The 141,059-nt window shown below is 48.9% G+C and overlaps 9 protein-coding genes, 1 long non-coding RNA gene and 1 pseudogene across 12 annotated transcripts; 5 read left to right on the plus strand and 6 right to left on the minus strand.

The window, feature by feature from the left end:
• The first annotated feature begins 2,446 nt into the window (after positions 1-2,446).
• LOC120661069 (transcription factor bHLH130-like) lies at positions 2,447-5,301 on the plus strand. Its single transcript, XM_039939757.1, has 5 exons — positions 2,447-3,450; positions 3,600-4,108; positions 4,219-4,284; positions 4,470-4,538; positions 4,850-5,301. Exons 1-5 carry the CDS (start codon positions 2,949-2,951, stop codon positions 4,919-4,921), a joined length of 1,218 nt encoding a protein of 405 aa, XP_039795691.1. The 5' UTR covers positions 2,447-2,948; the 3' UTR covers positions 4,922-5,301.
• Positions 5,302-22,709: 17,408 nt separating this feature from the next.
• LOC120658900 lies at positions 22,710-23,131 on the plus strand. The gene is made up of 2 exons (XR_005668877.1): positions 22,710-22,793; positions 22,878-23,131. It is a non-coding gene; the product is annotated as an uncharacterized LOC120658900 (long non-coding RNA).
• A 13,090-nt stretch (positions 23,132-36,221) lies between these two features.
• LOC120661070 lies at positions 36,222-40,770 on the plus strand (annotated as a pseudogene).
• Positions 40,771-41,128: 358 nt separating this feature from the next.
• LOC120661071 (glucosamine 6-phosphate N-acetyltransferase 1-like) lies at positions 41,129-44,888 on the minus strand. 2 transcript variants are annotated; one of them, XM_039939760.1, is made up of 2 exons: positions 44,313-44,888; positions 41,129-41,780 (listed from the first exon to the last, which is right to left on the minus strand). In XM_039939760.1, the coding sequence occupies exon 1, from the start codon at positions 44,807-44,809 to the stop codon at positions 44,318-44,320; it is 492 nt and encodes a 163-aa protein (XP_039795694.1). In that variant the 5' UTR covers positions 44,810-44,888; the 3' UTR covers positions 41,129-41,780; positions 44,313-44,317. The 2 variants fall into 2 exon arrangements, with proteins under 2 accessions (XP_039795694.1, XP_039795693.1); XM_039939759.1 differs by having other exon boundaries at positions 41,129-41,785; positions 44,313-44,886.
• Positions 44,889-45,074: 186 nt separating this feature from the next.
• Positions 45,075-47,913, plus strand: LOC120661072. 2 transcript variants are annotated; one of them, XM_039939761.1, is made up of 7 exons: positions 45,125-45,487; positions 45,580-45,789; positions 45,869-46,021; positions 46,212-46,331; positions 46,418-46,504; positions 46,577-47,038; positions 47,599-47,913. In XM_039939761.1, the coding sequence occupies exons 1-6, from the start codon at positions 45,125-45,127 to the stop codon at positions 46,982-46,984; spliced, it is 1,341 nt and encodes a 446-aa protein (XP_039795695.1). In that variant the 3' UTR covers positions 46,985-47,038; positions 47,599-47,913. The 2 variants fall into 2 exon arrangements, with proteins under 2 accessions (XP_039795696.1, XP_039795695.1); XM_039939762.1 differs by lacking the exon at positions 46,418-46,504 and having other exon boundaries at positions 45,075-45,487.
• Positions 47,914-50,954: 3,041 nt separating this feature from the next.
• On the plus strand, positions 50,955-55,805 carry LOC120661074. Its single transcript, XM_039939764.1, has 4 exons — positions 50,955-51,680; positions 54,314-54,597; positions 54,783-55,010; positions 55,111-55,805. The coding sequence occupies exons 1-4, from the start codon at positions 51,239-51,241 to the stop codon at positions 55,564-55,566; spliced, it is 1,410 nt and encodes a 469-aa protein (XP_039795698.1). The 5' UTR covers positions 50,955-51,238; the 3' UTR covers positions 55,567-55,805.
• A 63-nt stretch (positions 55,806-55,868) lies between these two features.
• On the minus strand, positions 55,869-58,375 carry LOC120661073 (IRK-interacting protein-like). Its single transcript, XM_039939763.1, has 2 exons — positions 57,606-58,375; positions 55,869-57,486 (listed from the first exon to the last, which is right to left on the minus strand). The coding sequence occupies exons 1-2, from the start codon at positions 57,876-57,878 to the stop codon at positions 56,002-56,004; spliced, it is 1,758 nt and encodes a 585-aa protein (XP_039795697.1). The 5' UTR covers positions 57,879-58,375; the 3' UTR covers positions 55,869-56,001.
• Positions 58,376-61,879: 3,504 nt separating this feature from the next.
• LOC120661075 (lysine-specific demethylase JMJ30-like) lies at positions 61,880-65,921 on the minus strand. The gene is made up of 6 exons (XM_039939765.1): positions 65,349-65,921; positions 64,620-64,829; positions 63,616-63,747; positions 63,394-63,537; positions 62,794-62,886; positions 61,880-62,342 (listed from the first exon to the last, which is right to left on the minus strand). Exons 1-6 carry the CDS (start codon positions 65,802-65,804, stop codon positions 62,151-62,153), a joined length of 1,227 nt encoding a protein of 408 aa, XP_039795699.1. The 5' UTR covers positions 65,805-65,921; the 3' UTR covers positions 61,880-62,150.
• Positions 65,922-75,283: 9,362 nt separating this feature from the next.
• Positions 75,284-83,450, minus strand: LOC120661077 (transcription factor TGA2.1-like). Its single transcript, XM_039939766.1, has 11 exons — positions 82,981-83,450; positions 81,559-81,674; positions 79,938-79,990; positions 79,570-79,788; positions 79,384-79,428; positions 79,174-79,233; positions 78,951-79,028; positions 78,731-78,821; positions 78,349-78,620; positions 76,856-77,095; positions 75,284-76,014 (listed from the first exon to the last, which is right to left on the minus strand). The coding sequence occupies exons 1-11, from the start codon at positions 83,136-83,138 to the stop codon at positions 75,838-75,840; spliced, it is 1,509 nt and encodes a 502-aa protein (XP_039795700.1). The 5' UTR covers positions 83,139-83,450; the 3' UTR covers positions 75,284-75,837.
• Positions 83,451-98,090: 14,640 nt separating this feature from the next.
• On the minus strand, positions 98,091-101,157 carry LOC120661078 (ETHYLENE INSENSITIVE 3-like 3 protein). The gene is made up of 3 exons (XM_039939767.1): positions 100,852-101,157; positions 98,558-100,518; positions 98,091-98,478 (listed from the first exon to the last, which is right to left on the minus strand). Exon 2 carries the CDS (start codon positions 100,394-100,396, stop codon positions 98,564-98,566), a length of 1,833 nt encoding a protein of 610 aa, XP_039795701.1. The 5' UTR covers positions 100,397-100,518; positions 100,852-101,157; the 3' UTR covers positions 98,091-98,478; positions 98,558-98,563.
• An 8,821-nt stretch (positions 101,158-109,978) lies between these two features.
• On the minus strand, positions 109,979-120,231 carry LOC120662731 (beta-glucosidase 30-like). Its single transcript, XM_039941817.1, has 10 exons — positions 120,068-120,231; positions 119,776-119,842; positions 119,576-119,634; positions 119,377-119,452; positions 119,167-119,244; positions 117,296-117,362; positions 114,024-114,044; positions 113,227-113,975; positions 112,642-113,101; positions 109,979-110,111 (listed from the first exon to the last, which is right to left on the minus strand). Exons 1-9 carry the CDS (start codon positions 120,191-120,193, stop codon positions 112,809-112,811), a joined length of 1,536 nt encoding a protein of 511 aa, XP_039797751.1. The 5' UTR covers positions 120,194-120,231; the 3' UTR covers positions 109,979-110,111; positions 112,642-112,808.
• Between the last annotated feature and the right edge of the window lie 20,828 nt (positions 120,232-141,059).

Below are 141,059 nucleotides of genomic sequence, written 5' to 3' on the forward strand. Positions count from 1 at the left end.
TAACTTATGTAAGACAATAATGTACTGGTCTAATTGCACAATAACGTACCATTCTAATTGCGCTAGAAGAAAACAATATCCATGGCTTCCCGAATCGATGTCATTTTTGTGGTTGTCTAGAATAAGCTCCCATAGGTGGTTTGATGCACTCCTGTTTGTCAGCGGAGAGGAGATGCTCCCATCTGGTTTTTTTCTTATATAGTTCAATTGAGGATGGTGTTACCAGATTACACTAAATTGGATGTTTCAAGGAGGCTATGTTCAACCAGCAAGGCAAATGTGGATGCTCCACCATGTGTTTAGCTAACATTTCATAAGGTGATCCGTTTCAAAAAAACATTTCGTATGGTGTTCCAGGGTGTTTGATCTTATAAGATATCCAAAATTTAGGATTGTTCAATGATTCTTGTATGGGAATTGTTGTGCAGTAGTGGTTTTTACCTGAGGCAATCCAAAGGGCAGTAGAGTCCACGAAAGATGAGAACAAAATGAGAATGTAACTTTTTAATTCTTTTTAGGCTGATTCATGTCATGTAAGATGTGCTACAATTCATTTTTATAATATAACCCCCTTCCCTTTGAGGACTAGTAACACCGTAAATCACAGGCTTCAAGAATGAGAGAAAAAAATGATATAGCCACAGGCCAACGGTCAACCTGTTGATGGTACCAACTGCCGCCGCTGTACCAGCCAACCGGTATCGAGCCCAACCGTATCACCTCCTATTCCCACACTTTATCTCGGACTTTATGCCCCAACTCCAAAGATTTGCATGCCCTTGTTCTATTGTCTCTTGTTGGATCAGAACGTAAAGCTACACAGCACCAACTTTTTTTTCTTCATCTTTCTTGCTCGCCTTTTGGTGGCTCACTGCTGCCATGGATGAAGGATCGGTGGTGGAACAGTGAGGCACAAGCTTAGCATCGATCAGGCTTGGGAGGGAGGAGGATCCGGCGCGGCCGTGGATGTGGAGCCATCGGGTTCACAGGAGCACATGTGCCCCGCGAAAACGAAGGGGTTTCATTTGATTCCTTCCTTCTGATGGAATCAAACTGCAAAAGGCTTGATCTGTGTTATGGCATCGAGGAAGATGATGACAATAGGGATGGCAGACGGTTCTGGTCCTCTGGCAGAAGAATACTTAATTCTGACTATTATGGTAAACTAGTTTAGCATGGTCCAACCAGAACCAGCACTCCTTTGGATTACAAAAATAATAGTTGACGTGTTGTTCAATGATGCATCTCTAGGTCTGGTTTTGATCTATATTTTGTATTTAATCTATACTATAAAATCCAATAAATTTGTGTACCAAAAGTAAAGTGCTTTCCAAAGCGAACATATAGTTATGATTTTTTGTTTGTTTACCCAATAACTATATATTTAACTCTTTGACAGCTCAACATTGATCATACTAGTATATATTATGGTTTTTACTGAATTATGGAAATTAAATTTAAACACTCGATGGAGATGATACCACTCACTCAAAAGCGCGCAGCAGGGTTCAAAAGTTCTGCAATTTTTTTTCAGATTCCGGATTCTCTTGGTTCCGAACTAAAGAAATTTTTATGCAAAATATAAATACTCATCTGAGTCCGCAGTTAACAACTCTAGATGGGCAGGTGGTGGCCTCCCCTCCCTCTCCCTGCAACACTGCACAGCCTTCAGTTGCCCTATCTTTCAGCCGCTACCTGGTCGCATTTGTCAAGTTTGTCTCCTCAAAGCCTCAAACTTACAGCAACTCTGATCGGACATTGGCAACCCAACTTAAATCAAATTAAACCCTGGATGGATGGACAGCTTACCACTGCGCCACCAATGGCTTCACTATAGTTTAATGCTACTTATTACGTGTCGTCAAGAACTTTTCAGCAGCAGCATTATCTTTTTATTTTTTCAGGTGTCAGTCAGCAGAGGAAGCTGATAGGCTACGCCCGGATGGCGGATGCTCCACGAGGGCAGATCGCGTGGCACATGTGCACGCCCTCGTGAACGGAGATTTTTTGTTTCTCAATTTCTTTTCCTACAGACTGGTCTTGGGGGGTTTTTTTTTTGTGGGGGGTACAGACTGGTCTTGTGGAAGCGGTGGGTACACGTTGGTCGTGTGGAACTGGATGGGCCTCAGGATATCTGCTTGGGCCTTGGGCTCCTTTGTCAGGCTGCAGAACAGTTTTTTGTCAATCAAAATAAAACGATACATTTTTTTAATTAAAACTACTTACGAAATTATTACCATCGCTACGTTTGGATGAAATCTACGTAGTCAGTTCGGTGCCCACAGGGAGAAAAATAAAAGTGCACCGAAGAAAAGTTCCCTTATTGCCACGTACGACTGCTTATTCGTGGATGATTTTTTTTTAGTAATGGAGATGCAGGTGTTTTTTTTATAATCGAGATGAAGGTTTAGACAACCAGATCCGCAGTAAGCACAGGCATTAATGAGCCATCTCGCAGCTGAGGGAAGGAGCATCGAAAGAGAAATTAATAAAGAGCACTGCGCTGCGGTGGCCATGGCAGCGTTGCGCGCCAAGCTTCCCCCTCCCCGCATGGGCACGCACGGCCGCGTCGACGACGAGTGCCCCGGCCGCGAGGGCGCTGCGCATTCTTCCGGTAACTTCCGCCGTTATAAATTGCGCCGGGCGCTCACTCCCACATGTTAAACTGCCACACCCGCACGCCTCCCCAGTCAAACACAGCTCAGCTCTGCTAGCGAACTCCTCTTATCTACACAGCCCCCCAACGCACGCCCTGATCCCTGCTTCTCCTTGGCTGCTTCCCTTCTCCCTCCCTCCTCCCGCTCGATCGGTTTCACCGTTCACTGTCCGCGCTCTCCAGTCTCCACCCGCCGCGGTCAGCCCGGCAGCGTCGTGCTCCTCCGACCAGTGACTAGTGTCGGGAGGTGAGAGAGGTGGGGTTGATTGCAAGTGGGGAGGTGGGGTGGGTGATGTACGGCTCGCCGGTGCCCAAGGACCTCAACCTGCCAGCAGCCCAGCCGCAGCCGACCAGGACGCCGCCGCAGATGAGCTCACCGGGCCTGCTGCGGTACAGGTCGGCGCCGAGCACGCTGCTCGGCGAGGTGATGTGCGGGGATCACGACTTCCACGAGGCGGCGGCGGCAGGGCACGGCCCGGCGCACGCCGCCGCGGACAACGTCCTGGCCCGGTTTCTCGCCGGGCACCACGCGGACATCCCGGACTGCAAGCCTCCCCGCCCCGCCGCGGCCGCCGCCCACTTCATGGAGGACGCCGCGTCCATGGCCACCCCACAGCAGCAGCAGCAGCTCATGTACCAGTCGCAGCAGCAGATGGCCGCTATGGAGGGGCTCTACCGCAACGTCAGCTCCGGCGGCACGGAGCAGGCTGTCGCCGCCGGCGCCAGCGGCGGCGCCGTGCTCCGTCAGAGCAGCTCCCCCGCTGGTTTCCTGAACCATCTGAACATGGACAACGGTAATTGGCCCCTCTGCCCCCTGCTTCGCCCCGTGCCTTTGTGTTGTTGGTCTCTCCAGAAGTAGTAGCATTCCAATCAAGAGCTAGGCGCCTAGCTTTCCGTTTCTGGAACTGACCGTGAGCAATCAATGCGCCGCCGCGGCGCGCAGGGTACGGGAGCATGCTCCGGGCGGGCATGGCCGGCGGGTTCAGGAACGGCGTCGTCAGCGACGCGCGGCTCAAGGGGCAGCTGAGCTTCTCGTCCCGCCAGGGGTCGGTGATGTCGCAGATCTCCGAGGTGGGCAGCGAGGAGCTTGACGGCGGCGGCAGCCCCGAGGCGGCCGGCAGCAACGGCGCGGCGCGCGGGTACAGCGGCATCCCGGGGTACCCGATGGGCGGCGCGTCCGGCGCCTGGACGGACGAGCAGTCGCCGACGTCGTCCGGCGCGAAGCGCCCCCGCGACTCCGGCCCGCCGCCGCAGAACGGGCAGCAGCAGCCGCCGCCGCCTCTGGCGCCGCAGCTCAGCCTGCCCGGCGGCACCGGCAGGAACGGCGTCGGGAAGCAGTCCTCGGCGGAGACGGCGGCGATCGAGAAGTTCCTGCAGTTCCAGGACGCCGTCCCCTGCAAGATCCGCGCCAAGCGCGGGTGCGCCACCCACCCCCGCAGCATCGCCGAGCGGGTGCGTGTGCCCTGACCCCGCAGCATTCCTGGCCGCAACTCTCCGAGTTCTCGCTTGTTTTTTCGAAAAAGGAAAGCTTGGAAACAGATTCATGTCGCCGTCGTTGTCAGGTGAGGAGGACGAAGATCAGCGAGCGGATACGGAAGCTGCAGGAGCTCGTGCCCAACATGGAAAAGGTAACCAAACCGAACCCAAAGTTCCCCAAACCCCAAGAAAGATCGTTAGAACAGTGAAATGACACTTTTCAACCAAAAAAAAAACTGTGAAATGCAAGCCTTTTCTTTCCTGCCCTGGTTGATACAATACAACAGTGCAACATTTCAAGACGAAATGTTTGTTTTTTTTTTGTTCATGACTGCAGCAAACCAACACTGCCGACATGTTGGATCTGGCCGTGGACTACATCAAGGATCTTCAGAAGCAGGTCAAGGTACATGCCCACATCCGAAAAAAACCGTTCTTTTCAAGACACGATTGTTGACAGTAACTTGAATGCACGCCGCACGATTGGGGCACTGGGTCGCGCCCTGAGCTATCAGGATGCTTCAGTCGAGCAGATTTGCCCTCTGGTTGACGGCAGGGGTAACTTTGATGAGGCTTATCCAACTGCACCCCCCGAAACAAAGTCAATTCAGGCCGTGTTCCTGTTGCCTGTTGGCATCAGCATTCTTAATTGGTTTATTAAGAGGCACTGTAGCTCAGAATTTCGTTTTGCTCATGGTGGCCTCTCGTTCGTCCCAGGTGCTGAACGACGGCCGCGCCAGCTGCACCTGCTCCGCCGGCAAGCTGCTGCAGAACCAGTTCGCCAGCTGAAACAGCCGCCACCTCTCACGGCTCGATGCGGCGCGGCACGGCCGCAAGGCCTGGCCGGAGGAGAGGCCTCTGCGCCGGCGCCGGCAGCTCGTTCCTCCTCCTTTGGTCCTAGTCCTACCGGTGTACTACTTGTCAGCGTATATGTGAGGAGGTGAAACCGTACAAAAAAAAGAGAAAAAGATACGGAAATGAGATTAGTCTGGAGTACATGCATGGCCATTAGCAGGCAGGGCCCCACAAGGACCGCCGGCCCCACGTGTTAGTGATAGCTGCGGGCTCGGTTACTTGGTTGATTCTTCTTGCTGTGAAGGGTGGTGAAATCACCCATCAGAAATGGACAGGCCTCGTCTCGTCTTTATTTGACTGTTCGTCTCCGTTCACGTACATGCATGTGCTGATGTGCATGCACCCAACATGAACAAGGTGTCAAGACAAGAGCCATCCTGCCACCTCAGTAGATGCAATGACCTATTTCAAAAAAGAAAGAAAGATGCAATGCGAGCGTGCGTTGCAGGCGGTGTCGTCCAGTCCAATGCATCAATGCGTTTCCCGTTACGGTAAACCTGCAGGTATTTAACAGCAACCCACTAGCACTACGTACTCGTGCTCACCAATCGTCCTCTGCGCTGCGGCCGGCCTCTCAGCCAAAAAATGAATTTCTCCTGGACCAGAAACATCGCCTCCTGTTCCTTTCTTTACGGCCAAGTTGTTCGCTATTTTTTTTTCTTTTTTAGAAATTTTGGGGTGACAAGCAGGAAAATAAAGCTATTTCGAGTTTTATACTGAGTTGAGTCGAATGGACCAGAAAGACAGGTTCAGTGAACAGTGTAATTGCAGCGGACCCGTCCGTCCCGCCGCCTCTGCCGTCAGTTGTCGCCATCGGCGTCTCCTGCTGCGCGAGCGCAAACTGCATGGCCGCCGCCGCCGTGGAAAAACCGCGGGCGCTTGCGTGGCGGCGCTAGCCCCTTCCCACGTCAATCCGCGGCCGCCGCCACGTGGCCTCGACGGGAGGAGTCATGGAACGAGTCGAGACGGCGGCGGCCAATCGGCCATGGCCCCGCGAGAGCTCTCTCGTCGCTTCCGTCCGCCGTCGCTGCCGTGCCGTGGCCCCCCATCGTCGTCGATCGCACGATCTGAAAGGCCATGCCGTAACGGTTTTCTTCTCGCTGATCGGAGCCGAGGCTCGCCACATCTCTTTTTCTTTTTTTTATAGTCTTGTTTAGATCATTTTGCATTTTTAGAAGGGAATTTTCAATATTTGAAGTATTAAATGTAGACTAATCACAAAATGAGCCTAAGTAATTTATCATTAGAGCATGTTACTGTAGCAATTTATTATCTAATCACGTCCTAATTAGGCTTATTAGATTCGTCTCGCTATTTACATTCCATTTGTGTAATGCGATTTATTTTTCGATTACATTTAGTACACCATGCAAGCGATTTACAAAAATTTTATATTTTGCGTTTTGGGATCTAAACATGATCTTAGTTTTGTTCTTTTATGCCTTGTCCCTTTCGATGTTGGATTCTGGATGCGCGCCTTCTTCGATTACGTACTTTCATTGCTAATCATCACCGTGCAAAGGCAAAGCAAAGCGAAGTACTTCCTCTGTCCCAAACCAAATGCAATTATAAGACTAGACACACAAACTAATGCATGATGTGAAATTACAAACATACTTTTTGTCTTTTATGAGAAGGATCTAGATAATGTCTTGTCTCTTTTAAGAAGTCTCTAGAAACTCTTATTTTTTATAGTAGTTGGGTCAAAGTAGCACTTTTTTGTGGGTCAAATTTCAAACTCTAAATGTGCAATTATTTTGGGACGAAGAGAGTATGACATTAGATATGGAATTGCTCGCCTTTTTTTCTAATTCGATTTTGTATGGGTTCTTTTGGATGGTATTACTCGTACTATTACATTTTATACTTTGAATTTTTACAAATCAAAATTATCTAACTTTAATCGTACATATTTGCATTTGATATATCAAATAAACACACTAGCATAAGCAAATGGTGAATTTAATGAAATTAAAATTATAGATTTTTTCTCTGTAAACCAGATATATTTGTAGAAATTAGACTTCGACATAGCTAAAATGAATGGGGAGTAATAGTTTAGGCCAGGTTTGGTTTTTTCAGTTTCAGTCATAAGTCTCATCACATCGCTTGTTTAAACATCAATTAGGAGTATTAAATATATATTCATATTAATTACCAAACTAATTTCATAAGTCGTGACTTAATCATGAGACGAATCCATTAAACCTAATTAGTCTATAATTTAACCAATAATTACTACAGTAACAATCTGCTAATCATACATTAATTATATTTAATATTGTCTGAAGTCCTAATTACAATTTATGCAATTAGTTTTATATTAAATAATATTCGAATTGGTATCCGAACATTCGAAAGAGACCTTAGAATAGAAGCATATCACATAGCCTTATCAATTGCTTCAATCCATCAGGATGAGATACACATGGATGGTCGAAGCCAGCGGCCACAATGAATTGATGCCACTGTAACTTGCGATCCGTATGCGGCGAGTGCCACTCTGGAATCTGGACTGATTGGTGTAGCAGCTTAGCACACGTAGGCCTTGTTTAGTTCCCACCCTGTAAACGCTAAAAAGCCGTAAACGCAAAAAAGTGCAAAGGAATCTTATTAATTTGAAGTACTAAATGAAGTTTATTTACAAAACTTTTTGCATGGTTGGGCTGTAAATCGCGAGACGAATCTAATGAGCCTACTTAATTCATGATTTGCAATAGTGATGCTACAGTAACCAGTAACCATCCGCTAATTACAGTAACCAGTAACCAGTAACCAGTAACCAGTCCCGCCAAGAGTATGAATTTATGCAGCAAGCTGGGCCACGATATGATAGGGGTGGCGGATCGGGATGTAGCAGTCGTCCTGATCGAGGGAGTGGTGGTGTAGGAGGCAGTGGTGGTGTTGGAGGCAGTGGTGGACCGCTGCCTTCGATGTTCAGAAGGAGCCAGTCACAAGTCCCCGAGAGGGTTAGGGACTACCATCTAGGGTTGAGCAGTGGTCCACGGCAGCAAAGGATTGATACCGGCCCATGGATTGTCAAGGGGAGGACATCAAAAGAGCTTCTAGGGAGGGCATGGGCGAAGGCGTGCCATGCTGTCGGTATTTCCGGCCGGAAAGTCGATGACCCATACTTTAAGGCTGCGATCATAGAGACTGCAGGTGTTGGAATCAAAATACCATCAGGGAGGGAGATAGATGGAAAATATTTGGATGAGAACGTGAAGGAGATAGAGAAAGAGATAGAGAAGTGGAAGAACGAGTGGGATGAATGTGGAGTCACGATCATGTGTGATTCGTGAACGGGGCCTATGCGTAACTCGGTCATTAATTTCTTGGTGTATAGCGGTGGCACCATGTATTTCTTGAAGTCCATCAATGCATCCGACAAAATACAGGACCATCAATACTTGTTGAAGGTAAGTCCATGTATCGATGCATTGTTCTCACCTTGGCATAAAATATAGGACCATACGCATATCACATTGGCAATGTTGTGCAGGAGATACGAGCAGTGGTCATGAAAGTGGAGCCTCACAATGTGGTTCAGCTTGTCACGGATAATGGTTCGAACTACAAAAAAGCTTGCAAAATTCTGTCACGAGTTCCCTACCATTGCATGGCAGCCTTGCCTTGCCCATACCATCAACCTTATGCTGAAGGACATAGGGAAGTGGCCGGAGCATGATGCTTGTATTCGAAGCGCGCAACGAATTTGCAGCTGGCTCTACAACTCCAACAGTTTACACAGCATGATGAGGGAAGCCATCGGTGGAGAGTTGGTCAAGTGGAATGTAACATGTGACATCCCGAAAACTCACCAAAATAAATCATGCGCTAAATTTGTTTTTGTTGTTGAGCTCGACTCAAACCCTAACCCTAACTTCCCGGAAACCCTCCTGCTCCGATCTCCCGATCCCTGGAGATCTGACCCGACACCCGAATTCAATCCACGTCTCATCTCTTTCCCATCCAACGCGACGCGTCGTGACCAGCCGCCGCGAATCCCGCCCCCTCCTTTTTTTTCCTCTCTCCCCTCCGTCCGCGTGCCCCACCTCCCGCGGCCGCACGCCCCGCGTGGCCGACCGCGGCCGCAGTCGCCGCTGGCGCGCACCGCCCCCCTCCTTCCTTTATCCTTTCCCTCTCTCTCCCATTTTCTTTTTCTCTATTTCTTTTTCCTTTTTCCCATTTCTTTTTCCCCTTTTCTCTTTTTCCTTTTCTCTCCCTCCCTCCTTCCTTTCTCCCTCCTCTGCCTCGCTCCTCCGCTCGCCTCGAGCCCCGCCAGGCCGGCCCCCTCCCCCGCGCTCGGCCGCGCTGCCTGCCTCCCAGCTCCGGCCGCCTCCTGCTCCGCTCGGCCACGTTCCCCACCCGTGCACGCAGCACCCCGCTCCCGGCCTGCGGCTCACGCTCTCCCGCGCGTCGCCCCGGGCTTGCCCGTGCGCCCGTGCACGCGCACGCGGCGCTCGGCGTGCCGAGCCGCGACGGCCGCGCCGCACCAAGCCGCTTGCCCGCGCCCGGCCGACCCCACGAGCCTGCGGCCCACGTGCTCGCCTCGCGTGCTCGCTGTGCCCCGCCATCACCGCCGCGCCGCCCGACGCTCCGCGTGCTGAGCCACGCCGCGATGCTCGCCGGCCGCGCACGCGCCGTGACGCGCCCCGCTCGGCTGCCCTCCGTTCACGCGCACGCCCGTACCACGCGTGCTCCACGCGGCCGGGCCAGCCGCCGCGCCGCTCGCCGCTTGCGCCACCGCCAGGCCACCGCCTCGCCGCTCACGCCGCTTGGCGACGCGCACAGGTGCCCAGCCCACCCCACGTGCCACAGTGGCCGACGCGCCTCCCGCCGCTGCCGAGCGGTCTTGTCGCCACTGTGCGCCGCGAATCAAGCCGCCAACCGCCATTAATGGAGTCCGCGGAGCTCGCCGGGTGACCACGCCGCGGCCACTGACCACGCCCCCCCAACCGACCTACATCGGCTATAAAAGGGCCCCGGGCTCCGCAGCCAACCCCACCGCCGCTCCCAGCTCCTTCCCCGGTCCCGCAGCGCCGCCGCCACACTCCATCAACGCCGCCGCCGCCGGCTCGCGTCGCCCTGCTCCCTCGCCGCACCCTAGGCCGAGGTGAGCCGGGGAATCGAACCCCACATGCCCCTAGCCCCTTTTCCCCTCACTCCCGGCCGCCGCCCTGGCCCTGGACGGCCGGATTGGCCGCCGCCGGCGACCCCAGGCGCCTCCCCTGTTTCCCAGCGTGGGAGGGAGGAAGGGGATGGCGATTTTGCCAAAACCCCCTCCCCCTTTCCTTTATTTCTTAAAGAAACCTTCCATCATTTTTGCCTTTTTGCAGAAATACCCCCACCTTTAGTATATTTGCAAATAAACCCTATTCCAATATAAACCTAATCTCAAATATACCCCTGACCTCTCCAGAATAACCCAAAAGCTTTCAAAAATTACAAACAGACCCCTGCCTACTCAAGATTTTTTTTTACAACCAGGCCCCTGGCCCTTAACTAACCCACGAATCTTTATAAAACCTATCATTTCATGTACCAGACGACCCCGGATTAAACCAAAACTTTACCCTACCTAACTTAACTCAGCCTTGATCATGTCACTCAGAAACCACTCAAAATTATTGCTTCTACCTCTATATTTTATGCGTTTCCATTCCGAGCTCAACGATAAAACTTTTATTCCTGTGTCTTGATTGTGTGTGTGTTTGTTTGCGTCGTAGACCACGGAGTGAACGAAGGAGAGCCTGTCAACGAGCAGTACTGTGAGCAGGAGAACGAGGATCAGTTCCGCGACCCCGAGCCCGAAGGACAGGACTTCCCCGAAGGCTTTGAAGACGGCAAGTTCAATCCCATCCTTTGATGCATGTTTCTGTCCTAGTTTTTATCAACACAACCCAATGGCATGCTTTATAAAATTGCATATGTGTTGCTTGCATGAAAACACGGTTGGATAGCCACCCCTTGATTTGTGATGACCTTTCCTTGACCACCTAGGTTAATGTCTGATTTTGCTTGGACGTTAATCGATATTAGAACGCTTAGGACTTTACTCATAATACTATTTATTTTATAAAGAAAATGTGTGCGTGTGGGATGGGATAAATGTGGTGTTTTTGTAAAGAAAGTGTAGACGGGATGGATGGCATTTCTACGGATTTGCCATTTGGTGTGCTTGTGCCAATGTGGCAAGGCAAAAGAAGGGAGATATCCATCTTGTCGTGTTTAAGGACCGAGTTGGTGTGTCATCTCACCTAACTCCACTATCGTGCAGACCACTCGACCGTTGAATGGGCAACGGCGTAGCATAAATCCCACTAGTTGGTGTGATAGCCATCAGGAGAGCTGAGAGCAACGGGTGACTAAGGAAAAGGGATAAGCCCCGAGTGACTTATGCCCGGTTATACCTAAGTGAACGGTCGATGACCCCTTGGTGCATCCCGTGATGGCTAGTCAGGCTTAGCTATGGTGGGTAATGGCTATGTTGGGATCTACACCGACACGACGGTGTTCGAGTTGTGGTATCCTACTTGTGGGTAAAGTTGCACATCTCTGCAGAGTTAAGAATCTATTCGAATAGCCGTGCCCACGGTATTGGGCGAGTTACGGTGTGGTCACATAACTAGTGTTTCTTGGGATGGGCTGGTGTGAGTTGTTTTGGAATTGTGTCCGGCAGTTGTGCCGTGTGCTACGACGGACGGGGAGTCCGGTAGCAGTTTTAAGACGTGAACTCTGTGTTGCTACAAAAACTGATTTCTAAAAGGGACTTTCTTTAAAATCAACCCCTGCTTAAAATATTGTTTTTCTGCAAATTAAACCGTAACCTCATCCTTGATTTACCTATGCATATTATTCTGATTTAACCCCTCCGTGGGTGTGGTTGGACTTGCTGAGTACGTTCGTACTCACCCCATTCTCACTTTTTACAGAAGAAGACCCGGACTTCGTTCCAGACGACGCCGAGTAGGGTTATCGTTCTACACCCAACCTTGCCTGTGGAACCGGCCCCGTTGAGATGCCTCCGCTGTCGCAGTACTCTGAGCCCGTAGTAGACCCTATGTGGTTTGAGGTCTGGTGTTATGTTGTAGCTTGGTTAATAATTATCATCATCTGTATCGAGTGTCCTCCAAGGTTTGTACGGTTTTGAACCATCTGATGTAATAAATGTGGCATCAGCTTCCTGGGACTGGTGCTTTGTATCACATTTAAGTCTTCTCTTATGAGGGGACGCTTCAGGTGGTATCAGAGCCGTAGGTTGGCCGTAGGACGTGACCCTAGGAGCGATACCCGTTTTTAGACCCTTTACCTTAGGACTTTTCCATCCTTAATCCTTTCCTCACACAAACACTTACCTTTGGTTCTTGCCCTGTTCCAGATGGCTGACAATGGATGGATTGGCGGAATCTGTTTCGCAGAGCCCGGCCTTCCCAAGTTGTTGATACTCAGCCTGGAACGCATCGGAGTTGTGGATCCACCAGAGTTTCTCTATCGGGAGTACGACTCCAAGGGTACTCTTCGGTGTGACCTGATGATCTTCATAGCAAGAAGCACCCGCTATCCTGATGTGGACCCTTGGTTCATCTCCACCACTGGATTCCGTTTTCCGGATACCTATCGGAAAGCCGCCCGTAAAGCCCTGCGACGGCTCCGAGTGATCTACAAGCATCACCTTCGGCGGACTCCTATGGGGTTCTTCCCGCTAACTGAAGGAAGAGGACGCACCTGGATCGCCCGAATGAGAGGACTTGGGAGGGAAGAAGAAGATCTGGAAGACACTGTATCCCACCTGTCCATCTACCTCACCGGCCTGGATGAGCTCTACCGTGAGCAAGCAGCACAACTAAAGCAACAAGTTCACAGAGCAGAAAAGGCAACCCAGGAGCTGGATGAACAGCGGACAAGGACCGCACACGCCGAGTATTCCCTGGCTGCTCTCCAAGTCCAAATGGATGAAAAAGAGGCAGAATTGGAAGAGCAGCGGACAAGGGCCGCACGTGCCGAGAACTCGCTAGCCGCTCTCCAAGCTCAGATGCGGAGGTACGAGGCTCGCTGGGGAATAGGTGGATGGATAGAGGAAGACGAAGAAGAGGAAGAACCCATGGAAACCCATTGGGACGTTGGCACTCAGACTGAAGAAGAAGAACCCGAAGAAACTCACTGGGATAAAGGAACTCAAACCGAGGATGATGTGATGGATCAGTACCTTCCAATGAAGAAGCGCTCCTTTAGAATTGAGGAAGAATCCCCATGATAGGAGTAGTCTCTAAGCTAGAACCTTTGCTCTAATAATCATGTACCCATGAAGTTGTACCCCATCATGATGCCATAAATAAAAACCATCTACCCCTTTGTGTACCGCAAATATTCGTGCAAGATCTTCACTCTATCTTTGTTTTCAGATGGCTGAGGAAGGATGGACCCAGGGCGACTGCCAAGCTGCACCTGGCTTCCCCAGCCTATTGATCAACGCCCTGGAAAGCCTTGGCGTTACGGAACGCCCAAGGTACTACAGCAGAGAGTACGAGCATCATGGCACTCTCCGCTGCAGGGTGATCATAGTCATCGCCAGAAGTGAGCGCCACCCCAACATCCAGTCATGGCGAGTGACCGCTACGGGATTCAGGCACCAAGACACCTATCCCTTGGCTGTCAGAAAGGCACTTCGGTACCTATGCCGGATTTTCGAAGAACACCTAGCACCCACGCCAATGAGGTTCTTTCCGCCGGCCATCAGAACCCCTGTTTGGGAAGCCCGCATGAGAAGCCTGGAACGGCGCCGCCATGAAGTAGACCCTTTGTACCAAGTGGCTAACTATCTGGCCGCTTTGGACCAACTCTTCGATGAGCAGACCCACCTGCTGAGGGAGCAGACCAATCGTGCCGAGCAAGCTGAACTCGCGGTGAGGCTCCAACAGGTCCGAGCAGCCCAAGCCGAGGCAAGAGCCGCAGCCGCGATCAGCAGTGAAGCAGTGGCACAGGAGAGCCTCAGACAGGCCCGAGACCGGCGCATGCAAGAATGGACCAGGAGTGGGACCCCAGTTCCGGCCATCGGAGAAGACCATGTTCTACTTGGGACACCCGTCATAGGATGGGGAACGCTCTTTGGAAGCCCTCGAGCTCCACCCGAGAACCCCGAAGGGTCTACTGCTGTCAGAGAAAGAGAAGTTGCTGCTCAGCCCCAAGAGAACGGGAACCCAGAGGACGACGAGCCGTTTGTTTCCCCGGAAGCACGTACCACCCCAGAAGAAGACTCGCCCCGCGAGTAGAGTGTCCAACCCTACCCTGTTGTTGTACCCTTCTAGTCCTTCCAGTTTAAGTTGTATTCCTAGTTTGAACCTGTACCCGGACGTGTAGTACGCGTTCTAGTCTTGTTCCTGTGTTGTACCCTACCTCGCTTTAGTAAAAATTGCTTGTTTGCCTTGTTGTGTGCTTGTTGTGTGTGTGCCTTTCGGCAGAAGGTTAATTCTGTTTTTTTTTTCAAAAATACGAATTAAATAACTTAAACAGCACCTAATCCCAATCTCACAAAAACCCTACCAAATCTGCAGATGGTTTCCCGAAGCATCACGAGGGCCTCCCGTGTCAGGGACCCTGCAGCCGCTGATGCAGGAGTGCGCCTTAACGGGCAAAACCATCCTCAGGAAGAACAAGAAGTGAGTCAGGGCAGAGGAGAAAATCAGGATGCACAGCTACCACCACCACCACCCTTCGTGGACCTGGCACAAGTGATCCATAACCAGACTCTCATACTGGAGACACTGGCCAATGCTCTAATGAACAGGCAGCCACGAGAGCAGACCTTCAACGACAAGTTAACAGCCTTTCTGAGGGCCAAGCCACCCACTTTTGCCGGATCCAACAACCCCTTGGACGCAGATGACTGGCTCCGCGTGATCCAGAGGAAGCTCGAGCCGTTTGGGTGCCAAGATCGGGATAAAGTCCTCCTGGCAGCACATCAACTCACCGGGACCGCCTTAGCCTGGTGGGAAAATTACTGCGCTGCTGCCAGAGATGCCTCCACCATCACCTGGAATGAATTCGTGAGAGAGTTCCGCCGCTATCACATCCCCTCAGCTACCATGAAGCGCAAGGCAGATGAATTCCGCGCACTTCAGCAGGGGAATATGACGGTAGAGGAGTATACACACCAGTTTATGGAATTGGCTCGCTATGCACCAGAAGAGGTGAACGACGACGAGAAGAAGCAGGATATGTTCAAGAAAGGACTAAATCCAGAACTCAGGACCCTGCTCACCCCTCAGATCTATCCTGACTTCAACACCTTGATGAACAAGGCAATCCTCACTGAGAAGGCCAGGAGTGATGAAAGAAAGGATAACAAGCGCAAGTTCCTGGAGAGTAAGGCCCGCCAGCAGGATCGTTCCCAGAAGGCCAGAAGTTTCAGCTACAATGCACCAAGGACCCAAGCCCCAATGCAGTACAGAACCCAGTCCCAAGCTACAGGACCACGGGCCCCTAACACACAGCTCAGAAGCCAGAACACCATGAGGGCCCCACAGAGTAATGCGAGCCAAGTCACCAACAACATCAGCAATGTGAGGGCCTGTTTCAACTGCCGTGAGACGGGTCACTTCATTGCCGACTGCCCCTATGCGAAGAACAAGCCGGCTACTTCAGCCTTCTCCAATACAGTGAACGGACCCAAACCAGTTCTGACCGGTGCCAACCGAGTGCCCCTCTGCGGCAACAGCAGCAACAACAACAACAACCAGCAGAGGCAACCCCAGCAGTCTTTTGGACGAGCCCGCGTCAACCACATCGACGCACAGGAAGCTCAAGGAGCCCAGGGCGTTGTACTCGGTGAGTACCTTGTCAGCTCAACTCTTGCAACAGTACTGTTTGACTCTGGAGCATCACACTCATTTATATCCTCGAGTTTTGTGGAGAAACATAAAATACCTACAGTACTACTAAAAACACCCCTATTAACCCGGACGCCCGGAGGAGACATCAGGTGTCAACTGGGTTGTCTACGGGTAAGGATCAATTTAAGTGGGGTAGAGTTTTTAGCAGATCTAGTAGTACTTAAGTCAGAAGGGATAGATGTGATCCTTGGAATGGATTGGCTGAGCAAACACAATGGCCTCATAGGTTGTACGGATAAGGTAGTACATCTAACAAACCTAGAGGGAGTCCGAGTGACCTGTCATACCCGGGAAAGTGGAGCAAACCCGATGGTGTTTAGCATGGAAGCCAAGTACTTGGAAGAAGTCCCAGTAGTGAATGAGTACCCCGATGTCTTTCCCGAAGAACTTCCCGGTATGCCACCAGATAGGGACATAGAATTTGTCATTGATCTTGTTCCTGGAACCGCCCCCATAGCCAAAAGACCCTATAGGATGGCAGCCTCTGAGTTGGCAGAGTTAAAGAAACAACTAGAGGAGTTGCAACGGATTGGCTTCATCAGGCCAAGTTCGTCGCCTTGGGGAGCCCCGGTTCTATTCGTCAAGAAAAAGGACGGAAGTATGAGGTTATGTGTAGACTACCGGGCACTAAACGAGGTCACTATCAAGAATAAGTACCCTCTCCCCAGGATTGATGATCTTTTTGACCAGTTAAAAGGAGCCAGGTATTTTTCCAAGATTGACCTGAGGTCCGGTTATTTCCAGCTCAAGATCAGGGAAAGCGACATCCCGAAAACAGCTTTTGTCACCCGGTATGGGCAGTTTGAGTTTACGGTGATGTCTTTTGGACTGACAAATGCACCTGCCTATTTCATGAACCTCATGAACAAAGTGTTTGTGGACGAGCTAGATAAGTTTGTCGTAGTCTTCATTGACGACATACTTATTTACTCAAAGAGTATTCAGGAGCACGAGCAACACCTGAGGGTAGTTCTAGAGAAGCTAAGAATGCATAGGCTATACGCCAAGTTCAGCAAGTGTGAGTTCTGGCTGGAGAAAGTAGCTTTCCTTGGTCATATTCTGACCGCAGAAGGAGTAGCAGTGGATCCCGAGAAGGTCGAAGCAGTCTCCAATTGGCAGCAACCAACTAATGTTAGTGAGATCAGAAGTTTCCTCGGATTAGCGGGGTATTATCGAAGATTCATTGAGGGATTTTCTAAGATAGCCCGGCCCATGACAGAGCTGCTCAAGAAAGAGAAGAAGTTCACTTGGACGGAGTCGTGTGAAAGAAGCTTCCAGGAGTTGAAGCGAAGGTTGACGACGGCCCCAGTGCTAACCCTGCCGGATATTCATCGGGATTTTGTCATCTATTGTGATGCGTCCCGACAAGGATTGGGTTGTGTACTAATGCAAGATGGGAAAGTTGTTGCATATGCTTCCCGCCAGCTCAGGACTCATGAGCAAAACTACCCGACCCATGATTTGGAACTTGCAGCCGTAGTGCACGCACTTAAGATTTGGAGGCATTATTTGATTGGAAATAAGTGCGAAATCTTTACCGACCATAAAAGTCTGAAGTATATTTTCACCCAACCGGACTTAAACCTGAGGCAGAGAAGATGGCTAGAATTAGTCAAGGATTATAATTTGGAAATTCATTACCACCCGGGAAAGGCAAATGTAGTAGCTGATGCCTTGAGTCGGAAATCCTATGGGCCCAAGAATGACCATTTACAAGAGGAAATGGCGCGATTAAACGTGCACATTGTCCCTCGAGGCTCCAGCCAAGTGCTAAACGTTCAATCCACTCTAGAAGAACGAATCAGGAAAGCCCAGAGAGCGGACAAGGGACTGATGGAAATCCGGAGGCAGACCGGAGAAAATAAGGCACCAGACTTTAGAGTGGATAATAAGGGAACGTTATGGTATAAAGAAAGGATTTGTGTGCCCCAGAAGGGAGACTTCAGACATATAATCATGGACGAAGCTCATAACTCGGCCTACTCCATCCACCCAGGATCCACCAAAATGTATATGGACCTAAGACAGAAATATTGGTGGAATGAGATGAAGGCAGATATTGCACGATTTGTCGCCCATTGCGATACTTGCCAGAGAATTAAAGCTGAACACCAGAAGCCGGCAGGATTATTGCAACCCCTACCCATTCCAGTTTGGAAATGGGATGAAATAGGAATGGATTTTGTGGTAGGGCTGCCCAGAACCCAGAAAGGACATGATTCCATATGGGTAATAGTGGACCGACTCACTAAAGCGGCTCACTTCATACCCGTACGGACCAACTACAGCAGAGAGAAGCTAGCCAAGCTCTATGTGGAAAATATAGTAAAGTTGCATGGTGTGCCCAGTCGAATTGTCTCAGATAGAGGGACCCAGTTCACCTCTAGATTTTGGAAAAGCTTGCATAAAGCTATGGGCACCAAGCTAGACTTTAGTTCCGCTTATCACCCGCAGACAGATGGTCAGACAGAAAGGGTGAATCAGATTATGGAAGATATGTTGAGAGCATGTGTTCTCACCTACGGCAAAGATTGGGAACAGAGTTTACCCTATGCCGAGTTCTCATACAACAACGGGTATCAAGCAAGCTTGGGCATGTCGCCGTTCGAGGCTCTCTACGGAAGGAAATGCAGAACCCCTCTGATGTGGTCAGAAGTTGGAGAACGTGCTTTAGTCGGGCCCGCCCTCATAAAGGAAGCAGAAGAAAGGGTGGCCGAGACTAGAGAAAAGCTGAAAGCAGCCCAGTCCCGACAGAAGAGTTACGCTGACAAGAAAAGGCGGGAAATAAGTTTCAGTCCAGGGGATTTTGTGTATCTCAAGGTATCACCCATTCGAGGAACCCGAAGATTTCAGGTACAAGGAAAATTAGCCCCTCGGTACATTGGACCATACCGAGTTCTGAAGAAAGTTGGAGCAGTAGCATACCGTTTGGAACTGCCAGAAGAAATGTCAGATATACATCCAGTGTTCCACGTCTCACAGCTAAGAAGATGTTTGAGAGTACCCGAGGCAGAGCACGTGCCAGTAGAAACAATAGATCTGCAGCCAGACCTACGATATCAAGAAGTACCGGTCAAGATTCTCGACACGGTCACCAGAAGGACCAGAAACTCTGAAGTACGGATATGCAGAGTCCAGTGGAGCAGACACGGAGTAGAAGAAGCGACGTGGGAACGAGAAGACGCTCTGAAGAAGGAGTTTCCCCACCTGTTTAGGAACCAGCCGAATCTCGAGGACGAGATTCATTTTAAGTGGGGTAGGTTTGTGACATCCCGAAAACTCACCAAAATAAATCATGCGCTAAATTTGTTTTTGTTGTTGAGCTCGACTCAAACCCTAACCCTAACTTCCCGGAAACCCTCCTGCTCCGATCTCCCGATCCCTGGAGATCTGACCCGACACCCGAATTCAATCCACGTCTCATCTCTTTCCCATCCAACGCGACGCGTCGTGACCAGCCGCCGCGAATCCCGCCCCCTCCTTTTTTTTCCTCTCTCCCCTCCGTCCGCGTGCCCCACCTCCCGCGGCCGCACGCCCCGCGTGGCCGACCGCGGCCGCAGTCGCCGCTGGCGCGCACCGCCCCCCTCCTTCCTTTATCCTTTCCCTCTCTCTCCCATTTTCTTTTTCTCTATTTCTTTTTCCTTTTTCCCATTTCTTTTTCCCCTTTTCTCTTTTTCCTTTTCTCTCCCTCCCTCCTTCCTTTCTCCCTCCTCTGCCTCGCTCCTCCGCTCGCCCCGAGCCCCGCCAGGCCGGCCCCCTCCCCCGCGCTCGGCCGCGCTGCCTGCCTCCCAGCTCCGGCCGCCTCCTGCTCCGCTCGGCCACGTTCCCCACCCGTGCACGCAGCACCCCGCTCCCGGCCTGCGGCTCACGCTCTCCCGCGCGTCACCCCGGGCTTGCCCGTGCGCCCGTGCACGCGCACGCGGCGCTCGGCGTGCCGAGCCGCGACGGCCGCACCGCACCAAGCCGCTTGCCCGCGCCCGGCCGACCCCACGAGCCTGCGGCCCACGTGCTCGCCCCGCGTGCTCGCTGTGCCCCGCCATCACCGCCGCGCCGCCCGACGCTCCGTGTGCTGAGCCACGCCGCGACGCTCGCCGGCCGCGCACGCGCCGTGACGCGCCCCGCTCGGCTGCCCTCCGTTCACGCGCACGCCCGTACCACGCGTGCTCCACGCGGCCGGGCCAGCCGCCGCGCCGCTCGCCGCTTGCGCCACCGCCAGGCCGCCGCCTCGCCGCTCACGCCGCTTGGCGACGCGCACAGGTGCCCAGCCCACCCCACGTGCCTCAGTGGCCGACGCGCCTCCCGCCGCTGCCGAGCGGTCTTGTCGCCACTGTGCGCCGCGAATCAAGCCGCCAACCGCCATTAATGGAGTCCGCGGAGCTCGCCGGGTGACCACGCCGCGGCCACCGACCACGCCCCCCCCAACCGACCTACATCGGCTATAAAAGGGCCCCGGGCTCCGCAGCCAACCCCACCGCCGCTCCCAGCTCCTTCCCCGGTCCCGCAGCACCGCCGCCACACTCCATCAACGCCGCCGCCGCCGGCTCGCATCGCCCTGCTCCCTCGCCGCACCCTAGGCCGAGGTGAGACGGGGAATCGAACCCCACATGCCCCTAGCCCCTTTTCCCCTCACTCCCGGCCGCCGCCCTGGCCCTGGACGGCCGGATTGGCCGCCGCCGGCGACCCCAGGCGCCTCCCCTGTTTCCCAGCGTGGGAGGGAGGAAGGGGATGGCGATTTTGCCAAAAACCCCTCCCCCTTTCCTTTATTTCTTAAAGAAACCTTCCATCATTTTTGCCTTTTTGCAGAAATACCCCCACCTTTAGTATATTTGCAAATAAACCCTATTCCAATATAAACCTAATCTCAAATATACCCCTGACCTCTCCAGAATAACCCAAAAGCTTTCAAAAATTACAAACAGACCCCTGCCTACTCAAGATTTTTTTTTACAACCAGACCCCTGGCCCTTAACTAACCCACGAATCTTTATAAAACCTATCATTTCATGTACCAGACGACCCCGGATTAAACCAAAACTTTACCCTACCTAACTTAACTCAGCCTTGACCATGTCACTCAGAAACCACTCAAAATTATTGCTTCTACCTCTATATTTTATGTGTTTCCATTCCGAGCTCAACGATAAAACTTTTATTCCTGCGTCTTGATTGTGTGCGTGTTTGTTTGCGTCGTAGACCACGGAGTGAACGAAGGAGAGCCCGTCAACGAGCAGTACTGTGAGCAGGAGAACGAGGATCAGTTCCGCGACCCCGAGCCCGAAGGACAGGACTTCCCCGAAGGCTTTGAAGACGGCAAGTTCAATCCCATCCTTTGATGCATGTTTCTGTCCTAGTTTTTATCAACACAACCCAATGGCCTGCTTTATAAAATTGCATATGTGTTGCTTGCATGAAAACACGGTTGGATAGCCACCCCTTGATTTGTGATGACCTTTCCTTGACCACCTAGGTTAATGTCTGATTTTGCTTGGACGTTAATCGATATTAGAACGCTTAGGACTTTACTCATAATACTATTTATTTTATAAAGAAAATGTGTGCGTGTGGGATGGGATAAATGTGGTGTTTTTGTAAAGAAAGTGTAGACGGGATGGATGGCATTTCTACGGATTTGCCATTTGGTGTGCTTGTGCCAATGTGGCAAGGCAAAAGAAGGGAGATATCCATCTTGTCGTGTTTAAGGACCGAGTTGGTGTGTCATCTCACCTAACTCCACTATCGTGCAGACCACTCGACCGTTGAATGGGCAACGGCGTAGTATAAATCCCACTAGTTGGTGTGATAGCCATCAGGAGAGCTGAGAGCAACGGGTGACTAAGGAAAAGGGATAAGCCCCGAGTGACTTATGCCCGGTTATACCTAAGTGAACGGTCGATGACCCCTTGGTGCATCCCGTGATGGCTAGTCAGGCTTAGCTATGGTGGGTAATGGCTATGTTGGGATCTACACCGACACGACGGTGTTCGAGTTGTGGTATCCTACTTGTGGGTAAAGTTGCACACCTCTGCAGAGTTAAGAATCTATTCGAATAGCCGTGCCCACGGTATTGGGTGAGTTACGGTGTGGTCACATAACTAGTGTTTCTTGGGATGGGCTGGTGTGAGTTGTTTTGGAATTGTGCCCGGCAGTTGTGCCGTGTGCTACGACGGACGGGGAGTCCGGTAGCAGTTTTAAGACGTGAACTCCGTGTTGCTACAAAAACTGATTTCTAAAAGGGACTTTCTTTAAAATCAACCCCTGCTTAAAATATTGTTTTTCTGCAAATTAAACCGTAACCTCATCCTTGATTTACCTATGCATATTATTCTGATTTAACCCCTCCGTGGGTGTGGTTGGACTTGCTGAGTACGTTCGTACTCACCCCATTCTCACTTTTTACAGAAGAAGACCCGGACTTCGTTCCAGACAATGCCGAGTAGGGTTATCGTTCTACACCCAACCTTGCCTGTGGAACCGGCCCCGTTAAGATGCCTCCGCTGTCGCAGTACTCTGAGCCCGTAGTAGACCCTATGTGGTTTGCGGTCTGGTGTTATGTTGTAGCTTGGTTAATAATTATCATCATATGTATCGAGTGTCCTCCAAGGTTTGTACGGTTTTGAACCATCTGATGTAATAAATGTGGCATCAGCTTCCTGGGACTGGTGCTTTGTATCACATTTAAGTCTTCTCTTATGAGGGAACGCTTCATAACAAGATTTGGGACCAACTACATGTTCCTTGAAAGCATGTATAAGAAGAAGGACCAGTTCATGACATGGTTATTTGGATTATCACGGCTACCTACCATATGAAGCTACACAGTTGCAATATCACCACCTACGTACGTGTATTTGCCACCAACAGACGAGCCGTATGAGGGACCACCGGGAGAGAGATTTGAGGACTGAAGAATGCAGGTACTTATCCTATCAACAGAACTTATCTATATGTTTTGCTTCCTCTACTTATTCAATTTATTTCACATAAATATTTAAATGCAGAGAATATGCTACATGGATTATTCTGGACTATACCTTTGCCTCTGTTGTATCTTTGGATTGTAATAATTCTAATGGACTTTGGATGTATTGCGTTCTATGTGTGGACTTTGGACATGACTTATGTGCAATAATTCTAATGGACTTTGGATGTATTACGTTGTATGTGTGGACTGTGGACATGAGTTATGTGTTAAATGGTGTATTTGTCATTGTTTTGTGGAGTTATATATATGTTATGCATTATAAACTGTCAATATACTCATAATCAGGGGAAATTTTGTCAAAATTTTCAATTTTTTCCATATATACACATCATTTTCTGTTAATTTGCATCATTTTACGGTGACAAAACCGAAATTTCGGTCAACAAAACCGAAATTTCGGTCGGAATTCAACGGAATTTCGTTTTTCGAATTCAAAATCGCTTTTCGGTCGAAATTACCGAAATTTAGCGAAATTTCGCCCGAAATTCTGTTTCCGCCGGATGGCGGGATTCGGTGAAAAAACGAAAAGGAGAACCCTGTTCCGCACCGCTTGGCTAGCAATAGTCTCTAGAGAATTGGTTCGGCCGAGGGGGTCTACTAGAGATGTACCAGGAGAAGGATTGAAAGAGGAGATGGATAGCAGAATCGGTCGGGCAGGCGAGACAGACAGAGGTCGGCTTCAGAACGACCATGGAGCCTCCAACGGCTTGCCAGGCCGATTCGTGTGGACATAGCACTGCAAGATTCTACTCTCGCTGCTGTTTTCTCGTGTAGTACGAGCACCAGTACAATAATCTCACCTTGCCCCTACTCGTTGGCTACGCTTGATCTGGGGCAGACAAATAGTGCTAGCTCCAGCTGATTCCAAACGCGCAGCGTGGCAACCTGTCACAAGCGTGCTACGAGTGGGCAGAGCTGACCGAGAAACCCACTGCTACGGCGGGCGCGCTGCAGCAGCAGCAGTGGAGTCCAGGTAGAAAGGCTCGTGTCCGCCGCATCTCGGCAGCAAAGTTGCCACGGCCACCGCCGCCAGCAAGCGACAGTGTCCCGCGACAGTTGTGTGATAGCTTAAACAGCAGCAGCACAAGCGCCGCCGGATCCACCGAGATGCCTTGGCTTGCTGGGCCTGATCGGGGAAGAAAGCAGGGACCGCCACAGCGGCACGGGATGAAACCGTTCACCCACCCGACGGAGCACCACCGAACGCAGTGTGGATCACGCATGGCGACTCGACCGGACGAGAGCGATGCAGTGCCTTCAAAATCGCCAATCATTGCCTCCACTCTCCAGCCATCCACCATGCGGATTCTGCATGTGGAAAAGATCGAGATTCCAGGCCGTTAGGTAAATGAAATCTTGAAAAAAAAAACGGATCTACTCTGAACTTTGGTCTGCCTGCGCACCTGCACCTGTGCCGTGCAAGAGCCAGATTGCCAGAGAGTCCACCTTTGCAAGTAAGACATGAGAGAGAGACTACACGTCACCACGTTAACAAGGGGTTACATACAAGCAGAGGAAGCTGAGCTCTCTGTAACCTGAACTTCCAACGGTATGGTTCTTCTTCTTCCTACCCATTGGCCTCTCAGCTCTCTGAAGTTTCACAAATCATAAATAGCATTTTCAGAAAGAAGGCTATATCAGCAGCCGGCCCGGGGGTACCGTGAGTTCGTGAGGAGTGAAATAGAACCCGATCAGCCGAATTTGGGAACCTAGCAGAGGACTAGGTAAAGTGGCAACAATAGAGGGAGGATATGCAGTCCAGGACAAGCTGATTCAGGGATCCACCACCAACCACCCAAATATTCCTGGTGGGTTGTATACTTGTGTGACCTTCAGTCACTATTCAGACGACATCATTTCACCTTGCCCTTCTGTAGGAGTAGGGCAAACTCTCAACTTGTTCTTCCCACTACTCGCTGGTCGATTCGGTGCGAGTCAGTCGCGGAATATTCATCCATCACGTGGAGTTCCTAAAACCCGCCAGCTCGGCAGCTGATTCAGAAAAGAAATGGCCATTTTCATTCCTGATCGGATATTCTCTAGCTACCTGGCTTAGAATGGCTACAGATCAATACTGCAGTCCGGAGTTGTTGGTCCTCAACCACGGCGTCGTGCGCCGGTGGCGAGGGCTTGAGTTCTCTGAACTCACACAACGCAAACTCACGCGAGAACACTTGGAACGCACAAGCTTTGGCGCTGCGAACAACTGAGCAGCTTTTCTGGTTTTCTTCTTCTTCTTTTATTGAACGGTTTACAGGGAACGCGCAGCAGCCAGCCGCGCATCGCGCTACGAGCATGTCCACCCCCATGCCCACGATGCCGCCGAAACGCCGGACGGACCAGGGTCGTGGGAGCTATTCTCGCCACGCCTTCCTACGCGCACGGCTGCCCACAGTCCGGAGCTCGTGCGCATGCTTAACTGAAAGTAAAGATGCATGCTAACTAACTATGTACAAGCAGACCAAGGACAAGACTTACTAACAGGAGTCACGATCCACATGAATCATATTTGTAGACCAACCGCGAGAGATGAAGGCTCCATCTCTGCGATTCATACGAAACTAGTCTTTGAAACTTCCGATACTATTGAGTGATACTGCTGAGTTGCATGCACCAACCAATTTAACCTAAAAACTTAAACCGATGAAAATATGAATAATTCACTTATACTTCAACACATACAAGTGTCCATTAAAGTTAAAGAGATTTGCGATGCTCTTATGAGTAACCCGTATGCCTTTTTTTTTGTGAGTGTGGATGAACATGAACTTCTGTGCAGTACCGAGTGCTGGTCTTTCCAAATTTAGACCATTCTCAAGATCTGTAGTCAACAACTTCATAGCAAACGGTACATAAAAGACAGGTAGCTGTCAAAACTGGCCTAGCGATGAGATGTATTCATCTGCAACAGGGCAGAAATTCCCTTTTTCCTTTTTATATGTGGCTTGCTATCTTTGGGCGCTTAGGGTTTCAAAAAAAAATCTTTGGGCTCTGCTTAGACCTAAGCATTGGAGGAGCAAGATTGCTTAGCGTATTCCCCCAAACAGACATATATAGCTAGGACGAATCATCTATTCTATAACGCCTCCACTCCAGTCCTCCACTATGGGCATTCTGCCTGAATGTGAAAAATATGGAGGTTCCAGGCCGTTGGGGATATGAAATCTGAAGAAAAGAAGTCAGCTTTGATGCCAACGACACACCACACGTGCAACTGCATCGTGATAGAGGCGAGGTCATCTTTCAGAATGGCACGATAACAGGAAAAATCGGCATTTGTAACTTGTAAGACATGAAAGAGTGAGTAGCCGAGTACAATAGTCAACTGTAACAGGGACAAGCAGCAGAAACCAAAGCTGAAATGGAAGATATTGAACGCCTGGACTTTGGACGGTATTGTTCTTCCCTTCCACTGAGCTCTCTCCCAAGTCCAAGTTTCATAAGGCAGAAGATGCAGAATCCAGCACAAGCCAATTCAGGGATCCACTATCATCCACCATTTGCGTACAAGCAGGGCAAAACTTGTTCTTCTTCCCACTACTCGATGGTAAAAGAGATTGACGATCCACCCACCAGGAATTTCCAAAAAGGGTTAAATTGCCTGCTGACAATGAGAAAAATGATCGTTTTTGCCCCTCATCTGACGATACATGCGACCTGACTTGAAGTCAAAATGTCTTGGGCTTTACTCGGTCTGGGCTGGCCCAAGCAGGTTGCTTCTCACGTTTGTTTTCTTCTCAATAAATAGTTTTTACTTGGAACAACAGACCTAAGAGTATCTCCAACAACTTCTCCAAATTACACTAGTCAAATTCTATTTAGCTAGCCATTTAGCTAGTTAAAGGGTGGTAAATCCAACAGTTTCTCTGTACATCCCCTCCTCCACCCCATCCCTTCTACCGCTCACAAGTGGACCCCACATCCATCCCTTTCTTCTTCGCGAGCTGCATCCACCCGCCGCCGCCGGCCCAGCCAAGCTCGCCACTGGCCGCATCCTCCCCCGTGCCGCCGCCGTTCACGTCTTCCCCTGCGCGGCGGCGCAAGCGGCGTCGTGGAGGAGATGCGAAGTGGCACGGTGAGGACGGATGCGCGCGGGAGTCGTTGTAGGCAACGGAGATGTCGGCACCCGGCGGGAAGGTGACCTTTGCGTCCTGTGCCGGTGGCGGCGGACCTGCGCACCTACGCCGGCAACGGGAGGGGGCAATGCAGAGGGAGAACGAGGTGGAAGAGGAGAGGGATGGTGAGTGGTGTCCGCGAGGCGAAAGTGCCGAGCGAGGCAAGAGTGCCGAGCGAAGGGCACGTTGTCGCGAGCGGGATGGCGAGGGACGCTGCATAGCGAGTCTGTTGGATGTTGTTTTTAGGAGGTTTTTTATTCTTTTACCTAACCAAGCTCATTTGGCTAACCTGTTGGAGATGCTGTAAGGTGTAAAGAGCCTCTAAATTTATCAATTAACCAAGCAACAGTGTTTTTCTCTCACATCAAATCAGCACAAGCTATCAGTCACAAGTACTTTTTTCTCACAACAAATTAGCATCAGCTACCAACCACAACCAACCGAACAGAGCAATTTTTGACCTAAAATAATTAAAAATTGATTAGATTGTGAAAGAGGCATTAGAACCATATTCCATTACCAGTTTACCACCTAACGCAGCTTGTAAACGTGACAACAAAAATCCCAGAAGAAGTTCGGATAAGAAAACCCAAAATCTCAATAATTTTTTTCAGGGAATCTCAATAGTTTACCATGTCGGTCAGAAAACATGTATTTAGCCCATCCAATTATCGGGTTCCTCCACCGATACAGGCTCCCCTGGCCTGGCCCGAATAGTATGCCCTCACCTATAGGTGGCCAAATGGGCTATGTCGAATGGGCTGCACTAGGCACGACAAAAAAAAACTCTACCCTAACCTAACCCAGCCCATGACTAATAGGGTCAGTGCCAACCTGACCCGATGCATGGGGTCGTGCCTGGACCTGGACTCCGACCCATAGTGCCGACTCTGACCCGACACGACTAATGGGCCTGACCCTACGTGACACGACTATTTTGGGCCAGGCCACTAGCTGTTGGATGCTCTAGGGCCCCGTTAACAGCCCGAGGTCCATGTAAGAGCCCGCGCCACCCTATCCCTATTCCTCTCCCCCCGCCATCCCCTCTCTCGTTATCTCCCTGCCGCCCCCTTCCTTTCCCTTGCCGATGGAGGAGAAGCGGCAAATGCTGGGAGCCGGCGAGCGGCAGGGGACGGTCGCCGACAAGCAAGCAGGGGATGGCCGAGGCGTGCACGCGACAGGGATAGCCGGCACGCGAGCAGTGGCAGAGGGTCGGGGCGTGTGGCAGAGGACGGCGGGCGGCGTGCTCGCAGGGATGGTCGTCGCGCTCATGGCGGAGGATGGCCGGCACGCGAGCGGCTGAGGTCGGCGACCGACGGACGAGCACTACGTGCGGTGAAAACCAGGGGCCGCAGCGCAAGCAGTAGGGATGATGGCATGCGCGCTGCGGTGGAGGCCGACGGCCGGTATGGGCGCGGCAGAGAACGGCGGCCGACGCGAGAGCCGACCAGGAGGGTCGGCGTGGGTGCGGCGGAGGCAGGTGACGGCCAGCAATCGGCGCGGCAGTCCACACGGAAGCCGTGCTCGATGGGCCGTCGAGCTGGCCGTGCTGATCGGCTAGTTGGGCCGGCCCGACACGATTGAATCGCTATAGTGTCCTGTCTTGGCCGCCGCCTCAGCCCACGGACCAGCACGACACGACAAGATAAGTTTGATAGGCCTTGTCGGGTCGTGCCTAATTGGGCCGAGTCTAAATTGGGTTCGTGCTGTGTCAGGCCCTGCCAGCACATTTTGCCATCTATACCCTCACCGCCTCTTCGTCCTCGATGATCCCTAAAAGGCGGCACCCAAACTCGAACCTATAGTTGGCCAAATGGGCCGCCCGGCACGACCCGGCCCTAGCCCGACTCGGCCTAGGCACGTTTAGGCCCGACCCTATCTGGCCCGATCAATTGGTCGGGCCGTGCCGGGCCGCCCGGCGTGCTGACTCAGCGGCCCAGGCACAGCCCTAAGACCTCATAAAAGGGCCGCTTGGCACGCTGGGCCCTTCGTGCCCCGGCCTGCCCAGGCACTATGACTCAAGTTGCCACTCATTCAACTCATAATAATGACCTTAAAATTCAAAATATGAATCACATTTACACAGTTTCACATATCAAACAATCTTAAAACTCAGAAAAAATATGAATCGTTGATGGGGTGCCCTTCATCGTCGGCTGTCGGCGCTGCTCTGGTCTGCAGAAGAGAACCCAAACATAAGAACAAAAAAAAAACAGAAGAGCCAGAACAAGAACCAAGAACACAGGAACAAGAACACAAGAGTAAGACCGAGGAACGAACCGGAGCACTAGATCAGTTGGCGAGATGAACGAACCTCGGAACCTCTTGTTCCTCACTGTCACAGATTCACAGATCAGATCACCGGAGCACCATGGCGGCCACCGAATCGACCAGAGGATGAGAGAGAGCTCCAGATCTAGAACACCAGCGAGCTCGAGATCCAGTGGCAAGAGCGGAGCGGAGAGAGAGAGAGGTGAGAGGTGGCCGCGGCCAGCCGCCGGGGAACTGGAGAAGAGAGATGCTAGGCTAGGGTTTCGGTTTGGGAGCGGGCGGAGAGAGAAAGGCTAGAGGGCGCGGCGTCGGGGAGACCGACTGGCAGCGGCTGCAGGCGAGAGTGGGAGGGGGGCGGAGGGCTAGGGTTGGGGCGTCGGCGAGCGGGGTAAATATACCCCCCCCCCCCAGCGGCTACTGGGCTGGGCCGCCAATGGCTCCCTGCTAACGGGCCGCTGTCGGGCTAGTCCCTTAGTCGGGCTGGGCTCGGGTTGGCACTACGAGCCAGTCCCTTAGTCGGGCTGGGCCGGTGGGAAGGCCCATGCACGTCCTGGTATATCGGGCCAGGCCGGCCCAAGCACTATTCCTATCGTGCCGGGCTGTGCTCGGGTTAGGTTTTTCTGGTCAGGCCCGTTTAGCCCGACCCATATGCCCATCTATACTCAAAACCCAACCCACGCGATGCTACCTCGCCATCTACGGTTTCTTCTCGTCTCGTCCTCAACCCACGCGAGTACGCGACGTCGCCGCCGCCGCCGCACCCAAACTCCAGGTGAGCAGTCGCCCTCCTCGTCCAATCCCTCCTAGAATCCTCGTCTGGAATCGTTCCCGTCTAGATCGGTGGTTCCTGGCGCCTTGCGTCCAGCGAGCCGTTCCCGTTCCCGCATCTCGGTTTCTTTCGACAGGGGCGAGCAATTCGTTCAATGCCGCGCCATGTGGTTGTATATGCCCCTTTTTATCTGTGTGAATTTTTCTGGTAGATTCTTAGGTTATAATTAGATCTCCCAAGTCCCAAGTCCCGGAATCATGTGACGTGTTAAGAGTCCTGAGGCGAATTGATTCGTGTTGGTTCTAGCCCGATGTCAGAGTGGGAACTCGGTGTTAACTTGTGCTGAAAATTTGGTTTCGGGCTACGAATCTGTCGTTCCATTTAACTCGGTGTATCACGCTGTGCTGCTACGCTCAGAGCATGTTTTTATTGCTTGTTTCGAGATCAGCTAGCGGCCTAGCGCAAACTGCTGCATTCTTGGCAGATCGATGTGTTTTTTTGGTTGGGCAAGCTGCCGTTAATTGTCAATTGTCGAGGTTATCTTCTGTTTCATAGTTATTGTTGCATCTGTAATTTTTTGAAGGATTCCTTATGAGATCTGCCGTTAATTGACTAATGTCTATTGCCGAGGATATCTTCTGTTTCGTAGTAATTGTTTCTTCTGTAATTTTTTTGAAAGATTCATTATGAGATTTTATTTCAAGTTTGGACTCAAGAATTGTTTTGCTTTCCTTCACCTCAGAGTTCAAATGCATTTTTCATTCTTTTTTTTCCATAATTCATCATCCTTGTACACTTGCAGAGCTTGAGCCAAGTCCAAGCAAAAGCAGCAGCCGCGCCCGCAACCATGCATACGGGACTGTTTGGTAGAGCTCCGGCTGCTCCAGCGGCTCCAGCTGGAACCCTACTAAACACTCTAAAAGTGTAGCGGCTCCATACTATAGCATGTGAGAAGATGGAGCAACAGCTTTGACTACGAGAAGGTGGAGCCGGTGGAGCCACAAAAACCAGCTCCACCAGCTCCAGCTCCGGCTCCACCCTTTTTGCAAGGAGCCGGAGCCTTTCCAAACAGACCCTACATACAGTTTCTGGGAACAAGTACTTGCTTTCTCTATTGCAATGACCCCAGCATGGCGGCATTCGCGCTATGTCCATGCTACAGTAATTACTACTACTTAGTGCCATCGATGTTGTTGGTTGCAATACTTAGTGCTTGGTTCTTTGCAACTTCAGTGGGGCAGTGAATCCGAGGAGGAGGATGAAGAAGACGATAGTGATGAGTCTGATTCAGGCCACCGCGTGATTCGTTCTTTGAAGGACCGGCACAATGAGGCTTTGTTTAGATCACTTTGCAGTTTGCATTTTTAGATTTTTGGAAGAAAATATTCAACATTTGAAGTATTAAATATAGACTAATCACAAAACTAATTACAGATTTCGTCTGTAAACTACGAGACGAATCTAATGAGCCTAATTAATCCATTATTAGAGCATATTTACTGTAGTATTATTTAACAATTTAGTGTCTAATCACGTCCTAATTAGACTCATTAGATTCGTCTCGTGATTTACAGTCCATTTGTGTAATGCGATTTATTTTTTAACTATATTTAGTACACCATGCAAGCGATTTACAAAAATTTTGCATTTTGACTTTATGGATTTAAACAGGGCCTGAGGAGATGAGATCTATTGTTGATCAGATGCGTAATGCTATGAAGATCAATGACTGGGTTAGCCTGCAGGAGAGCTTTGAGAAGCTCAACAAACATCGTGAGAAGGTTGTACGTGTCAATGAATCAACTGAGATTCCAAAGATGTATATCAAGGCACTTGTATTACGGGAAGACTTTCTTGCTGAAGCCCCAACAAACAAAGAGGCTAAGGCTTTGTTTAGATCCCAAAACGTAAAATGCAAATTTTTTGTAAATCGCTTGCATGGTGTACTAAATATAGTCAAAAAATAAATTACATTACATAAATGGACTGTAAATCGCGAGACGAATCTAATGAACCTAATTATGACGTGATTAGACACTAAATTGCTACAGTAAACATGCTCTAATGATATATTGATTAGGCTCATTAGATTCGCCTCGTAGTTTACAGACGAGATCTGTAATTAGTCTACATTTAATACTTCAAATGTTGAAGATTCTCTTCCAAAAACGCAAAAATACAAAATGATCTAAACACAGGATGAGCACCAGCAATTTTAAAGCATTCAATGCGATGAGACAAAATCTTAAGAAGAACGACAAGAAGTACGAAGAGCAGATTCAGAAGTGCAGGGAGCATCCAGAGAGCTATGAAGATGAAGCTGCGGGATGACAAGGATGAAGACGAGGATGATGAGGATAGTGTCGCAGAGATTGAAGATCCTGAGAAAATAGTTACATCGGAATCAGAAGTGGATGCAGAAGATGAAGATGATAACGATTTGGAATATTCTATATAGAAACTCAATCATGGTCTAGCGAATTGAAAAAATATGCACGGTTTAGATGGAAAGACAACAAATAGTGCATGCACTTTTTATGCCATGTATATGAAAGACAATCACAGTCCATCAATTTGGTCTAAGTTCAATATAGTAAGTAATAAGTGGGTATAAGAATGGGTAGACAAAAATATTCGGTGAAAAAAGGTGTAACTTTTCGGTGGAAATATTTTTCTTCTACCAAAAAATAGGACTCCACACCCTTTCATCAAATCTTCCGGGTTGACGAGTAGGACATCTGTAAAAGTATGGTGGGCCTAATATTGGTGAGAAAGAATTTTAAAAGTTTCAACTTTTATAGTATATAATAGTTTTTATTTTTACTTGGAACAAGAGATCTATGAGCATAACGCTTGTCCAAATTACACTAATTAAATTCTGTTTAGCTAGCCATTTAGCTAGTTAAATCCATCCCCTCCACTCCATCCCTTCTACCGTTGGTTGACAAGTGGGCCCCTCATCCATCCCCTTCTTCGCGAGCTGCATCCGCCCACTGCCTGGGAGCCGAGCCTGCCGCCGGCCGCGTCCTTCCCCGTGCCACCACCGTCCACGTCCTCCCCTGTGCGGTGGCGCAAGCGGCGTCGTGGAGGAGACGTGGAGGGGCACGGTGAGGACGAAGGCGCACGGGGGTTCGTCGCAAGCGACGGAGACGTCGGCGCCCGGTGGGAAGGTGACCTTCGCGTCCTGCGCCGGCGACGACGGACCTTCGCACTTGCGCCGGCAACTGGAGGGGGCGACGCAGAGGGAGAAGGAGGTGGAAGAGGAGGCGCCATGGAGGAGAGAGGCTAGAGGAGGGGGGTGACGTGGAAATAGGAGAGGGATGGCGAGCGGCGTCCGCGAGACGAATGTGCCGAGCAAGGGGCACGTTATCGCATGCAGGATGGCGATGGACGCTGCATAGCTAGTTTGTTGGATGACGTTTTTAGGATTTCTTTTATTTTTTTACCGAACCAAGCTCATTTAGCTAATCTGTTTGAGATGTTCTATGGTGGTAAAGGGCCTCTAAATTTGTCAGTCAATCAAGCTACAATGTTTTTTTTCACACTAAATCAACACCAGCTATCACCCATCAGTACTTTTCTCTCACAACAAATCAAAACCATCTACCCGCCACAACTAGTCGTCGAACAGAGCGATTTTTGACCTGAAAATGATTAAAATTGAGACCTGAAAATAATTAAAAAATTGATTAGATTGTGAAAGAGATATTAGAACCATATTGCATTACCAGTTTACCACCTAACGCAACTTGTAAACGTGACAAGAAAAATCCCAGAAGAAGCTCGGATCTAGGAAAATCCAAAATCTCAATATTTTTTTGAGGGGATCTTAATAGTTTACAATGTAGGTAAAAAACGGAAAAGTCCTATTTACCTTACCTCCCTGAACTATAGATCGAGTTTACGTTTCCACCTTAAACTCAAAAACCGAGTATTTTGCCTCCTCAAACTCGCGAAACCGGACATATGACCACCTTGGGTGTTTTTTCTTAGTGGTTTTACATTTTTCTTTTATGTTTATTCTGGATAAATATTTGAAAAATTATAGTAAATCCCACAAAAATCATAAATTGAAAATTTAAATTTTGTTGAACTCCACGTGAGTAGATCTATGCAGTAAATATATGATATGACATAATTTAGTAAAAATTTTATTTTTAATTTTACATATATATTTTTCTATAATTAATTCATATCTACATTTTACGTGGTCCAATTATAGTAAAATTTTTATGGTGGTCTAATAATTAAATGATCAAGTTGTAGTAAAAATTTTATGCTTATTGGATCATATATGCGTGAGTTATAGATTCGGACGTTTAATTCCAAGCTATATCACACTCTTCAGTTTGTCAAGAATAAATGATCCAATGACCCTGAAATTTTTAATTCATCTTAAGAATATAATTATTTGCTCACTATAAAAATTCACTATAATTGGACCAAGGAAGATGTAGATATGAATTAATTATAGAAAATTATATATTTTAACTAAAATATAATTTTTACTAAATTATATCATATAATATATTCAATGCATAGATCTACTCTTAAGGAGTCCATCAAATTTAATTTTCCATTTTATGATTTTTTTTGTGATTTATTATAATTTTTTTAAAAGATTCATTCATAATAAATATAAAAGAAAAAAAACTACTAATAAAAACCATTCAGAGATCATATATCCGGTTTTGCGAGTTCGAGGAGACAAAATACTCGTTTTCGAGTTTAGGGTGGAAGGTCCATAATTTAGAGAGGTAAATAGAATTTTTTTTTCCGTCGAAAAACATGTATTTGGCCCACCCAATTATCGGGCTCCTCCACCCATACAGGCTCCCCTGGCTCTGGCCCAAATAGCCTGCCCTCACCGCCTCTTTGGTCCTCGATCCCTAAGGGTGCGTTTGGTTGGAGAGTGAGGTAGGATGGAGCGGTTCTATCCCAGATTACACTGTTAGGATGGTTCCATGATTGTATTTGGTTGAAGGGATGGAGTGGCTCTATTTCATGTTTGGTTGGAGGAACAAGAATGAAAAACGTTACTGCTCCGTTAACCACCGTCACATGGGGCCCGCATGTCGGTCACCCAATCTCTCCTCCCTCTCTCTTCGACCGCAGGAGCCCGAGCTCCTCCCACGCCGCCCTGCCTCCCCGCGGCCGTCGGCCTTGTGCCTCGCCCCGAGCTTGGCCGACGCCGGAGCTCCGCCTCCACGCCGAGCGCCGCCCTTATCCCGAGCTCGGCCGCCGCCGGAGTGCCGAGCCCCACCCACTCCAGCTTCGCGAGCGGCGGCCGGGCGAGGGGCAGCCCGTGCAGCGGGAGAGGGGCCGCCGCCGGAGTGCCGCCTGCCCGCCTCCGTGTCGAGCTCCGCCCGCTCGGGCTTCGCGAGCGGCGGCCGGGCAAGGGGCGGCCCGTGCAGCGGGGGAGGGGCGCCGCGGCCCTGCGAGCTGTGGCCGGGTGAGGGGGGCGGCGCGGCCCAGCGAGCAGGGGCCGGGTGAGGGGCGGCGCGGCCGGGAGAGCGGCGGCGCGGCTCGGTGAGGGCGACGAGAGCTTCCAACGCCGGCCACGCTTCCAACGCCACCCGCACCGCCTGAGCTTCCAACGCCGGCCACGCTTCCCAGCCTTCCCCGAGCTCCACGCGCGCCGGCCGAGGTCCACCCCGCGCCGCTCGAAGCTCCGCCCCGCAGGAGCTCTGCCCGCGCCGCCGGAGCTCCAGCCCGTTGTGCCTCTCCGAGCTCAGCCCGAGCACCGCCTGTCTTGATGCCCCGCTCCGCCAAGATCCAATCCGTCCGCGTCCAACGAGCTTCAACGGTGGACGGGCAGGCGACGGGTAGTGGCTCCAGCGAGGGGCGGCCGGCAGCCACGACGCGGCGTCTGATGGACTCCTTGCGCTGGTCAAGCCGGACCGCGCCGCGCCTCTGCCCGCCGCCAGCGAGGGCTTCGTGCGCTCACTGCCCTTTGCCGGCGCGGCCTCGCACTGGCCACTCCGCGCCGCTGGCCGCCGCCGGCGAGGCCTCTGTGCTTCGGGCAGGCTGTCAACACGGGGAGCAGATTTACCGGACGGAGCACGAGATGGAAGAGACGGCGTGGAATTGGAGCGAGCTCGTCCGGTCATTTTGGCGGAGCGAGCTCATCCCGAATATAGAGCCGAATATAGAGCGAATATTCGCTCGGGAGAATCGCTCCGCTCCCACGCTCCTGAAGCAAACGCGGGACCGAACGGCTCCGTCCCGTGGCGCTCCTGAACCAAACACCACCTAAAAGGCGGCACCCAAACTCGAACCCAACCCACGCGACGCGACCTCGCCATCTAGCGTTTCTTCCCTCCCCTCTCGTCTCGTCCTCAACCCACGCGACGTCGTCGCCGCCGCCGCCGCACCCAAACTCCAGGTGAGCATTCGCCCTCCTTCTCGTCCAACCCCTCCTTCCAGAACCCATCGCCCTCGTCTGGAATCGTTCCCGTCGGATCGGTGGTTCCTGGCGCCTTGCGTCCAGCGAGCCGTTCACGTTCCCGCATCTCGGTTTCTTTCGACAGGGGCGAGCAATTCGTTCAATGCCGCGCCATGTGGTTGTATATGCCCCTTTTTATCTTTGTGAATTTTTCCGGTAGATTCTTAGGTTATACTTAGATCTCCCAAGTCCCGGAATCATGCGACGTGTTAGAGTCCAGAGGTGAATTGATTCGTGTTGGTTCTAGCCCGATGTCAGAGTGGGAGCTCGGTGTTAACTCGTGCTGAAAATTTGATTTTGGTCTACGAATCTCGGAATCTGTCGTTCAATTTAACTCGGTGTATCACGCTGTGCTGCTACGCTGAGAGCATGTTATTATTGCTTGTATGGAGATCAGCTAGCGTAAACTGCTGCATTCTTGGCAGATCGATGTGTTTTTTCTGGTTGGGCAAGCTGCCGTTAATTGTCAATTGTCTATTGCCGAGGTTATCTTCTGTTTCGTAGTTATTGTTGCTTCTGTAATTTTTTGAAGGATTCCTTATGAGATCTGCTGTTAATTGACAAATGTCTATTGCCGAGGTTATCTTCTGTTTCGTAGTTATAGTTTCTTCTGTAATTTTTTAAAAGATTCCTTATGAGATTTTATTTCAAGTTTGGACTCAAGAATTGTTTTGCTTTCCTTCACCTAGAGTTCAAATGCATTTTTCATTCTTTTTTTTTCATGATTCATCATCCTTGTACACTTTGCAGAGTTTGAGCCAAGTCGAAGCAAAAGCAGCAGCAGCAACCATGCAGACATCCCGTTTCTGGGGACAGGTACTTGCTTTCTCTATTGCAATGACCCCAGCATGGTGGCATTCGCGTTGTGTCCATATTGCAGTAATTGGTACTTAGTGTCATCATTGTTATTGGTTGCAATACTTAGTGCTTGGTTCTTCACAACTTCAGGGGGACAGTGAATCCGAGGAGGAGGAGGAGGAAGTCGAATCAGAACAGGGCAGTGATAGTGAAGATGATGTAGATCACGGTACTGGGGGGCGTGGAATCAAAAACCCCTATTTGAAGACCCAAGAAGACGATAGTGATGAGTCTGATTCTGGCCACCGCGTGATTCGCTCTTCGAAGGACAAGCACAATGAGGAGATGAGATCTATTGTTGATCAGATGCGTAATGCTATGAAGATCAATGACTGGGTTAGCCTGCAGGAGAGCTTTGAGAATCTCAACAAAAATCTTGAGAAGGTTGTACGTGTCAATGAATCAACTGAGATTCCAAAGATGTATATCAAGGCACTTGTATTACTGGAAGACTTCCTTGCTGAAGCCCCAACAAACAAAGAGAGGCTAAGAGGAGGATGAGCACCAGCAATTTTAAAGCATTCAATGCGATGAGACAAAATCTTAAGAAGAACAACAAGCAGTACGAAGAGCAGATTCAGAAGTGCAGGGAGCATCCAGAGAGCTTTGAAGATGAAGCTGCGGATGACAAGGATGAGGATGATGACAGTGACGCAGTTATTGAAGATCCTGAGAAGATAGTTACATCAGAATCAGAAGTGGATGCAGAAGATGAAAATGACAAAGATGGTTGGATAAAGAAGCTGAACAAGAAAGATAAGATGATGGACAAGCAGTTCTTGAAAGATCCAAGTGAAATCACGTGGGATATTGTTGACAAGAAACTCAAGGAGATTGTTGCATCAAGGGGAAAGAAAGGTACTGGAAGGATCGAGCGTGTTGAACAGCTAACCTTTTTGACCCGTGTGGCCAAAACACCCGCTCAGAAGCTTGAAATCCTTTTCCATGTGATATCTGCACAGTTTGATGTGAACCCTAGCTTACTTGGGCATATGCCGGTCAATGTGTGGAAGACATGCTTTTTGTGCTTGATATACTCCAGCAGTATCCTAATATTGTAGTAGACACTTCACTGGAGCCTGATGAGAAAGAAACTCAGAAGGGTGCAGACTTCAATGGAACAATATATGTTACCGGTGACCTGGTTGCATTCCTGGAGAGACTGGACACTGAATTTTTCAAGACCTTACAGTGCTCTGATCCATACACAAAAGATTATGTTCAGAGGCTTAGAGAGGAACCTCTATTCTTGGTTGTTGCACAGAATGTCCAAGATTACTTGGAAAGGGTTGGGAACCTCAAAGCTGCTGCTAAGGTTGCACTGCGTCGTGTTGAGCTAGTGTACTACAAACCCCAAGAAGTATATGATTCAATGAGGAAATTGGCAGAGCAGCCTGAGGACAGTGTGGAGGAGGGTGATGCAGAGACTGGTGATGAGCATCAAGCAATGGATGCCAATAGGGGACCACCGCCATTTGTTGTGATTCCGGAGGTCGTGCCCAGGAAGCCTACCTTTCCAGAGAGTGGCAGAGCTTTGATGGATGGATTGATGTCTTTAATTTACAAGTATGGAGATGAAAGGACCAAAGCCCGTGCAATGCTTTGTGATATATATCACCATGCAATCTCTGATGAGTTTTCAGTGGCTCGTGTCTTACTTTTAATGAGTCATTTGCAAGAGGGTGTTCAGCTTATGGACATATCATCCCAAATTTTGTTCAATAGAGTCATGGCACAGCTAGGGTTGTGTGCTTTCAGGGCTGGTTTGATAAATGAAGCTCATGGCTGCTTGACTGAGCTCTACTCAACTGGAAGAGTTAAAGAGCTGCTTGCACAAGGTGTGCAACAAAGCCGATACCATGAAAAAACTCCCGAACAGGTAAATCTGAATCTCTCATGCTACTCACTCTGCTTGTCATGTAAATGCTGAGCACATGGGTCCAAATAACAATTCACACACACAGAATACTGATAGCTGGAAAAATGTCAAACTAGTTCAATACCTTGCCTGCTAATTATTTTTTCCGTTGCTCTCTAATATGTTAATATGATGCTTGATCCTATTTTACACAGCAACTCTTATGTTGATTCCAAACTTTGGCACTTTTTCTCCATATTGGCTGTGTTTATATTTTGATAACATGGATGTAGTTGCTTTACGGTATTTGCAGTGAGAAGGCTTTACTAATATTTAGAGTAAACTCCACTTGAGCCTATTTTTTATTCATTTAATTATAGACTTCAACTGGGATATTTATACAAGGATAATACATGAGCTTTTGATTATCAGTGCTAATGATTTAGCCACTCTTAACTCCTGCAGGAAAGACTTGAGAGGAGAAGGCAGATGCCTTACCATATGCATATAAATCTGGAGCTTTTGGAAGCCACACACTTGATCTGTGCGATGCTAATTGAAGTCCCCAATATGGCTGCCAGTACTTATGACAAGCGGAGGCCTATGAGCAGAACTTTCCGCAGGCTTCTTGAAGTGAGTGAAAGGCAGACTTTTGTTGGGCCTCCAGAAAATGTGAGGGATCATGTAATGGCTGCCACAAGAGCCCTCAACAAGGGTGACCACCAAAAGGCTTTCAGTGTCATAAGTTCTCTGGAGATCTGGAAGCTTTTGAGGAACAGGGAGCATGCTCTTGAGATGCTGAAGCTTAAGATCAAGGAGGAAACCCTCAGAACCTATCTTTTCTCGTACTCTTCTTGCTACAAGTCCTTGAGCCTGAACCAGCTCACCACCATGTTTGATCTCAGTGAGCAGCATGCTCACAGCATCGTTAGCAAGATGATGGTGCATGAAGAGCTTCATGCTAGCTGGGACCAACCAACAAAGTGTATTGTTTTCAACAGTGTGGATCAAACTAGGCTTCAGGGGCTACTCTTCCAGATGGCAGATAAGATCTCAGTCCTGGTGGAGAGCAATGAGAGGGCATATGAGGCAAGAACTGGTGGTACTCTTGAGGGGGTACCGCCCAGGCGCAGGGGTGACGGTCAGGACTCATCGAATCTGGGGAAGTGGCAGGACAACTTTGTGTCATCACAAGGGAGGCAGGGAGGTGGCAACCGGTCTGGATATGCTGGCAGAGGTGGAGGTGGCCAGGGTGGTGGATACCAGAGGGACAGGGGCAACCAGGGTTCCCGTGGGGGCTATAGCGGCGGCTCACGGTTTCAGGACGGAAGGGGTTGCAACCAGTCTGGTTCCTCAGCGAGAGGTGGTGCACGGATGGTGAGCCTTAACAGGGCTGTTAGAGTATAGGAGTGATAAATTTCAGCCTGAAGGTCTTCCATCAAGGTCGCCAGTTTTGAAGCGCTATATTTTGCTGTAGCCTTTTGATTTAAGTTCTGTCAGAATCTGAGACTTGGTACTCTGGGTTGTGTCATGAGAGTGAGGACTATGTATTCGCTCCTATATCTGATATCTACTTGCGACTGTTTATACTTATTCTGTTTTGATGTTTTTAACCATTGTGTCTGTGTGCATGGGCGGCGGCGTATAGTTGCATATGTTTATCTCATTATCGCGTGGAGACTGAAGATGGCTTATGTCACATCTTTGAGCCTCAGTACTGAAGGCACGGATGTTAGTTTTTTTTTTTTGGTGTGTGTGAATATTGATTGATATCGCACACTTTTGCAAACTAAAAATGTTTGCTCCAGCAAGAACGGTTAGTGGTTTTTTTTTGTATTGTGCGCCCAAGAAACAATTATACCTGCACGTTGTAGCTAAATAGTCAAAAAGGTGCGACGATTACATCTCAACACACACTGGGAAGCTCCAAATGAACTGAGGAATCATTTCGTGAACGTCCATCTCAAGCTCGTACCGTTAGAAACTTAAAAGAATTATGAAAAGATGGCTGCACAAGTCCACCTCTCGAGATCCAACTTTGTGGCAAATGTACAATAGTGAATGTTAAAGGGAACATATCTAGTGAAAACCGTAACCTTCATTAAAGCCTGTGCAAACCACCAAAAAAATCATACATGTAGATGATATGATGATATACAATCTTGTAAAATATTTTGTTCAAACTCGACTTTGTTTGTGAGATATAAAAATAACAAATTTCTAACAAATCATATGGACAACTTTCTGGTTTGAAATTTGTTATTTTAATATCTCACAAATTAAGTCGAGTTTGGACAAGATATTTTACAAGGTTGTGTATCATTATATCAACTATATGTGTGATTTTTTGGTGAATTTAGACGACTTCTTTTGTCATGGTTTGTATGGGTTTTCACGAAATTGTGGTTTACACCCGATATGTTCTTAAAAAAAAAGAACGACAAAAAGAAAAAACCACTCCTCTGAAGTCCCGCTCCTACCATCTGTCCTCCCCGGAAGCGTCTGAGCATCTACACCAACTTGGAAGCGTCACACGCATGCCCTGCTACTACTCGTCGCGTCTTCTGCTCCGGAGTACCCAAGCATCACGTAGGTGAAGGTAGCTGAGCTGCGAGCAGAGGATGATCCATTACTGAAAGGCGAGCATGGGGTTGCACGGCAGCGGTTAAGTGCTTGCGGCACTCTTCTGCCGTCAACTAGCACTAGGTAGACGTAGATCGACCCTTTGTGAGCAAAACAAGAAGACAGAGTACTAGAATCCACTGTAACTGGGACACCATGCATACGAAGCTGTCCATAGACGATTCCGAAAACCTGAACTTAAAAGAGCAGACTTCTTTCTGAACTATTATAAGTTGCATAAAGCATAATAGCTTATTCAGAAACAAGACTATAGCAGCTGATAGTTTTGTGACAAAATAGTGAAAAAGAATCTGATCAACCGAATTTTGGAAGCCTGGCAGAGAACTAAGCAAGGCTGCAAGAGTAAGATTAGGGAAATATGCACTAACCGGAAAATAGATGGCTACCTTATTTAGAATGACAATCCACATAGGTGCACACAAAATCCAAGAGTTTACTAGATATCCACACTGCAGTTTCGAGTCATGCCACATGAACCACGTTCACCAACCAAAAGCGGCAAAAAAGAGATATCAAAGTGCGCCTCAATCAAACATAAAGTAAAAACAAGTTATGAAAGAAGTCCTAAAACCTTCTGATACTAGCATCTATAAAGGTTGCAGAGCTTTGAGAAGCTCTGATGATTAAACAAGTTATGAAAGAAGTCCTAAAACCTTCTGATACTAGTATCTATAAAGGTTGCAGAGCTTTGAGAAGCTCTGATGATTAATCCATGAATTGTTCTTTTCTGAGTGTGTTTGACTACCCTGCAGCCCTGATCGCTGAGTGATGATGTTACATACGAGACAGCTAGTCAAACTGGCAGTTCAATGAGATATTGAGATGTGTTCATTTGCAATGGGGCAGAAAAATAGTGGTTGTTGTTTTCCCTTTATATGTGGTTTGCAGCTTGTTATCTTTTGGGCTCTGCTTAGACCTATGCATTGGAGGAGTAAGCTCTCCAACTTCATGATGGGATTTGCCGGGAAATCACCCAAGCCTATGTTAATGTTGCTTGGCGTTGGAGAACTCGAGACATGATCTGTTACTGGACCTTCGTTTCTGTGTGTGGGTCGATGAAATGTTTCATGGGTAGTGAAATGCCAACAAGATGATGAGATGAGATGAACTAGAGGATTCTCTACGAGGTATAGTTTGTTTTCAATGATTAAATAGCTTCCTTTTTCACAAGGCGTGAGAGCAATGATCCAAAACATGCACAATATTCAAATCCATGTTCAGTTGCTCACAGACAAAAAAAAAGGACATCATTACAGTAAAGATTGCTATTCATTTTTGAAATATCCTATGTGCTTGAAGATTGAACCTTGCTTCAAATTTTTCGAAGGTAGAAAGGTACAGTCATCTCGAACATGTCAGATATTTTGCGTCAATAAACAATTGGAACAGAAATACTATCCATGAAAAACACAGTAAGCCATGATAATATATCTGTAAGAGAATAAGGAGCGCTCATTTCACTGCAGCTGGATTCTGGAACAACCACCCTAACCCTGATCTATATATATAGTTCAAATAATAAAACTAATCTGAACATATGCTTATTGCAGAAAAGGTTGGAGTATTGGATAAGTACAGTTTTCATAAACAATTACTGAAATGTAAAAAGCAATCCAAAAAGGAACATTAGCTGGTTAATGTGCACTATTTGATTTTAGCAATTGAAGAACATTAGCTGGTTAGGTCTGCTTAACATAGCTTCAGCAGTAGTAAATGCACAAATATTTTTCTTTTCTACCTCATCTTGAATAATAATTTAGATATCATTTTGACAGTCTTGCGAAAATGTAAATACCTTGAATGTCTTTTTCTAAGTACATACAAATCAATGTGTGACAGTAAAAGATAATTAGTCTCACTATTTATGTGAAACTTTGATGCTCACACCGAACTCCATCGCATATTACATTTAGAAAGCTTCTAGGGAATAGACTCTAGGACCCTGAACTTTGCATTAAGATGAATTATGTTCACCGCATAATGCGCATAATAGATGCACCCTCTAAAATCTATGAGTGCTCAACTACCGACACCGATCTTATCAAATAAAACACTGCTTGCGTTCTATGAAAGTTTCATCATGCTCAAGTCTCAAACCTTGCATAAGCTCCTAGGTAAAAGGACCAAACTCAGGGGGGAAAACTGTCATCTTTCTTGTTCGGGTTTTCATTCTACTAAATGAAATTGAAATGTCATTCAGTATTACTTTTACTCAACGAGATCATTTGGAACTGTAAGGAGTCTACAAGTAACTTCTGATAACAATCCATTACAATTGAACCGAATAAACGTGTCCCACATCACACAAATACACAATTATGCTGAGGTAATGCATTACAAGCAGCACTGATCACAAGCTCACACAGGCAACTACAAACAGTTATTCGAAGAAACAGGCGAACCTGCAGATCGTCCCCCATCGCACATCATAAATCCACGAATCAATCGAAGAAGACAACATAAACAGGGTGTGTGATCGGATAAAGTGGAACCTGGATCAGAAGTAGAGCCCCATCTGGACATTCCTCTCCTCGAAGCCGCACTTGGCGTAGAACCCCTTCAGCTCCGCCGTGCAGTTCAATATGACCTTGTAGCACCCCCTCCCTCTCGCGTGCTCCACGAGGCGGCGCACGAGGCGCTCCCCGAGACCCCGCCCCCTCGCGGCAGCGTCCACCACCACGTCCTCCAGGTGGCCCACGAGGCCGCAGCGCCGAATGAACTTGCGCTCCACCAGAATCGCCCCCGCTGCGGCGAGGCGGCCCGTCGCGGCTTCCTCCGCGACGAGGACCAGGTGGTCGGCGCCCAGCGCCGCGAGTTCGGCGAAGCGCGCGCGGAAGGCTTCCTCTGAGAGCGGCGGAGAAGGGGAGACCTGTGCGAGAAGCTCGCAGAAGCCCTTGGAGAGGTCCGAGAGCTCGAGCGGCCGGATGGTGTAAGCGTCGCCGGCGCCGGCGCCGGCCTCCGCCGCGACTGGAGCATGCGGCGGTTCCATGAATGTGTTCGTGGAATCGTGGACGCGTCGTACAACAAGCAGAAGGGGCGGGTGGGCCTGACGGATCGGACACCGGACGATCCAATGGGCCAGGAGATCGCCGGTTTACCAATGGGCCGAGACAGGCGCGGATGAGATCCAAAACCAACCGTTAAAAATAGAACAATTTTAATTGTTTGAACGGTTTCTCAAAAAAAAAATGTTTGAGCAACCGAAGAAAAAAAAAGAAATTGAGAACCCCGCCCAAACGCACAAAAAATCCCCAATTCAAAATTCCAATCCCCAAACGGCCAAACCCTCCGCGGTCTCGTCGCCATGGTCGCCGCCGCCACCTCCGTCGGCGAGGCGACCCCGCCGCCAGACCTCCCACCCTCCCGCGTGTCCGTCTCGTCGCCCTCGCCTTATTCCCGCCGCCGCTGCGCCCTCACGAGCCGCTTCCGGGAGCCGGCGGCCCCGCGGCGGCACGCGTGGATCTCCCTCCAGGGCCGCCTCGTGGGGGCGGAGGAGGCGTCGACTGCTGCTACGGCGGCGCCAGGCCTCCCGCCTGATGAGGCAGTGGCGTGGGAACTCTTCAGCCCGCTCCATCGCGTGCTACTCGTCGCCACCGTCGCCGCCGCATCCTCCCGCACCCATGCCGCCCGCCGGATCGAGCAGCTACAACGATCCATTAATCTTAGGGTTTGCCTCTACTGATCTCCTCGATCGTGTCTATGTATGGATTGAATGTTTTTTACCACTCCCGATGAATAATTTTTTTTTTTGGTATGCAGGATGAGGTGCTGGAAGGCATGCAGCAAAAGCTGGATGATCTGCTCGTCGAGATGAACTCCTTGCAACAACAGTACGTTAAGTGCGATACTTACATTTCCACTGAAAGGGAAAAGGATGAGGTTATGGGCAACAAGCACATAGAAGATGAAGATGGATCTAGATGTGTGTGTGCAAGGCCAGATGCTCCTCCCACTCCTCAGAAGGCAAAGGTACAAAATATTTGCTTATTGCTTTTTTTTAAAAAAAAGAGAGAATATGTTCACTGAAGAGTATGCACCAACTGTGCAGGATCTCTGTGGGATGGATGATGCTAGGAGTGATGTGGTTGATAGATCTAGTCTATCTTTTGTGGATCATGAAGAGCGCCGTATGTCAGACCTCTCAGACTTCTGCTGGAGTGTTGTATCATCAGTTGATAACCAGATAAATGGGGATAATCAGGTAGACAGGCCTGTGCTTTTCTGTGGTTAAAGCATTAGTCCACTTACCTGATTGTATCCATGTATAATTCTTGACAATGCATTCCATTTGTCTTTTTAAGTTACTAGGAAATCTTTGATCAAAGTTCAGAAACTCCTTCTCTAACCTTCAGTTGTGTTGTGTGGTGACACACTGCTAAATTGTTATCCAGCTAAGTTTCCTAGCAGCAGATCAACAATTGTACAATCTTCAGAAGGAATGTGACGAGAAGGATGCAACTATCAAGGAACTAGCTGAAGCTGCACATGCATCTAGTACTGCTGATGCCAAGGTAAATAGAATCTTGTTGCTTGCCAACATTTCAGGTAATATACTATTAGAGTATTAGTAAATTCTTTGTTCCTTGTTTGCATATAGAGAATTACAGAGTTGCAAGATGTTCTTAAAAGGAAAAACATGGTGATCTCTAAATTGAAAAAAGACATGGCTGCTCTGAAGCAGATGGTAAAGAGTTCTTCCGAGTCCTTACTGACTGTTTGTTGTCAGGCAAAGTGCTAATTTATATTCTTTCGGTAGGTTATTGAACTATCAAGGGCTAAGAGAGCATCTTCTGCCATAAGTCCAATCTGCACTGATCTGCCAGTGATGTCAAACAATGTTCTGTATGATATGAGCAGTTCTAGCCCATCATCATCAGATTCTGAATCTCCTGTTGCGCCAAGGGAATACCTTGATGATTGTCTTGTTGATAGCTATTCAGGAGGCAGCGATTCCAAGGGAAGCTGTGAAGTTTCTGTTACAGAAATGCCACTTCCATCGAAAGTGCCATCATCTCATAAGCTGCGCTCCACTAGTCCTTTAAAGGAGATCAGGATTAATCCGAAAGTAGAAACAATTGCATTTGGCAGACAGAAGCAACCTACATCCTCTAATGGAGATTTTAAAAGGACTAGGAAGACAAAGTCAGCAAGGTTCGAGGAATAAAGCTACAAGAAGATGGATGTAGTGTTTAGTCATCAAGAAGACATTACCTGATAGGTACAGTTATTCACTTATTGCATCGTTAAATTGGCCTGCTGTTCTTGTGCTAACAAAGCAATCAGACATGTTTGCTTCCGTTAGTATCTGTGGAATTACTCTACTTATTTATTAGTTTTTCCTTCATCATTGGCACTGCTGCTTCTGTTCATCAATTGTGTAATCAACATAAAAGTTCTTTCAAAAGAAAAGGGAACATGGTAAATAGAAACTAATGCACGGAGCTCTACGAATCTTAAATAAGGGTGAACTACCCCCCCCCCCCCAAAAAAAAAGAACAAAAGAAAAAAAATCCATTAGATGTTTCCCAAAGACTTTTAAGCTATAGATTACAAATGCAACCTTTTTGCTTGCTAGTTTTTAGGGATCAATCATATCCCAGTTAGTGATATTTGCTGCTTGATGCTGGTACACTTGCAAAGTGTTTCTCTTAAAAGTATTATGTTGAGTTGAGACAATCAGAAGCTTCATTCCCCCCTTGCTGCAACAACATATGTGCTTTCTTTCAGTTTTAAAAAGTGGCTCGCAATAATGACCAAACTATTCTCTTGCCATTTCAGAGTTGGAAGAGATGAAGCTGATTGGTGTTGTCGATCTTGATCGATGAACTATCTGAGTGATGCTTCCTGGCTTCTGGCTCTTTCTGGTAAAAACAGTATTAGCTGCAAGTTGTTTCATTAGTCTTCTAAGTTATGGCTGTCATGAGATGGACCATGTCGTGGTACCTAGCTTCAACGTTGGTATCCTCCCCGATGTATAGTATGTCATTTGGATCTCAACAGTCAGCGTCTCCTCTCTCTTGAATCCATCGATTGATTATATTTAATCAGCGGACTAATTTATCCGGTGAAATCTTGGAGAGCCTACTTCTGAAATAGTTTAGCATACTTTTCTTTTGTTTTATTACTGGTCCCGCCTGCTTCCGTTCCCGCGGGAAATTTGCCATGGCGGAATCATTTGCTACCAGCTGTCCACAGCCACCTCTGAACTGCCGCCCTGCAGGGCTTATGCTTCTGTCCAGGAGATCACCAACTTACAGACATTTACCAGTTGGGCACAGTGGAGATCAAAGCATCTAATTTGTCTCTCGATGCATCTCGAAGGGTTAAGCTGTTCTGATGGTTACTGAAAAACTCTCGGTGCTCCTCGGATCCAAGGTGCAGTTCATCCAGGTGACGTCCAGGCCGTCCTACTGGCGGCAGCACTTGCCGGATGTGCCATTTGTTCTGGTCGTCCAGAACTGTTGGCTGAAGTTGTGACCAATCCCTCTCAACGCTGAATAGTTTTTCGTCGACGTGGAGGATTGGCCTGAGGGTAGGGGGTTGGCTGGCCGGCTGGGCTTCGATAGAAACTTCAAGCTTCAAGAGTCGATGGTGACCTGTTTGCGGGCTGTACGGATCGTTGCCGAATGCCGGCGTTGGAAACTAGAGATGGGAATAGGGTGGGGCGATCCACCCGTACGGATCCGGACAATCAGTGCAAAATTGAAACAGAACTCTTTGCTGGACCAACGCTCTGCTGCCCAAAGCTATTTCCAAAATTCTCAAGATGAAAAATCCAAACGGTATGCTGTGTCCGCGGCAAGTACAAAGCGACCTTCATTTCAAGATCAGTGCGCTCTGTGTATTTGCTGTAATGTTTCAGGTGGTTTTCTCGTGATTCACTCTGCAGAAATTCATAAGAACTAATTTTGCTCTCCTTGCAAAAAAAAAAGAAAAGAAAAACTTACTTAGCTTTCAGGCCTTTGCACGAGCTCGAGTTCGCCACCGCCCTGAAAAGGATCCGCCGATCGCGATGAACGTCGTGAGATTTTTTGGTATTTTTGACCTTTTTTTTAAACTATTTACAATAGTAAACCGTTCAAAAAATTATTTCCAAATCTGATCCACCAAAGACACGCCAATTAAGTTGGCGTGGAATGTTACTTCAACCACGCCAAGATAACTGGCGTGGTAGTCCCGTCGTTGAACGTCGAGCTGGCATGTTGACCAGCACCAGATCTGATGTGGCTCTAATTCCGCGCCAATTGTTTTGGTGCGGAACAGCTCACCCGTAACAGATCTATTTCCTGTTTGGTTGTGGGCCCACAGTCCATAATGACCGCACCGGGTTCGTTGGCGCGGACCTCGCGAACCCCTAACTCCCGAATTCTTTGTTGTGGGGTCCCGCCGTCTCCATTTCCCCCAACCCATCGCTCTTGTGCTCGTGCCCCGGAGAGGCGGCGGCGGCTACCCAAGCGGATCCAAGCGGCGGAGTGCACTGGTGCGGCTCAGGCCCGAGCTGGAGGTCGGCCGCCTGCCCGCCGCGCAGGTCACGCGGCCGGCCGCTGGCGACGGTGGCGTGGCGGTCGGGGCGTTCGTCCACCACGCCGTGGCTGACGGCAATTCGGTGTGGCAGTCCATCGTGCGAGCCAAGGCCCTGGATCTGGACCACGGCGGCGACGACGACACCTGCTACTTCCTGGTGCCGGTCGACTGCCGGACGACGGCGAGGGCTACTTCGGGAACTGCTCTCCCTGTCCTATCGTACGCCAAGGCCACCGCGCGCGACCTAGCGGAACCCGACGACGGGGTCGCGCACGCGGCCGCGGCCATCCGCGGCGCCGCCCGCGAGACGCTGGCAAACCCGCTGCTAGGCGCCGAGCGCTGGGCCGAGGCCTACGCGGGATGCCCCGCGAGAGGTTCACGCCGACGGGGTCTTCCAACAGTTCGCGGCGTACGAGACGGACATGGGTTGGGGCGCCCCGAGCCTGGTTGAGCTGGTGTCGCCGCCCGGCAGGGACATGGTGCTGCTTCTGTGGGTGCGCCGAACGGCCGCGTGCAGGTGCCCATGCAGGATTCAGACAGGAGTGTTGTTCTTTGTTTTTTTTTTACGTTATGCTATCGTTCTTTTTATCACTCTCTTGGTTCAATAATGTCGAACCCGGGCAGATGATCCGAGTCGCAACTCAAACCCAAATGTAAGTGCTAGTTCATGGCACGCATATTACTAGAACGACGAACAAATAAGCTCCAGAGATAGTCGCGCTCCGATATAGTGGCAAGGTGAGAAACATGCAACTTTTTGTCAATTAACTTTTTGTTCATTCGTCGCGGTCGAACTTTTTCGAGCCTATGGAGGTACCCACTGGTGCTAAAGTTGTCCCACGCCAAATCCTTTGTCATGGGATATCTTTTACGTCGCGCCAAAGTTTTTGGCGCGGACTAGAGTGCACAGAATGCTTCTGCTGGAGTCTTGTCCGCGCCAAACTAATTGGCGTGGATCTTCGGTTTGTACACGCCATTGCATTTTGGTTCGCTGGATCTTGGTTCGCTGCGCGGCTCAGGAGTAAAGATCACGAGTCTAAGATGACTTGGATAATGGGGAAAGGAGGACCCACGCCAAACACAACAGGCTTAGGGTTTCACACGTCCGCGCCAATGACCCTGGCGCGGTCATTCTGGATCAGGGGCCCACCATAAATGGAAAAACAACCCGTTACGGGGGGCGGCCTCCGCGCCAATGCATTTGGCGCAGTTACCCGTCCACGTCAAATTTTGACCGGGTCAACATGCCAGGTAGATATTCAACGATGGGACTATAACGCCAACGATCTTGGCGTATTTAAAGTTATGCTCCACGCCAACTCAATTGGCGTGTGATGGGTGGGTCAGATTTGGAAATAATTTTTCGGGCGGTCTATTTTTGAAAATAGTTTTCAAAAAGGTTAAAATAACAAAAAAAAACACGAACGTCGCAGTCCATCAATACCGCGGGCCCCGCATGGCAGCCGGATGACGCGCGCGCGGCTGGTAGCCGCGCGCCACTGAACGCGACGCGATTGGCCGGCTTCGTCCACCTCGACGGCGACCTGCCCGCCGCCCCCGTGCCCCGTCCCCATTCCTCCTTTAAACCTCCCGCTCCGTACAGCGAGGAAGCGAGGCTGGCCTCTCCAGCCATTCGCCAGCGCCGTGGACCCGAGCGAATCTGGGGCTCGAAGCCGAACCCGCCGCGCCGTTTTGTATTGCCCCGCGGCGGCGCGTCCGAGATCCCCGTCACGAGGGGAGAACCCAAACCCTGCCGCGGATCCCCGGGCGTTGCCTCACGGTGCCACGGGCGGCACGTGGGGGCGCGTCCCCCGCCCGCCGCCCGCCCCGCGCGATAAAGCAGTCCGCGAGAGGTGATCCTGTGCGGGGAACGGAGGGGAGCCGCTGGTGGGGTATGGCGGAGCAGGAGGACGGGAGCAGGCGGCGGCGGGAGGCGGAGGCGCCGGTCGTGGCGCTGGAGTGCGTGGCGGGGAGCTCCAAGGCGGAGGAGTGGGGCGGCGGCGGGGGCGTCGTGCAGGAGGGGGACGTGGTGGAGGCCGTCCGCGTGGGGCGCGGCCCCGGTGGCGGGGGCGCCGCGGCCGCGCTGGAGCTGGAGGCGCCGTTCAAGGGCGGCCGCGCCGGGCTGCACAAGGCGCTGCACGCGGCGTTCAAGCGCGGGGACACCTCCGTGGAGGTGCGCGTGCGGGGCGGCCGGGAGCTGCAGGCCTGCATCGTGCCGCACCATGGCAGCCCCGGCGGCGGCGGCAGGAAGCAGTACGTGCTGCGGTCGCTGCACGACCCCAACTACGTGCTCGGATTCGTCGACCGCCTCGAGAGCGAGTGCCTCGTCTGGCAAGGTAACCAACCAAGCACGGCCTGCTCTTTCGACGACCACTCTGAACAATTGCTTCTTCATCGTTGCTCTGCATCCGCATGGAAGGGAGGAGCGCCCCGGCCATGTCCATTTTCTCTCACCTTCTCGTCTAAATCGAGTGCTCTGACCTGTGGCTGCGGTCCGAGACCGAGCATCGCGGGTGCTGAAAACCGGGGCTTTTACATTTTTACCATTATAACGAATTGCACTCATCAAATTATCACTATTACGATGCCACCTACATCTATATCATAAGAGAAAAGTTTGACTTACAAATTTACCACATTTGAGAATGTGGCAGCCACGAGACCGGTCCACGCTGGCGCTGAGTCAGCAGGCACCGACGCCGTTCGGCCCCGTTACTGCACGCTGGGCCCGGTTGTATTCATGCTTGCACACTGACAAGTTAGCAAGAGAAGAAACACGCAAGACAGAGACCCATTCTATTAGTGCGGAAGGGAAGTCCAGCAAGCCTTCACTGAACATTCATCAAAACTCAAGTGGCAAACAGGGACTAGCTTAATTCATTCTCATGGTACAATCAAAGCAAGGCAGCTTCCGACTCAGTACACTACTGCAGCGATGACACAATTGAGATCAGAATTTGTTCATCCGCATTTCGAAGATTCATCGTATACCAAATCACAAAACCAACTCGCCCGATACATCTCAGATTTCTCCCCCGAAATGCCAGAAACCCAATTCGTCAGACAGTACAGCCAACGAAATTGGAAGCAGTAGCAGAGAACATCTCAATTCTCAAGTGTACAACGCATCCAGCTCGGCCCGGCCGGAGACCCTGGCGGCGATCTTGTTGGTGTCGACGCCGAGCTCCGCCGCCACGCGCCGCATGACCGCGAACTCCGCGGGCCTCGCGCCCGCCGGCCACGTCACCACCATGCTGGCCGCCTTGCCCCGGATCTCGCACTCCGCGAGCACCGCCGCGCCGAGCCCGTCCACCACGCTCCCCAGCGGGGCCAGCGCCGCCACGCCCCTGGCCGCGCCCACCCCTCCTCGCGCGCGCCACGCGGGTCTCCAGCTTCCCCTCCACGGGCTCGTCGGCGGCGAGCCGGCCCCTGTACGACGCGCTCCGGACCGCGTCCAGGACCAGCACCTCCGCCGGCTGGAGCTTGGAGACGAGGGCCTTGGCGGCGGCGCGCGCGCGGTGGGCGGGGACGGCGCCGTGCGCGGCGGCGAGGAGCGCGCCGGAGGGGTGGAGGTAGACGCGGATCGGCGCGTGGGGCTGCATGGGCAGGTCGGGGAGGAGGGACGCGTGGAGCGGGGGCGGGGAGGCGAGGAGCGAAGAAGGAGCAGCGCGGCAAGAGGAGGAAGAAGAAGAATGCGGCGGAAGGAAGTGGGAGGAGAGGGGGGATCGATTCGGCCGGATAGGGTTAGCGGCGGCGTCAACCGGGCCCAGCGCGCAGTAACGGGGCCGAACGGCGTCGGTGCCTGCTGACTCAGCGCCAGCGTGGACCGGTCTCGTGGCTGCCACATCCTCAAATGTGGTAAATTTGTAAGTCAAACTTCTCTCTTATGGTATAGATGTGGGTGGCATCGTAATAGTGATAATCTGATGAGTGCAATTCGTTATAATAGTAAAAATGTAAAAGACCCTGAAAACTCAAGGTCTGCGGTGAGGTCGAGTGTGTGGAGAGGGAGAGGCCGCAGAGAGGCGACAAGGACTCAGGCCGTGGCCGCGTGGCCATGCTATGCTGACTGTATAAAAGAGGTACACTTATACACGTTTCGCGCTACATGTGAAAGGGAAAGTTTCCTATCAAATCTGAGGTTCAAACTAGACCGAGAATATTCTGATAACCTGATGTCTCAATGCATGATTGCAGGCCGTCATTCCTAGTTAATTTCTGCACATTTACATATATGCTGTCCTACTTCTTTTGCCTCTGCTCTGAGAAAACTAAGGAGCTTATGGTTATCAGTTATCAGAGTGACAGCAACATAACGAAAATTAAAGGTAGAGAAGGAATGGAAACAGTTATCATAAACTAGGGAGAATGGAGAGACATCTCTGTAACAATGCCAAGTGCATTGCTGTCGTGGAAACCGGTAGTTTGTCTACGGGTCAATTCTTCATTTCTTCCTTACACATAGTGATGTTCACTCGTTTTCTTGTCTTTACTGGGGAATATGGTATTGTTTAGTTTGCTGGACTATTGACATCACCCAAAGGACGCTAGAAACAGTCATCATGTGTTGGTTCCAATTTTGTTTGAACTTTTCTTCTACAATCCCAAAACAACTTCTCTTCTGATATGGGAAAAAAAATGTGTGAAAAACTGACATCTCGATTGAAGCCATGAATGGCTTATCTCAAACAATTCAACTCATGAATTTCAGACTTCGCACCAAAGATCTGTCTTTCTTGTCTAACTGTTAATCTTATCCTTTAAAAAACGTTGTCTTACAATGGAAGCTTTTCTGATTTCTTGATGGGTCTATTGACCATTCTTCTGATCACTAATGATGATGCTTTTATTTCTGAATGTTTTTTGCACATACAGTTCAGTAGAACTAAATTACGAGCATGTCAGGTTTTTTCTTGTCAACTCTAAACTTTCTACATAATCACAATCTGGCATCTGTATCTGTCTTTAGGCACGAGAAGCACAAGAGTTGCATCAGCATTGAGCAAGGCGCAACTCCAGGATGGCTACGTGGCATATCCATGGGAGAAGAAGATGCGCGACACTCTACTCTTGCCCAACTCTAACTGCTACCTCTCGATGCTCGTCCTTCCCAAGGCTCTGGATTCCAACGCTTGTCGCTATGAGTCCTTTGACGACACACTGGCGCGTGCCAGTGCATGGCTCTACTCAGCGCAGGCATCGGGCATCCCCGTTGATCTCATGAATGTGCAGAGTGAAGGTCTTCTCACCAAGGTGCAGATACAAGCTCTCTATTCCAAACATGTCAGGTTACCAATTACTAGAATGAACCTTCAGCTAGTTTGACTTTACTACCTAGAAACCTAAACCTAGAAAATGGACACTCCGTTTGTTGTACTTCATTCTGAAAGATCCTACTCAAAGTTTCCCTCCACACTGTCACATTCTGAAATATGCAGGTATCCGGAGAGACAGCGTCTGCAACTGTCAATTCAGGTTCATTATCTGATCTGTCAAATGTCGCTGATGCGACCCTCTACGGTTTTGAGGATTACCATGGGGTGGACATTGGTGTGATAAAGGCAGCACGGCTTTGGTACAGTTGCATAGGAGGAGAATTGCTGCTGGAGATCCCGCTTGAAGAAGGTGACACGAGGCTTGGCTTTGCCATCAGCCGAACTGAAGAGGTCCCTTCTCACTATCAATTCTGCACAATGCTGGCCATTATGTTCCACTTCAGCCATTAGAACTATCATTCGAGCCTTCTGATATATTTCTTTCTGTCAGGGTTTTATCTACATATCCTCTGTGGTTGACGACGACAAAGAATGCAAGGCACCGTCATCGCGATCCGGGCTACATGATCTGTTCTACCGGGCCAAAGAGGCGTCCAAGCTGCTGGTCATCTCAAGGGTGTCCAACGAGAAAGTCCTTCCCTGGATGATCTCCAGTTCAGGGGCAGTCCGTTGCTTTGACACCATCTCCATCAGCCAGAAGCTCTCCTTGCACCGCCTCGCGGTTCGCCCTATCCAGCTGCATTTTCTTGCATGGGAGAAGCCTGCTGGTCCGGTGGAGAGGATCATTCGTCCACCGAAGCTACCCCTGCCTTCAACGCTGCTCCCTCAGTCACACCTAAATCTCATTGTGGAGAGCGTCGAGCCTAGACTAGATGCTGAACAGGATTATGTGGGGGATCTGTCATTTCGGCTCGATGATTTCTCATTTGAGAGCAGCTGGGTGTGACTACAGATCTCAGTTTTGTCATACAGGCATCTGATGTGCATATGTATGTTTTGATCTTCCCTAGTTCTCTAGGGCGGTATGCTCAGTTTTGTGCTGCAGGAATGCAGACGCCTCCGTGGAAATGTTCAGAACCTTTCTGGGTTCCTGGCCAAATCAGGGATGAGGCTTTCATAACATCTGAAAATTATGTTGTGATGGAACACTTGTTGATTATAACAGTAATCAATCACTTCCACTTTTCTCTGGGGAGTCTCACAATTTGACTTTGTTAGTTGCTTACTGCAAATCCGGCAAACAAATGGTTCAGCACATCTGAAATTACTGTGCTTTGGTTCATTTGGCTCAAGACAAAAAAGAAAAAAAGAGAGAAAAAGTTACACTTGGAAGTTGACACCACACAAGCTGTTGGTCAAATAAAGCTGAGATATGAGACATTTATGAAGCTGATCTGGTGATGAGGACCCTGCACTTAAGCACCCTATCTTGGACATAAAACCCTGGCATCACCATGACCTTCACCTGACAAGGTCTCTGCACCAGTTGCCTGCCTTGCAGGATGTCCTCCATGTACATCTGATCAAATGCGCGGCCGTCTTGGACGCGCAGGATCGTCAGCGGCGGGGCGAAGGAGAAGGCCAGCAGGTGGAGCAGCCAGACGCACTTGGCGGCGACGAAGAAGCACTGCAGCAGCTGCTCCGGCCACGGCCGGGACCAGCCCAGCGTCGCCACGACGCCGCTCATCTTCCGGTCGCAGAACCGGCTGAAGTCCTCGCTGTAGTACTTGGTTCCCTTCCTCAGCACCTCGTTCCAGCTCAGGTTGCGCAGCGCCACGAAGGCGGCGAAGCTCTGCCGCCGGTCCTCCGCGGGGTCGAGGCACCTCGGCGCGCCGTTCCGCTGGAACGCGGGGTTCTCGAAGTCCTGGTACATGGCCTGGTTCATGATCGCCTCGAGGTGGTACAGCACGGCCTTGGAGCATTGCTTGCCGGCGCCGCCGGCGAGCGCGAGCTGGTACGGCCGCAGGAGCTGGTCCAGCCTGTCGGAGAGGCCGTCGCCGGTTTCATCGCTCACCTGATGGATCAGCGCCTTGCAGAGCTGCTTCACCGAGAGCCGGGCCTCCGACGCGATCTGCAGGAAGCCTTCCACCATCACGTCGTGGCTCACCGGCATCGGGAGCTCCCGGCTTGCCTCGACCGATCTCGTCGATCTCCGGGAGACGGACGGCGAGTTGGTGGCCTGCCGCAGCGCCTTCTTGAGCTCCGTGCAGTACGCTTCCACGCTGACCAGCTTGGTGGCCAGCTCCCCCAGCGACGACCTCACCTCCGCGGCTTCTCGGAGCGCGGCGTCACGGTGCGCGTGGGCCTCCGCGAGCTCCTTCTTGAGGGACTCGAGGGACAGCGCCCCCCACTCCGTCAGAAGCTGCGACATGTTGCCGCGCTCGATGGCGGCCGGCGACGCCATCTCCGGCGGCTTCGCTTTCTTCCTCGACTTGGGGAAGAGCCACGAGAGGATCTGCGGCGCTCTGTTCTTCGTCCGGGACGGGGGCGGCACCCTGCTGCTGCTGCTGATCGTCGCAGGCCGGATCGCATTGTTGCACGTCGCCGGCGGCAGCTTGAGCTCCGACGTATGGGTATGGCCCGCCCGGCCGGTGGACAGGAGGAAGCGGTCGGCCGAGTGCATGAAGGCCGGGTGGATCTTGTACGCCGCGCCTCTGTTCCGTAGGCAGGGGTCGTTGGAGGAAGGGAAGAGCACCTCGCTGTTGGAGGACGAGAAGGCGTTGAGGCCGTCGTAGTCAGACAGGGCCGCGTCGTCGCAGCCGCCGTGGTCCAGGGCGACGCCGGCCCAGTTCTCCGACCGGCTCCGGTTGTCCTGGCAAATATGGTTCAGTGCTGCCGCGGCCACGCACTCGTCGTCGTCGTAGGCCTGGACGAGCACGGTAGCCAAGCAAAACATAGGAGACGCCATTGTCAGTGACGGTGAGCTTGAGGCATTAAGGCCGCACAGGCATTGTGACCAACACTTGTTTAAGGAAGCTAGCTCACCGGAGTAAACACGGGGTACTCCTCGTCCGCCGTCCTGGAGCGCGCGGGGGACGCGACCGGCGGGAGGCGGATGACGGCCGGCCTGCGGCTGGCGGCGGCCCCGGCGCGGGCATTGGGCGCGCCGCGCTGGAGGAGGGCGGCGTGGAGCTGGCGCAGCTCGACGGCCTTGGCGATGGCTGCCTGGACGTCCTGGCGCGAGGCCGGGGCACGGGACGGGGACGGGGACGGCGCCGTGGGGTCGAAGCCCTCGGCGCCCGCGGCGGCCACGGCCATGGCGGCGGTGGCGGGTCAAAGGCTGCCCCTTTGGCTCCAAGGCTGCCGCTGCTGCTGGAGGCCGGAGGGGAGGGAGCCCTTGGGATTCTGGTCTTCTGGAGACGTAGTGGAGGCACGCAGCAGGCTCGGCACGGGTAATGGGCGAATAACAGAACAGTAGCAGAGAATTCTTGAGAGAGGAGAGAGGTGGGTGAAGTGGTGGAGGGAACAGCACATTTGAAGAGATTGACAGTGCCTACAGCGGCTTCTGGGCACTTCTTTAAATCTTTGCTACAATATAGTAAACTTGACAGTCACTTTTGATTTGTGGCATTGCAGTAAGCCTTGTTTAAAAGACCGAAACAGAAAGCTGCTACCTGAATCTGTGGAAATCTAACTTACTTTTTTACGAAATTTCGTCATTACAAACTACTAGCAGCCATATAGATAGCCATGTAGGGTTAGTGTTTCCATAACTTTAGGAGTAGTTGGCAGCTGGGGGTGGGCCAAACAATGGTCGTGCTCTCTCTTCCCTACTGGTTATGAAACGAGCTGAGTTTAATGAACCTGCTGTGCTGTGGTGATGGTGATGCCCTGCAGGCTTTCCTGCGTTGCTGCCTGGCTGCATGGCCTGTTTTTGCTGATGCAGGTTGTTGGCCAATTACGGTTGCTGAAGCCCCAGAAATATTTTTTTTTTTGAAAGGAGAAGCCCCAGAATTCACAAGCTCTGGGCATGACGGCATCTGCTTCAATTTGGCACCTGGACAAGCTCACCGCCCATGGCGCGCTCGCTAATTGACAGGCCCATGCAAACTGCAAGAGAAATTCCCCCGCTGCTGACACCGCAACAATACTCTTTTTTTGTTTTTGAAAAAAGGTCCATGGCACAAAAACATTCTTATTGTTCCTCATCAGTTTAAAAGAGCTCCAAAGTTCACTTTTTCTTGGTTGTCTAATGCTGGGGAGGATCTCTAGGAGCCTGTTCTTCCTGACACTGTCTTGAGCCTAGCGATTAGTCAAAAAGGTTACCGCAGAAAGCTAACGCGATCCCAAGCCTGTAAGTTAAATACTTAAATTAGAACCTTGGAACAAGGTTAGTTCGTAGCAGATGCAAAGGTCAAGGTCGTAGCTGTATCATATCATGTGGCCAATAATGCAAAAGAAGTTTCACGGATCACAAGTCAGGATAAGTTAAATGGGTAGGTTAATCATTCTTAGCTTTGGTCTCTTACCAGACAATGGAAAACTCTGAGCAGCTCTAGGCGACATTATCAGAGATCGGTGATTTGGAAAAGGCTCGGTTAGAGACGGCACAACCAACAAAAAGGTGTTCTATCCTTTCGCTTTCTCTTTGCAACTTTGAGAGCTTTTCCAATGGCGCCTAGCTAAATGGATCCTACTAGCGTGCATGAGGAGAACGGGATGGGACGTCTCTGGCACTGGTAAAGCCTAGATACGGTCCTTAACCAAACCAAAACCTTTCAATTGTTTGAGCATTTGTTGCAAACTCATTTCCAACCTGTTTGATATGAAGATTTATTAAAAAAAAGTTATACACCATCCTAAAATTTTGCTCCTCCAAAAGATTATGTGGAATATGTCTATATATATGTAAAAGATAAGCCTTAGCCTTAGGGGTCTAAACCAAAGACATTTGAGCATATCTTCCCCCTTTAAACTTTGGTATGCCCCTTTTTCTTTGTCTTTATGTCCCTTTTCTATCCCCCATTTTGCTCTTTTTTTAAAGGTATGTGCAGAGAGGCCAGTGAGCAAGAAAACGAAACCAGGTAGGAACCCCACCCCGGGATGCCTTTGTCTCGGCACAAAGCAAGGAACAAAATAACAGCTCGGAGAGCAGGCAGAGCCATGCAGAATGTTCAGAGCCTTCATATACCTGCAACTGGAAGGATGTCTGTCTGTCTGTTATAGCCCTCCTGGACGATGCATGGTGTTTAATATACTAATCCCATTGGCCTCCTGTGCTCTACCAGCCGCTAACCCATCCACTACACTTGTTCTGCATGCAGCTACTGATCTTTTTTACAAATCACAACAAGAACATGTAGGCCTAGAATACTAATTTCTGTATGGGCCGCTGCTCAGGATCACAAGGTGACAAGGCGGTAGTAGAACTGTAGAAGGCTGGTTAATGGTTATTAGCTCTTAAACTAGTTGAGCATGTCAACAGATGCATGTGTGCGCACAGTCCTTTCTGTCTACCGCAGGTCGGATTATGTTACGTTAACCTGCTCCTTCAACCATCATTCATCAGTGTTGTTTTTTTTTCCTTTGAAAGAATTCATCATTTTTTCTGGCGAAAGAACTCATCAGTGTTGCTGCAATGTGCTGCCGGAACTACACCTGCTAAGTAAGAACTAAAAAAAAAAGCGGCCGCAACGTTGCGTGAGTCGCGCGAAACAAGGTAGAAAGTAGAAACCAAACCAAGTGCGGGCCGGGCGGCCTGCCGTAGCAGGAACCTGTACCACTGCAAAGCTTGGACCAGATGGAACAGAGGCTACGCTAGCGTGCTGCAAGAGACGGTCCTAGCAACACGAGTCCAAAGAAAGAGGCAAAGATGGATAGCAAAGAGCGTGCTCGGAACGTGTGGGTTTTGCAGGACTGAGTACAGGAGCTGCCACAGGAGCCCTACGAACAAGAGCAGCGTGACCTGATGACCACCCACTGCAGACCCTGCTTCGCGCGCAGCGCCTTGTTCGGCTGGCGGATTCAGCCGGATTCAGCCAACCACAACAGTATTTTTCTCTCACGCAAAATCAGCCCAGCCACCAGCCAACCAGCTAGCCAACAGTATTTTCCTCTCACGCGAAATCAGCCAGCCAGCCGAACAAGGGTGCAGCCATCCAGCCAGCTGTCGCGCGTGCAGTCGAAGAAGCGGTAGCGCGTGCGAGGAGCCAAGCGGGGTGCCGCAGCCCGCGGGTGACAAGCGCAACGGCGCCGTAGGCACACGGGCACAGGCATCGGCTGATCGGCGTCGCCGCACCGGATGGATCACAGCACCAGATCGACGGATCCGCCCGGACGGTGGTGGTGCCGCGCCGTGCGGTACCGTGCCATGGTGGGCACGCAGCGGCAGGGCATCGCCACGCCAAGGCAGCGGAGGCGGCCGGGCTCGGGCAGCTTCTTTTCCGTGGCGCCATTCGCGGGTAGCTGGCTGGTGGTCCAGCGGATGCAGCAGCAGCAGAAGCAGCGACGCAGGCAGGGCACGGTCGCGGGAAGTTGCTGGGAGATTGACGCCAAAAGAATTTGACGTTGATGCCTGTCTTTTTGCAGTCACATAAGCCTAGGCTGCTGCTATCGTGCGGTGCTCAAAGTACTAGGCTTTTGCTGTGTGGTATGGGCCTCTCGCTTTTGCTTCGATTCCCTGTGTATGTGCGCACGGTCCACACAGCGTCTCCTCCCTTGTCCTCTTTCCTTTCTCTTACAGTGGTTGTGTGTCTCAAGGACATGCGAAGGTTCAGTGCTTTATCGGAACCGGTGAGAGGGGGTTCCTGGGAGGTAACGCCGGAATGTCTCGCCGTTGACTGTGCGGCTTCGCAGTTTTTGAGGTCACCAACAGAGATTTACCCCTGCCCTGCCAGATGAAAACTGGCATTATCTAGCAACGAATTTGGACACGTCTCATGTCACAGAATTTTCTTAGGCTCTTAACCATCACTTCAATTGAGAGTTAGTACATACCTGACGGCAGCGTCTAAACCAACGATCACATCTGAACTTCTGTATGCGGCCATAATGTATTCGCTTGTCCAAGCACGTACCCCATGCGACCCATGCCACGAAATATCCACAGGCAGCCTTCAGGGCACACACCGAGCACAAACTGCACAAGCAGTGCCTGTGATTACAGGCAACTAACATGCAAATGTACTCTGCGTACACAAACGGGATATGTGGTTGGTATCGGTAACGAGAAAGGTGGCACCATTCTTTTCAAAAGAAAAAAAGAAAAAAAAGGAGAACGGTGACACCAACAGTAAGGCAGCCTAATTTGAAGAAAATGACACTGGGGAGTGGGGACTACTGCACCCCTTGAACCTCAACTCTCATGAATCAGATGGTAGCGCGATGATCGATCGTCGTTGCATTGTTACAAGAAGCATATGAGCAGTTTCAGTATCTGAATCACAGGTAAAACTAACACCGCCACATATGTGACGTGTGCCTACATCCATTAAAAGAGGATGTCACCTAAAACGAAGGGTCATGTCGGGTTTCTTTAGTCTTCTGCAATCTGATTCCGGCGAGAGGAGGGGGGGGGGGGGGGGGGTGATGCTATGAACCGCCTGAAGGTTGAACTGTTGTACGCCACCAAAAGCTAACGGAGAAACTTGTGGAGAGAGATCTGACGTAATGCCACCATTTTGGTGGGATGTAAAGCAGCTCACCGTCCTCCAGTATGCAATCCATGAATTCCAGGTTTTCGGCCCTAGGGAACTCCTTCAAATTGATGTTGTCAAGATCTACCTGCATAGAAAATTATTAGCATGACAGCAGCGCATTAACTACAGCGAGCAGAGTCCAACAAGATCTGCAAACGAGAATTTATGTAGATAATTTGGACAGAGGAATAAGAATGAGCAGTCCCGACAAGTAATCACTGATTGCCTGCCAGAATGTACCGAAATGGAAAACAAACTTATCAAAAATGCTAATAAGCGTGAAGGAAAACAAATGACATATAGAATGGAAAGTGGAAACCTTTTGTATGCAAAGCCATCAAAATGCACTAGCAAGATGGCCCAGTTTGCAATACCATTGTTTAGAGTGGTGAAGAGAGTATTAACAATACAAATCCAGAAATTCAGTATTTCAAACTTTTAGCTGCCAGAACTATATGTAACATCATGACGATCTGCAAATGCTATCTCTGTGACTTTCCTCATAAATACATATCTAACTGAATAGATCTACATACCTGACTGGTATTGCTTAGCATAGTTTCTGTGTGTGGATACAACTCCTCAGATATGGAAGCAGGATAGAGTCTAATATACTTCCTGCCCAAGACCTGGAAAAACAAGCATCGACCATTGCTGATAAAACTTACCTAACGAAACAGATATCACTATGAAAAAAAATGTTGAGCTGCAAACATCTAGAACCACTCAAAAAGGCAGTTGCCCGCAAAGGCCTTTTGCCAAGATCTTTACCTGGTATTTAACTGAATTTAACCGGAGATTATGCTCAACTTTCTCATCTATTCATTATAAGCACTCCTAGATGTCATATTGAGATAGCATCTAATTCCAATGCATGACAGATCAAATTGGCATAGCTAACTGATAACTAAAACAGAACATGGTTCACCTGTTAACATATTAAGCTAACAGAACGCTACCGTATTAGATATTTTAACATAGCCAAGTAAATGGATGGGGATATATCCTTTCAAACTACATCTTAAAAGTTTGGCATTTGTCCATAGCACATTTTTCAAATTGCAGGACTACCAGTTTTAAATTGGACTTTAAATTGATGCAGGGAACCGACAAGGGAAAACATAGACATGCTTTACCTGTGCTAAGATGTTGTGATGTGGGTCATGGTGTAATGGTGTCACTGTTCCGTGTGGGCCAAACCAAGCATTGAGTGATTGTAGTTCACCTCCACCAGCATAACAGTAGTCGGGAACTATTATGTCTTCACTGAGCTCTTTTATCTGCTCAATCCAATGAAGTAAAATCCACAACTGAACAAAGCCAATCTACTTACAGAATAACAGTGACAGATTGACTACCTGCTCAAACAATGGATGCTGAGCTAGATATGTCAAGTTTGATGGACAATCACTTGACCACATCCTCTCAAGGAACTGAGAAAATGTGACAAGCTCCTGCTTCCACTCACTACACACATAGTTTTTTCCAACCTGATGAAAATCAACTTCATAAGTGAACCAAAATAATCATTACAAACAATGAAAAACGTTTGGACAGTAATTTATTCAGATAACCAGCAATCCGAAATCAATAAGAAGCAAGCAACTCTAATAAGATCCACCAAAACATGTGTTTCTTGTGAATTGTAATACTTCCTCTGGTCACAAATACTTGACATTTTGACTAAGATCCGCTCAAACTTTTGAACCTTTGATCATCAATAGCTTAAAATATTTAGGTTGGAAACAAAAAAAATAATCATGTGTTGAATACTAGATTTGTCTTGAAAAATACTTTCATAGACTAAAACTTTATCAGATAGAATAGCTAAATTCTAATAGAAAATAGTGGTCAACGTTGCATCTCAAAGATTATCACCATTTAAAGTCAATGGTGCCAAGTATTTTTAACAGGAGGGAGTAGTATTTTCAGTGCTTTGGATACTACGTTATGCAGAGAGAGCGGTTTAAAAGAGGTTCAATTTACCTAGTGTTTTTTAGGGACATTTACCTAGTGCTTTGGCTACATGTCAAAAGATCGAAGTTACACATCTGAATAGCATCAGTGGTACAACCAAGAAAAATACAGGCTACACTCTGTTTTATTGTTAATTAATGCTACTTGATGACAAGGCTGATTGAGATAAAAAAAATCCAATTGGAACAGCTTATAGAAACACGTAATAATATTGAGCATAATGATCAGATACACATAAAATACCATGGAAATGAGTTTTACATCTACAGTTTATTTCCTTGGCCTTTAAATGCATTTGCCAAGAGAAAAAGGCAAATCAAGTTAATGGAATTTATATAGTCTGCTTACAAAATCTTTCAGCATTTAGTATAAGAGAAGCATTTACTTCGACAGGAACAGTCCGATCTCCAGCAATCTTCTTGAGGTATTTTATGTCCTTCCATTTTGTCCTTGCAGGCCAATGATCGATGGCACCACTGATTATGACAGGGGACTCACGTAAAAAGTAATTACATATAAATTCCTCCAAGGAAATGTGTGATAGCCTCTCGACTTTCTTACAGGATAAAGCCTTTGCAGGAAGAATTTTGAGTGCCTGAAACAAATTATTTGTGAATAGCACTACAAGATGAGGGACAAGAGATGAACTAGAAATCTTTCCATCAGCAAAACAAATTCAGCAAACAACTAAGCATTCAGTTAGCTAGAGGAGATATTTCCATTCAATACAACCTGCAATTATCCTTCCATGAAAAGTAGACCCACAAAATATGAATGATCCTAGGTAAGTTACCCCCCAAAAAAATATTATGATAGGTCTCACTGTAGCTTTGTCCAAACAATCGGAACATAAATGTTACCTCTCATTTCCCACAGGTTCTGCAATTGCATCACGTGCCTGGTCTAGTTACACTGAGTTCTCACAGAATCATGAATTAAGCCAATCACGTATTCCAATCAAGCCCAGTTTCATCCCAAGTTGCAACGTGCATTCAGAAATGGAAAAAAAACTATTCAACAAGCCCCTGAAATCTCAGCGCGATTGGGACACACGTGGACACGAATGAGCTCATACACAAACAGGAAATCTTACAAAAGGCAATAGCGATCTCACATCAGCGATGTCTCTGTTCCGGTCGAGCCCCTCCCTCCACCTCCGGTCCTCCTCATCGACAGCCGCCGCGGCCTCCTCGCCGCGGCCGCCGCAGGGCTCGGCGGAGATGCGCGCCAGGGCGGCCTCGAGGTCGGCGCGGAGCAGGTTGCCCCCCATGATGAGCCCCATGTCGAGCGTCTTGAGCGCGGCGGTCCGGTCGCCGCCCGCGCGGAGCCGCGCGACGTGGAGGCAGGCGAGCGCGTAGGCGTCCCGCCAGGCGGCGCCCACCTCGCTCCAGGGGCCCGAGTGGAGCTGCTCCCACGCCATCTCCCGCGCGGCCTCCGCCGCGCGCAGGTCCCCGGCCCCCGCCGCCGCCTTCTCCGCCGAGGCGACGAACGCGAACCCGCCCTCCCCCGTTATCTCCCGCAGCAGCGCCGCCACCCGCTCCGCCTCCCCCTCGCCCGCGGCGGCGGCCATCGGGGACGGACGGGGCGCCGCCGTGCTGGTGCGGTTGTGGGGAGAAGAAGAGGAAGAGTATGAGAAGGAAAGGGCGCAAAAGCGCAGGGGCGGAGAGGAGATATTTCTGGCTCTGGCTGCTTTGCTCCTCCGGATGCGTGTGGCTTTGCCTCTTTCGGTCGCGATGATGCGGCCGAAACCTTCCCCATTTGGCGTAACCGTGATTTCGTTTGATATTTCCCCGTAGGAGTTGGGCAGCTTGTGATGAGGATGGGCCGGGTCGCCAAGCCCAAACCTTGTGATGAGCGCTCCAGGAGCGAATGGTTCTAATTAGGCCCATTCGGAGATAGAGCATAGCCAAGAGATGTAGGCCGAGTTTCTAGGCAGGGGCAACAGGGCCTAGTATCTCTAGAGTGTGTTTTTTTTTTCTTTAGAGTTTGATTGGTTGGCTGCCAAATTCTTAGCATGCCAACATTTTAGCTAGGCAAAAGTTATCAATTTTTTTGGCCAGCATTTGACTTGCTACCAAGAGTTGCTAATATCTCATAGTTAGAGCATTTCCAAGAGTTTGCCAAAATCTACTTGGCAAATCAGAACCATATGCCAAGTAAAAAAAAACAACCCTTTTCCAATAGTTTGGCATTTTTACCTTTCCAATATTTGATTTGTGGACCCTCAAATTTTTTTTGGCGGCTTATTTTTTTCCCGCAAACTCTTTCCCTCCTCCGTTGTGCATGGCACGAGGCTCAAGACTAGTCTCGCGCTCGCTCAATGGCGGAACTGCATGGTGCACTACAGAAGTGCAGATCATGGAATCATGGACATACTCGGCAAAATGTTGGCAAGTTTTTTGCCTATATTTTGGCTTGCCAAAACTTTAGCATTCCAAAATTTGACCACTCTCAAAAGAGTTAGGCTCAATTGTTGCATACAGGGGCGGATCAGGGGGTGGGGGCTAGGGGTCTCCAGCCCCCGTACTGGCCTAATGCCCATGGATCCCCTCCTAAACCCCTCGGGAATTTTTTTATATGAATCAAGGAGAATGTCGGGTACTACAATTAGGGACACCCTAATCGGGGTACTAAGATCACCCTAAAAACGCAAACACGCGTTAGGCAACAGGGCCCACGAAGGCCCACGGCCTCCTTCCAATCTGGAAGAAAAAAAGGACTCAAAGAAGCCCAGCATGTGGCCCACTTGCATCCTCCCTCGAACCCGCGAAGCGATCTCCGCCTCGCTTGAGAGCTCCCATCGAGACCCTCGACTGCGCCCCGCATCTCCGCCTCGCTCGAGGGTAGCGAATCTACCCTCGAGCGGGCAAATCATCTCCGCCTCGCTCGAAGGTAGCAGACCTACCCTCGAGCAGGCACCTCATCTCCGCCTCGCTCGAGGCCACCCCTCAGCGTAAAGGACAAACGGCCCTGCCGCTCACCCGCCCGTCGTACGGAGGCATTAAGTGCCAACCACACCTACACAGCGCCCAGGACAGACGGCGTCAGGCCACCATTCCCCATAGTGGCTGTGACCGGAGTCCCATCTGCCAACTCCGCCTCGCTCGAGGCCACCCCTCGGCGTAAAGGACAAACGGCCCTGCCGCTCACCCGCCCGTCGTACGGAGGCATTAAGTGCCAACCACTCCTACACAGCGCCCAGGACAGACGGCGTCAGGCCGCCATTCCCCATAGTGGCTGTGACCAGAGTCTCATCTGCCAACTTCGGTCACTGCTCTGCCATCCCGAGCGCTGTGGCAACATTATGGAACCTGCGACGCGGGACGAGACGGGCTCGGCACTGCTCCCGTTACTATTTTGCCAACTCCCGTTACTGCGACGCGGGATACGTGATCTGGTTCGGGAGTCTCGAGTTCAGAGCAACCGACAATGGTTACCTCATAGATCTCCTCTCGCCCAGATGCAACCCCGTCGCTCCGACTTCACCAGCCCGGCGCAAACAGGCGCTCGGGCCAGCATTCGCGACAAGCACGCGTGGAGCGGCGCCGTGCGGCACGCCACAGCTCCCCCACGTGGGTTGAGGCTAGCATGTCGCAACTCAGCATCGCGGCCAACGGGGCCATCGCTTTGTCATCACGATCCTCGGCGTCATCTGCACCGGCATCATCATCTGCTGCAGCACCAGTGCCTCCCAGGGGGGGCTCGACCTCGCCGTCGCCCTTTCCCTTCGGGATGCGCAACGCTGCCACCTACGCTTCTTCAATCAGCACTAACTTCACCGAGTATGAGGATCTGCCGGGTCATCATCTTATGTTGATCCGCAACCTCATCGCGTCGTCTCTTGATGAATCCTACCCCGAAACGGCGAGTTCGATCGCCGACGACATCAACTTCTTCATGAACAACTTCACGGCCGAGGAGGCCGAGGACTACTCCGGGGTCCGCGACCCCGACGCTTTTCGCTCGTTCCAGCTCGCGACGGCTTATTGCCTCACCTGCTCTGAGGACTCCAGTGAGAGGGAGTACAATCCCACTCGGGAGTGCTTCATGGCCGATCTTGTGGATGAGCAAAACGACAACGCCCCGGGAGACGACGGGGACGGCGGGGCGGACGCACAGGTGAACCAACCAGTGGTGCCGCCTGCGGCCCCTTCTTCTTCGTCAAGCTCAGCGGTGCGACAAGCACAGCTGGCACCGCTCAAAGAGCTTCAAGCCAAGCTCGACGAGCAACGTCAACAGACACAGGAGCTGCGCACGGCACTCGAGCAGCAGCGCACCGCGCGTGGTGCACATGCCCAGGCGGCGGCGCGCGTTGCCCGGGAGCGTATCCTGGCCGACGACAACGTCGACAAACCTCCGGAACTGAAGACGGCCGGCGAAAAACTCGTCGCTGCGGCCTACCTACTTCAAGCCATGCCCGAGCCGTCGACGCCTTCGGGTCGCAACCTGCGCCGCGAGGCACAAGCGCTCATCGAGAAAGCTGCCTTGCAGCAGGCCGAGAGCTCTGCGTCTCGTATGCGCTCGAAATCCCCGGAGCAGCCCGATGGGACTGCACGCCAGGACCACGAGGCTTCGGTGCACACTCCACCGGTAGAGAAGGGCAAGGCAGTCATAGCACCCGATGCGAAGGCACCCTCGGTGCACGACCGCATAGGAAAGACTCCCGTAAAGGAGTGACTCCACGACACACGTGGGCACGCCGCCGCCGACGACGCCCGCTACATCGTCGGCGGCAGGAAATACACCCCTCGACGGGGTGGACGTTTCGACCCCGAGCATGACAGGGGCGAGTCACCGGAGCCTCCGGGCACCCTGGTGTTCTTCCGGGAGATTCGTACTGCATCTTTTCCCCCGCGCTTTCGACAGCCCACCACCCTCGTCAAGTACTCGGGCGAGACAGATCCTACGGTCTAGCTCAATGACTATCGCCTAGCATTCCAGCTGGGCGGTGCAACAGACGACGCGGTCATCATCCGCAACCTTCCTCTTCACCTTGCTAATGCCACACGAACGTGGCTCGAGTACTTGCCCGCGGACCAGATCCACAACTGGGCCGACTTAGTCAAGATATTCGTGGGCAATTTCCAATGCACATACGTGCGCCCTGGGAACTCCTGGGACCTCAAAGGGTGTCGCCAGAAGCCCAACGAGTCCCTGCGCGACTACGTGCGGCGCTTCTCCAAGCAATGGACCGAGCTCCCCAGCGTCACCCACATCGAGGTCATCAACGCCTTCCTCGAGGGTACGACGTGCAGGAACCTGGTGCACGAGCTTGCGAGAAGCCGACCCGCCAACACCAACGAGTTGTTCGACGCCGCCACCAACTACGCCGCCGGCGAGGAGGCTGTTGGTGCCATTTTCGACGATAACCCGAACAAGCGCAAAGGGAAGATGCGCCCGCGGAGGGCAGCAATGCCAATCCCAACGCCCCCGCCAAGAAACAGAAGCGGGGGAGGAAGGGAAAAAAGCCGGTCCCACCGAACCAGCGCGGATCGGGGCAGACAGAGGACTCCGAGGAGGCATCGCTGCCGCCCCGGACCGCAAAGGACCTCGAGGCCCCCCTCGAGGCGGTGGTGGCCTGTTTGACGACATGCTTAAGAAGCCTCCTCAGTGGCCTCTGCATCGCTATCGAGCTCGGCGTCAAACGCCTCGACATGCGCGGTGACTCTCAACTCGTCATCGACCAAGTGGTGAAGGAGTCTTGCTGCCACGACCCGAAGATGGAGGCATACTGCAAAGCAGTGCGCCGCCTCGAAGACAAATTCGATGGCCTAGAACTCAATTATGTCCCGCGCAAGTACAACGAGGACACTGACGAACTAGCCAAGATCGCGTCGGGGCGGACCACCGTCCCCTCGAACATCTTCGCTCGCGACATCACCAAGCCCTCCGTTGAATTCAAGGATCCGACAGAGCCAGGCCCCTCGTCCACCGGGCCTTCCGGCGGGAACCCCCCGGCGGACGAGGTCGAGCCCATGGACACTGACTTCGGGACCTCCGCGGACGAGGCTGAAGCAATGGAGATTGACGAAGCCCCCACCTCGCAAGATTGGCGCGCCCAGTACCTTGACTGGATGATTTGAGGGGTCCTACCCTCGAACCGCGCTCAGGCGCGGCGCCTCGCTAGGCGGGCCAAGTCTTTCGTCCTAATCGACAACGAGCTATACAAGCGCAGTCCCTCGGTAGTCTCGCAGCGATGCATCCCCATCCCCGAGGGCAAGGAGCTGATCCGCGACATCCACGCTGGCGTCTGCGGCCACCATGCCGCGCCACGTACCCTCGTGGGTAACGCGTTTCGGCAAGGTTTTTACTGGCCCACCGCAGTTGCCGATGCCACCGACGTCGTGCGGACCTACGAGGGTTGCCAATTTTACGCTCGAAAAACGCACCTCCCCGCGCACGTTCTGCAGACCATCCCCATCACATGGCCTTTCGCTGTGTGGGGACTGGACCTCGTCGGTCCGCTGCAGAAGGCGCCCAGGGGTTTCACCCACTTGCTGGTGGCGGTCGACAAATTCTCCAAATGGATCGAGGCTCGACTCATCGGCAGGATCAAATCCGAGCAAGCGGTTCTATTCTTCACCGACATCGTCTTCAGGTTCGGTGTCCCGAATTCGATCATCACTGACAACGGCACCCAGTTCACAGGCAAGAAGTTCTTGGCGTTCTACGACAGCTACCACATACGTGTGGATTGGTCGGCTGTGGCACACCCACAGACGAATGGGCAAGTGGAGTGTGCTAATGGCATGATCCTCCAAGGACTGAAACCAAGAATCTTCAATAAGTTGAACAAATTCGGCCGGAGGTGGCTCACGGAGCTACTCTCGGTCATTTGGAGCCTGAGGACGACCCCAAGCAGAGCCACGGGCTTTACCCCATTCTTCCTCGTCTATGGCGCCGAGGCCATACTCCCCACGGACTTAGAGTACGGGTCGCCAAGGCTCAAGGCATACCAAGAGCAGCAGAACCAGCGAGCTCACGAAGACTCGCTGGATCAACTGGACGAGGCTCGAGACGTGGCACTCCTACACTCTGCGCGCTACCAGCAGTCTTTACGAAGATATCAAGCGCAGAGAGTCCGGCGCCGAGACCTCAACAAAGGGTACTTGGTGCTGAGGCTTCGACAGGACAGCAGGGGCCGCCACAAGTTCTCACCGCCATGGGAGGGCCCGTACATATTCGCCGAGGTGCTCAAACCCGGCACGTACAAGCTGGCGAACGACAAAGGCGAAATCCTCACCAACGCTTGGAACATACAGCAGCTACGTCGCTTCTATCCTTAGAATTCCGAGCTATTTGTACATCGTTTGTACTCGCATTTTCGATTTCCCAAAATAATAAAGAAATAGGCTTTACTTGTTTATTTTTGGGAACCTTCCGGACCCTCGAGGGCTCGGATGCGCACGAACACTGAGGTACACTTGGCTTTACCCTCGGCAACGCCAACCTCCCTCGGGGGCTACTACAGGGGGAACCCCCGAATGTCCCCCCGAACGTCCCCAAAAATCGCCAACGTTTTTTTCGAAATATTTCCGTCTCGTCTCTAAGCTTCTCGTATACTTGGAAAAGACGGACGCGAGGCATAAGCAACTACGGTACGGGGCCGGCCGAGTCGTGGGGCCGCCTATGCCTCACCACCCCACGCCTATGTCGCTTATGAACGCAAAATTCCTCGCAGAAGTCTATCTAAGTCGCATACGAGAACACATAAATAAAGTAAAGAAAACGAAGGCTCGAACGCACAAGGCCTCGATGGGCCACATTGTCGATTTCAACGATAACAAATTTCTATATTCATAGATGCGATTACAAAGTGCGATTACAACGAACACTAATCTATTACATGGGCTTCGAGGCCCAGCCTATCTACAGGTTGTCATCCCCCCTCCGTGGATCTGCGACAGCGTCGAATTCGGCTATCGGGGGGATGTCGGCTTCGAGCGTCTCGACAAGCACCGCGGCGAACTCCTCGGCAGCTGCGTCGGCATCGTCCATGATGGCTGACGCGGCATCCGCATCGGCGTCGTCTCCTCCAGCCGCGGGGAGATCCACGCGCGACGCCCCTGAGTTGGGGTTCAGCGGGAGCAGCCTGTCCTCGACTAGCCGCTCCAAAACCGCCTCGGTGGCGGTGGATCTCCCCCACGGCAATGGCTCCTGGATATCTGCCATTGATTCAGACCAAGGGGGGACGCGGGGTGGCAAGCTTTGCGATGTTTAAGGTGCGCTCTCGCTTTCCTTCCTCTACTTCCTCTCGCTCTCGGCTACGTGCTTAGAAGGCAGGGGAGGCGAAGAAGGCAGGGGAGGCGAAGGCAAATGGCCAGGTGAGCCCAAAACAACCCCTTTCTCCTCGCTTTATTTCACCGCAGCTGACGGGTCCGCCGCCACGGCCAGAATCTACCGCAATGAATGCGGTAGATTTGGCTGTCGCTGACGGATGGGTCCCACGACCGCGAAGTCTCCCACGCGCGGACTTGGCAATAATTACGGCGCGGTAATCAACGGGCGCGGCGCGACTGTTGCGCTGTTCCATCCGTCAGCCGCCGCCCACGCCGCTTCGCCTGCCCGAGGTAGACGCCTGAAAAGGCGCGCCCGCACCGCACCGCATGAACTGGGCCACGCCGCCCACAACCGGCGAAAAACCCGCTCGCGTGACCCGCGACTCCGCGCCGTTCGCGAATCGTGACAGAATATTCCTCGCGGGGGTACTAAGATCACCCTAAAAACGCAAACACGCGTTAGGCAACAGGGCCCACGAAGGCCCACGGCCTCCTTCCAATCTGGAAGAAAAAAAGGACTCAAAGAAGCCCAGCATGTGGCCCACTTGCATCCTCCCTCGAACCCGCGAAGCGATCTCCGCCTCGCTTGAGAGCTCCCATCGAGATCCTCGACTGCGCCCCGCATCTCCGCCTCGCTCGAGGGTAGCGAATCTACCCTCGAGCGGGCAAATCATCTCCGCCTCGCTCGAAGGTAGCGGACCTACCCTCGAGCAGGCACCTCATCTCCGCCTCGCTCGAGGCCACCCCTCAGCGTAAAGGACAAACGGCCCTGCCGCTCACCCGCCCGTCGTACGGAGGCATTAAGTGCCAACCACACCTACACAGCGCCCAAGACAGACGGCGTCAGGCCACCATTCCCCACAGGGGATGTGACCGGAGTCCCATCCGCCAACTCCGGTCACTGCTCCGCCATCCCGGGCATTGTGGCAACATTTTGGAACCTGCGACGCGGGATGAGACGGGCTCGGCACTGCTCCCGTTACTATTCTGCCAACTCCGGCCGTCCGGACTCCACCTCATCACACGTATGGCCCCGGACCCGCCTCCTGCTCGGGGAAGGGTCCGGTGTCGCCACGCGTCCCCTCGGAGAGGGGTGCCCAGCACTAGCAGCCGGAGGCTTGGACCTCCCCCTCGAGGGGTCCGGGACCTCCACGTCACTCCCGGACCTCCTTAGTGCATACGCCAGCACTCCGTCCAGGGGGCCCGGGACCGCCGCGCGCCCTGCTACCGCTGGTGCACATATATATGCAACACCCTGACCTGCAGAGCCCACGAAATGCCATGACGCCACATCTGGAGGACAGTACACCCTACAGCGATGACCACGCCACCTGCTGGGGTTGGCGGGACGCCGGCGCGATGTCCGCGAGGACAAGGACGATGCCCAGGACGACCACCACGCCCGACGCCATACCCCACAGTGTACTTCCCACAGTACTCGACTGTTGTATCCCCACAGCTCGGGGAGAAACGACAACTTCTGCGATCCCCTGTACCTGTATCCGTCCCTCCTTGTGTCTATAAAAGGAGGAGGCGGGCTTCCCTTAAGGGGGTCGGTCGGCTCTCTAGGCATTACACCACTCACAGAGCACATACTCGCTTCTAGCCCCAACAACGCTACTCGTCACGCTTAACTCCTCTTCTAGCAGAGACTTGGGAGCCTCCTTCCCTCTCTTGCCTTGCTTGTACCCCCTACTACAAGCACTCCGGGTGCAAGATAATACAGTGCCCTCGCACACCCCCTTGCTGGACGTACGGCCCCGAGGCCGGAACCAGGATAAACCCGTGCGTTACTGTGTTGCCTCTTGCATCAACATCTGGGACGAGGAAACACGCAGCATTTACTAGTTGGGATCCGGACTCCCGGTTCAGGACACCGACAGAGAGAAAGAAAAAAAGAGAGAGAAAGAAGAAAAGAGAGGAGAAGAAGAAAAAGAGGAAGGATGAGGTGGACAAGTCCACTTAATTTTCTAGACTGCATCCGCCATTGGTTGCATACAGGAGTCTGTTTAACCGTGACTGAAGTTTTGGACCCTTAAACTTTAACCAGCTAAAATTAGCACTATCTTATTGGGACATTTGAGCTAAACTTTAGCTTTATTACAAAGAAAAGTCACTCGTACCCATGTGCTAAACGCGAGATGCGAGATGATAACGTTTGAGTAGAGTATTTTTGGTATTTTACAATCTGTTATCAGAACTTAGCCCTCTTAGATGTGTTTTGTAGGGCTAATGAGCTAAAGTTTAGTTGGAAGTTTGGCTAATTTCAGCCCACGTTTAGTTTATTTGTTTGGATCATCTAGAATTAATTTTTAGTTGGAATCCAAACACGTCCTGAATCATAATACACCTAGTATATATACCTTACATAAACGAGCTGTTCTTCAATACAGCCAAAGATAAAGATCCTTGACCTTGAGTACTAGAAGAAAAGCACCTAGACATAAGTACCTAAGAAATTACAAAATTCAATCGTCAATACCCGAAATTGTATTGCAGTGATTTTATTTCAATCTTTACATACGTATAAACTAGAAAAAATAAGTGAATATCCAAAATCGTGTGGTTACAATTTTATTTCTATATTTGCAAACATAATTAAGAAATGGAAAGTTCTTCAAGAGTTTTGGTCTCGCGATAAATGCCACCGAAGCTAAGATTGCGGAGGAAAAGGGGACAATATATACTGTTAGCAGCCAAATCATCGTATAGCTACTAACACGGATCGATCTAATAGCCTAGAAAATAATTAAAAATCCATCGCCGAGTGATAAATGATCTCAAGTCTCATTCTCTCGAGCTACACAAACATGCTGCGCAGTGTTGTCAAAAGCAACATGCATGCTTGTTGGTTTGTTCAACAGTTCGACAATGCAGTTAATCAAAACGCCTCATCTCCAAAGTCGATCATAAGCAGATTACTAGTTAATAAAACCATCAATCAGACGCGTCGACTGATGGGCAGCCGACGACCGACGGATCGATCACACCTAATAGCTATAGCTAAGCTCTACTAGCATCCAACGACAGTCGCTAAGATTAACATCCTTTTGGTTGATGATGATCATTCCGATCCTCGACCTCACTCTCTCCCTCCTAGCAAGCAGCTACTAAAAACTACTAGCTACTACCTGCAAGCTGGTCTGGTTCGATCTGCTGGGTTTTTAACTTCTTGATGAGATCACTGGCGATGAACGAGCACACCATGCATGCGTCCATGCATGCCCATATACGCATGCATGGACGCATGCGTGCGCCGCTGCGGCGGTGGTCACCGCCGCCGCCGGCGGTCGACGAAGGCCGCCGCCGCCGCCGCCGCGGGCACTAGCTGTGGCCCTGCTGCGGCTGCTCCTGCGGCGCCCTGGGGCGGGTGACCCAGAGCGAGCTCAGCGTGCGGAGGCGGTGGAAGTAGTCGGACACCGCCAGTAGCGACCGCGCCATCTGCCGCGTCGTCAGGATCTGGTGCAGCCGGTGCAGCGTCTGCTGCCGAAGGCTCTCCGCCTGCATCGTCATGCATCCATCCATACGTGTTCATCAGAAGCTCGATTATATAACTAAAACAGACACCACCACACGCAAGTGACACAACACAAGCTACAAAAAAAAATTAAATTAGGAACAGATCATATCTATCTATCTATTTATATATGCCATCGTCAGTACTTAACTACTTATATATCTGACGTTTTGCCATCGTCACACCAGAATCAGCCGGCAGCACTATTTTTGCAGTGGCCTAAGCCTAATCGATAACAATAGTCCACGCACGCAACTCTGTTTGTGGCAGCCATGAGCAGGTGAAGGCAGCCTAAACAATGCCGGCACCAAGGTTTGCCCACCCAACATGGAAAGCTGGACGAGCAAGCAAAGGGTTTGGCACTGTCTTTGTCTTACCATCCAAACAACTGTCTGCATCGATCGATCTGTTAGCCATGGGAAATCGTACACTATATATATAAATAATACTGGCCGGGTCTCCATTTCTGGGATGGCGACAGTTGGGTGCTTTAGTAATGTTATAACTAGGAAGGACCTAATCCCTGCGTCTGCTCTGCCGGCCTGCACCTGGCGTGCGTGCTAACATATCCAATGCAAACCATTTGTTTAATTAGTCTGACGACTAATCAACTGCGCTGTCGATCTCAAGTCAATTAGGTGAACCGTCCAAGCCGATCCAATGTACCTTGCTTGAACTAATGATCTATCGAAGCTCTAACTAACCCATTACAGCGACAGGGATCGAGTTAATTAGGAGGAGGAGTGATACTGAAGACAAGCTGCTAGTCGATCGATGGATGCAGATGGCAGCAGCAGTGCCTGCATTGATTGGATGTATACTTACTTGTCTGACGAAGCCCTCGAGGGTGGAGAGCTTGTTGATGGCGGCGGCCATCTGGCCCATGTAGTTGGCGACGTTGGAGGGGCAGCTGAGCGCGTCGGAGACGACGGTGTCGGAGAGCGACTGGTAGAGCGCGTCCAGGCCCTGGCTCAGCGCCTCCTCCGTCTCCAGCGCCGATTGCTGCAGCCCGTACACGCCCACGATCTGCTGCTCCGTCAGGGGCTCCACGTGGCTCAACAGCATCTGCATGCATGTGTACTCAATGTGAAAACATTAAGCAAAGTAAGCAAGTATAACACATGATGATGATGCTTGCAGCAGTTCACATATACGTGACCAGGAGCATGCATGCTTATGATGCAGGTGTGATGGAACGATGATGGCATGATCGAATATAGGAGTAATTAATTGGCAACGTATGCTGTGCAAACCACATTCGTATGCAAATTATGGAAACTCCAATTTGAACCATCGAGTTTATGCTTAGGTCCACACTCCACACTCCACATGCATTTCCACAAGTAGGAGAAAGACAGAGCGGCAGCTTCTCATCTCCGTCTTCAATGTGCCCGAGGGATTCACGCGTAGCTAGATCGCCGCCCATCTCGGTCTGCGCCGCGCGCATGCAGGAAGGCGCCGCGAATGTGGCGGAGCATGCCTGCACGGCGCGGCGCTCGATCGACAGAGATCGAGGAGGGCTCCCGGCGCTTCAATGCCGCGGAGATCGCCCGCCCGCCCGGGCCGGCTGCGCGCGGCCTCCCATCTCCATGGCCGGGAAGCCTTCATGGAGAGCTGCCGCGGAAGGCGAGGCTGCCCCTGCCCATTTCCGGCAACCACCGTGTATCGGAAGATTTCGGCTTCAGGCTACTTGCTAGGAGTAGTTGCTACCGAGGTATACATATATATATATATATATATATGTATACCAAGTACCAACTCCTGCACGGCTTGTTGCATGCTGCTGCCTGACATGACGTACTGGTATCGATCGATTCTAATGCGCGCAGTGGGACATTTTTTTTTGGGGTGCATGTGTATGCATCGCAATCATGTAAAAAGATATTGCTTCTCTTAAGTTAGTTATGTCTTGCTGGTGAAAGCTGAATTTTGGGGGTTTATTATTTTCCTAATGACATCATCATCAGTAGAAAAAAGGAACCTAACGTTTACACTTTGGGGGTTTATTATTTTGCACGGACTGAAATTGCTATACCAAAGTTCTTACGGGGTTTACAGGGATATAATTCCCTTTCTAGTTCTAGAAGCAATAGTTTTCGTCACCGATGATGACCCGCTGACGACGTCGCTGTAAGTGCCATGGAGAGGTACGGTGCCCGTCAAATAATTACCGATCGACGGCATGCAGCTATTGACTCTCTCTAGGGTTAGGGTTAAGTCACGCTGGCGGGGGTCATGAAGGCCAAGCAGAGAGATGAGGTGGCTGATGCAGCGCTAGCGAGTAAGGGAGGGACACGTGTCCGTGGACGACGACGCACCTTGATGACCTCGGAGGGGCGGAAGCCGCCGAGCCAGAGGAAGCAGCGCTCGGCGGGGCTCCTCCAGACGCCGGAGATGAGGTGGAAGACGTCGCCCTTGATGGCGCCCTCCTTGATGCCCATCATCTCGTCGTGGTGCGCCAGGCAGCTCTCCACGTACATCTGCAGCTCCCCCTCCGGCAGGTGCTGCTGCAGCGCCGCCCGCAGCTCGTACATCAGGCGGTAGTGTTCCTCCTGCCACCGCCCGTACTCCACGTCGAACATCGCCGCCTCTGATCGATCCAACCCATGATCGATGTATAGCTTAATTAATTAGCAAAAGAAGAAATATCTTCGAACTTAGCAATGGAATGGAAAGAGGTTCGAGAGCTGGTGCACGCACCTGAGCTGAGGCCGTCGATGCCGCCGATGGGGACGCCTTTGCCGGCGACGCCTTGGTCGGCGAGGAGGCTGCTGTTGGGGAAGAAGACTCCCTGCAGATTTAGTTTGTACATATTTGTGCAGGGATCAGTTCAGGATTCAGAAAAGGATCAGTGGCTACATCGTGCCCATTTCAACTTTATCTTTTTCGTCTGTGGTGAAATCGATCAGTTATCCATTACCTGAGCTCTTGCAGTGTGAAGTTCTTGTTCGAGCTGAGCTAGCCTGATCCTGCTGGACTCCAGCTGCTGGATGTAAGCCTGTTGCAACCAAGAGAGGTCAAATTATTCCACATTGTAATTGGCACGATGGGCAAAAAAATGAACAATGTTAATGGTTTTGATTTTTTTCTTGTATTTTTTTGTTCCATGTTGGTTGTCAATAGTCAGCTGTCAATTCACTCACCTTCTTCCTTAACCTGCTTTTCCTCGCTGCCTCCCTGTTCTGGGCCAGCCTTCTCAGTGTCTGCATGTGTAAATTGCAGCATGACGCATAAACAGTAAACAAAATTAGTGAAAAGAGTTGACTACTACTAGTGCTCTTTGTCTGTCCCCACAATATAATTAACTAATAATTCATTAAGAACTGAGGCTTGAGAGTATCATAATCCATTACTTTCGTATCGCGTTCAGATGTCGATGTGCCCCTCCTGTGATCCTTCTACAATCACCAAAAAAATGGGGGAAAATTAAGCAAGCCCAGGGAAATTAACAGCCACATGCACAACGAAAATGAGCTTGTAATGCGCATGGAGCAAGCCACCAAATTCATATTCAGGAGGAGCACTAGTTAACCACCCACCTTATTGGCCAGTGGCTTCACATCCTTGGTCATCCCGCCCGCTGCAGGCTCAGCACCGGCAGCAGGGAAGGGTTGGTGCTGCAGGTGGTGGTGCTCCTGCTGCAGCCTCCTGCTCCCCGCCAACTCCTCCATGGCGGCCTGCTGGTGATGGTGATGGTCCGGTGACCTAGGCTGCTTGGATCCCACCGGCGCCGGGGACAGGACTAAACTAATCTCCCCCTACCAATCGCGCATCAGAGAGATTGATCATTGGCCAGTTAAACAACCAAATAAATAAGTCGAAATCATATATCGACGGCATGCAGCTGCTGCAGCATCTGAAAAGACAATGAGTGCCTCAACAAATCTGAGATGTGTGGCTGCCTTACCTTCGGCGATGGCTCCACATGCATGGGCTGGGAAGGGAAGATGTTGAGTGTCTCTGCATCCATGAACAAGACAAGCGAACAAAGCAATGGCCTGGTGAGAGTCTGTAGCTAGCTGGAGAGTAGGAGGAGAGGGGCAGCATGTACTCATCAGATATCACACACACACTATATATATATCCACCGAGCTCTGAAGAAGAGCTTGAGAGAGGCTGTGGCCTGGGGCGCTGCATGCAGCACGAAGCAGGAGTTGCAGTCCTCAATCATGGCGGTACTCGCTAGCTGTGAGCCGGGCAGTGCCAGTATGCAGTACAACAGGCAGTGGCACGAGAAAGCTGGAGATACGGGACGGCAGGGATTCGCACAGCAGCCACAGCTTAGGCGTGCTTGTACTGAAACCGAAAGGGAAGTGGATAGGATCGAGTCAAACATGCATGCATGTACACAGATGCTGCTTGTACTGCTAGAGGGGAGAGGGGGAGAGCCGGAGAGAGAAGGGCATGCATGGGAGATAAGAGAGAAGAGAGAGAGAAAGAGGGAGATCAGTGGCCACTAGCCAGCCACTGGCGTACTGGAAGAGATCGATCATCCCCTCTGCGTGTACTGTTCTGCCGCGGGCACATGCAGCTCGATCGCGGCGAAATCATTGAGCAGTCCTGTCCGTTACATGTCACAGTCCGACCGGCCGGAGGTAGGGGAAGAGAGAGAGGAAGAAGAGGGGAGAAGAGAGAGAAAGAGAGAGGGAGGAGAGGAAGCAAGAAACAAAAAGGCAAAAAGCTAGAGAGAGAAGCTTTCTTGGCGCCATGCATGGACTTTGAGCTAGCAGCATGTATATTCTCGCCGATTCCCTGGCCTGGTCCTCCAAAGCGCTGAAGATTTGCAGCAGATCCTGGTCAAATGGGGTACCTGAGAATCTGCTGCAGCCCGGCCGGCCGGCCGCGGCCGTATCGCCGTTCTTGATCTCACATGCCCGGCCCCGGAAAAGGATGCGCGTTTCTGCACTGCATCTCTGACTGCTCTGCACCGATCGAGACGAGAGCATCGGATCGGAGGAATCCCTGCAGCTAGCTATCCCGTCCACACCACGACGCCGCCTATCCATCCATCCATCGATCGCATGTATTTCTGGGCCTAGCTATGTTTCTATTACTAGTTACTACCACCACTAAATGCAGCCAAAAATTAGAAGAAAAAAAGCTGCTAGTAACTGATAGGACTGCACTAGTCTACAAGCGTTACTACCGCTGACGATCAGTTGCATTTGACTTCCTGCAAGCAGAAAAGGCAAGCAAAAACATGGCAACTGCAGTTGAATTCCGGTCGGAGAACTACTGAATGTGCGCATGCGTAGTACTCCCTCCGTTCCAAATTATAAGTCATTCCAAGAATCTTGGAGAGTCAAATTTTTTTAAGTTTGACCAAATTTATGCAACAACATAATAACATTGACGATACCAATTAAGTATCATTAGATTCTTTATTAGTTATATTTTTATAGTATACCTATTTAATGTCATAAATCTTTGTATTTCTCTCTATAATTTTGGTCAAATTTTGAAATGATTTGACTCTCCAAGATTCTTGGAATGACTTATAATTTGGAACGGAGGGAGTACACACTTACGCCTTTGCTCTTGGTGCGTGGCGCCATGGCCGCTGCCGTGATCCAGGTACATGAACAAGGCCTGGTCCAGCTCCCCCAGATGGTCATACGCCCCTGACGCCTCCTTGGCGCCGCTCCTGCTTGTGTGCGCAACAGAAAGATACATATAAATATAAATATATATACATGTTACTAGTGATGACAACATTTATGCAGCAGATGCGTTTGCACAGGATTTGAGGACTGATGAAACTCTGAAAGCCACTGCACCATATATCATCATGAAATCATGCTGCTATAAGCTTGGCCTATGTGTGTGTGACTGCATGGCGCTACTAGTCATTATCCCTGGTCCAACCTCTGCAGGACGGGAACAGGAGAATAATATGGAATCTTCTCTAGCTAGTAGCACTTATCTGGCAACCCAGAAAAAATATGGCTAGCTATGTACAGTCTCGAAATTTCATGTGTGCAAGCTATACTCACTGAAAGGGGAAATAAAAGATAGAGAGAAAGCTAACAATATGTTAATCAATGTAAATTAATATTCTTGTCCTTCTTCTAATAAAAACATGCAATAATTAGTGAACTTGGATCCAATATTCAAAAGAAAGACTAGCCAGTGATTAATTTGTTAATCAATTCACAGCAATTCAACAAGCTATATCTGGCACCAATAACAAATGAAAGCACCGGATTTTTTAAATCCATAGTTGGTTTAGTAACCATCTACCACACTTTTGTCCTCTAGGAGAAGGAAGGAAGGAGAAGAAATCCAAGAATCAAATCCGGTCGTCAGGCATATCAAAATCAGAAATACTCCAACAATCGCACTCAAATGATTTTTTTTAGATAAGGGGAAACCGGTTGAAAAAAATCATTTTTTAAAGGGATATGTAGCAGGCAGCGCTGCTATATGGTTTTGTTGCGGAATCAAAAGAACTGCAAGATTTCAGAAAGGAAAAAAAAACAAGATCAGTGAAAATTAAAGGCAATAAGTAGTAAATGCAAAATTCAGTGCACACGCGCATGAAGCAGAAGCACAAGAGTTAAACTTTATTTGCATCAGCTAAGCAAAGGAAAAAATCACTAGCATGCAAAATTCAGCGGTGCAAGACTGCAACAAGACGGCCGGTACCCTACCCTTCCTAGCCAGCTAGAAACGGGCTACCAGATTTGCCAAGAGAAAAGCATGAGAAGGAAAGACCGGAAAGCAAGCTCGAAGCCAGGGCAAAACCGAAGGAATCGATCAATCAGCAAAGAAAGAAGATCAAACAAGCCACGATCGAGCAACAACCAGATCAAATCAACCCCCCAAGGGAACCGATCATCGACCCGATCGATGGAGAATTCAAGAACAAGCCATCAGAAGCAGCACATAAACAAACCGGAGCTGGAATCGAAGAAATCAACAACAGGCAGGAAGAAAAAATGGAACTTTACATGAAGCTCGCGGCCGCCGCATGCATGGAGGAGGAGGAGGACGAGGACGGAGGCTGGTGGTGGTGGTGGTGGCCGCCGTGGTGGTTGTTCACCATCCCGAAGGAGATGTTCATCTCCTGCTGCTGCTGATGCTCCCTCAAGCTGCCGCCGCTCGCCATGGCGGAGAGAGGAGCCCGGCCGGTCGACCGATCACTGGCGACCGCAGGCGCACGCCGACACGGCCTGCGCGCAGGCGGCGTACGTGTGTATATATCCCCGGCCGGGGCGGCCGCAGTGAGGCCCTAGGAATTATACGGTTTGACTCTAGGGGCCGGGGCCCGGGGGAGAGGGCTAGCGGCCAAGGCAACACCTCTATCCCTCCACACTAGCGAACCACCTCATGACCAAATCTTTCTAGGACGCTAGTCATTTGTGATGGACCTTGGAGCCTAGCTATCTAATACTAACAGCAAACCACTAACTAGTAGTTGTGTTCTAGTGCTCTTCCTTCGGCTCCCCACTCTCTCTCTCTCTCTCTCTCTCTCTCTCTCTCTCTCTCTCTCTCTCTCTCCTCTCCTCTCCTCTCTCTCTCTCTCTCTATCTCTAAAGCTCTCTTGCTGTTGATGATCGGTATAGTATATATCTCTGGGCTGGATTTTGTGCAGATGTGCCTATGGCTTCCAGGAAGGAAGGTGATGACCTATTAATGGCGAAACAGACTTTCTGTTTGGCACCATGCTCGCTGCATCTAATGAGGGCGATGCAAACAGCCCCGGCTTTTCTCCCTCTCTTCCTCGCCGTTCTTCGCTTTGAGGGAGGGGGAGAGAGAGAGCAGGTGAAGAAGACGTTGCCGCCTTTAATTTCCTCTCCCCCTTTTGCACCGAAACCCTGTTACTTCCCTCATTTGCATTTCCCACCCTCTGGGAGAAGCGTATCCAACGTATTCTTTGCTCTCTTTTTTTGCCCAAAAATAAGTCTTGACTTATCGGAATTTAGAAATTCCATGGAACACGCAACAGACCGCAGGGGGACTAACATGCATATTGCTATTCTTAAAGATATCAGTTTTTTTTTTTGGAAATGGGAACAATTCGTTGCAAGTTGCAGCCCGTCCCGTTTCAATTTTTCACTCGCAGTGAAAGTCAACCCGTGTTCTACGCAGCAGAACAACAGTTTTGAAGCAAAAGCCCGGCCGGTAGTTGCAGAAAGGTGCCTGGAAGGCCAGTGACCGAAGGCACCTAGCTACAAGACACGGTGAGGGAGGTCTGAAGGAGTGAAAGAGCAGGAGGGCAAGGGGAGTAACTGGCCTCGGCAGCTTGACTGGATCGAGCATTCGAGCCGCATGCCGACGGGCCACGACAAGAACCGCCTGCCTGGCCGTGGCCTGGTCCAGAGCCGAGAGCACCTCCGCCCTCCGGTCAGGCAGGCCCGGAGAGAGAAGAAAGGAGAGAGAGATCGGTGGGGAGTTTGTATGTGAATGCTCCTGTTGCGTGCAGTGCGGTTGCGGCTCTCGAGGCACGCGCACCGTCCCACCTCCCAAAATCATCAGTCTCGTGAGCCCTGAGGCGAGGTGAACCCTCGCTCCCGTCTCAAAAATTTTACATCCCCTTCATTCCGTTCTCACCCCACCGCTCTCCTCTTCTTCGTCTCGCTCCAAACTCCTCCAACAAAATGGACTTGCCAAATGCCGATTACCAGGCGTGGCACTCGGGTGCTAGTTATTTATCGAGTTCATGCACCAACTAATTCAACTTAAAAACTTAATGAAACGAGAAGGACAATTCATTTATACTTCAACACTCCCCCTCACAGTCTTTTTTTTTTTGCCAAATTGACCTTTTTTAGTTCTATTTTTAAAAGTAGACCGCTCGGAAAACTATTTTCAAATCTGACCGACCCATCCCACGCGAAACTTAACATATAACACGCCAAGGTCGTTGGCGTTTTATTCCCGTCATTGAATGTCCACCTGGCATGTTGACCAGGTCAAAATCTGATGTGGTTCCTACCCGCGCCAAATGCAGTGGCGCGGATGTCCGCCCCCGTAACGGCTCATTTTCCTGTTTGTTGTGGGCCCGGAGTCCATACTGACCGCGCCAGGGTCATTGGCGCGGACATTGTGAAACCCTAAGCCCCGTGGTGTTTGGCGTGGCTAAAGTTCCGCGCCAAATGATTTGGCGTTAACGTTGTAAGAGTCGCACCAATTCATTTGGCGCGGTGATGAAGCAATCCGCAAGCCAGTAAGGCACATGTACTGTCTCAAAGTTCCGCGCCAATTAATTTGGCGCGCATCAGACGCATACAGAGCAGAAGCACGCAGCTGACGAGTAGTTGCTCTAGCACACCACGGCAAGTCAGCCGATGTGCAAAGTAGCGCAAGTGAGTTGATTGGTATGATTGGTCCAGCCATCATGTTAATGCAGCTCCACCACCGTCATCGATAATTCATTCATACATGCTCAACGAAACACGCAGCATATATTTATCCACAAACAAATATGCAGTATAATGATATCATAGGCTATCTCATGCCAAATGCTGAACTAATTAACCTTCTACACCATCATCTCATTCTCATGTGGAGATGCATGGATCACCTCTGTCCTTCAATGGGGGAAACCATAGTGGTAGCAACTAATTTCTATGCCCATACCACTAATCTGCAGCAATCCATCCATGTATCAAAACAAGAATATGCATGGATCGAGCAACCTGGCAACCAAAAAATGGCATCCTTGTACAATTTTACATGTTTCTATACTAACTCTCACTTAATTTGCTGTTACATGAGTCACATGGGAGGCTTATTTCCACGATTACAAAAGCAATACACATTTTTCTTTACAAGCGGAGACCACATAACAACCCTCATCCCTCAGCACAAGACTGACAAATATGATGCATGGCCTGTACAGGATTAAAAGGGCACAATAGCAACCAGAAAACACTTGAATTGAAATGCACCAAAGAATGCCGATCAAGGGTAGCTCAAGGCCTCAAGTCCCCTTGCTCTCCTCGCTGCCGTCCACCGACACCACCACGCTCGCCAGGTTGCCGGTCACCATGGAGATCGAGCTCTCGCTCGCGGGCCTTCTCGCTTCTCTCGGACTCCCCCCGCCTCTTGGGTCGGCGAGAGGTCAGGTCAGGAGCACGACGACGCTCGATGGATTTGGCTCAAAGTTGCGTGCCGCCGCCTCCTTCGCCTTCCTTGCAGACCTTGCTGCTCGCTGGCTTGGCTTGGCTTAGCTTAGCTGTGGATTTGACGGATCCGGTGGGGGAGGGGCCGGCGAGGGAGCCAGCGACGGCTCGAGGCGTCCCGGACGGCGATGCGGCCCTGCCTTCCACTCCGCCGCTTGGGTCACCGCCGCCACCACCGCCGCCGCCTCTTCTGGGGCACGAGCACAAGAGGGATGGGTTGGGATAAATGGGGACCGCAGGACCCCACGACAAAGAACACACGAGTTAGGGTTTCGCTGTCCGCGCCAACGGCCCTGGCGCGGACATTATGGATTCCGGGCCCACAAGCAAACAGGAAATCGATACGTTACGGGGGAGCCGACCCGCACCAGAGCAATTGGCGCGGAATAAGTGTGCCACATCAGATCTGCCATGCCAGCTCGAAATTCAACGACGGGACTACCACGCCAGTTGCCTTGGCATGGTTGAAGTAACATTCAGCGCCAACTTAATTGGCATATCTTTCGTGGGTCAGATTTGGAAATAGTTTTCTGAGCGGTTTACTATTAGAAATAGTTTAAGAAAAAAGTCGAAATGCCAAAAAAATACCCCCCTCACATGAGTTGGATATGGAAATTAGGAGTTGGCTGCAATTATTTTAGTTAACGTCATTTGAATTCGAGACCTCTGGTCCTCGTACCATATTAAGTTGGATGCACCAATCAATTCAAGTCAAAAGCTTTACTAATGCAGAATTTAACAAACTCGCAAGGATCAGTTCGATTACGTCGAGGTGGGGGAGAATTCTCACGTCCCGGAACGGGATCGGCCTCTTTTTACCATAGCTTCGTGCAAAGCAAATGGAGTGGATCTGGGCTTGAAGAAAAGTAGGGAAAATAACTGATTTGATCCCTCAACTTTTGTCTCAGGCTCAAATTTGTCCCTCAACTATGAAATTGGCCAATCTAGTCCTCAAACTTTCTATTTGGCCTCAATTTCATCCCTAGTCCTACAAAGCATGCGTAGTCAACAATAGATGACCTATGATTAAAAAAAGACCTACAATAAATGGTTAATAGATATAAATAAACTATTTAACCTCAGATTTTTCCTCACGTTCAATGCGTCGTAAAAAAACTAGTTAAGTAGTCAATTAGAATGCACAAATAAACAAAAGAGTAACCTTTTATTCATAGACATAAGATTAACTATAGCTTATTTTTTCCATATCAAAGAATTGTGATGTGATTTGCTTGCAAGAAACTAAGAGAGAGGATTTTGACTTGCAGTTCATCAGGAAATTCTGCCCTCCTATTTTTGATGGTTTTGAATTCCTCCCTTCTGTAGGAGCCTCTGGCGGGGTAATTACTATTTGGAAGTCTTACATGTTCACATGTCATTTGGTTTATAGTAATGATTTTGGCATTTCGGTAGAATTTTCATCAAATCTTGGTACCCACGATTGGATCCTAACAAATGTTTATGGGCCCTGTACTTTGTCTGGAAAACAACTTTTCTTGAATTGGGTTAAAAACATTGATATGCCTGAAGAGGTAGACTAGATTCTTCTTGGCGATTTTAATCTTTTGAGAAGCCCCTCTGACAGAAATAGGCTAGGTGGAGATATTAATGAAATGTTGTTTTTTAATGAAGCTATGAGTGCCTTAGGAGTGTTTGAATTGCCTTTGCTGGTAGGAAATTCACTTGGTCTAACAAACAATTCCCTCCTCTGTTAGAAAGACTAGATTGGTTTTTCACCTCCATTTCCTGGACAAACAATTTCCCTGGAACAACAGTTTCTTCTCTGACAAATGAGACCTCGGATCATCTGCCTAATCTCTGTTGCTACTAATGTTCCTAAGTCCAAGGTCTTCAGGTTTGAAAATTATCTTTTAGAACATGAACATCTCTTAAATGTGGTACAACATGGTTTGTCATTACCCACACATCAATCTGACTGTGCAAAGATAATCTCAGCAAAATTTAAGAATCTAAGGAGAGTTATTAGATCTTGGCAGACCCATCTCTCAAGTTTAAAGGCCAATATTGCCAATGTCAAACTAGTTCTCTCTTTCCTGGCTGTCTTAGAGGAATTTAGAGATCTCACTTTGATGGAATGGAACTTTCAAAATCTACTTCAAGATAAACTCATTTCCCTACTTCATCAGCAAAAGTTTATTGGAAACAAAGAGGTACAATTAGATGGGTGACCACTGGTGATGCAGGCACAAAAATTTTCCATACACATGCTACCATTAAACATAGGAGGAAACTGGTCTCTGTTCTTGGGGACCATTCTGGTAACTTGCAATCTGAACATGCTACCAAAGCATCACTTCTATAGGATTCTTTTAAGGAGAGACTTGGCCTGTCAGAATTTCAAGATATGCAGCTAGACCTTAATGATCTGTTATATGCCTCATCTGAACTAGGTTGCTTGGAGGAACCTTTTACTTCAGAGGAAATAGATGAAGTTATCAGAAGCTTGCCATCTGACAAATCCCCAGATCCAGATGGCTTTAACACTGATTTCATTAAAAAATGCTGGCCAATCATCAGGCATGATTTCTATAACCTATGTCAGGCTTTTTACTTAGGTGATCTCTGCCTCCAAAGTATAAATGGATCTTAGATCACCTTGATTCCTAAAGGTGAAGGTGGCACCAAAGTCACAGATTTCAGGCCCATCTCCCTTCTGAATACCTCCATGAAAATTCTGACTAAATTATTAGCAAACAAACTACAGTTGGTGATTCAATCTCTGATACACAAAAACCAGTATGGTTTTTTTTCAAACCAGGACAATCCAAGATTGTGTAGCATGGGCTTTAGAATATTTGCATCTCTGTCATAAATCAAACAAAGAGAACATTATCTTGAAGCTTGATTTTGAAAAAGCTTTTGACAAAATTGAGCATCAGGCCATGACTCAAATCATGTCTCACAAAGGTTTTGGCTCTAAATGGATGCAATGGATGAACTTAATTTTTACAACAGGTACTTCATCAATTCTGTTGAATGGTGTTCCAGGAAAAACTTTGCATTGTCGAAGAGGAGTGAGACAAGGTGATCCTCTATCTCCTTTTTTGTTTGTGCTAGCTGCTAATATGTTACAAAGTCTTTTGAACTCGGCAAGAAGCAATGGTGTCACACCCGGTTTTAAGAACAAAACCGAATGCATAACTATATGTATGCCAGGATCAAGTTTCATACATATAGAGACATTATAAGTGAATAATTAGTAACAGTATCACAAAAAAGAGAAACTAAAATAATTAAAAGACTATCAGAGTTATACAGCTTATCCTGGAAACGAAAGCTTCCAACTTCACAGGCAATCGACTGGGGGTTGCGTACGCCTAGAACTCAGCAACATCTTCAGAAATCTTTATACACCTTCTCCTTCTGAGCAGCAGTAAGAAAGGGTGAGTACACTTATGGTTGGTACTCAGCAAGGCCACAAGAAATAACCAGAATGTGATTTATATCCATCTTTAAGTTTATTAATCATGTGAGGGTCCAAGCCGCTGTTGACCGTGAGCACGGTTGATATATCAGTTTTACACTCTGCAGAGGTTGTACACTTTACCCACAATTCGTGTTTCCCATGTCGCCCGGGTTTGCAAAGCCCTTAAACACTTCCTTTGGTGAGTGGCTAGGGATTCACTACGAGGTTTTTCCAAAGAATCACTATATGTACGCACTGGTCCCTTTTTCTGCGGTACCTCAGAAGACGAAGCTTCCTTCACCCGCTCCTCAAAGCTCAATAACCCAAAAATCCACCAATCAAACGCCCCAGGCACGACATATAGATCATCTAGTTACTTAGCCAAGACCAGAGCCATATAGTATTGTGGTTACACTGTTTTCTTGGGTGGTTCTCCATGTTCCAATTAAATCAAGTATTCTCATAAATAAGCATAGATAGAAGTATGGTTAGGGTCACTTGCCTTTCTACAATGAAAATCTACTCTTACTGCTCTTCAGCTCTGGCTCACTTGGAAATCTTGATTCTTCAATCTTCGAACAATGATCCTTCTACTCGGAACAATCATCGAGCAATCATACAAAGCAAACAACAAGATACATCTAAGAACAATACACCAAACAAAAGAAAAGCTTTAAAAGATCGCACTAAAAGATAGGGCTCACTGCTATGGTTACAAGAGCGCAAGTAACATAGAAAACTGAGCTAAAACAGCGATTCTATGGGATAAACGGTGAGTTAAGGATTTAGTCGCGATTAGCCAAAGGGTTAAGGACTAATGGAAAAATATTTGTGAGACACGACAAAGTGTGCTCACAGAGGATAACAAAGTGATAAAGCTATTGCACACGTCACAAGGATCACGTGAGCGCAAGAATCGATGAAAACGGAGTTAAAACGAAGAAGTTATAGCCAAAACAAGGTTCTAGTGGCTTATTTGTGAAGAAACAGAGCTTCCATGGGCTAGATCTGAAGAAACCAGGGGTCTAAACATAATTAAATCTAAACTTCAGGGGCTAACTTGAAAAACTACAGGCTAAGGACGGCGGGTTCTATATTAGAAAAGTTTGAGGGGTTTTCTAAAAAAGTTTTGGACTAAAACAAAAATACTTTTGAACTCAGGAGGACTGTAGGTTTATTTAAACAAAACGGAGGGGCTCTTTTGCAAAACGCACCCTAGTTGACCGGTATAGGTTTAGTTGACTTGGATTGACCTAATCGTGGCCGTCCGATCGCGATCTAACGGTCAGGACGGGTTAGGGCGGCTAGCGGCGGCGCAAGCGACCGGCGGCGAGCTAGGGGCGGCGGCGCATCGCCGGACTTGGCTGAAACGGCCGTCCGGTGCTCGATTCGAGCGCGGTTTGCACTAGGGGCAAGCGCGCGGCGCGAGCAACTCATCTAGGGCGGCAGCGCAGAGCTAGAGCGGGCGGAGCGGAGCTCGCGACGGTGCACGGAGCGGCAGCGTGGGCGCCGGCGGCGAGCAGACCGCGGCGGGGGCTCGCCGGCGTTTCGCGATAACGCGATTCCGGCTCGGTTCAACGCGGGTTTTGCACGGGGAGGTAGCGCATGACGCCAGGAATGCGATTGCGGCCTCTACATGGCAGATCGGCGGCGGTGAGGCGGCTCTGTGGCGAGCGGCGGCGGAGCAGAGCCGGCGGGCGCGGGCGCGCGCGCAAGAGCGAGAAGAGGAGGGGGAAAAGGGGTCGGAGATCTCCCTTACTACCTTGCGAAACTCTGGGCGGTGAACTTGTCGAGGAGAAGGCATGGGTCGACGGCGAAATGACGACGACTCGCGAGAAGGAAGACACCACGACGAAGAGGACGACGAGCTGAGCACTAGGGTGGTGTCGGATTTCACCGGAGATGCACGGATGCGGAGGATGGTGGGATTCTGGGGAAAAGATTATTTTAGGGATTCCCAAACAAGGAGCCTCCCTATGGGTAGTCTATATTTTTGTTTGGAGTTGCCATCAGAGATTGGTTTAATATATAGGGAGAAAAGTCTCACCATCCCACATCAACTAGCAATGTGGTACTAAACCTCCCTCCCATGCTAATGAGCTTTACGTGCCTTTAGCCCATTAGGGAACACACGAATGGGCTCTTGAGGTCCATTAGAGATTTATGTACTTTTGATAGACTTAGCCCATTTAAAATTCGGAATTAATTATTTCGAAATTAAAATAATTCTAGAAAAATCTAGAATTCATATTTAAAGTCCGAAAAATATTCCCAGAATAAACAGCTAGCACCATCACAAACATTTACTCTGGCCAAACCCTTAAAAGAATCTAGAAGTTTGAGGTTGTCCCTCCACCAAAAAGATCCTTTTCTTTGATTAGAGGGTAATGATTCATCACTGTAATATGATCATGTTCCCAAATTACATTTCCCAGAGTTATTCTCTTTTGCTAAAGATACTGGAATTTCTCTAAAGACTGCAAAAGATGCAACGGGTCCTACTGCACTTCTTCATTTGCCATTTCGCAGATTGCTCTTCAACAATTAAATGAGCTTGCTCAACTGCTAGTGAACCTTCCAAATTCTGATGAACCTGATTGCCGGACTTATATTTGGGGAACTGCATTCTATTCAGCTTCAAAAGCGTATGTTCATTTAATAGGCCATAGAAATTTACACCCGGCTTTTCGATGGATGTGGAAATTAGCATGTCAAAATAAACATAAGGTCTTTTTTTTTGTTTCTACTACAAGACAGATTAAGTACTAGAGGGCTTCTCAGAAGAAGAAACATGGCTCTACCCTCCTACCATTGTGTTTGCTGCAACCAAAATATTGAAGAAACTTTGGAACATCTGTTCTTGGATTGCCCGTTTGCACAGGCGTGCTGGTCAAAGCTTCAACTTCAAATTGGGACTTCACAACCACTTGCTGAATTTGAGTCTCTAAGATTTCAACTGCATGTTCCTTTCTTCATGGAGATCATCATTCTTCTAAGTTGGTGCATTTGGATGCAACGCAATGACCAGATCTTTAAGGGACTACAACCTCACTCAGACAACTGTTTAGTTCGTTTTAAAAGGGAATTTTCCATGGTTATTCTAAGGGCAAAATTCAAGATATAAACTTGCTTTGACAGAATGGCTAGAAGCTCTATTGTAATCTTCTTGATTTTTTATTTCCTTTTTTGTTTCTTAAGAACTCTGTGTACTTCTACGTTGCTTTTTTCTTTAGTATATATGTATATGTATATATATATATATATAACCAGTAGGGGATCTTCCCCTCCTGTTTTATCAAAAAAAGAATTATGAGTTAATTAGCACTTAATTTGATACATGTGTTGCATTTGGTAACATACGGAGAACTTTACTAATGCACTTTGGGATGACTTGGCATGCCATGTAGGCATGTTGTCGCCAAAGGGCCTCTACCTGAGATGGTTAGAGGAACCCAGCGGCACTCCTCAGGTCCTGGGTTCGACTCCCCGTGGGAGCGAATTTCAGGCTGAGGTTAAAAAAATCCCCTCGCTGGCCCTGTGTGCCAAAGCACTGGTTGTGAGCTGGCCCCAGGTCGGCCTGAGGACCCTTACATGGCCCAGGCAGGTAGTCCCCAGGGGTTACGTCTCCCAGTGTCAGGGCGGGGCCAGGGTTCGGGGATTTTCTCGGTCGGGGAAGCCGAGTCTTCTCTTAGATAATACCGGTGGGGCGGTCTTTCCCCACCCGGCCGAGTTTTTATGTAGGCATGTCGCATCACAAATTGAACTCAAATGAAAAGTTTGAGGACTAAATTGGCTTTTTTGATAGTTGAAGGACGCATTTGAGTCTTGAATAAAGTTGAGGGTTGAAATTGTCTATTTTGCGAGAAAAGTACGAGCCCTGCTGGCATGGAGCGGAAGGGGAATTCAGGACTGATGGACGAGAGGGGAGGGAACTTCTGGAGGAGCGAGGAATTGAATGGGGCGCATGCATGACATCTTGACATTGGCGATCTCGAGATGCCCAACTCTCCCTCTGCGACTACAATTATTCTTCTTCCTCAGCCGGGTGCGGTGTAGAGAATTGAACCTTTCTCAGTCGGCGTACAGAATACTAGTTGGTGCCCATGTCAGCTGGAGACTTGCGGCGTAGCGTCGTCAGTCGACACCAACAGGCTCTCCTGCCTGGACTCGCAACATGTGACCCCTGCCCGGGTTAGCACTGCGGCCGTACGTCAAGCGGCTGCCCGACGCCGAGGAAGCAGGAGGGTTTCTTTTCGTCAGCTTTGCTACAAAACATCATCAGGTACGCGTGGTGCATCAGGAAGTTGTGTTCAGTGAGATCATTTTGGAGAGTTTGCAGTAGCGGTTGATTGTCTAACGACAGTCAGGTTCAGATATACATACAGACGGGCCTGAATTTTAAAAAGCAAGATCATGTCTGCAGTCTGCTACGATGTTTGGCCAGCATGGAGAAGGCAGTGTTGAATAAGTGATTCGGTGAAAAATGGAGCAGTTACAGAAATTGTGCAGACTAGGTCGTCGGCTATTTCTTTATCTGACGCACAAAAAATCAGAAGCAGCGTTGACGCCTTATCCTGAATATTCAATGTCATAACCGAGGTTCGTTTTTGGAAGAAAGAAGAACGACCATTCAGAAAAAAAGAATTTTTCAAGGAGTCTAAATATATCTACTAACGTTTATTGGAAGAAAGAATTTTTCAAGGAATCTAAATATATCTACTAATTTTTCGAGGAGTCTAAATATATCTGCTAAGATTTATTGGAAGAAAGAATTTTTCAATGAGTCTAAATATATCTACTAACATTTAATATTCTAAGAAATGCCACATCACTAGCGTTTCTGCAAGCGCCAAGGGACAGGGATGCGCCTCGCTAGGAGGTGGGAGATGCCCTTTCGTCACTGGAGAAGAAAAGGTTCTGCTGCTCTGGTTTTCCCTGCATCTTTGGGTCAACCTGTTTTCTGCAATGTAAAACAAAACACACACACCAATTCTCAAAAAAAAAAAAAAGAACCACCATGCAAGAAACTACGGCTGTCGACGCGAGCTCCCAGTACTGCATCTCCCGGTAAAAGTCAAACGGTTACCTGACATCCCGTTTCACGGCTCGATATTCTGCTCGCCAGAGGGCTCTTTTTCTGGTCCAGTCTTTCTGAATCTCTGATCGCTCGAGATGCTCCAGGCCTGCCATGCATGTGACAGAATTGCTGCAAAGGGATTATGATTAGAGGACCCCACAAGTGCTGGCTCCTGCCAATTTGTGCACAAGGAGGCAGCCCGCAGTCCAACAACACCCATGCCAAGAGGCAAGATACATGAATCTTGTATCTTTCACGCAAAAGAACATAGCAAAAGGAACAAAGCTAAAAAAACCCAAATCAGACTGATCCCAAATAACAAACGAAGACAGCAGTGAAAATCAGAGGAGGCTAAACCCAAGGCTCCACGGTCATGGTGAGATGCATGTGCTGAGACTTGAGTTACTGAATTTAACATTGAGCTGAGTAGCTGACCAGTTTATAAATTTATAAATTGTGGAAAAGATATATCACTGACTTCCGAGTACACAAAACATTTCGTACCAGTGACTGCTCCAACATGGCCGAGTTTTCCTTATACCTTTCATGAAAATAAGCTATTATGACAGTCTAAAATACAAAATGCCTCTTATCTCAACACTCCAGTTGGGGTTTCAAAAGAGTAACAATCACAGTCATGGCATCGTTTGATCTCTACCCTTATTACTGATACTGAACAACAACAAAGCTATGCCAACTTAGTCACTGGACAGTGGTAAGCAGGAAAATGCCTGATTCTCTGAAGAGTATAAGAGCTTACACTTAACTGATGATGATGGTAAAGCTTCAGTAGCAAATGTAAATCAAGAAACGTATTTCATTTATTTACTTGACAACAAAGCACAGTAGCAGGCTGCTAGGTGATATGTATCCTGGTCCTGGCATTTTCTTTACAGAATATTTATCACAATTGTTCCAACTTCAAACACCTACTCCCAACTTAAGTGCCCTTATGTTATTCTACTGTCACAATCAAAGTTGTTAAATGCTATCTGCTTATGTTTGGACTAATGTATATCAAAACTGAAGGAACACCTACTTGGTCCAATACAGTGGTTATTGTTGGATTAGGTGCATGCACCCAAAAAGCTGAAGACTTGAAGCAACACATTTAATAAATTCTTGTCTACAATATATAAGAAAGAAAATGAAAAGGTAAAATATACTGTTTCAAGTCTGACATGTATCCATTTAATTGGGGCAATCAGCGCCATACGACCATAGGAGGAAAAATGCTAGTAGCCAAACTGAACCAGGACTGTTTGTTGTGACCATTTTAGCCCTACAATCTAAGATGTTATTGATACTGTGTTTCCAAAATTCTGTTCTCTGTAATTAATGCAATAATACTTGCTTATGGTAGTATGACTTGCCAGGTGCAGCATAATTAATAGCTAGACATTCTAGCATAAGCTTGTCAATTGTAGAAAATGTTATCAACCATAAATCATATATATCTTAGTTTTGCAACTGTTGATAGTTACGGTTTTCGGTAGCCGTCCTCATCCATTTCATAGTATAACTAGAGCTTCCATTAACACCATAACATGTTAACAAACGTCGAACTATGTCCATACATCTGCAGGAGAGGATATGACAGAAAGTTACCAAGTATAACCAAATAATATCAAAATTAAGAGACCCTAATAACTCTAGTTTAAGCCAAACAGCTTAGATCCACAACCTGCATAGTACATACCAGACCTCATATCAGACCTGGGAGAGTGGGAGTGAACACAGACAAGCATTAGCTCTGTCAAGGAGACCAGTGGTCAAGAAATTTTGAGATAACCTTCAGAGAAGACCAAAGCACTGAAGAACAATAGTATACTTACATCACATGACGCAAGGAGGCCAAGATGCATGGTGTCTTATTATGTAAAACAACACTGGGACTGATTTTGCATTTCTTTGAGGACTATATTTTTGTACAAATTGAGACAACTCATAAGTATTTGAACAAACAGCCCATTCAAATCAGTGCATGCAAACAGAAGGTTATTCCATAAAGATACAGTAAAGTTCATCAGTGTGAGTGTGAGTGTGTGACACAAGACATCTTAAATGACTGACCAATAAAAACGTGTATTGGCAAAGCTGACCAATGTATATACATAAGGAACAAGAGAATCAATTTAAGGTCACCACTCAAGCTGGAGGATCTCTCATTTTAAATATAAATCAGCTAAGTAACACTTTGACCAGAACTCAGTTGAAGATTTAGATTTCTTTTTTTTTTAAGAAAAAAAGAGCTCCAATTCTTATGTGACTGCCTGACATTTACTCTTCCATTTTCTTTTGATGAGTGTGTTAAGATCGAGAAGAAATTTCGTTTTGGAAGGCATTTCAGTTTACCAAGCGTATTCTCCTCTTTCTTCCCATTCTACACTCATCTAGCCTACTGCTTGCCAGCTGAAGAGGCAGCATTGATTGCACGTTTTGTTTTCTGCCGACAGAATAGCAAGGTTAGCATTGTCCTTTTTCACTTGTTTGACAATAATTAATGCTCCTTAATCTTTGTGCTGAGTGTTAAATCACCTAACAAAAAGAAATGAAGGGAGTAACTATTAGTGAGTATGAGATAGTGCAGGCACATTATATGAAGGAGAAACTGCTGATAGGGGTGCCAGATTGATCAATTCAGCAAATAGCACACACTTTGATTGTTCAGTGGCAAAATTTCCTAAACAACAATTTACCAACTAGAGAAAAAAGGTGAACTATATGTTGTTTGTCACAAAAGAAAATTTATAGGAGAAAAGAAGGCACCTAGATACAGAGCATAAACCCAAGGAAATAAGAGGCCTAAGACCACACACTTTAAGTGTCCTATGGCACAATTTCCGAAAAAGATTTACCACATGTTGTTTGTCACAAGACAAATTATAGGAGAAAAGGCACCTAGAGACAGTATAAGTCTAAGAGAGTACAATGCCAAACTTTTATGCTGAACGCCTGAAATCAGAAATCAATAAACAAAACTGTCACGAAGACCTCTTGTAAAACATATAGGTCTCTAACACAAGAAACTGAAGACATCTAGTAAAACATATAGCTCTCCAACACAAGAAACTATGTGTCCTAAATTCTTATTTGAAATTTGGATGTTTTGGTACATGTATAATTTTGAAAATCACAAGCGTGGCAAGCAAGTTCTTGCAAAGACTGAATCTGTACCACCAGTGATGGCAAATGGTCAGCAAAGCCTACTGTATATACTTTCAGGGTTATCTATTGCTACTACATTGAGATACCTCTGAACTGTAATATGCAAAGGTGGTTATTTCAGATTTGTATTCTTGCACAGTGTAGCAACAACAATTTCCGCTTTGTAACGACAATCAGAAAACGACAGTAGCAGTGGAGACTTTGTTATGCTGCAACTACAACACCTTTTGCTAGTACAATGTCAAACACAAAAGAAAGATATATAGAGGGGTGCCTCAACTGATTTTTTTTCATTCCTTATTGTATATACAGTGTTGGATTCCTGATGTTTATGTAGATGGCAAAAGGCCATAGAGAAAGAGAGGAAGCAGAACAGGAAAACACTCATATCTCACAGATTCTAAAGTTACAAAAATACTTCCTTTCTTCACCAGAGATTATCAGACCATGTTCACCTTCCAAATGTACAACTCTGTCTCTAAACATTATTGCCAAAGAATGCAAGTCATCACTCAGCATACTACAGATGCTTGGTCTCAAATAACAAGACTGGCAAGAAAATGAGAAGTTTAGCCTTCCATACTCAAGTTAGGATGATGATTCTGGCAAGACAAAATGGATGAAAAACAAACGTCGACCTCATCCTAACCTGAAAACGAAATGAAAATAATAAACCAAATGATCAAAGAGAAAGAAGTAGCAAGGAAAAGGATGTGTAATGAAATTACCTAAGGTTATGTCCCCAAGTATTCCATTAAATCATCATCATGCAGCAAGTCATCAATATCTGGGATTGGGCTACTGATACTGATATAGTCTAAAGGCAATCCCTCGAAGGAACTGCCAACAAACTTATCTTGTTCACCATAGAAAGGAAAATCTATAAGCTGCTGCATGTCTCCAGGAACAGAAGTTGAATTTCCACCTAGTATATGGTCACCATAGGGAATGTTATCAGTAGGTGACCTGACACCCATGGGAACCACATGATGATCCATCATAGATAGTGGTAGTGACTGTTTCGGTGGCAAGGTATGATAACTGCTGGGCAGATTATTTAAACCAGGATCAGCATCCACTGTAAAATTATTTTCAGATCTTGACCTGGCACTGGCACTATTTTGATAAGGTAAATGCTGCCCTCCCACATATATGCTTATAGGAGTAGCGTTTGCAGCTGGGGCACCATCGAAGTTATTACCCTCAGCACCAGGAAGATGGACCTGTACTTGATTATCTCCTCTGTGGTCTAAAGCTTCATTTGTGGTGCCCCCATGGTTGAAGCTAACAATCTGGGTAGCCATGCCTTGGATTTCTACTTGATCCAGTTGGTTCATATCAGGAATCAAATTCCTTGGGTTTTCTGGTGCATCATCAACACTTTGTACATCACGCTCAATACCAGTGGAGCTGTGACGTGCTCTTTTCCTCTTTGGTGGTTTTGTTCTCCCTGCCTTACTAGGAACAATCTGACTAGGGCGTTTATTGTAGGCCCTTTCCCTCCCTCTTTTCGGGACATGCTCCTCAGCAGATTGTGCAACAGGAGACAGATCTTGTTCATCATCTTTAGATGATGTAGAAAGAGGAGCATCCTCAAAAGCATCAACATCATACTCATTACCGCTGCTGATTGTTTCCCCATTTCTGTCTTCTAGCAAACTGTGGTGAGTAATCTCTGATACACCATTGTCAATTCTGTGAACAAGCCTTTCTTCTCTCTGCAGAACTCCAAGCCAAATTAGGCTCTCTTTTGCGGTCATTTTATCCTGCAAGCATTTTGACTTGCGTACTTGATTTCTGATCTTATCAAAGTTGGGGGACATGTGCTTGATTACACCTGTAAGCACACCAACCTTCCAAACCTTCTTAAGATCGTGTGGTTTCTTATAAGGAGGCATTTGACCGCTGGGAAGGCCCAAGGCAATCCACCATTCCTCCTTCCCTGAAGGCCACCATGGGGGTGGAGTGCCCTTCTCCAGAGGGTACTTGCGCTGTGGTGGATTACAATGCTGCATCAATGACGAAAGTAGAGAACCCAGAGTGGCATCTTGGAGATCCATCAAGCTGTGCTGGTTCTTAATCCCACCGCCCTGCGCATCAGCAGAAACCAAGTTCTCAGATTCGTACTTCTCAATCGCTGCAGGCCCGTTCTTGTCAAACTTGACCTTCTCCTTCCACCAAGCTCTGATATTATCTGAAGCACCGCTGACAGGCTTCCCCTTGTCAGGGATGATCCCGTACACAAACCCACGCGCATTGCACACCTCCATCAGCTTGAGCATGTACTTGAGGATCCCATCCCGAGCCCTCGACATCTTCTTGCGCAGGGCCTGGTCGGATATCTGCTTCGGCCTCGACTTCTCCAACTCAGCCTGCTGCAGCGCAAGCTTCTGCTGCCGCTCCTTGATCCTCCTAAGCCTAACCCTGTCCTTCCACATCCGCCGCGCCAGGTCCTCAGGCTCAATCTCCTCGTCACTGACATCATTCTCAGTGAGGTTTGGGACTCCATCGACCTCAAAATCTGACGAGTCAACCAACTCCGTCGCAAGAATGGCAAGTTGATCCATAAGAACTACCACTTTGATAGCCCGATTACATCAAACCCGGGAAACCTCCCGTCGGTAGCTGCACTGTGCCATTCAACAAAGGATCACAGCAGTCAGCAACCTGTCCACCGGAAACCTGGGCCCTATCAATCAAAGTCCAAAAATATGTTGTCAGTACTGCAGGCAAAAGCAGACCGAAATGGTGAAACACTACAATCCCATCCACTCCGCTAGCCATTTGCAGATTTTGCATCCCGAAACAGGAATCCGTACCTCGCACGTTTGACCCTACCGTCGGTATTGAGGCGCCAAAACTAATCCGTACCAGAAAGCAACCCTAAAAACGGCGACGAGGCCACGAGAGGACACGACTAATCACAAAATTCTCCCACCCACCCCCTCTAATCCCCGAGAACACGAGTAAGAACCCTAATCAGAGCAGCAATCACCAACCGGGAGGGGCTATCGCTTCGTACCTGGCGGCGAGCAGGGAGGCTGGGAGGGCGAAACGGCGGCGATGGACGAGAAATTATCGCCGAATAGATTTGATCTCGCAGGAGTGAAGGGGGGATTTGCTCGGGGAATGGAGGAGAAGATTCGTTTTTCTTCTGGCTATTTATTTCGGAATTGGGAGTCGAATGGAAAGTGAAAAAAAAAAGGAAGGAAGCGGGAGGGAGGAAGAAACGGGGCAAGCAGGAATGGACGAAAGCGAACACGAGGCCCCCGTTGGGGTAATTCGGTGGATCCTCTGCTCCGTTTCTCCTGTACGTTACCATGTGGACGAGCCGCCAACTCGTTGGCTCCAGCCCGGGCTCTCAAAACTTTAGCATAATAAAAAAGAAATTTTCTCTTCCATAGGATTACCACTGACGGTGAGGACGCGTCTGCGAACTCGTATCACGTTTGGACTATGCATTTCCTGTGTTAAATAGCACAATAAGTGGTCTTTTTGCTCCATACAAACCCACGTCGAGTAGCGCTCGAACCCAGGCAGCAGACGCTCCACCGAGCTGCCCTACCAACACACTACACACGTGTCCGCAAAATGTTTTGCTTAAAAAATTACCAAACGAGCCAATTTACACGAAAACATACAAAAATAGTTAAAGGTACTTATTTCTGGCCCTTAGGATGATCTTTTGGTAATGTAATGTCGAATTGATTTAGTCAATTATTCTTATTATATTGTAATTGTGCTATAATGTATCATCATGGTTAGGTGGTAACGATATTTCTATCGCAATGCTCTTGAAGCATCATTGGTTTTATCACTATATTGCAGTGTGATTCACACAAGTAGCCATGATATTGCTTTAATATTGTTGCCATGCTATCCACTTCACAATATGTTGTAACTAAACTTAAAATATAATTATAGATGTCAAATGGCTCCTTGTGTTCCTTCGCTCAATCATAAATTTATGTTTTGTTGATGAGAGATATGTATGTCTAGGTATGATGTGAACTGTGATATGTCATAGCATGTAATATAGGCAAAGTCAAACACTTACCTCTTCATCATTGCTTTTTTAATTATTTTGCAAGTATCCACTTGTTGAGTCAATGGTTGTAGGCATAGGAGGATAAATTCAACTGAAACAGGTTCAAGTCCTCGTAAATGCTGGCTTTGAACGGAAAATTTAACACATAATCACAAAAGGGGGCAGAATCCAAGAATGTAAAAAAAGTATCACTAAAAATGTCAAAGTGCGGACAAAACGGTGCTAAACTTACTGTGCCATTTATTTTTCTTTAAAAAGAGAAGCAGGCAATTGCATATCTTCTACAGACAGCTGCAATGTTTTACAAATATATCCTGACTTCTCACTCCATTTATCAAATTAGGGAGGACATATGTCCTTTCTGAAAGGAAACAGGACATATATTCTGACAGTTGACTTAGGTCTCCTCCAAAAGCTGACTCTTAACTAGCTTATATAATTTTTTAATCGATGAACAATACCAAAAGTGAGAAGAGCTATCTCTCGTTCAAGAGATAGTCTCATACACGAAATTCAAGATTACTGGAGAATGATGTGTAGAATCATTCATGCTATGAGCTAGGTGCTAAGAGTCAGATCCTTGGAAAAATTATCTCTTAGAAAATTTAGATCTATGTAAGTACTAGCTGGTACCTATAGATGGCCATTCGGGCCGCCCGGCCCGGCCCTAGCACGAGCCCGGCCTGACCCGCTCTTAGCCGTGCCGTGCCTGGCCCGGCCCAATTTCAAGTCGGGTCGTGCCGGGCCAGCCCGCTGGAACCCGGCACTATAGTGCTGACCGGGCCGCCCGAAGCCCATAATTCAAAATACATCTCACCCTACTCCAAATTTAACAAGCAATCTAATTCAAAATAAATCACAGATCACAGCTAGGCATACACAGAGACATATAGCAAAATATCACTTAACTGGTAAGTGATAACACAATTATAGAGCTGTTTTAACACTTGATCTATGTGATCAAGTGTTGCTGCCTCATTAAAAACCTTGATAGGTAAAACTCACCCTTGTGAGAAACCCTAGGAAGGGAAAAAGAGTACAGCCCAACTCTATAATTGTTCAAAATTACATCACATTGTTCAAGTTCAGCAGACTCATTAGCACATTACAAACAGAAGATCAAATTGCAAAACAGTGAAACAGCACTGCTGACTTAGTGTTGGTGATGCTGCTGGCCTCTTGCCTAGGCCCAGCCTTGCCCCTTGCCTTCTCATGACTAGCCATTGGCAGGGACAGACCTAGCAAAGGCAGACAAGAGAAGAATCAATGAAGTTGATTTTTGAAACTGTACATAATCAATGATTACTTGTGATTTGTGAAGCACTTACTCATTTCCAGTAGCCTGCCCTTCAGCATTGTCCTTGATGCCAAACTTTAACTCCAAATCTTGCGTCAACTTCTCGACATCATGTTGCGTCCTTGCATCAGCAGCTTCCCAGTCCTTGATGCAGGTCAAGTACTCCACATTATGAGGCGCCAAGCGTCGTCGACGCTCCTCGATCACCCTGCCAGTGAGACTAAAGCAAGATTCCGAAGAGACAGTAGAAACTGGAACAGACATAACATCTTTTGCTAGTATGGACAGAATGGGATATGTCAGTTTGTGCTCATGCCACCAAATTAATATGTCAAAATCATCATCAAAGCATGTGACAGTGTCGCTGTCCAAGTAGGAAGCCAACTCTGAAACAAGAGGCACAGATACAGCAGCAGAAGTTGTAGATGCAAGAGCAGGAGAAGAGGGACTTGTACCAGCAGCAGCTCCATATATCTTACTCCAAGCATTTTTTTTCTTACCAGATGATCCTGATATGTTGGAGGGCCTCTGCAACCTAACTGCACCATACTTGTTTTCATACTTGTTATACAGTTCAGCTCTTACCTCAGTGAAGTAATTAGAATAATCAACACCAACAGACTGAGAAAGAAGCTGGAGAACATTATGAAATCCTCTCATCTTGGCCCTTGGATCCAAAACAAAAGCAAAGGAATACAAAAGAGGGATGTTTTGCCAATACTTGAGGAACTTCAGTTTCATAGGAGTCAAAATGCTCATGAGCAAAGGATCAGTCTCTCTGACATGCAAATGACAAGCAATTTCAAGGATATGATGCAGCATCAGAGGACTAGTTGGATAATAAACACCAGACAAAGCAATAGTTGATTCATAAAAAATTCCAAGAAACTCCATGATTTTCTCAGCAACAGCCCAATGACCTTCACTGAGTAGTGGCTCACCATTAACCAAACCATAATTAGCAGCAATAAAGGTCGAGAAAGTGCCCTTGTATGGTATGAGATGCTTAAGCATGAGATAGGTAGAGTTCCATCTCACATCCATATCCAAACCAAACTTGCGAGGTTTAACCCCCTTAACAATGCAATAGTTATGAAATTCACCAATGCGTTGGTTAGAAGAGTTCAAATAAGAGATTGCAGTTCTAAAAGCCCCAAGATAAGACTTGATCCTTTTCAAACCAGATTTGACAATGAGATTTATAATGTGACATGCGCATCGCTGGTGCAAGAGTCCACGCAATGCATTGTCATTTTCTCTGTTAACATTGTCAAGTGGTGTAGGATCAGGACCAAGATAACCAACAAACTTAGGAATGAGCTTTGACATAGTTCTGGAATTAGAAGAAGCATTATCAAGGGTCACAGCAAAGATTTTATCTGTCAAACCAAACTCATGAACAACAGATTCAACACGTTTAGCAATGTTAACACCATTATGTGAGCAATCAATGAGCCTAAGCCCAATAACTCTCTTCTCTAACTCCCAATCAGCATAAACAAAATGAGCAACCACACTAAGATAGTCTTCCTTAGCATTACCCGACCAAATGTCAGAAGTGAGGCAAACAGATGTAACAGAACGCAAGCTATCAATTAGAGAAGTACGACGCTCAAGAAAGTATTTTTCCAAATCTCTAGTAGTGGTCTGTCTAGAGACTCTAGAAAAACAAGGATTGTGAGCACGCCGAATGTACTCCTCAAATGCTTCTTCATAACCAAAACCAAGAGGCAAATCAAGTCTAGAAATCAACCGGCACAGCTCTCTCCGAGCAACATCAGGTTTGTATTGCCAACCAGTGACTGAACCATCACCATTGAACTGGATGCGGGACTGCACTAAAGCAGCATGCTTAGCTTTCTTGACGCATTGCGTCTGGTGACGGAGCAGATGTCCAGTACCAGAAGAAGATCGAGCAGACAAAACATGATTACAGTGGCGGCACTTGGCAGCGATTCGTACCTGCTTGCCAGAGGGCAAGGTCTCAAAGATCGGCTCGAAGTCGTTCCAGGCACCAGACCTGGCACGCTTCAGCACGATGTTGTTGGCAGTAGAAGCAGTAGGCGTCGAGGACGGCGTCTGAGTCGCCGACGCGTCGACGCCATCACCTCCAGCACCAGCGCCGGCATCAGGGGCATCGACATTGATCGGAGCAACACTGCTACCGAACAATGCCTCAGCGCCGGCAGTCAGGTCGTCGTCGTCGTCCGCGGGCAGGCCACACGCCCTGACGTCATCGTTGACGGTGTACTCCTCCATGTCGTCCATCACGACGACCTTAGGGTGCAGCCCACCTTTGCATCAACCCTCGGCGGCTCTGTTCCTCAACGGCCGGCGGCCCCGAGTGCACGAGACCTGCACAAGAGACAAGACAGAGATGGAAGACGAGGGTTAGGGGTAGGGAAAAGAATGGAGATGGAAGACGAGGGTTAGGGTTACGGAGTACCTGCGCAGCCGGAGCCCGGAGCCGTAGAGAGGAGAGACAACGACGGCTAGACGGCAAAGACTACTGCGAAATCCGGCCAGTATTGGAGCGAGCCAGCTAGGTGTGTAGGAGCGCGAGATCTGCTCACCGGAGCGACGGAACCAGAGATCTACTCACAGGAGACGGAAGGGAAGACGAGAAGCCGGCGGGGGAAGCGGGTACGGCCGTGCGGGTCGCCGCTCGCCGTCCGAAATAGCGGCGGCGGCCAGGCGGAGCCGCGGACGCGGAGGGACCGAGGGAATGGGCGAATGAGATTGGGGATTTGGGGGCTAGGGTTACGGGCGGGGCGGGGGGAGGCGGCCAGGCGGGGAGCCGCGGGCGAGCGGGCGGAGTAATATACTCCCCCGCCCCCTCCCCTGGCCAGCTGGGCTGGGCCGCGCCCGACTGGCGACCGCGCCCAAGGCCCCGTGCATTGGAGTTAGCGGGCCACTAACGGGCCGGCCTGCTAACTCCGTGCCGGGCCGGGTCGGCCCACGGGCGGGGGTACCGGCCCAGGCACGGGCACGGGGAACGGGCCGTGCCAGCCCGGGCACGAAATGGACCGGGCCGGGCCGGGTTCGGGCCGGGCCAAAAAAACGGGCTTCTGGGCGGGCCAACGGGTCACGGGCTGCATGGCCAACCTTTGGAGGAGTCCTTATTCAATTCTCCCCGTCAGTTCTCACCTTGAGAGGGCCACGTCCTGATAAAGCCCGCACCGCGCGGAGCATCAGTATCAGACGATTCAGACCGAGCGAGCATCTCTCGCCGCACGCTCTCCCCGCGCGGGGGCCACACGAGTGCCCCCTCCACCCCTCCCCGCACAAGGATCCGGTTCCCCGAGTCAGCGATGATGCAGCGATGCTCTCTGTCTCGCGAGTGCCGATCGGCGATCCCCGTTCCCCCGAGGTGCTCCGAGCCTTTTCCACCCGCAGGCCGCAGCACCCACACCGCCTCGCGCAGTCGTGCGCGTGTCCCACTGCTCGAGTTTTCGACGAAGACTGAAGCACTGAACTTTCAGCGCCGCCGCACTATCCTTGGTACGCCGCGGCGGCCCGACGGCGCAGGTGCCCAGTTGCGTCGCCGGCGTGGATGCTGCTACGAACATCTGTGCCCCGCCGGTGCCGGAGTACATGCCAGCAGCTCACGGCAGTGAAGTCATGTCTTTTTTTTTCTTTTTTTTTAGACGAGCCGAGGGAAACAAAACTTTCAGTATACGTGCAAAATCAAATCGTGGGCAAAAACAGCGCACATGGGAGATATCGAATACTCGCGTCAGAAGCTAAAATTGAACTCCAAATATGATTCAAACACCGCGAAGTAAAACAATGGATAAAGCTAATCAAAAGTGCATGATGGCAATGGCGCGGTGACAGGCGGAACAGCTAGCAAGTAAAAGAAAGGTGTTTTCTTAGTTAATGTGGGGGTCCAAGAGAATGATGTGTGTACACTATAGGCAGCAGCGAACCGTGCAGAACCAAACCCTATACTGCCCTTTTCATTTTTTTCAATTCGAAGAATGCGATACTGGAGCTGCTCTACGATGATAATCTAAGGGCTAGATGGGCGGCCGCGGCCCGAGCCTGCAGCGAAGAGCCAGTGTGGAGGGGCTGCGGCAGTAGCGTACTAGCGTTCGTGTCATGCATGAAGCGAGGAGGCCAGTGGTGCTCGGCCAGGTAAGGTTCGCGGAACCGGGAGGTTCATTGAACGTGGACCTCCTCACGTCAAAGGGCGTCCAGGTTCAAGGTACTGTGCGCGAATCGCTGGCGGCGGCGCGAGAGTGATTCTGTTGCGGACCCAGCCCAGCTCAGTCATACATGGGCCCTCACGCTACCTAGTGGAAGAGACAGACTGGGCCGGTGCTAGGCTTGGAGGCACTGGGCCGGAAAACCTCTCCATTTCTCGTTTGGGTGCTGACTCGCCAAAACAAACTGCTCGGGCTTCTTCATGCACTTCCATGTCTCAGCACTCAGCAGTCAGCCCAATGCAAGTCAACAGAGGAGGAATTAATCCATGCAAATGCAGCTCAAATATGGCGGACCCTCAGTTTAACGAAATGTGAAAGTGATCGGTTGCTCTAGCCTAAGAGGGGGAGGGGTGAATTAGTCACTCTAAAAACTTAGACCTATAGCTTCAACTAGTTTGCACAAAACTTAAACTAAAACATGCTATCTAGATGTGCAACTAGGTTGTTCTAGTGTGAAAACCCTATCCCAAAAGAGTTTAACAATCTATAGCCTTTCCTATCAAGAAACTATTCTATGAAAGTAAAGGCATACAAATTGCTAGTATGAAATGCGGAAGCTTAAAGAGCGGGATAGGAGATAGCAAACTCTTGACGCGGGTGTTTATCCTGTGGTTCGGTTAGCCACAAATGCACACCTACATCCACGTTGTTGTAGCACTCACTAAGAGTATTGCTACTCGGCCACCAAGTCTCTTCCGTGAACACAATCACGGTCACATTGGCCCCGGGTTCCACTAAGGAGCTTCTCCACAAAGGATGGGGGTCTCCACGTCCCCCGCACAAAGATGTCGTCGCCGCTCCACACCAAGTCGGAGGGTCGATGACGTTGTCGGCGAGCTTCACGCTCCAAGGTGCTGGCGTACCAAGATTTTGTTTTGGTTCGCTAATGAACCACAGCACAAATGCTCTAAGCCTTGCAATCTCACTCACTAAGAGCTAATCCTTTACACAACACTCTCAAAGTGTGCTAAGGGCTAAGGATATGATCTTGATGCTTTTGTATGGCTTGGAGATGTTCTTGGGTGTGTGTGGGATGTCCAGCAATTCCAGCAAGCTTCAAATGGCCGGGGTGAGGCGTATATATAGGCCACCAAGTCTTATAGCCGTTGCTCCAACGGTCAGCTGAAAATCTGCGTATCACCGGAAGAACCGATGCCTCTGGTAGGGGTAGCGTCGATTCTTCCGGTCACTCATAAACCGAAGTAGCCGTTGAAGTCCTGACAGCTGATGCAGTGACCACCGATTGAACCGATGCTTTGTTCCGATGCATCACCGGTTCATCCGGTGCTTAAGAATCTTCTCCTGGGCGCTGACGTCATTGCACCGACGCAATACTCCGATGCACCGTCGGTTGAACCGGTGCTGAAGAATTTTCTCCTGGGCTCTTGACATCGTCACTGGAACATAGGACGCCCAATGCACCAATGCCCCTTTTTGACCCGTCGGTTCAACCGGTGCTTATAGGCTGATTTGGCTTCGATTCCCTTCTGCACCAGAATTCCATAGCGCCGGTTCTTCCGACAAGCGTCGGATGCACCGATGCTTAGGCATAGGTTCTTCCGGTGCTCCTGATCCGAAGAGCTTTCAGGGCGCTGGCCTTAGACCCGCGAGGGGCGGCTCCCCCTCGACCCCCGTCCGCTAACCGGGTAGCGGAACTCCCGTAGGGGCTGCCCTTCGGGCCTTGCTACGTCTATCTTCTCTTTCTTTTTGTCATCACTTGAACCTAAAAGCCTGAGAATGATCATCTTAACAATCATATTAGTCCAAGTGTTGTGTTGTCATTCGATCACCAAAATCACTCGAAATGGCATAAATGGTGCCATGTTCGTTACAAAATGCCTATTTCCAAATGTAATTTCATGAGGCAGATTTTTTTTTTAAAATAGAAAAACTAAACCTTACACCTAACATTCTACATAGTTGTTCTAACACCTGAATTTTGAAAGGTCAAACGTGTAACAAGATTTATCAAGAAGTTCTCTCAAAATTTTGATGTCACTTGTGGCATAATTCGTGCCTGGCACTTCCACCACGCCGTCTCTTCGTTTTGATCCCCTTCACCCCTAGCACCGCCCACCAGCATTCAGTCGCGACCAGGGACGTCTTGGTGACCTCATTAGAGCAAAGCTTATAATTTCGCTGGCTGTCAGCTGCAATGTGCGCAAGATCAACGCACGACGGAGGCGGACCTGCTAGTATTTAATGTATATAAGCAAGCTCAACCAATAGTAGCGGACGTGGTGCATCTAAGTCGGTTTCAGTCGGGCACTTCGTGAGATACCCGTCTCTTTCTCTTTCTTTGTTGTAGATATCAGTCCTTACCTCCCATCATAATACTTGCTTCTTAGTCTGCCCCGAATCGGCCTCCTGGTGCCAAATCACTTGTCGAACATGCTCATAGAAAAATCCAACATAAATGTTCGACTCTCAACTGTTCACCTGATCAACAAAGGTCTGGTTCGGTTAATTTCCTCCACAAGAGGATTGAGGGGGGATTGGAAGGAAAATCGAGGGGAGATTTTGACTTTGTTGGGGATTTAATCCCCCTCCCAACCCCCCCTAATCCCCATCAATTCTCTTACAACCGAACAAGGTCTGATGGAAACTTGCACAGCACGTGTTGGTTTATTTTGCTTCAGAAGAATTGAACATTACATCCAATTGAACTGCTAATAAAGTAGATCGGCCATGAGCTTTATTTCCCCTCACTGGGCCCTCAGCGACGACACCAATGTAACACCTGCCTCGCGGACAATCCGCTCGGGACCGGCGGACAGTCCGCCAGGCAGCGCACAGATATTTATCTGGATGGTCGTGGGACCCACCTGTCATTCCTCTCTTCCTCCTCACTCCGTCCAGAGCCGAGTGGAGCTCGAGCGCTCGCGCAGTCGATCTCCCTCCTCCGGCCACCAAACCTCGATACCTCGCGCGGGAATCTTCCTCGGCACCTCCTCCACCTTCCCAAACCCCTAGACCGGCTTTTTACGGCCTGAATCACCCCCCGCCACCACCGGTTGCCATTGGAGGTGCTTGAAGCTTTGCTCCACGTCGATCCGCTTCTCCGGTCGTCTTCCGCTCGAACCGACCGCGGGAATGGATTCGTGGTGAGTTCCTTGTGCTCCCCGGTCTTTTTCCCCTTCCGTGGTGCGTCGCCGGCGCCGGTGAACGGCCGCCGTCGCCGCCGCCGCACTTGCTGCCGCCTGCGGCGCGGGTCAGAAGTTAGGTATCGCGAACAATCCGCCGGTCAGATTAGGTTTCGTCCAGAGACGATGTTGTCTTTGGTGGTAATTGACTGCGGACAGTCCGCTATAGGGGAGCGGACGGTCCGCCATTGAAATTTGAAGTTTGTCCAAAGACGATGTCTCTGGTGGGGGTGCGCAGGATTGAACTGCGGACGGTCCGCCACTTGGGCGCGGACAATCCGCAGTAGAGTCTAGAATTTTGTCCAGAGACGTTGCCGCCTCTGGTGGATTGAATACGTGAACTGCGGACGGTCCGCCAAGGGGGCCGGACAGTCCGCAGGTAGGATTAGAAATTGTTCCAGAGACGTTGTTCTCTCTGGTGGGTCGGTAGAATGGTATGGCGGACGGTCCGACATTTGGACGCGGACAGTCCGCAGGGTATTCCAGTTGAAGTAAAGTAGTTACATCATTGAGCTGCACTCATTTATTTCATATGCATACGTGTAGCATCCGCAGCAGATGGCGCCGTATTTGAGGTGATTGCGGCACCGCAGGAGCAGCCGACGCAAGCCCAGGAGGAGAGGTGTGAGCACACGGCCCAAGGCCCGTCTGATCCCAGTTCTGTGCAGCAGCCCGAAGGCAAGCCCCGGTGCACATCCTATTAATTTTAAATTATGACACCTATATATGTATTTATTACTTATGCATTACATTTAGGAGTTGTTTGAAACCCTAGTTGCATGAACCCTAGTAGTCCTTGAGTGGTACTAGTATGTATAGGACGATAGAAATGCTATGCTAGATAGGGTTCGGTAGAAGTCGAGTAATTCTTGGTTACTCGCGAGATATAAGATAGCTTTATGTTTCCAGATATGAGTTACTAATTTATGGATGAAAGTCTTGAAATGAAAGAAAGAATAGAATCTGAGACCGGGCGGGAGAGGTGTAGTTCCGCCTGTGTCGGTTAAGGACCGAGCCATTGTTGGCCCTGCTGATCATGTTTGAACTGTACTAACCGCATGCCGGGAGTAGGAGGTAGTCGAAACCGGTAAGCCGAGTACTGCTTTGCTTCGAAAGTACAGGAACCCGCACCCAACTACTGGGGCGAGTCGAGTAGTCGCGGAGAATCGGGGATGCATATGTTTACTTTTGATGATCTCACGTTGAGCTCGGCTGACCATATGTCGTTGGGCTGGTTCCTGTAGTTCGAGGCGGGGAGAGGAATGGTTGGTGCGTGTGGTCTGACGGGGCATACGCGTGCCGTGTTGGTTAGGTCCATCTTGCAAGGTTAAATCGAATCGATTCACCGTCAGTCGCTCTCGGATATGAGCACCTTGGTCACTGCGTCGCAGCGTAGTGTAGTGATGGAAAAATGGTTATACTTATGTTGATGAGCATATGAATTATTATTTATTGTTCCACTATGTGTGCCCTAGATTTGGTTATGCAAATATTAGACTATGTTAATTTATGTAGAACTTGGGCTAAAATAAGAAAAGTGAGGAATTACTTTAGTTGCTGTTTTCTGCAAAATAACCTCCAGCCAAAAACCTTGCATGTCTAGATATGTGGGCTACGTTATACCCACTAGTCGGGTAAGTCTTACTGAGTATTAGTATACTCATGGTTTGTTGCCACAATTATTTCAGGACACGCAGACGTAGACTTCTGTCTCTGCTGCGTCAAGTTCATCCGCCGGGATGCAGAGGGATGGGAGGTTGTGGAGCCAGACGTTTAGTTAGGGATCTCTCTAGGGCACACTTTTGGTAGTTGTAGGCCCCTTTCCTCTAGTTTGAACCCGGATTTCAGTAATGCAAAGTTTGTAAATTATGTATTTATTCGAACTTGGTTTGTAAAACTTAAGGTGAAGTCTTATGTGTATTTGTTGTATTTTCAAATTTGTGTCGTGCTTGTACCATCTGCGCCCATCTTCGCGTGGGACTATCGGTGATGTTTCGATCGGGACGTGGGTTGAGAAAGAATCGCCAAATTAAGCCGTAAAGTTAATGAGCCCGATGTGTTCAAATGACGGCCATTACGCTTAATTAGAGTTTTAATTTGGCGGTTCCGTCACAACCAACTAGAAAGCAAACAAAATACAGGCAACAGTAGACAGCATCACAGCAATCACTCTCCGAAAATTAAAATTCCCGGCCCCTCAATCACAGCCATTATTCTCGGGCGCGGCAACGACAACGCAGCACCAGCTGATCAAAGCCGGCGATGGAGCTCAGCTCATGATCATCAGTAGTGCGTTTGCTCCCTCTTGAGGAAGCCCTCGATCCAGTAGTTGGATTGCTTGCGGTAGCGCTTGAGGCCGTTGAGGCGGTCGATGAAGATGAGGCCGAAGCGGTCGAAGTATCCGTCGCCCCACTCGAAGCAGTCCATGAAGGTCCAGGTGAAGTAGCCCTTGACCTTGACACCGTCCCTGATGGCGTGGTTCACGAACTGCAGGTGCTGGGAGTGGAACTTGATCCGGTGCTCGTCCTTGAGCGCCTTCTTGAGCGGGATGCGCGCGCTGTTCTCCTCTGCGATGCCTGCAGGACACGCAACGACGACGGAGTACGTAGCAGAGCAGGTTAGAGCGTATCCATGGTGCATTCTGCAACGGATCGAGATCGATCGCGGCGGCGGCGGCGGGGAAGGGCAATCAATCGCGTACCGTTCTCGGTGACGTAGATGACGGGGTTGTTGTACCGGCGTTTGGTGTAGAGCAGGAGCTCACGGAGGCCGGCCGGGGAGTTGAAGAAGGCGGGCACGAACTCCGGCTGGCCGACGGGCACGCCGTTGCGGAACCCGGAGATGTTGGCCCGGATGTCGCCATCGTAGGACGGCGGCCTGTTGGGCGCGGGCCTCGCCGAGGTGAAGTAGCTGGTGTAGTAGTTGACGCCGATGAAGTCGTAGGAGCCCTTGACCAGCCTCATCTGCTCCGGCGTGAACCTCGGCAGCCGGTCGCCGAGGAAGCTGGTCATGGTGCTCGGGTACTCGCCGTGCACGATGGGGTCCAGGTACCAGCCGAACATGAAGTCCAGGCTGCGCTGCACGGCCCTCCGGTCGGCGAGGGTGTCGGTGTTGGGCACGAACGAGTGCGACGGCTGCGTGATGCCGATCTGCCCGCGCTGCGCCGCCTGGTACCTGGCGCGGTACAGCGCCACGGCCCGGGCGTGGGCGAGGAGGATATGGTGCGTCACTATGTAGGGCTCGCGGCCGGAGTCGCCGGGGGTGCAGGACCGGGAGATGAATGGCGAGCACCGGCCGGGGGCGAAGGCGCCATTGGAGTACCCCTGCGTCGAGTATGAAAAGGGCTCGTTGAACGTGGTCCAGAACTTGACGCGGTCGCCGAACTCGCGGAAGCACACCTCCGCAGTAATGAGCAATTCTTCTTCTTTTTTTGGGACAAGAAGCAACTGCCTGGTGACAAGTGTCACTCAAAAATTAATAGATGAAGCAGGCACATACATGATGTTCTCGCTGAGGAAGTGTGACAGAACCGCCAAATTAAAACTCAAATTAAGCTAAATGGCCATCATTTGAACACATCAGGCACATTTGGCTTAACGGTTTAATTTGACAGTCCTTTCGAAACCGACATTCCGATCGAAACAAACACCAGTAGTCTCACACGAAGGTGAGCGCAGGCAGTACAAACATGTTGAGTACATAAAAATACAACTACAATACCGAGTAGGGTGCATCAAGTTTACAAACTTGGTTTGAGTACATAAAGTAATATACAAGAGTAACTTCAGTTTAAAACAAAGTCCGATATAGTAAACTTGCCGTCTATAATACATGAAGTGTAGTAATGAATCACACACTCAGCCCACGGGTGTGTGATTTGGAAACTAGCAAGGATTAAGCATCTGATCCGGCCACCTCCCAACCATCCGCACCAAGCTGGATGAATTTAGCACAACAAGGGCAGAAGTCTATCTCATCCTGGCCTGAAATAGTTTGAGCCACAACCCTGAGTATACTAATACTCCGCAAGACTTACCCGACCAGTGGATATAACTTAGCCCACATATCTAGACATGCAAGACTTTTGGCTGTTGGTTACTTTTGCAGAAAAAGTTCTAGAAATGAGTCCTTATTTTCCCTCTTTTAGCTCCAAATTCTATATTCATAAATCATTAACTATTATTTGCACCTGCTAAGCAATCATAACAACATGGAGTAATAATTCCTGGTAGACCCTACTACTCATCACTTAAAATCCATATAGCATCACTATGATGTGGTGCTGTGATCAAGGTGCTCATATCCGAGATGCGACGTACGGCGGATCGATCCGTTTTAACCTTGCAAGGTGGACCTAACCAACACGGCACGTATTTGCCCCGTCGGACAATACAACCAACCATTCCCCTCCCCGCCTCGAACTACAGAACCGCCCCACCTACATATAGTCAGCCGGGCTCAACGAGAGACCACCAAAAGTAAACATATGCATCCCAATTCTCCGCGACTACCCGACTCGCCCTAAGGGGTGGTGATGAAGTTATGTACTTTCGAAACAAGGCAGTACTCGGCTTATCGGTTTCGACTACCTCCTACTCCCGGCATGCGGTTAGTACAATTCAAACTCGATCACAGGGCCAGGCAACGAACGGTCCTTAACCGACACAGGCGGGGCTAACCTTTCCCCGCCCGGTCTCCACTTTCTTTTCCTTATCCAACCTATTCCAATATTCCATATACTCAAAATAATGAGATATCCTATATCTCGCGAGTGACCCGAAATCACTCGTCTTCTACCGAGTTCTATTAAGCATAGCATTTCTATCGTCCTCTACACACTAGTATAACTCGAGGAGACCTAGGGATCATGCAACTAGGGTTTCAAATAATTCCTGAACCTAATGCGCAAGTAATAGAAACATAATATAGGTGTCATAGTTTGAAATAAACGGATGTGCACCGGGGCTTGCCTGCGGGCTGCTGCTCAGAGTTAGTGTCCACTGGGCCTTGGGCCGGGTCGTCACGAAACTCCTGCGGGGCTGGCTCCGTCTGCTCCTGCGGCTCCGCGATCACCTCGTATACGACTTCCTCGGTCGCGGATTCTATATGTATGCATATGAAACAATGAGTAAATGTTATGCATTTTAGACAACGAGTAAATGCTAACATGACTTTGCCACTAGAGGATAAACATTAAACAAATCAACAATTTACATAAAAAGACGCAAATATGGTGATAAACAACTTTAACCCTAGTGCTAGAACAATTAGCGGCCAAATTATAAATTAGAGCATGGTTTACTATAAAATAAAATATGACTAGCAAAGACAATATTATTTGCCTCTTATAATTTGTATAAAAATTTACATGTAAAATAAATATCATTATACCTATACACATAATTAAGTTTGGTTACATATTATATTCATATACTAAACTAGGTCCTATAAGTATGAAAATTTTATGGTCGATCACTCATGTTTAAAGTAAGTTACTGCAAAAATTTCATAATTTTTAGATTAACAAATCTATAGAAACTAATTAAGCAAGACGAAACACAATCTAAATTCTTGCAGGGGTAAAAAGGTCATTTTGCCACTATGGATATTTTTCCTCTATAGATCTTACTCTAACAAATCCAACAAAATTTATTTCATATTTTTCGCATTTTTCCTTGAATTTATATGGAATTTACAAATTACAGCCGAAATAAAAGACAAAATAAAGAAAACTCCCTAACCCCCCTGACCAGTGGGCCCCACTGGTCAGTGGGACAAAACAGAGGAGGCGGCCCAGCCAGGCGCGCACGCCATGGCGCGGCTCGCCGGCGCAGGGCGGGCGAGGCCCGCAGCGGCGGCGGCCGGCGGCGTCCTGCGCGGCGACGCAACAGCAGCAGCGCGGTGGGTCCCGCGCGCGCGGCCCTAGGCGGCGGGGTGGCAGGCGCCGGCAAACCCTAGCGGCGGCGCTACGTAGAGGAGGCGGCGGCGGGGCTCGGGCCGGCGGCGGTGAGGTCCAGCGGCGGCAGGGCGGCGCGGGGTGAGCACCAGCTCGGCTAGGCGACTCCGATGCGCGCGCAAACGGGGCGGGAGGTGGTGCAGAGGCGGTTCGCGGCGCACGGCGGCGACGGCGCAGTTCGGCCGGTGGCGGCGTGGTCGAGAACGAGCGTGGAAACCTCGCGAACGCGAAGGAACGTGGAGAGCATGAGCACCAGTGGCTCACCTAGGGTCGATTTGAGCCGTCAAGCGATGAAAACGATGGTCGGACGAGGGAGTTCGACGTCGAGGTGGAGCTCGGCCGGCTTTAATGGCTGACGGCCGGAAAAGCTTCGATTCCCGGCGAGATAGGGCTTGGAGCTAAGTTTGGAGGGGTCGGGAAGGAAGCTAGTGAGGTGGTGGAGCTATGGGTGCGATGGATTTTGGATCCATGGAGAGTAGTTCGCGAATTGGCTGGAGAGACAGTGAGCTCGCTCACTCTGTGTCCATGGCGACCAAGGGAGGAGGAGGGGAAGGAACCGAGGGCGCGGAAGGCAGTGAGGCAGGTGGCGAGCTCGGAAAAGCGGCGTGGTCGACTTGGCGGCGTCACCGACGGCCGAGCACGCGGCAACGCTCCTCGACGGCCACGCACGGCTTCGGGAGGCGTCTGCCTTCATTGCCGGCACTGTGCCGCACAGGGAGAAGCATGGGGGAGGGAGGATAGCGTATGACAGGTGGGGTCCATGTGTAAGAAAATTTTTCTATTTGGATTCTAATTCTTGGATTGTTACAGGAAGCCCCCGTACTTGCTCTCGAGGGCCAGGGGTGTGTCCCAGTGGAAGATGGTGACGAATGGCTTCAGCCCTATCACGAGATTAGTAAAAAAATTATATTGTTGCATCATTTTTTTTGCGAGAAAAGGATGTAGCATATATTAAAAGAGAGGCAGAACAGTACATCCTTCTTTTACATCAAGGACCCTGAGGAAGTAAAAAATTACAACCAGGACCCTACTGGCCATCTTCCTTCTCTGGACATGGATACGAAGCTCCTCCGGTCGCCAATATGCACAAACGACGCGACGAACCACCAACCTTGCCCATCCAGATCGATAATCGGACTCCAGACATTGGAAAGCTGCAAGAGATGCTCGAGAAGAGAACTCAGCTGTCGGATTCATCGATCTGGTCCTTCCTCTCGCCGGCACGCCCCCAATCGCATCCAAATGCAGCACCAGCGACTCCGTCGAGGAGAACAACCCCAACATCCAAATCAGAGAAGATGAAGGAAGGAGAGGACAACCGAACAAACGGAAGCCCCACCGGATCCTCACCGCCGCGGAATCGCCCACAGCAACAAGCAGCGGCAGGAAAAGAAGCCGCACAAGATTTGTGGTTGCCTCTTTCAATCGACCCAAGCCAACCGAAAGAATCAACAACAACTCGCCGGCAAGCCAAAAGAATGGGTCCACAGACCTTAGGGAAACTTCACCGAGGAAGGAAGAAACACTGCCTTGAATCCCCGGGAAGAGCTTTATTTTCCACCGGAGCCGCGCAGACGCCGCCGCTCCCGGAACCCCAAGCTCCGCCGCCGTCACCAACGACGAGCACACAGTAGAGCTAGAAACTAACCTACCTACTCTATACAGATCCGCGCGTCGAGTTCCCGGGACCCTTCCATCTCCAGAGCCAAAGAGGCCACCGGAGGCGGAAGGGCCCGGCGAACTCGCCGCTGGAAACGTGCGTCGCCTTCCTTTCACCCTAGTGAACTGTAGACGCGAGAGGATAAGGCCGCAGCCTATATTGTTGCATCATTGACGATGGGATACTAATTTATGTTACTATTATTAATTGAAAACTCTATTTGAAGCTGTTTTCACGTGAAGCGACCTAGAATTCTAAGTTGACACTCTAAAAAAGTAGAAATTCTCGCAAAAATTTCGACCACCAATCTGATAACTTTAATCATAGTAGCCACTGAATCTGTTATTTTCATAATAAATTACTCACATCTGCTATTATAAAAATAGACTAAAATAATCCTCTAAACATATATCTAAATTAACCACCACTGCCATTATAAAAAATTTAAAGTAACCACTAATCTTTATATAAATGACTCACCTATGCATATAAATAACCTTATGAATACAAATAACCTTATAAATTTGCATATAAATTACCCAATTATATCATTACTAAATATGAAAGTAACCTCTAAATCTGAATCTAAATCATATAATTATAAAAAATATTAAAATGCATCAATATAAAATTCTAAATTACTATTTCTATCATTATTAATATATTGATTATATTATTGTTTATGTCAAACAACCACGACATGTATCACCATGTCTTAATGTTTGATGAAAGAGATAAGAACATCGATTCACAAACAAAGGATTCCATTAAATATATATCAAACACACATGAAGGTGTGATGAAAAATGAAATCTACTGCAACTAGATAATAATAATTATATATTTTCAGTATATATTAGAATATTTAATAGATAAAATAGGATATGAGCTAGATAATTATAATTATTTGCTATAAATTTTTTTATATTAATTCTAATTAGCCTGTCCGAAACACTAGGTTGATAGGCTAGTATACATAATAAACTGCCTGGATGGCGAGCACAATTAGTTATTTGATCGACTACCATTTGCTATAACCTCGTTGATGAGGTTGTTGTAGAAGGCCACCCCTTCTTTGTTGATTCCTCCGCTCAGGGAGCCAGCTGCAGCAGCAACGCAGAGCAAAAGCACGTGGTGACACACAACTCAAATTAGCGAAGAAATTTATTAGTGATCCAGATGGAGCTTGTGTGTTCGAGGCTCATCATTAGTACACCAATTTAGTATGTACTCACTTGGCAGGATCCTGGTCCAGGCAATTGAGAACCGGAAGGCATCCAAGTTCATGTCCTTGAGGAGCTTCACGTCCTCCTGCAAATTGGTCGGATTCCATTTACCCACATATTACCAATCATTATCACATAGTTCGATTCAGTAGTGTCAAAATGACCGATCCGATCGGAGCTAATAATAACAAGTATTCCGAGCAATCACCTTGTATCGATGGTAGAAGTCATCCGCCACATCGCCAGTATCATTGTTCTTGATTTTACCTGCAGCCGTTGGCAGATTTTCGGCATGATGTCAGTTACTCAGTACCAGTCGTCTATCACTTTCAGTAGCTCATATTCAGACATGGGGACTACCAGAGAGAACTGAGAAAGCATTAAGCATGTAAATAAATTCGTAGAGACCTGGTATGTGACTGAAGATGTCCCACACGCTGAGGCCTTTGCCTCCTTCCTTGTAGGCACCCTCGTACTGCGAACAAAAATGCAAGGCACCAACTTGCTCAGATGCTTGTACACATACATGCCTGGTTCAAGCAACAGCGTACGTACGTGTGGCAACAAACATCCCATGCAGAGGGCTGGGTGGTGGATTGTTGTACGTAGTTATGTACACAGAGTGATAGAGACAGAGAGGAGGGAGTATCAGGAATGTGCAGTAGGGATAGATGAGCACAGAGCGCCGATCATCGATCACCTGGTACGCCGCGGAGCCGGTGCCGAAGATGAAGTCCTCGTGGAAGCTGTTCCTGCCGAACTTGGCGTACGCGACGTCGCACGCCAGGGCTGTGAGAAGCAGCGCGGAGAGGGCCCGCCTAACCATGCCGGTTCCAGGACCCGTTTCCGAGAACCGGAGCCGGAATTGTTGGTGCCAGCACTGTTAGTTCCGAACGCTATTTGTAGAGGGAACGGCAGCAAGGCCCATCTCCCTGCCGTCCCAAAAAACGATTTCTTAACCCATCTCTTTCAAGTACCACGCCTAGCATTTTTTTTCCCTATAATAGAGGGAACATGACTCCATGGACTTAGCTTCATTACTGAGAGGATTCATCCACTGCACGTGCACATGGAGAGCGAGACAGGAGCCTGTTTGGACCTGTTAGAAGAAAAATAGTTAATTAGTGACCAATTAGTGTAATTATTAATTAATTCTGTAATTAGTGGTTAATCCCACTTGAGGAACTGCCCCCCCCCCCCCCCCCCAAAGGGTGCCCCGAAGGAGTCATCCCAAAAGAACATGTCCTTTAGGATGATGCCTCTTGGTCTTGTACTCTCTCCGTATTGGTAAAAGAAGTCGTTTTGGACAAAGTTTGTGTCAAACATTGAGAATATAAATCATTACTGAGAGGATTCATCCACTGTACGTGCACGTGGAGAACGAGACAGGAGCCTGTTTGGACCAAGTGCTAATATCCTAAAGTGCTAAATTTTATCACTACTCTATCCAAACATGAGTGCTAAACTTTAACCAAGATTTAAAAAATTTTAGAAGAAGATTTGAGTGCTAATAGACACTAAAGTTGAGTACTCAACTTCAGTCCATCCAAACAAATACAGCTATGGGATGTCAAAATTGGCAAATGGGATAGGTTTGTTTGGCTGCATGAGGTACACGCCGTGACGCTGACACGGCGATACGTTTCGTGTATGCGCGCAGATTTGCGTACTTGATTTGATGGGCGGGTTGACTCGAATATTGCGGATGCGGAGGTTCAGATGTGCCCATCCATCGGAGCGTTGAGAATGACGGTGGATTAGACAATGCGGATCAGGGTACCTCAGATGCGCGGATCAGAGAGTTGAATTCAGGCTCCACTTGCGGCCAGACCATTAATAATAATCGATAGGACGTACGAACACTGTGATCCAGTTGCACCATTCGTTGCTAAACCGCTTCCGCATTATTTTTTTTCAAAAGAACATTCGGACTATTTGGATTTGCTGAGTTGTTTGAAGTAGACACCGCACCGGCGCACCGGAGATTACACTGAAAAAGGTTTGAAAAAGTTTTTCTTTTTGTCTTAAATAATACAACACATTTCTCCCTTTACATGGTTTAACTACAAAATGTGACAACTTAGAATCGAGCAATAGACTGTATATGGTTAATGAAGGTGGTTGTGCCTCCTGAGCCACAAGCCCTAAGTTTGACACCTTGTGTGTATGCTATTAATGCTATCTAATTTCTATTAATGGTAGGCGACGATAGATTGAGAAGTGTCCGCGATAAATTTATAAATTTAATATATATTGGTGCAATCTTCCAAAGAAAATTGGCTTATAATAAGGGTCTGGTTAATTTCCGGGCGACCGGACGGAGCGCTTCGGTCAATTTCAGAAAATTCTGATTCGCCTGCTATGGACGCGTAGTCCTCCACCCATCGTCAGTCGCTCCATCCACATAGTTTATACTCCTAGTTTGTGCATGATTAACCCTTCAAAAAAAAGTTTGCACATGATTTTATTTGCAAATATATAACAAAATTTATCAAACAAATTTCTGCAACCATATATAAAAAAGAGTAAAGTCCCTCACCGGTCCCTAAAATTGTGTCATTGTGTCATTCCGGTCCCTAAACTCACAAATCGACCGTTCAGGTCCTCAAACTTATCCATCTGTGTCATCTCAGTCCAAAAACTTTTTCCACTATGTCATCCCGGTTGCTAAACTAGAGAATCAAACGTTTACGTCTTCAAATTTGTTCAATCATGTCATTTCGGTCCCTAAACTTAATTTTGAGTCCCATATGGGTCAAAAAAAAGGCGATCTACAATCTGTATATAAAAAAGTAATTCATAACTTTTTCATATGAATTTGAATGAAGATTAACTTTATATCAAAATAGTAGCCCTCGACGTAATCTATAATTTTGTACTTGAAATATTTTTGAATTAAAACGATTTAAGGTCTCAAAATATTGTTGTAAGTTTAAAAATTTTAAAATTTAAAAGTTAAAATTAAAATTTAGGACTCTAAACAATTTTAATTCAAAAAATTTTCAGCTGCAAAGTTGTAGATCGCGTCGAGAGATACAATTTTGATATAAAATTCGTCTTCAGCACCATACTACTGTTCAGAGAGCATGTCAAGTGGCCAGAACGCAATTCTTCAGCACCGGTTGAACCGACGGTGCACCGGAGCAAACACCAGTGCAATGCCACGTCAGCTGCAAGGAAGGGAAGGCAGATCTCTTCAGCACCGGTTGAACTGACGACAAGGCACCGGTCTAACTGGTGACAGCCACGTTAGCTGTCAGAAGGCCAACGGATAGTGCAGAGCTGTGAGTGACTGGTTGCACCGGTCCCACCTCACCGGTCTAACCGGTGTCCTGTGCAGAAAAGGCCCAACGGCTACAAACGGCTCTATGGACTTGGTGGGCTATATATATATGGGTTCTCCCGGGCATTTCAAGGTTGCTGGAGTTCAGGAACATCACACCCACACCCAAAAACATCTCCAAGACATCCAAGAGCTTAGTGATCATATCTTTAGTCCTTAGCACTTTCTTACGAGTGTTAGTGCTAGGTTAGCTCTTTAGAGAGTGAGAGATCAATGCTTTGAGCCCTTGTGCTGTGGTTCTTTTGTGAACCAACAAGATATCTTGGTGCGCCGGCCTCTCGGAGCATTGGTGGCTCGCCGACAACGTCAACGACCCTCCAACTTGGTGTGAAGCGGCGTGGATAACCTTGTGCGAGGGACGTGGAGACCCCCATTCTTTGTGGAGAAGCTCCTTAGTGGAAATCGGGATCAAGGTGATCGTGGTTTTGATCACAGAAGAGACTTGATTACCAAGAAGCGATACTCTTAGTGAGTGCTTCAACAACGTGGATGTAGGTGTGTCTTTGTGGTTAACCGAACTGTGGCAGAACCGCCTAAATTATCCCGGCTCAAGTGCGCAGACCATCACCATAAAGGCAACATCAGCTCAAACGCACTTCAAACGGAACAATTATTGGTCTGTCGGGTAACGTCCCGATACAACCACCGGTTCTCGGATCGAACAAGCATACCCCGGACGAAGGCGAGTCCAGAGATATTACAACCACAATTTTTACATCACAGGCATAAAAGTTATTACAAACTGGTTCTAAAACATTAATACAAGACCAAACGTAGTAAAGCAGTTATACAAGCCACAACTATAAGTTCAGAGTTTAAAACAGCGGAAGATAAGACACGACGGCTACAACACGTCGCAAAAGGACACCATGCTAGCCCAAGCATGGTATCACTCGTCATAGTCATTGCTGGTCGCAGACGTATCCCACTCTACGGACCAGCCAGGAGGCAACGAGCAAGGATAGGTCAAGCTAGCGATCTGATCCTCAAAACTCATACCTGAAAAAGGGTTTCAACAGCAAGGCTGAGTATTCTAATACTCAGCAAGACTTAACCGCCAACGGGTATAAGTAGCCCACTTTAGCTAGACTATGCAAGGCTTTGTGAGGCTCTGGTTTTCCTTTTGCTGAAAAGCAATAAAGAGTATGTCCTTACTTTCAAGTTTTAGCTTTCAAGATTCTAGTTGATTAACCATTCTATGTAAGCAACTACTATCCAATCATGGTAGAAAACTAAGCAAACATCAAGATTGATTAAAGTATTGTTGCTCTTCTTACTCTGTGTGGCAAAGAGATCAAACAGTCTCATTTCATCGTGAGAGGCGGACGATTCTGAATCGAAATTCAACCTTGCAAGGATAACCTAGCACACACGTCTGGAACACCGTCGGGTCATTCCCAAACAACCGTTGACCTTTCTTTCCGGCTTGTGGATAGGGTCACTCTCCCCGACTACAGGGCTCCAAGGCCGAACCTTGTCCCTTGAAGTCGTGGTGTTGCGCAACATAAAATAAAACCTATCCCTATTGAGAGAGTGAAAGGTATATCCACTCCCCGGTCCAATCGGCTACTAGGCTTGCCACGTACCATATTTACGGCATGTGGCTAGTACTTTCAAAAAATTAACCAGCACTACCACACACCGCGACCTTAGCAAGTTCATCAACACAGACGGGGTCTCACATAAAGTCATGATATCGATCACAACCCCGTCCGTCGTCCTTATATTGATAACAGAAAGTAAACAAACAATTCCTATAAAGCTCGCGAGTGACAGGCAATCACTCGACTTTTACCGGTCCTATAAGCTTAGCAAGTAGTCGAACTCAAATCTAGTATTCAGTACATGGGTACCTAGGATCGTGCATCTAGGGTTTTCAATTCAACTCCTAAGACGGTAAATGCATAAGCAAATAATACAGTAAATGATAGTAATTTAAAATATAGGGTATGTCCGTGGCTTGCCTTCTCGGTAGTCGCTAACTATTTCAGCTCTAGGCTCTTCCGAACTTTGGTTCGGGGCTTTAGTTAGTTCAGCAGTGTTTACTTGGGCTTCGAGATCACCTCCGTCAGACTCCGGGATCAGCTCGTACGTCCTGTCCGATAAGGCAGTCGTGTCTATATGTAATGCAAGAACAACATTATAATCACACATGGGTAATCGTTTATAGAGTAGTTAAATATCAAATTTAACTACACAAGGCATCATGACCAACAGCACAAACAAGTTATACTAATTTTATTAACAAGTGGGGGTGGTTTCTTATAACAAGCAAGTCATGGATTGCTAATAAATCAACAACTCAAAGCACAAACAGAATTAAATTCTGCCAAAATTAAACTAAACAGAACCTGAACAAATTAATCTACCCTGTAAAAATCATGCCAAGACATGTAGCCAATTAATCACAAAAATTCATTCATTCAGATAACAACTAGATCAAGCTTGAATTATAAAGGTCAAAATAGAGCAAAATAGAAGCTCAAAATTTAACAGGAAGCTGACACAGAAAAGAACTAGCAACTGTGATTTTTTCATGATTTTATCTATAAATAAATAAATATGAGAAAATAAACAAAACAGACAACAGATTAGAAAGATTTATTTTTAGCCCCTGATCTAGCCATGAACTGAAGCTCAAACTCCCTAGGCAATCTAAGATACTCCAGATGAACACTCAGGAATAATTTCAGGATTTATCAAGAATAGAAACTATTTATCATAAATCAATTCTATTAAACAAGGATTAAATCAAATAAATATCTACACAAGAGAACTAATCATGAAATTTTTACAGAAAATCTAGTGTTACATAAGTAAACTACCATAAAAGTTTCACCGCAAGACATGGCATTATACAGTAGTTAAGAAAAAGATGAAAACAACTAATATTTATGCACTAGAAACACAAATCAAAATCTACAGCAAAATCTTGCAACTAAAGCCTAACATATTATGGTTCTACTGCATAGAGCTCTTCAAGAGGATTCCAAAACATCAAGATTTGCTATTTTACGAATTTTCTACGAATTGATATTGAATTTCAAAGATCATAGCAAACTATTACAAACAAGTCCCTATAGCACTATTCAAATGTGTCACTGACTACGCAGATAACCCCCTGGGGTTTTTCAAATTCAAACACCGACGTCCCTGGCCGGGTCAGAGAGGGGAGATGGGGTTTGACCGGCCGTTTCCCGGCGAGGGGCTCACCGGCGGCGAGGTAGGGGTTGGGGGAAATGGAGTAGAGGTCGATGCGGTTCTCTGGAGGCTCTTGGGTCGCGAAATGAGGGTGGGAGGAGGTCGGTCCACGGCGAGCGGCGGCCGGTGGAGCTCGGAGCACGGCGGCGGGGTGGCTCCGGTGAGGTTCGGGCGATGGGAAGCGGTCTGGGAGCTGCGCGAGGTCGAGGCGCGGCTAAAGGTGGGGGCTATTGGGGTGGAGCGGGCCTGTGGTGGCGGCTCCGCGGCGGGGTGAGCTCGCCGGGGTTCGGGTGGTGCGGCGGCGGCGTTCCGAGGCGTGGGCGCGAGGGAAAAGCAAGAGAGCGAGGGGAATGGGTTTCTGGGATTCCTTTATTGCTCGGGCGCGCGTGAGGAGAGGGCGGCGGGCTCTGCCCGGGGCTGTCCACGGCGGCGTCGCGGTGGCGGCCGTCGGGGCGGCTCTGGAAGCTGCGGGGCGCGTGGCACGGACGGGGAACTCCAGCGCGAGGCTATAGGGCGGTGGAGGAGGTCGTCCGCGACGCGTGGGTGCAAGCGCGCGGTGAATTAATGGCCGGGAAGGCGCCGGCGGGCGGCGCTGTCGGTGGACGGCGGCGAGAACAGAGCAGGGAGGTGGGAGATGGAGATAAGGGCGATTTTGCAATTACCAAAAATTCCAGAGACTAAACTGTAAACTAGCGATAACTTTTAAACCAAAACTCAAATGAAAAAGTGCCCAACATGAAAGTTGTTCAACTTTTCAAGATCTACAACTTTGATGTTGTGGAAAAATTTATTTGACCAAAGATTCAAGAGCTAAAATTAAAAACATTGAAGGGATTTTGAATTCTAGGAAATTTGCCTTTTTCAAAGCAAATTCACTTCAAACATAGACTTAAAAGTAAATTTTGCTGCCATGCATTAAATGCACTAAAATTTTACAAAAAACACCCTCCACAAAAGCTATATTCAAAAATAACTATATAAAGGACGTTGCATAAAATCATAATTACACATATAACCTTTCATAATTACAAAAAGATCCTTTTTAAGTAATTCAACCACATGATGCATAGCAAACATACACAATTACTGTGCAAACACCTTTTTAATTACTGTGCAGACACCTAGGGTGTTACACGAACCACGGAATAAATACCCGCGTCGAGAGTTTTCTTCCTACTATTCCGCTCTTTGCCTTTTCGCATTTTATAGTAGCTTCCTTGTCTGCCTTTACTTTCATAGAGTAGTAACTTGATAGGCAAGGCTATAGATTGCTAAAATCTTTTGGGATAGGGGTTTCACACTAGACAAGCCATAGTTGCACATATAGATAGCATATTTTAGTTTAATATTGTGCAATTTAGTTGGAGCCATAGGTTAAGATTTTAAGTTGCCTAATTCACTACCTCCCCCTCTTAAGGTAGAGCACACAATCCGATCTTTCAATTGGTATCAGAGCCGGAACTCACTTCTCTTACAAAGAAAGCCAATTCCATTGGCAATTTGTGTTTACCGGTTTACTTAATCGGTTAGGCTTCTCCACCTAGTGAGTTAGCTCTTTGGGGAAGGGATTGATTCATTAAGACCACCTCCACATTTCGATGGCACGGGCTTCCAACGATGGAAGATTTTAATGCAATCTCACCTCCAAGCAAAAGGTCTAAATGTTTGGATGGTAACGAGTGAGAGAATGAAGAGCAAAAGTCAACAAGAGAGGCAATATGATGCTATTGCAAAATGTACTATTTTAAACTCTCTTGGTGACACCGTATTTAACCGTGTGTTTTCTTGTGAAAATGCTAAGGATTTATAGAAAATAATTAGTGAGAACCATGAGGGTACAAAAGATGTTGCAAATGAAAAATATCATATTCTCATTGATAAATTTAATAGCTTCAAGTAACTTGATGATGAGAATGCTGAATCAATATACTCACGGTTGAATATTCTTGTGAATGAGATCAATTCTTTAAGTGTGAAAAAAATTGATGATATGGAGCTCATTCGCAAGATCATTCACTCACTACGGAGCCCGGATTATGATTTGGTGATCACGATTCTCTATGAGAAGGAAATCAATGCATTGACGCCAAATCAAGTCCTCAACAAGGTGATCGCCCACGAGCTACGCCATCACATCAAGCCAAGAGCGCCACCTTCTTCACCAACCTATAGCGCACTTGCATGCAAATATGTCAAGAAGTTGAAGGAGATGGTCATAAAAAATAGCTCAAATGAAGAGGAAGAAGAGGAGGCATGCCAAAACTCCTCAAATGATGAAAAAGAGCCAATGGACCCTAACCTCTACAAGCAAGTCAAAAAGATGAACAAATGCTTGAAAGAAATCAACACAATGGGATCTATGGTTTTCTTCAAAGATGAGTCTCATCACCAACAAATAAAGGTTGAGAAGATGTTCAAGAAGAAGAAAGAAAAGAAGGAGAAAAAGCTTCAACATGAGTCCTTCGCCATTTTTGGTGAATGGATAACCGTTGGTGAAGAATCAAGCGCAAGTTCAAGTGATGAATCAAACAAGAAATTCATGACCCGCACCAACATGGAATCATCATCAAACACTTGCCTTATGGTCCAAAGTATGGAAAGCGATGTAAGTAATGATGGCTCTGATTCTCCTTCATATGATGAACTTTTTGAACTAGTTCATGAGCACCAAAAAGTTATTAAGAAGCAATCAAATCAAATTGAAACCTTAATGTTCTTAATGATCTTAATGTTTTTTTGCTACAAATTATGAAAATTTGTTATGCAAATTCAAATTGCTTAGCAAAAAGCATGAAGAGCTCAAGTTGAAAATTGAGAGCATTAATGATACTAATGACTTTTTGGAAACTAAGCAATCTACTCCTAGTACCAACTCAATTTCTAAGGTAGATACTTCAATTTCTTGCATTGATTTAATTGATGAATCTTTCTCTAACCCTTGCAATGAGAAATACCAAGAGAATGTTTATGTAGAATTATGTGATGACCTCATTGCCAATGAAAATGATGAGCTCAAACAAGAAGTACAAAAACTCATGAAGGACTTGGCAAGATTAAAGGGCAAGAGCATAGAGAGCAATGTCCAACCTTCTCAAGATAACCGTGAAGATATGGTGAAGAAGTTTGAGAAGGGATCCACCGTGACTTACTCTAAGTGCCATCATAAAGGCCACAAGTCCAACAAGTGCTCTAAACCAAAGAAGAAGCTTTCGGATGAGAAGAACAAGAAGAAACTTACAATCAAGAGTTCTCTCATCTACACCAAGTCCAACCGGAGGAACAACCTCTTATTTGATAAAAAAGAAAACAAATGACAAGATGGTTGCTCACAAGGTTGGGAAGCAAGAAAGGAGTTGGAATCACTCTATTTGGGTGCCCAAAGAAATCATCACCAATATGAAGGGACCTCAAATGGTGTGGGTTCCAAAAGAGACTTGAAGCCAAAGAATGTCTTTGGGGGATTTGGAGGCTTGACTAACTAGAAGATGAAGGATTCAAGCTAAAGAAGCCAAACTCGCATCTTAGACATTTGCCCAAGTCCCCCATAAGGTAATGATAGCTAGATTTAAATTCAATCATCATGTAGCTCCATTGTGCTTGTTAGGTTGTTTGCATTGCATCACCTAGTGTTATATATGGTGGGTTGCTTGTGTCATGATCAAACTCATGAGTAACCTACATAGTTTGATAAATGTGTAGAAAGCTACATAAGGTTACCCTTCATGGTACATGGACTTCATGAGGTATGTATTTCATTTGTGTACCATGAGCACAAATTATAGGGTAAACTTCTCATTATTGTCAAAAACAATGTGTATACATTTGATTAGTGATTCAAACACTAAATGCACACATTTAGGGGAAGCTCATCCTATGGTTTGTGATTTTGAGACTAACATATTTTCAAGCTTATCTTTTGAAGTCTCATATTGAGCCATGATCTATTGAACTATTTCATATCTAAGTTCATAGGCTATGTGCTCATGCATTTGCTCACCTTGGCGTATCAAGTGTTTTTGACCTCAAAGACTTTCAATTGGTATCTAATTTTAATTGGTATCATTTGACACAAATCTCTTTTCAAATTGGTACATACAAGGTAATTAATTTCTCCGGAGGTATGCAAGGTCTAAAACTCTTTCAATTGGTATCCTTGTCATTCTTTATTTTTATAGAGCTACCTCCGTACATGATATGATTTAAACTTTCTCATTCAAATATCTAGTTGTGCACTTGATTTTCATATTATCATTTCGTGCACACACTTGTGGAAAAGTTTAGCTCATATCTTACAAGTTTCATATTTTGTGATCCATCTTAGTAATCGCTCAATTGGTATCTTCATTGATATTATACAATTGTATCATGATTCATGAAACGAACTCCCTAGGTTACTAACTTTTCTCTTTGAGCTATATTGTTTTGCCAAGCCTTTTTAGGTGATTTGATTCCAAAGGGAGAGAAGTTTGGATCAAAGCAAGATGAAAATGAGTATCTCCCAAAGCGGAACAATTTTGATTCCAATGGGGGAGAAAAAAGAGTAGTAGAAATTAGGGGGAGAAACAAATGGGGAATGATGGATTTAGGGGGAGGCCAAGTCAATATTGGATGATGGTAAGCATCCAAACAAGTGTAAGTGGTTCAATTTGTTAATTTTTGTAAAATTTATACTTGTTTTGATTGTGTTGTCATCAATCACCAAAAAGAGGAAATTGTAAGGAACATGGCCCCATTAGGTCATTGTTTTGTGATTTTGGTGATTGAGTAACAACGCAATTAATGGGACTAACAAGTTTGTCAAGTGAACACTTCTAAATCCCAGAGATGAAGCAAAAAGGCCAAGCAAAAAAAACACGAAGAAAGAACTCAAAGAAACGCTGAATCAGACGAGTTCTGCAGAAATCAGTAGCACCGGTTGCACCGGTGACTAAGCACCGGTCTAACCGGTTGGCTTCGGACACACTGGTGCCCTACCACCGGTGCATTTGGTCTGCGCTGAAGGGAGCCAGGTGACGTAGCCAAGTTGCACCGGTTGAACCGACGGTGCCAAGATGATGCACCGGTGCAGGCATCATGCTACTATTCAGAGAGCATGTCAAGTGGCCAGGACGCAATTCTTTAGCACCGGTTGAACCGACGGTGCACCGGAGCAAGCACTGGTGCAATGCTACGTCAGCTGAAAGGAAGGGAAGGCAGATCTCTTCAGCACCGGTTGAACCGACGACAAGGTACCGGTCTAACCGGTGACAGCCACGTCAACTGTCAGAAGGCCAACGGATAGTGCAGAGCAGTGAATGACCGGTCGCACCGGTCCCACCTCACCGGTCTAACCGGTGTCCTGCGCAGAAAAGGCCCAACGGCTACAAACGGCTCTATGGACTTGGTGGGCTATATATATGGGATCCCCCAGGCATTTCAAGGTTGCTGGAGTTTAGGAACATCACATTCACACCTAAGAACATCTCCAAGCCATCCAAGAGTTTAGTGATCATATTATGCAGTGGTTCGACACCGTGCAGTCCCAACAAGTCATAGTTGCACATATAGATAGTATATTTTAGTTTAATATTATGCAATTTAGTTGGAACCATAGATTAAAGTTTTAAATTGTCTAATTCACCCGCTCCCTCTCTTAGACTAGAGCACACGATCCGATCTTTCGGTGGCCCAATAAAACTGGCTTAGATGCACTACGCCTGCTACTATTGGTTGAGCTTGCTGCTATCCATTAAATACTAGCGGGTTCGCCACCATCGTGCGCTGATCTTGCGTGCATTGCAGCTGACAGCCAACGAAACCATAAGCTTTGCTCTAACGAGGTCACGAGGACAACCCTGGTCGCGACTGAATGCTGGTGGGCGGTGCTGGGGTTGAAGAGGATTAAAACAAAAAAGAAGAGGCGGCATGGTGGAAGTGTCAGGCACGAATTATGCCACAAGTAACATCAAAATTTAATTTTGAGAGAACTTCTTGATAAATCTTGTCACAAGTTTGACCTTTCAAAATTCAGGTGTTAGAACAACTCTGTAGAATGTTAGGTGTAAGGTTTAGCTTTCCTAATTTTTTTTAAAAAAAAATCTGCCTCATGAAATTTCAGTTGGAAATAGACATTTCGTTAAACCGAGGGTCCGCCATATTCGGGCTGGATTTGCGTGGATTAATTCCTCCTCTGTTGACTTGCGTTGGGCTGACTGCTGAGTGCTGAGACATGGAAGTGCATGAAGAAGCCCGAGAAGTTTGTTTTGGCGAGTCAGCACTCAGCACCCAAACGAGAAATGGAGAGGTTCGCCAGTCTAGTGCCTCCGAGCCTAGCACCGGCCCAGTCTGCCTCTTCCACAAGGTAGCGTGAGGGGCCCATGTAGGACTGAGCTGGCCTGGGTCCGCAACAGAATCACGCTCGCCCGCGATTCGCGCACAATATCCTGAACCTGGACGCCCTTTGAGGCTGCTCGCACGGTAAAGCTTGCTTCAGGAGCTTTTCCGCACAGGAGAGCTGCAGCGGCCACGGTAAGGAGTCCGCTACCACTGCGGAAGCAAGCGATCCCTTCAAATCCAGCGTACTTCCCGTTCCTCCTCTACAGAACCACGTGGCACGGGGCCCACCATGGGGCTTTGCCCCTCTGCAGCCGCGGACGCCGCAAGGAGCGTCACCGTTCGCCGCCCTCGGGCCTGCAGCGCCGCCGCGGAGACCGCAAGGAGCCTCGCCGCTTACTGCCGCCGGGAGGGATGCCGGAGGAGGGGTCTGACATGTCGCCACCCGGCCCGATGTGCCTCCGCCCGGCCCGCTCCCACCCGATGCGCCGCTGCCTGACGCGCTGCCGCGTCGGCGAGGGAGGAGAAGGGGGGAGGGGCGCCCCGCCGCCCTCGCAGGGACCCGCCGCGCCGCCGCCGCCGCCCGGCCTGCTCCCGCCCGATGCGCTGCCGCGTCGGCGAGGGAGGAGAAGGGAGGAGGGGCGCTGCACTCGCAGGGGCCCGCCGGGCCGCTTGCCAGAGAGGGAGGTCGGGCTGTGCGCCGTCTTGCCGCAGCCGGCCTCGCGCCGCCTTCCAAGCCCGGCTGCGCGCCGGCCTTTGCCCCGCTGCGCACCGCCGTCCACCGAGCCGCGTGCGCGCCGCCACCGCCTCGCCACGTGCTGAGCTCCACCACCGGGAGCTGTGCCGCGCCGTCGGAGCTGCGGCCAAGCTCCACCACCGGAAACCGCACACGGGGCAGGGGGATGTCGGGCCGCGCTGCTGGAGCCACGCGCGGGGCAGTGGATGCCGAGCCGTGCGCCGGAGAGGGGACGAGGCCCGCTGCCGGGAGGAGGAAGGCCAGTGCGGGGAGGAAGAAAGCCGGCGAAGGAGAAGCAGGGGAGGAGAGAGATGTGGGGAGAGTGGATGGGGTGGGAGGTTAGGATGGATCCCACTTATTAGGGAATATAGAAGAGGTGGGTAAAATTGATTTAAGTAGAAAATTGTGATAGAACCGTCTAAATTAAACTGGTTTAAATACACTAACTATCATTTTAAGCGTTAATTAAGTTGTCGTGCACTTAAAACAGTGTAATTCGGCAGCCCGTTGGATTGATGATCGAAAACACTAAAAGTCTTGCACGAAGACGAGCACAGATGATTACAAGCACATAGAAGTTTCTCAAATTTAAAATACAAAGCAGAGCTTTACAAAATAAATTTAAAGAAATTGTCAGAGTTAAAATGCAGCGGAATTTAAATAAAAGCTCAATTTGAAAATAATGGTATCTACGAAGACGTGAGGAAGTCACGTCGAGTCCACCGAAGTGAGTCCTAGTTAGCTCCAACCAGCAGCAGCTACACTTGAAAACAGAGTCAATAAACTCTGAGTATATTAATATTCAGCAAGACTTACTCGACTAGTGGTATATATATTTAGGCGACTCCTAAACATGCAAAACTTTTTGACTCTGAGGTTATTTTGCTGAAAAAATTATTAATATTAGATTCTTGCTTTCAGTATTTTAGGTCAACTTTATTATACAATACCAACTAGATTTATACCAAACATCTAGAACGAGCATCGTGAACCGCAAAACTAATTCTGCGGGTGACCGCTGCAAACGCATCTCCCGGTCGAACACAAAGCCCCCTCCATTGTTTAATTTTTATTTTGTCGTGACGTGAGAATCCTGATCCTTCCCGTCTACATCTTTCCATCTGCCCATCCTTATCTCATTTCCTTTCTCTTTCATACTTCTCCCTCATCCAAGCATAGTCAGGCCCGATGGCATGGGATCCTGGAGACCGGCGAGACCTATGCGCGGCGGCGGCCTGCAGCCCAGCAGCACTAGAGACCGGCGAGCACTATGCGCCACGGCGGCCTGCAGCCTAGCAGCACGGCGCGAGGGAAGCGTCAGCGAGCAGCACACCGGAGGGCCAGCGGAGCTGCGGGGAATGGCGGGAAGGCACGCCGCGACGAGCTCCTCGACGGAGCTCTCGAGCAGGCATCTACTTTTTCGTTTCTTTTCTACTTTTTGTTTGTTGAACTTTTTCTATTGAATTTTTTATTCCAAAATTTTGTGTTCAATAACTTTTTTATAAATTTTTATTTCTTTAAAGTTTGTCCCTCAGTTTTTCTTTCCAAAATTTTATCACCAATTTTTTCCACACTGTTCGAAATTTTTGTTAGTTCACAAATTTCTTTGATTTAAAAACTTTGTTCGCCCAAATTTATCTTTGCATAATAAATTTGAACATAATTATATATATATATGGTTGCAGAAATTTGTTTGATAAATTTTGTTATATATTTACAAATAAAATCATGTGCAAACTTTTTTTGAAGGGTTAATCATGTACAAACTAGGAGTATAAACTATGTAGATGAAGCGACTGACAATAGGTGGAGGACTATGCGTCCATAGCAGGCGAATCAGAATTATCTGAAATCGACCGGAGGAAGCGCTCCATCCGGTCGCCCGGAAATTAGCCAGACCCGTGATATTGTCGCCTACACGCTCTGCCTGCCGGATCCGCCATGTCGTTCGTGGCTGCCGGTCGAGCTGTGGAACCCGTGGGCTCTAGCCTTGTGGTGGACATTACAGGTGGGCTGCTGCGGTAGCCCAAACAAACAGATAGATATAAGTCGACGACCCAGCGTCCAGTATATATGTTTCTAACAGTACAAGTACACTTGCTATATTGACCCACTACCCATACTGCTACGTTACTTTTTTGTGTAATGTTTCTATGGATGCTATTGATATTTTCTCTTTCTTTTTTTTAATGAGCATTTTTAACTATTTTCTTTTTCTGTGCCCACGATATATATTCATTTGTCTTCATGTAAAATTATTTATTTGTGTATAACCAATTTGGTGGCAACACCAAATTATTTGTTCTCCTTTGTAGATTATTAAATTGTTCTGTGATGTTGACTGATTTATTTGCGATATTCGTTCGTGATGTGTAAAATATTGTTCGTTATATTTAACTTTTGTTTGTAGAACATAATCATTTGTTCATGTTGTTTAAATATTTATTCCACAATTCATTAATGAGTATTAAAAAAGTGTTGATCATGCAAACATAAATAAGTGTGGTTTTTTTTTGAAGATTTTATCATAAGGAAGATAGTGATACAGTCCAAATTAAATTTTGATGTTCAGTTTCATACCTATAGCTTTTTTAAATTTTGAATTTGCATGTATGCAGGTGATGTCATCATCTCTCTCCTCTTTTGCATGCACAAAATCTTTTTTCTTTAAGTGAAAGTATAATGCAAAACAGTTAAACGCATATAAGCGTAATTACAGCCCAAAATCCCATATCCACATATGCGCTTCAGGTGATGGTATGCAAACCATCACCTCAAGTGACATATAATCGCACCCCTGTGGGCGCGCGGCTGGCTGCTGGCCGTGCGTGGCCGCTGCAGCCCAGCTGCAGTGCGCCCTGCGCAGGCAGCACAACTGATGACTACATTTTGTACTGTTGAAAGCGGTAACACAAAAATCCCGTACAACCGACACAGTATCCTAATTTTCGGCGCATCTTGTGGATCGCTCGTAACTCCGGCATACTCATCAGGTCCCTCACTCCAAGTCTAGTCGTGTTCATCATTCACCATTCTTGCATGGTCCATCGGCATGAAATTTTCGCTTAACCTTCATCGCATGCTGTCAGCCATCGCGTTGTATCCTTGTGACATTTCGGAAAAATTTACCAAATAAACCACTCGCTAAACTTTTTTTTTCAAAATTATTTTCATCGTTGAGCTCAGTAACCCTAATCTGAATTTTTTTCCACCGTCCCAAACCCTGACTACATTTAACGTTCATTCATTTCTTTTCCGCCGACCGTTCCCTCCCTCTTTTTCCTCGCCGCTGTCCCATCCCGCGCCGCTCGGCCGCCTGTCGGCCACGCGCGACCGCTCGCCGTGGTTGGCGCCAACGCGTCTCTTCCTTTCTCTCTTTTCCCCTCTCTCCTTTTCTTTTTCTTTTCCCTTTTTTCCATTTTCTTCTCTTCATTTTTCTTTTTTTCTTTCCCTCTCTCTCTTTCCTCTCTCTCTCCTTCTCTCCCGCGCGCTGCAGAGCAGCCGCTCACGCCGCGCTCGCCCCGGCCGCTCCCGTCGCGTATCCACACCCCTGTTCACCCCTGACCCCTTCTCTCCTCGAATGACCCGACCCCGACATCCGTATCCACACCCCGACATCCGTATCCACACCCCTGTTCACCCTTGACCCGCGCGTCGCGCCCGACCGCGCACGCGTGCTTGGCGCCGCGCGTGGCCGACCGAGCGCCGTGTTTTCGGCGCGAATCTCTCTCCCTTCTCTCTCTCCCCTTCTTTTCTTCTCTTTTTTCTTCTTTTCTTCTTTTCCTTCTTTTTCCTCTCCTCTATCTCCTTCCCCGCGCGTTCGGCCCTCCCCTCCTCTCTCTGCCCCCGAGCGCCGCCCGACCCGGCTCCTCCCCCTGCTCTGCTCGCGACCGCCGGCCCCGAGCGCTGCTCGGCCACCACCTGCCCGCGCGCCTCTCCTGGCCGTGCACCCCGACCCGCCTCGCACGCCCACGCGTGCGCGCACACCGCTCCGCGACGACCCGAGCCGTGCGCGCGCCCACGCCACGCCACGGCCGCCTGGCCGCGCTCGCGCGCGCCCGTGCCGGCCGCCCCACGCCGCCGGTCCCGCTCGCCCTGCACCCCCCGTGCCCCGCCCGCCCGCGCTGCCGTGCCACGCCGCTCGCCCGCGAACACGCGCGCCGCCCCGGCCTGCCAGTGCGCCCACACGCACGCGGCCTCGTCACGCAGAGCCGCGAACCGCGCGCGCACGCCGTCGCCATGGGCGCACAGCACCGGCGACCTCGGCACAGCGCCGCCTGCGACGGTCACCGCCTGCCCGAAGCGTCGCGTCCCCTCGCCGCTCGCACCCCCGCCCCGTTGACGCCCGCACAGCACCGCCGGTCGCTGCCTGCCCGAGGCGTCGCATCACCGTCCGCGCCACCACCCCGCTACCGCCGTCCCCGCTTCACGCCACCGCAGCCACTGCTCGCCTCGACACTCGAGCGGCACGGCGCCGAGCCGGCCCCCACCGCCATTAAAGCCGGCCACGGAGTGTGTCAGGCTGCCACCGCCGCACCCTCACCTCCACCGCCTCTCGCGCCTATAAAAGGTCCCCCCCCCCCCCCGCCCTGGCGCCGCTCCTCCGCACCACATCCCAAGCCCCACCACCCTAGCCTCCTCCCTAGCGCTAGCATCGCTGCCACACGCCACTAGTGCCGCCGCCGGCCGCTCCCGTCGCCCCGCAAGCTCGCCGCATCCCGGTCCAAGGTGAGGCCGGAGATCGACCCATCTCCTTCCCCTCTCTCGTTTCCCTCACCCTGGAGCCACCCCGAGCCCCCGAGCTGCCGGATTTGGCGCCGCCGACGAGCGCCGGCCCCCCTTCCCCTGTTTCCCAGCGCGGGGGAGGAAGAGGACAGGGCATTATGCCCAAAACCCCCTAGCCTTCCCTGTTTTTGTGAAAGAAACCCCCACCATTTTAACCTTTTTCCTAAGTAGCCCTTCCTGTTTTCTTATTTTACAAACAAGCCATCCAACTTATAAATCCAATAATAAATAAACCCCTGACCTTTTCCATATTAACCCAGATAAATTCTAAAATACAAACAAAGCCCCTGCCTCCTCAAATATAATTAGAAACAAGTCCCTGGACCCTTATTTAACCCCTGAACCTGTGTATGACCTATCATTTCATGCGCCAAACGACCTCGGATCTACCTAAAATTTTACCACGCCCCTCGTGACATAATGTTGTCCATGTCATTAGGAAACCGCCCCAAAAATTTTACTCCGAACTCTATATCTTGATTATTTCCGATTCGAGCTCAACGATAAAACTCCTATTTCTTTTTCTTGACTGTGTGTTTGTTTGTACGTGTCGTAGACCACGGTGTGAACGAAGGAGAGCCCGTTGATGAGCGGTACTGCGAGCCCGCGAACGAGGGCCAGTTCTGCGACCCGAGCCAGAAGGACAGTGCTTCGACCAGGACCTCCCCGAAGGCTTCGAAGACGGCAAGTTCAATCCCGCCCTTTGATGCATGTTTCAGTCCTAGTTTTTATAAACATAACCTATTGGCCTACTTTATAAAATTTGCATATGTTTTGCCTGCATGAAAACACGGTTGGATAGCCACCCCTTGATTTGTTATAACCATTCCTTGACCACCTAGATTAATGTCTGATTTTTCTTGGACGTTAATCGCTATTAGAACGCTTAGGACTATACACATAATGCTATTTGTTTCATAAAAGAAAATGCGTGAGTATGTGGGAAGGAATAAAAGCGGTGTTTTTTTTTTGAAAAGTGAGTTTTAGACGGGATGGATGGCATTTCTGCGGGATTTGCCATTTGGTGTGCTCGTGCCTGTGTGGCAGGGCAAGGAAGGGAGATATCCATCTTGTCACAACTAAGGACCGAGTTGGTGTGTCATCTCACCTAACTCCACTATCGTGCAAACCGCTCGACCGTTGAATGGGCAACGGCTTAGCATAAACCCCACTAGTTGATGTGATAGCCATCAGGAGGGCTGAGAGCAACGGGTGCCCAAGGAAAAGGGATAGGCTCAGTGTGACTTATACCCCGGTTATACCTCAGAGTTATGTCGATGACCCCTTGGTAAATCTCGTGATGACAAATCAGGTCTAGCTAAGGTGGGTAATGGCTATGTCGGGATCACCGACACTACGGTGCTCGTGTTGTGGTACCCGCTTGTGGGTAAAGTTGCACACCTCTGCAGAGTTAAAAGCTATTCGAATAGCCGTGCCCACGGTATTGGGCGAGTTACGGTGTGGTCACATAACTAGTGTTTCTTTGGGGATGGGTTAGCGTGAGTTGTTTTGGAATTGTGTCCGGCAGTTGTGCCGTGTGCTACGACGGACGTGGAGTCCGGTAGCAGTTTAAAACTTGAACTCCGTGTTACTCAATTCAAAAACTGGTTTCTGAAATATTTTCGGCTAAATAAACCCCTGCATAAAATTTAGCTTTCCGCAAAATAAACCGTAACCTTATCCTTGTTTTACATGAGCATGCTATTCTGAAATAACCCCCCTCCGTGAGTGTGGTTGGACTTGCTGGGTACGTTTGTACTCACCCCACTCTTACTTTTTACAGAAGAAGACCCAGACTTCGTACCCGACGACGCCGAGTAGGATTATCGTTCTACATCCAACCTTGCCTGTGGAACCGGCCCTGTTCGAGATGATTTCGCTGACGCAGTACTCTGAGCCCGAGCTAGATCCCATGTGGGTCGCGCTCTGGTGTTATGTCGTAGCTTGGTTACTTATTATTATCATCTTATTATCATCTGTATCGAGTGTCCTCCTCGGAGGTTTGTACAGTAATGAACCATCTGATGTAATAAATGTGGCATCAGTCTCCTGGGACTGATGTTTGTATCACATTTAAGTTCTCTCTTATGAGGGGGCGCTTCAGCCGCGGCCCTGGTGGTGCTCGTGGCTGCGACCACTGTCTCGATCTCCACGCTCGGGTTGAGGCTAGGCGCCGTGCTGTCCTTCTTCTGGCCGCTGCTCGTCTCCATGGGGTTCTTCGCCGTGGCCGTCGCTGTGATGCTCCGGATCTCGCCCCCACTCGCCAGCGCTCACGAGTCCGGCAAGGTGCTCATCGACTTCATCGCCGATGCTGTGGCCGTGGAGGCGCCACCGGAGCCGGGGATCTAGTGCTAGTGCTCGAGTCGTATGAGATGCGGGCAAGAGATCGGAGATTTTGGATTTAGATAAGCTGTTGGATTTCATCTCTTTTGTACTAGCTATTTCATTTTACATAATAGTTATATCAGAATTTTAGCTATTCATAAATACAAAGAGCTTTTGGAGAAGATATGGAATTGGTTACATGGAACGTGCTCAAATTGTTCCGAACACCCGAAACGCACGGCCCCGGTCCTAACCAAGTCGTCGTCGCCGCGGACGGCGAGGGTCGGTTCGGTACGATCGGCCGGTTGGAGCAACAGTACTACTGCTGGATGTCGCCGGGAGCTGGACGCCGGCCAAGCCCATGAGCCCATCTACAGTGTCTGAATATTAGGGCAGTGGACCCGGAGGTTGAGATGATAAGCGCGTCACGTAGAAAATGCGAGCGAGCGACGGGTGGTGATGGGATTTATTAGGTGGGGCAGCTTCAGATTACGAACACAGAGAGCCTAGCTACGTGCCTAGCCCAAACCAGGGCCTCGCCTGCCGTCGATGTCACTGGCGGGGTGCGTCCGCCTATCCGGGACGCCACGCCATGGTGCGTTCGGGGGACCTCCCGGAGCCGATTCTTTGCTGAATGCAGCAGGAACTTTTTTTTTTTGCGGGAAAAGGATGCATTCATACATTAGAAGTAAACATGCACAGTACATCCCCTTCTTACAGGAAGGACCTTGATGAAACACGAAATTACAACAAAGTCCAAACTGTAGCTACTGTTCTTCTTCTTCATCAGAACTGGCCTCCGTCGGTCCTCCAATCGCAGCGCAGCACACCACGGCAGCAAACCACCTTCCGCATCCACCTAGATCGAGAAACGGACACGAATTGAAAGACTGCAAGTGATCCTCGGTAGTAGCACATCAGCCGTCGGATCCATCGACCTGGAACCCCCACACGCCTCCTCGCACCCAGTCGCCGTAGACCGCCGCAGCA

Source organism: Panicum virgatum, chromosome 2N (assembly GCF_016808335.1).
Source record: "Panicum virgatum strain AP13 chromosome 2N, P.virgatum_v5, whole genome shotgun sequence".
NCBI lineage: Eukaryota > Viridiplantae > Streptophyta > Magnoliopsida > Poales > Poaceae > Panicum > Panicum virgatum.

Coding starts and splice junctions, on each gene's coding strand:
- LOC120661069 (XM_039939757.1), top strand. CDS start 2,949: ATGTACGGCTCGCCGGTGCCCAAGGACCTCAACCTGCCAGCAGCCCAG. Junction 4,109..4,218: donor CCCGCAGCATCGCCGAGCGG/GTGCGTGTGCCC, acceptor CGTCGTTGTCAG/GTGAGGAGGACGAAGATCAG. Junction 4,539..4,849: donor ATCTTCAGAAGCAGGTCAAG/GTACATGCCCAC, acceptor CGTTCGTCCCAG/GTGCTGAACGACGGCCGCGC.
- LOC120661071 (XM_039939760.1), bottom strand. CDS start 44,809: ATGGAACCGCCGCATGCTCCAGTCGCGGCGGAGGCCGGCGCCGGCGCC.
- LOC120661072 (XM_039939761.1), top strand. CDS start 45,125: ATGGTCGCCGCCGCCACCTCCGTCGGCGAGGCGACCCCGCCGCCAGAC. Junction 45,488..45,579: donor AACGATCCATTAATCTTAGG/GTTTGCCTCTAC, acceptor TTTGGTATGCAG/GATGAGGTGCTGGAAGGCAT. Junction 45,790..45,868: donor CCACTCCTCAGAAGGCAAAG/GTACAAAATATT, acceptor CCAACTGTGCAG/GATCTCTGTGGGATGGATGA.
- LOC120661074 (XM_039939764.1), top strand. CDS start 51,239: ATGGCGGAGCAGGAGGACGGGAGCAGGCGGCGGCGGGAGGCGGAGGCG. Junction 51,681..54,313: donor CGAGTGCCTCGTCTGGCAAG/GTAACCAACCAA, acceptor ATCTGTCTTTAG/GCACGAGAAGCACAAGAGTT. Junction 55,011..55,110: donor CCATCAGCCGAACTGAAGAG/GTCCCTTCTCAC, acceptor TCTTTCTGTCAG/GGTTTTATCTACATATCCTC.
- LOC120661073 (XM_039939763.1), bottom strand. CDS start 57,878: ATGGCCGTGGCCGCCGCGGGCGCCGAGGGCTTCGACCCCACGGCGCCG. Junction 57,487..57,605: donor AGTACCCCGTGTTTACTCCG/GTGAGCTAGCTT, acceptor GTGCTCGTCCAG/GCCTACGACGACGACGAGTG.
- LOC120661075 (XM_039939765.1), bottom strand. CDS start 65,804: ATGGCCGCCGCCGCGGGCGAGGGGGAGGCGGAGCGGGTGGCGGCGCTG. Junction 64,830..65,348: donor GGAACAGAGACATCGCTGAT/GTGAGATCGCTA, acceptor AATTTGTTTCAG/GCACTCAAAATTCTTCCTGC. Junction 63,538..63,615: donor AGCATCCATTGTTTGAGCAG/GTAGTCAATCTG, acceptor TGGATTGAGCAG/ATAAAAGAGCTCAGTGAAGA.
- LOC120661077 (XM_039939766.1), bottom strand. CDS start 83,138: ATGGCGAGCGGCGGCAGCTTGAGGGAGCATCAGCAGCAGCAGGAGATG. Junction 79,789..79,937: donor ATGTGGAGCCATCGCCGAAG/GTAAGGCAGCCA, acceptor CGCGATTGGTAG/GGGGAGATTAGTTTAGTCCT. Junction 76,015..76,855: donor TCGAGGGCTTCGTCAGACAA/GTAAGTATACAT, acceptor ATGACGATGCAG/GCGGAGAGCCTTCGGCAGCA.
- LOC120661078 (XM_039939767.1), bottom strand. CDS start 100,396: ATGGATCAACTTGCCATTCTTGCGACGGAGTTGGTTGACTCGTCAGAT.
- LOC120662731 (XM_039941817.1), bottom strand. CDS start 120,193: ATGGTTAGGCGGGCCCTCTCCGCGCTGCTTCTCACAGCCCTGGCGTGC. Junction 119,843..120,067: donor CCGGCTCCGCGGCGTACCAG/GTGATCGATGAT, acceptor TTTTGTTCGCAG/TACGAGGGTGCCTACAAGGA. Junction 114,045..117,295: donor CTCGAGAGCAAGTACGGGGG/CTTCCTGTAACA, acceptor GGTTCTGTCACA/CTTCCTCAGCGAGAACATCA.